Source organism: Phalacrocorax carbo, assembly GCF_963921805.1.
Source record: "Phalacrocorax carbo chromosome W unlocalized genomic scaffold, bPhaCar2.1 SUPER_W_unloc_14, whole genome shotgun sequence".
NCBI classification, from domain to species: domain Eukaryota; kingdom Metazoa; phylum Chordata; class Aves; order Suliformes; family Phalacrocoracidae; genus Phalacrocorax; species Phalacrocorax carbo.
In genome coordinates, this window is record NW_026990248.1 from 90,702 (window position 1) to 219,000 (window position 128,299).

General features: G+C 44.2%; 3 protein-coding genes and 1 non-coding gene across 8 annotated transcripts in view; all 4 read left to right on the plus strand.

The window, feature by feature from the left end:
* Nucleotides 1-5,395, plus strand: part of LOC135310831 (transcription factor BTF3-like) — an 8,267-nt gene extending 2,872 nt beyond the window's left edge. For both annotated transcript variants that reach the window (XM_064439878.1, XM_064439877.1), the window contains exons 3-6: nucleotides 363-476; nucleotides 681-882; nucleotides 4,425-4,481; nucleotides 4,938-5,395. In XM_064439878.1, the coding sequence (XP_064295948.1) occupies nucleotides 363-476; nucleotides 681-882; nucleotides 4,425-4,481; nucleotides 4,938-4,984 (420 nt within the window). In that variant the 3' untranslated portion in view covers nucleotides 4,985-5,395. The remainder of the gene's footprint in view (nucleotides 1-362; nucleotides 477-680; nucleotides 883-4,424; nucleotides 4,482-4,937) is intronic.
* An 11,206-nt stretch (nucleotides 5,396-16,601) lies between these two features.
* Nucleotides 16,602-24,522, plus strand: LOC135310829 (large ribosomal subunit protein uL22-like). The gene is made up of 4 exons (XM_064439870.1): nucleotides 16,602-16,726; nucleotides 16,922-17,020; nucleotides 23,708-23,899; nucleotides 24,429-24,522. The coding sequence occupies exons 1-4, from the start codon at nucleotides 16,625-16,627 to the stop codon at nucleotides 24,474-24,476; spliced, it is 441 nt and encodes a 146-aa protein (XP_064295940.1). The 5' UTR covers nucleotides 16,602-16,624; the 3' UTR covers nucleotides 24,477-24,522.
* On the plus strand, nucleotides 23,986-24,054 carry LOC135310832 (small nucleolar RNA SNORD58). Its single transcript, XR_010370818.1, has one exon. It is a non-coding gene; the product is annotated as a small nucleolar RNA SNORD58 (small nucleolar RNA).
* A 243-nt stretch (nucleotides 24,523-24,765) lies between the features above and the next one.
* LOC135310828 (dymeclin-like) lies at nucleotides 24,766-114,688 on the plus strand. 4 transcript variants are annotated; one of them, XM_064439867.1, is made up of 7 exons: nucleotides 27,864-27,949; nucleotides 59,313-59,490; nucleotides 79,285-79,337; nucleotides 85,319-85,412; nucleotides 87,703-87,836; nucleotides 102,013-102,085; nucleotides 111,684-114,688. In XM_064439867.1, the coding sequence occupies exons 2-7, from the start codon at nucleotides 59,351-59,353 to the stop codon at nucleotides 111,691-111,693; spliced, it is 504 nt and encodes a 167-aa protein (XP_064295937.1). In that variant the 5' UTR covers nucleotides 27,864-27,949; nucleotides 59,313-59,350; the 3' UTR covers nucleotides 111,694-114,688. The 4 variants fall into 4 exon arrangements, with proteins under 4 accessions (XP_064295938.1, XP_064295936.1, XP_064295937.1 ...); XM_064439865.1 differs by having other exon boundaries at nucleotides 112,504-114,688; XM_064439866.1 differs by lacking the exon at nucleotides 59,313-59,490 and having other exon boundaries at nucleotides 27,859-27,949; nucleotides 112,504-114,688.
* Nucleotides 114,689-128,299: the final 13,611 nt, after the last annotated feature.

Below are 128,299 nucleotides of genomic sequence, written 5' to 3' on the forward strand. Positions count from 1 at the left end.
ATTACTGAAAACTGCTCAGTCTTCAGTTTTATGCCTGTGGTAACAGACAAGGGTAAACTTGCAGTTTTTCTTTTCTAAGTAGGATGCTGCAGAATCCTCATGAGAATTGTGGAATAAAGGTTCTCTGGTGCCTTGCTTCCTAAAATGTCACACTTGTGACAAATGTGCAAAGCTTGCTTTATAGCAAGGGAAAGACTGCTGCAGTGCAGTTGGAGGAGTGGGGTTGTATGTGCTGTAATACAGAAATAGAACTTTGTATACAAAGTTGTTTTGTAGATGGCTGCAGAGTAGTTATATGGCCCTGAGGATTAGAGTTTGTGAAGAACTATTTAAATATTAATTTATAAATTGTTTTTGCAAAGGGTACTGCCCGCAGAAAGAAGAAGGTTGTTCATAGAACAGCTACAGCAGATGACAAGAAACTTCAGTTTTCTTTGAAGAAACTGGGCGTCAACAATATTTCTGGAATTGAAGAGGTAATTGCTTCAAAGGAAAAAATGCTTTTCTAATACAGAAATATAAAAATGTATCAAACTGAATTTCCTGGTAAGTTACATCTTAAACTTGTCTGTAAATTATCAATAGGTCTTTATTGAGCTTTAGGAACTTCAGCTAGTTTCCTGTTAAATTGAAAAACCATGCTAAACTGTTTGAAATACTGGATGTTTTTTTTCTTGCAGGTAAATATGTTTACCAACCAAGGAACAGTCATTCACTTCAATAACCCTAAAGTTCAGGCATCTCTGGCTGCTAACACTTTCACTATCACTGGCCATGCTGAGACAAAGCAGTTGACAGAAATGCTTCCTAGCATCTTAAATCAGCTTGGAGCTGACAGTTTGACCAGCCTGAGGAGATTGGCAGAAGCCCTACCCAAAAAATGTAAGTTGAAACTTTAATGCATTTCATGCTGGCAGCTGACATGTGGCTTACTTGTATAGTTGTGGTGAAATTCACTGCACACTTACTGTCTGCAAGCATGTTATAAAATGCTTATAAAGGAATGGAACTCTCAGATCTTATTTATAGCTCAAATCTAACAATGAATATAACAGAATAAAGCAGAGGCACCTGTTTCTCAGCATATCTTGCAGCTGGTGTAGGACTAGAAAGTTGTAGCCAGGCTTGATTTAATGGTAGTTTACTTCTTGGTGTGGCTACCATATTTTGGCATACTTAGTTCATTAAAGCTAGGTAGAGTTACTCTGGGAGAGTTAGGTTTTAAAAAAATATATACTTTGAGTATGTCTGTTTTGACACTTTCCATTGAAACATAAACAACAGGGAGAGGGACTTGAGGACAGACATCTTGCTACTGCTTTGCTCCCTTGCAGGTGTGGTGAAGGCATTTCTTCTTGCATGGGCTTTTTGATAGCTAAGAGGGAATTATACAGTATTTGTAAGGAAATATGTTATAATTTCTGTATGTGTAGAACAGGACTGGCATTATCATTAAGTGAGATACACCAACTTCCTGTTCCATCCTTAAATTAGTTAAAACAACCTGAACACTTTTTCTCCCTAAAACTGAGTGGGAAAAGTAGAGGAAGGACTTAAGAATGTGGTGTTTGGAAAAGGTGCTGCTGCTACAGGGTGAGAATTGGGAGCGAAAGACAGGCTTGTTGACACTTGGATCATTCTGTGTGTCCTGTGTGTACGGTCTTCTTACTTACTTTCTGAGGGCTACTGATACTGGCATGGGTTGACTCTCTGGTTCAGCTCCAGTGCCTAATGTGGAGGTTTGAGCGGCCACAGTGCCTGTTGTCGGGGTTGGAGTGGCCACAGTACCTGTCACTTTGCCTTTCAATCCAGAGACATTCTCTTCCCCTTGGGAGCACTGAATACTGTTGAACAGGGCTCAGTACGCATGGGCCAGGCCCCAGCACGTTGCAGTTTTCTGTGTCTCTCTGGAGTTCCCAGGGTGACAACATACTTTCTCCAAATATTCTACTAGTTTTTCAGGATTCTGCACTTGTTCGGGGGTGAAACTCCAAAACACTGGGGGTGCCCACTGCCCTAGGTATTTGCCCATGCTATCGCACATGCCCTGCCACTCGTGACTATCAAGCCTTGGGGCAGATCTCAGGATGATATTCTTAAGTTGCTTTCTAATCTTAGTCAAAACCAAAACAACGTGCCCAGAAACTAACAATAAGTATATCCTAACTGCCCAAGGATGTTCAAAATGCAAAAAGGTGGTTGCAGTAAAGGTGGAGACATCATAGATGTCAGTAGCAAAGATACCATTCTGTATTTCTTCCATATAAAATCTCTCAGAGGAGGGAGGTATAATTGCCTCAACAAGGTGGTATCTGAAGGGTTTTTACTGGAACTAAGTACCATATAAAGCTGAAAACCAGTGTTTGCATAGAAATTTCTTAGGCAAAACATCACTAATCACAGCAGAACACAGCAGACTAAACAAACCAACAACAATCTTAGCACCATGTTCTCATTTTTTGCAGTAGGTGTTAGTGACCAGCAGCTGTTATTATTTCAAACCCTCTGAGCCCCACGTTGGACACCAAAGACTGTTGTGATTTAGCCAGCAACTCAGTCCCACACAGTCACTCACTCACTCCCCCGCCGGTGGGATGGGGGAGAGAATCAGAAGGGTAAAGCTCGTGGGTTGAGATAAGAACAGTTTAACAATTAAAATAAAATGATAACAACAACAACAGCAACAATAATGCAATGGAAAGGAAAACAGTGAGAGAGGTGCAAAACCTGGGGGTGGGGGGAAGGGGAATGAACAACTAAAACAAAATGCATGTGACGCAGCCGCTCATTGTCCACTGCCCCAACGCCACCAGTCCTTGAGCTGCAACTGCCCCCCCTGTGCACCAACTGCCCCGGTTAATGTACTGGTCATGGTGTCGCATGGTATGGAATGAACATCCCATTGACCAGCTGGGGTCAGCTGTCTTGGCTGTGGCCCTGCCCCTCCCAGCCTCTTGCCCACCTGGCAGAGTATGGGAAGCTGGAAAGGTCCCCAACTACTACAGGCACTACAGTGAGGAGAATTAACTCTCAGCCAAAACCAGCACATTCTGCTACAATGGACATGGTTAAGTCTCACTAGCTCTGGCAAATATAATGGGAATAGTTAAGAAATTACTGAGTCAGCAGAGATGTGGACCAGGACATGTGGTTACCTCACAGAATAACATAGAATGGTAGGGGTTGGAAGGGACCTCTGGAGATCATCTCATCCAACCCCCCACTGTAAAGAGTCTGGCCCCATCCTCTTGACACCCACCCTTTAGATATTTATAAGCACTGATAAGATTCACACAGAATCACAGGTTGGAAGGGACCTCAAGGATCATCTAGTCCAACCTTTCTAGGAAGAGCACAGTCTAGACAAGATGGCCCAGCACCCTGTCCAGATGACTCTTGAAGGTGTCCAATGTGGCCGAGTCAACCACTTCCCTGGGGAGATTATTCCAATGGGTGACTGTTCTCACTGTGAAAAATTTCCCTCTCCTGCCCAATTGGAATCTCCCCAAGAGCAACTTGTGTCCATTCCCCCTTGTCCTCTCCATGTGACTCTGTGTAAAAAGGGAGTCTCAATCTTCTTTGTAGCTGCCCCTTAAGTACTGGTACATGGTGATGAGATCCCCTCTGAGCCTCCTTTTCTCAAGGCTGAACAAACCCAGGTCTCTCAGCCTTTCCTCATAAGAGAGATGCTCCAGCCCTCTGATCATCTTGGTAGTTCTCTGCTGGACTCTCTCCAGTAGTTTCCTGTCTTTCTTGAACTGGGGAGCCTGGAACTGGACACAGTACTCCAGATGTGGCCTCACTAGGGCAGAATAGAGGGGGAGGATAACCTCCCTCCACCTGCTGGCCATGCTCCTTTTATTGCACCTCAACTACCGAAGTATAAAATTGTGCATCCAGTTCCATATTCCTTTGACTTTGCCAAGGAACAATACATTCTTTAAGCGCCTCTGGTCATGTGTGTCTACCTGCAGCTTCACAATTATACCTTAGTTTTCCTTGAAGGTCTAGGATCATAAGATCCTAAGATTTCCTTATAACTTGCTAATGTTGTCAAATATGTAAGCCTCAAGAACCACTGAGTAATCAATAAACTAAGCTGCTTTTAAGAGAAATTTGTAAAATCAGTTTCTGTACTTTTAGCTGAAAATTATTACCGTGCAAGGCACTCTATATATCTAGAATCAAGATGGTGACTAGTAAACTGGTTTAGCATGTGTCTTCTCATTTTCCACCTGGGCTGTTTGAGCATTATTGGTAACAAAGGGTTAGTTGTAGATTTTTATTCAACAGGGGAACTGGATAGAGCATTGCAGTTTTGCTCAGACTCTTTGATAATATTAAAAAAAAAAAAAAAACACAAAGAAAATCAGCTTTGTAATCAAGATGCTTGACTGATACTTTTGAACTGCTTGCTCTTGCAGCTGTGGATGGAAAAGCACCGCTTGCTACTGGTGATGATGATGATGATGAAGTTCCAGGTAAGAACAAGCATAAGATTGGGCCAAGGACAGTAAGAGTATTGACTAGTCACTGTTATAGAATTTCTGTGGGCATTGTTTTCAGACACCATGTGAGACTTAGATGACCATTGGTTTGAGCTAGCATTTTTGTCCTGTGTAGGAGTAATAGCTATGGCTAAGATAATTATTTAATATTCAATAAGAGGAGCGGTAAGAAACTACTTTTTCAGTATCACTTGTGGGTATGGTGAAGTTAAATGCTCTTAGTTCATTATAAAGCACAATTCTATCTAAAACGTACTTGTTTAAACAGGAAAAATGAACCATGAAGCTCTTAAATGTTATTTGTTCTGTATTTTATAAGCTGATTTTTTTTTTGCCTTGTAAGCACTTGATATGAAGTAGAACTTTGGGGGGGGAATTGGCAAAGCAGAAGTGGGTCAAACTTTAATTTCAACATTTTTCTTTTTCTAGAGCTCGTTGAAAACTTCGATGAAGCCTCAAAGAATGAGGCAAACTGAACTAAGTGACACTTTCTGAATAAATTTAAAACTTGAAAAAGCTACATGGAGCTGCTATTTTATATTGTGACTGCTTTTATTTGATTTAATCTTTATTTCCTGATGAGATCTCAAGATTTGTAATACTTGGAAACTCCTTGAACCTGCAGCTCTCTTTTCAGTTATTGCTTGTACACAATATTATTTTTGTGGCCTGGTTGAACAAGCTTATGCTTTGAAATAAGTCAGATTGCCAATGAATCTCTGCCTAGACACAATTTTTGAGTAACTTGTATACAAGCAAAACCCCATCTTCGATGAACTTTGGCATACAATTAAAAATAAGTTTTGTAGTGTGGCTTTTTGTCAGAAAAGCAGGGAAAAAAATGGCCATAACTATTAAACAGTCAAAAAAGGTCTGTCTTTTCTGCAGAGCATCTTCCTTTTTCTGTGTTGGAAAACTGGCTTCTAAAAAAAACCTTCAGTGCATAATGGGGCATTTTAGATTTCATTGGTGAATTCCCAGTGTTTGCAGGTCAGAGTACATACACTGTTTTCCTAAGACACTATGTAATAATAGACTTGTATTCTAGAATTACTTTATGGTTGTGTGGGGTTTACATGGCAGTGGAGGGGTGGCTTCTGTGAGAAGATACCAGAAGCTGCCCTCATGTTGGAGAGAGCCAGTTCCAGCTGGCTGCAAGACAGACCTGCTGCTGGCTAAAGCTGAGCCAGTCAGTGATGGTAGTAGCACATGTGGGAGAAACAACTCTGCAGACACCAAGGTCAGGGAAGAAGGAAGGGAAGGAGGTGTTCCAGGCACCAGAGCAGAGATTCCTCTGCAGCCCATGGTGAAGACCATGATGAGGCAGGTTGTCTCCCTGCAGCCCATGGAGGTCCATGGTGGAGCAGATATCCACCTGCAGCCTGTGGAGGACCTCATGCCAGAGCAGGTGGATGTGCCCAAAGGAGGCTGTGACCCTGTGGAGAGCCTGTGCTAGAGCAGGCTCCTGGCAGGACCTGTGACCCTGCGGAGAGAAGACCATGCTAGAGCAGGTTTTCTGGCAGGATCTGTGGCCCCATGGGGGGGTCCATGCTGGAGCAGTCTGTTCTTGAAGGAATGCACCCTGTGGAAAGGACCCACGTTGGAGAAGTTTGTGAAGAACTGTCTCCTATGGGTGAGACCTCACACTGGAGCATGGGAAGAGCGTGAGGAGGAAGGAGCAGCAGAGACAAAGCATTAGGAACTGACCACAACCCCGCTTTCTTGTCCCCCTTGTGCCACTCAGGGGGAGGAGGTAGAGAAGTCAGAGAAGTTGAGCCTAGGAAGAAGGAAGGGGTGGGGGGAAGCTGTTTTAACATTTGTTCTTATTTCTCATTATCCTACTCTGTTATTAATTGGCAATAAATTAAATCACAGAATCATAGAATAGTTTGGGTTGGAAGGGTCCTGTAAAGGTCATCTAGTCCAACCCCCCTGCAGTGAGCAGGGACATCTTCAACTAGATCAGGTTGCTCAGAGCCCCATCCAACCTGGCCTTGAATGTTTCCAGGGATGGAGCATCGACCACCTTTCTGGGCAAGCTGTGCCAGTGTTTCACCACCCTCATGGTAAAAATGTCTTCCTTCTATCCAGTCTGAATCTACCCTCTTTTAGTTTAAAACCATTACCCCTTGTCCTATCACAACAGGTCCTACTAAAGAGTCTGTCCCCATCTTTCTTAGAAGCTGCCTTTAAGTACTGAAAGGCCACAATAAGGTCTGCCTGGAGCCTTCTCTTCCCCAGGCTGAACAACCCCAACTCTCTCAGCCTGTCCTGATAGGAGAGGTGCTCCAGCCCTCTGATCATTTTTGTGGCCTCCTCTGGACCTGCTCCAACAGGTCCATGTCCTTCTTGTGCTGAGGGCTCCAGAGCTGGATGCAGCACTGCAGTGGGGGTTAACCAGAGTGGAGTAGAGGGGCAGAATCACCTCCCTTGCCCTGCTGGCCACGCCTCTTCTGATGCAGCCCAGGATACAGTTGGCTTTCTAGGCTGCAAGCACATATTGCCAACTCATGTCCAGCTTTTCATCCACCAGTACCCCAAGTCCTTCTCTGCAGGGCTGCTCTCAATCCCTCCATCCCCCAGCCTGTACTGATATCAGGGGGCTGCCCCGACCCAGGTGCAGGACCCTGCACTTGGCCTTGTTGAACCTCATGAGATTTCCATGGGCCTACTTCTCAAGCTTGTCTGGGTTCCACTGGATGGCATCCCGTCCTTCTGGTGTGTCAACTGCACCACTCATCTTGGTGTTGTCTGCAAACTTGCTGAGGGTACACTCGATCCCACTGTCTATGTCACTGATGAAGATATTAAAAAGTATTCCCAATATGGACCTCTGAGGGCCACCACTTGTCACTGATCTCCATCTGGACACTGAGCCGTTGACCACTACCCTCTGAATGTGACCATCCAACCAGTTCCTCCAAAACAACAAGACTGTTCTTTAAATTTCCCAGGGGATCATTTGGTATAACCAAGTGTTCGAGACTTACCCAATAGGCGTCCCTATGGGGGAGAAGAGAGGTTCAGCCTGTCAACCGATCCTAGTAGTCCATGATGGTATCTTCCCTAACGTCCCTCTCTCTTGGGGTCATTTTTATACTATTTTATGTTTTAGGTGGAGCTTGAGTGACTCTAGTCATACATACTTTTGTTATTGATTGGTGTTCTCCTCAAGTTCTCTATCAGGTTCCCCTCAGCCCAGCTCTCCAGCCTGTTCAGGTCTCGTTGGATGGCACCACAGCCTTCTGGTGTATCAGCCACTCCTCCCAGATTGGTATCATCAGCAAACTTGCTGAGGTTACACTCTATCCCATCATCCAGGTCATTGATGAATATGCTGAACAGGACTGGACCCAGTACAGACCCCTGGGGAACATCACTAGTGACAGGCCTCCAACCAGTCTCTGCCCCATTGATCACAGCTCTCTGAGCTCTGCCATTCAGCCAGTTCTCTAGCCATCTTACTGTCCACTCATCTAAAGCACACTTCCTTCCTAAGCTTACTTATGAGGATGTTATGGAAGAGAGTGTCAAAAGCCTTGCTGAAATCAAGATAGACAACATCCACTGCTCTCCCTTCATCGACCCAGCCAGTCACACCATCACAGAAGGCTATCAGGTTGGTCAAGCATGCTCTTCCTTTGGTGAATCCATGTTGACTACTTCTGATAACCTTCTTTCCCTCTGCATGCCTGGAGATGACCTCCAGGATTAACTGTTCCATCACCTTTCTGGGGATGGAGGTGAGGCTGACTGGCCTATAGTTTCCCAGGTCCTCCTTCTTGCCCTTTTTGAAGACTGGCGTGACATTTGCTTTCCTCCAGTCCTTGGGCATCTCTCCTGTCCTCCACAACCTTTCAAAGATAATGGAGAGTGTCTTGGCAAGAACATCCGCCAGCTCCCTCAGCACTCACGGGTGCATCCCATCGGGCCCATGGATTTGTAAGGATCCAGTTTGCCTAGGTGATCTCTGACCCAATCCTTCTCAACCCATGGTAAGTCTTCCTTTGTCCCAATTTGTCCTCTCTCCTCTGGGGGCTGAGATGCCTGAGGGCCAGCCTTAGCAGTGAGGACTGAAGGAAAGGCAGCATTCAGTAACTATGCCTTCTCTGCATCCTGGGTCACCAGGGCCCCTTCCTTGTTCAGCAGTGGGCCCACTGCATCCCCAGTCTTCCTTTTAATGCTGATGTATTTAAAGAAGCCCTTCTTGTTATCCTTGACATCCTTTGCCAGATTTAGTTCCAAGTAGGTCTTCACCTTCCTCGTTGCATCTCTGCATATCCTGACAATGTTCCTATATTCCTCCCAAGTGGCCAGTCCCTTTTTCATCATGATGTAAACCTCCCTCTTACATTTGAGTTTCTCTAGAAGCTCTTTGGTTGTCCATGCGGGTCTCCCAGCTCCTTTGCTTGACATCTTCCTCCTTGGGATGCATTGATCTTGAGCTCGGAGGAAGTGGTCCTTGAATACTGACCAGCTCTCTTGGACTCCCCTGCCCCTAGCCCATGGGATTCCTCCAAGCAGGTCTTTGAAGAGGCCAAAGTTGGCTGTCTTGAAGTCACTATAATAATATTACTATTACTACTAACTTCAACAACAGAACTGCTTCCATTTAGAATCTGCTATAATAAAGAACACATTTTGATAATATTTGATATTATATGAGGTGGTGTGAATCGCTTCGGCCTGTCTAGCCCTCATAGCGAGCTGTCCACGTGGCTGGGCCCACAGGCAGGAGCATGGCTTGGCAGGGGCCCCCTGAGGAGGTTCTGCGCAGGCCTTTGCCTTGCCAGGCAGCCCCCCGCTCCTAGTCAGTGATGGACAGTTACAAGCCTGTGGTGGTTCAGGCGTTCCCCAAGTTCAGAGAAAAGATCACGCAGGACATGCTGTACTGGTGGGGCTACAGGGTAGGTGGGAGCCCTCTGGCGGGGGGGGTGGGGGTTTGGGGCAGCTTGCCGGCAGGCCAGGAGCTGTGTGGGCCCATGTCGCTCTGTCACTGGTGCGGGGTCTGCACATCGTTTCTACCAGTCTCGTGTGTTAACTGGACTGCTCTTGTGGCTTTCGGTTAGAAGCAGTTTTTTTTAATACTGCCCTGAAACTTATTAAATGGTTTCCTAGGAAACTAGGCTAACTTGTGCTCCAAATTGGATTAACAGACGTAGTTATTGTCCTAAGTTTTTTTTTTTACTGCTTTTGTGGAAGTAATCAAAGTATTTTAAAACTTGCATGAGTGAATAAGGTTTTTTCCTCAAATAAAATGCATAATTAATGGGTCAGTTGTAGTGCATGAACTGGAAAAAAGTATAAGAGCAGAATTAACCTGGCAGAAGAGAAAATTAATAGCATTCTATTTAAAAAATAATTTGGCTCTAAATAGGATTTTGAGCTCTCTGTAGAAAGAATAGATTTTTCTTTTGTTGCTTTCCATTTTCATGGCGTACTTACATGTATTTAATCATCTTTATCGCAATTATTTTAGACGCCTATTCAGATAAAAGAATTTGGTCCAGTAAATAAAATTGACTTCTCCCCAGTTCCTCCATGTAACTGTGCTGTCACAGCCTACTCGAGGGTAAGTGGCTTTTTGGAGGTTTTTTCTGTTGTTGTCCTTCAGCTGGCATTATATTAGTGAACTTAATGTCTTCTTGTTTTCCTAGATACACATTTATGGTTGTTGCTCTCAGGAACCAATCAAAATGTTTTCTTGCTTCAGAGATGCTGCTTATTGTGCCACATACAGAGATGATGGCAATCTGCTTGTTGCTGGCAGTGAGGAAGGTAGCATTCACCTCTTTGGCATTAGTGCAAAAGCACCAGTGAGACAATTCGATGGTTGTACTAAGACCGTGTTATTTTGTTCTTTGTGTGTATAAACTTGTTTGGAGTGCTTTGCATGTTGCTGAAAATCTGAAAAATATTAATCTATGTTGCTTGCAACTGTCTCAAGTAGATCTTGCTAAAAGGAAGATTTTTATAGAATCATAGAATGCCCTGAGTTGGAAGGGACCCATAAGGATCATCAAGTACAACTGCTGTCTCTGCACAGGACAACCCCAAATTCATACCATGTCTCTGAGGGCATTTTCCAAGTGCTTCTTGAATATCGTCAGGCTTGGTGCCTTGACTACCTCCCTGGGGAGCCTGTTTCAGTGCTCCACCACCCTCTGGGGGGAAGAACCTTTCCCTAATATCCAACCTAAACCTCCCCTGGCACATCTTCCTGCCATTCCCTCGGGTCCTGTCATCGGTCACCAGAGAGGAGACATCAGTGCCTGCCCCTCCTCCTCCTCTTGTGAGGAAGCTGTAGACCATGATGAGGTCTCCCCTCAGTCTCCTCTTCTCCAGGCTGAACAAACCAAGTGACTTTAGCCGCTCCTCATACGGTTTCTCCTCTAAACCCTTCACCAACTTCGTGGCCCTCCTCTGGACACTCTCTAGTAGCTTTATATCCTTAATGTACTGTGGCGCCCAAAACTGCACACAGTACTCAAGGTGAGGCCGCCCCAGCGCGGGGCAGAGCAGGACAATCACCTCCCTCAACCAGCTGCAATGCAGTGCTTGATGCACCCCAGGACTTGGTTGGCCCTCTTGGCTGCCAGGTCACACTGCTGGCTCATGTTCAACTTGCTGTCAACCAGAACTCCCAGGTCCCTCTCTGCGGAGCTGCTCTCCAGCCTCTCGTTCCCCAGTCTGTATGTACATTCAGGGTTGCCGTGCCCCAGGTGTAAAATCCGGTGAGACTGATGGGCCTGTAGTTACCGGGGTCATCCCTGTTGCCCTTCTGGAAGACTGGGACAACATTTGCCAGCTTCCAGTCAACTGGGACCTCTCCAGATTCCCAAGAGCATTGAAAAATCATTGAGAGAGGTCTCACTATGACATCACCCATCTCCTTAAGTACCCTTGGATGAATCCCATCAGGCCCCATCGACTTATAGGGATCTAGCTGGAGCAGCAAGTCCTGCACAAGTTCAGGGTTGATTGGGAGTTTATCATTCCCCCAGTCATGGTTCACTGGGGGTCCCTGAGCCCAACATCAGTGCTGAAGACCGAGGCTAAGAAAGCATTAAAGCTCTCTGCCTTATCTATGTCCCTGCTTGTGAGGTGACCATTCTCATCAAGCAATGGGCCAGTGTTATTTCTGGCCTGGCTTTTGCCATTAATGTATTTTTAAAAGCCCTTCTTATTGTCCCTCACAGTACTGGCCAGCTTCAAGTAATGTATTTCCTCCCTGCAGTGGTGAACAGCATCCCTATAGTCCTCCCATGTCACCTGGCCATATACTTTCTTTTTTCTCCTTATTTCTAGAAGAAGGTCCCTGCTCAGACAAGCCGGCCTTTTGCCTCACCTGCCTGACTTCCTACACTTTGAAATTGCCTGCTCCTGCACTCTTTGGAGGCAGTACTTAAAAAGCAACCAGTACTGATGGACCCCAGCACCTTCAAAAGCTTTTTCCCAGGGGACCTTACTAAGTAGTTCCCTGAGCAACCTGAAGTCTGCTCTCCTCATATCCAGAGTTGAGGTCTTGCTGGCAGTTTTCCTCCTGTCACCATAGATTTTAAACTTGACTGCTTCATGGTCACTGTGGCCAAGGTGGCCACCAATCTCCACTTCACCCACGAGATCCTCTCTGTTAATAAGCAGCAAGTCAAGGAAGGCACCTTTCCTGGTCGGTTCCCTACTTGGTACTAACCTGTACCAAGAAGTTGTCATCCAGATGGTTTAGGAACCTTCTGTACCTGTTTGTCCCAGCTGTGTGGTATTCCCAGTTGACATCTGGCAAGTTGAAGTCCCCCATAAGGACAAGGGTGGATGACTTAGAGGCATTCCTTGGTTCCTTAACAAACAAATCATCAGTGTCATCCTCCTGGCTGGGTGGCCTATAGTAGTCTCCAATGACAACATCTGCTTTATTTGTCTGTCCCTTAATCCTTACCCAGAGGCTCTCAATTGTGCCATCACCAAGTGCAAGCTCCGTGCTTTCCAGCTCCTCCACTACATACAATGCCACCCACCCTGCATCGCCTGCCCTGCCTATCCCTCCTGAAGAGCCTGTAACCATCCATCATGGCACACCAGTCACAGGACTCATCCCACCACTTTCACTTATGCCAATGATGTCATACCTCTGGGACTGGGCCAAGGCTTCTAGCTCCTCTTGCTTGTTCCTCATGCTGTGTGCATTTGTGTAAAAATACTTCAAGTGTAGCTCCTTGTGCCCATTGCCACATGTAGCAGCTGAGGCGTTGTCGTGCTTCAGCCTCAGTCGGCAACTAAACACCACGCAGCCACTCGCTCACTCCCCCCACCCCTGTGGGATGGGGGAGAGAATCGGAAGAGCAAAAGAACTTGTGGGTTGAGATAAGCACAGTTTAATAATTACAATAAAATAATAATAATAATGTTTATAATAATAATTACAATAATGATAATATAATAAAATGGAAAAGGAGAAAAAAACAGAAACACAAGCGATACAGCCGCTCACCACCCGCCGACTGACGCTGCCCCTCCCTGAGCCGCGATTGCTGCCTCCCTCCCCCGGCCAGCCCCTCCCAGTTAACATACTGGGCATGACGTTACATGATATGGAATAACCCTTTGGCCAGTTTGGATCAGCTGTCTTGGCTGTGCCCCCTCCCCTCCCGGCTTCTTGTGCACCCGGCAGAGCATGGGAAGCTAGAAAAGTCCTTGACTAGTACAAGCACTATTCAGCAACAGCCAAAACATCTGTGTGTTATCTCAACATTGTTTCCATGCTAAGTTCAAAGCACAGCACTATGCCAGCTGCAGTGAAGAAAATTAACTCTATTCCAGCTAAAACCATGACAGGAGTCTCGCTAGCATGCTGCTTCTCCAACTTTGGTGAGTCTACCTGTTGCTCATCACTAACTAGCTTGGTACCGCCCTCTTCCCCCTTCCAATCTAGTTTAAAGCCCTGTCAATCAGCCCTACTAGCTCCTGAGCAAAAACCCTTTTCCCCTTCTGAGCAAGTTGAATGCCATTGGATGTCAACAGACCTGGTGCTGAATATATCATCCCATGATCAAAAAAGCCAAAATTCCACCGATGACACCAGCCTCAGAGCCACGTGTTGATCAGCTGGGTCTGCCTGTTCCATTCAGTATTCTTCCCTGATACTGAGAGGATCGAGGAAAATACTACCTGAGCACCTCATCCTTCAACCAACCCCCCCAAGGCTCTGAAATCCCTTTTGACAGCCTTTGGTTTTCTCCTTGCTACCTCTTCTCTGCTGACATGGAGAACCAATAGCAGGTAATAGTCTGAGGAGCTTACCAAACCAGGGAGTTTCCTAGCAAAATGCCTTATTCTGGCCCCAGGAAGGCAGCAGACTTCCTTGTGGGTTGGGTCCAGTCAGCATATCAGACCCTCTGTTCCCCTCAGAAGGGAGTCACCTATGACAACTACCCTTCTTTTTTTCTTAACTTGAGTGGTTGTGATGCAGGGGTGTAACAGGCTCGCAGGATTCCTATGCACAAAGTTCACTCAACACACGATATTTAAAAAAGCACAACAGTATTTATTGCTCTATTATAGCCTGGCACAAGCAGTTATTAGCATATTGTTTTCCCCTTATGAGAGTCTTACCAACCCGACTACGCCCGAGGCACCGCTGAGCAGGAGGGTGACCATTAGCGGGGTCATCACGGAGAAGGGAGGTAGGCGTGACACCTTCAGGGCATCCCCTGTGGTTTGTAGAGCGTGCTCTGTATCCTCTCTCCTCTCTCTGCTTTGAGCTGCACTTTTTTATACCCTCAGCAGATTCAGTGGAAAAGTACTGACTAGACGTTGCCGCACGCGTGGCCAGTGCATGCAACAAGGCCTGCCAGGTGTGTGCTCTGCCGGCTAACAGCGGCTCCCAGATTGCAACAACATTTTGTTCAATAACAATCCTCCCAGTTCCCTTCTTCAAGGCCATGTTCTCACAGCTGTGTTCAACTTGTAATCTTTCTGTCATGGCCCTACACAGGCCATCATCTAAAATCCCTCACACAAGGGGGTGGGCTGCATACGTGAACGTTCCATCCCAGAAAGACCTTCATCCCCATCATCAGTCATTTGCCCTTCCAATTCCAGGGCCTCATACCTATTGTGTACAGGCACCACAGAAGGTGAGGTAGGCTGAGAGTGGATCCGCCAACTGCCCTGAGCAATAACCTACTTCCATTCTCCCGTCTCCTGGTATACTTCTTTCTGTCTGGTGGTGAGCATGTTGGGGGTCCTTTGTCATTTGTGCTGTGGTTGGCTGCTGCAGGTCCCTCTGAGAGGGGAACGGTAGAGTACTATTTCACCAGAACATCTCCTTCTCTGACTCCCTGATACTCCTCAGCGTGGACACCTCGTCCCAAAGCTCTGTCACCAGGCTGAGCAGCTCCTTTACCTGGGTGCATCTCCAACAGGTGAGCTCACTGCTGTCATCAGATACTGGCCTGGTACTCAGGCATACCCCGCAGCCCACGACCTGGATGGCTGCATGTTGCCTCAAAGGCTCTGTTTGGGTGGCTGCGTTAGTTCTTGCAGCTGGAGGGGCTGCAAGGGATGCTGAAGGCACAGCTCTTTGCCAGGTGGATACCATGGATCCTACTGTTCTCAGCTCCTTGTAAATGGGTCACAGCTTGTGCTTGAAGTGGCAGGGCCCTCCCTGCACAAACTGCCACGCCAGACCCTGTTTGCCCATCCTGGTCTCTTGCGCTTCCTAGGGGCCGTTTAAATTTCCCGCAGTTGCTCCTGGCCACGCCCCTGCCACGTCAGTCCTGCTCGCGGGATCTGTCGGCTCCCGTGGAGTCTCTCTGCACGTCCACAGATTCCCCTGTCTTCGGGAACCCTCCTTTTCCTCGTCGACACGTACTCAGCCGCGACTCTTACCGTTACCACTACTGTGTCCCTCGTCGAATGAGACAATTTATTGAATTCAGAATTGGAGTGAAAATATATATTTTTTTAAATTCTAAATGTGAGTTGAGAACATGGAAGAATAAATAAATTTTCTAATTCAAGTAGATGTTTGTTAATATGTTGTATAGATGTACTCTCGTGACTACATGGTGCTGATAAGCACATTTTATTTGATGCTGGGAGGAACAGAGTTCTAAAAAGTGGCAAAACAAAAACAGTGAAAAAATATGCCCAGAAGAGCAGGAATCACTTTTAAAAAACAAAACAAAAAAACCCACCCCCCCACACCAAAACAAAGAAAGTGCATTCACGGTGGTGGGGGAAGGAGTTAGAAGAGGAGTTCTGATGTACCAGTGAGGAGAAGACAAGGTTGCTGACCTTCTTTGAGTCTGACTTCAACAGAAGCATGCAAGAAGCATGGCAGGGAGGCTTGCAGCGTGAGGACATAGGGTTCTTTGGAAAAGGTGTCGGTGCAGTGGCAAATTTGGGACTCGTTCGAGTTAATCGCAGAACCAAAGCTGAGCAGATGTTTTTTAGCTGGGTGTTACATAGTGCAGGTGACAACCATAGTTTGGTTTGCTTTTCTGTTGTGATCAGGTAGGATTATAGTTACTCTCTGACTTTGGCATTTACTATGCAGGCTTAAGCACTGATCGGGGTTTTTCTTTCTGAGCCTTTTCCTCTCTCCGCTTTATAATTCCCTTACAGAGATAATGATATTGTGTGTAGCTTGTTTCCTCATTGCTTCCTCTGAGATGCCAGATTTGATGTTTTAGTAGGAATTTATCATTCAGGCTCCTGCTTTTTTGGATTAGTGGCTAAAGAGGGGCTATGAAAAGTATAAATACTCAAATTTTAATTTTACTAGGTTGGAAAGACCTAGCCATGAGGTAAAAAACAATAAAGATGTGCCAGAGCAGCAAATGCAGTAATAGAAGTCATACTAAGGGTTAGAAAAGTAGGTAGCAAAAAAAGAAAAATCATTAGGAACGCTTAATTTTATTTTCTCTGTGTGAGTGCTTCTTTTAAAGTGAGTTTGTAGCAAAAAGAATAGGATCCAGGAAAGGGAGAGGGGTGCTTTTGCTCCTGTCGTAACTTGGAAAGATTTGCTAAGAGGAACTTTGCTGTGCTTTGTTTTTGTGGGTTTTGTTTTTGCTTTTTTTTAGAACACTTGTGGGACGGCCCAGGCCATCAAGGGCATGCACATCCACAAGGCCACCAAGTACCTGAAGGACATCGCCCTGAAGAAGCAATGTGTTCCCTTCCGTCGCTACAATGGAGGAGTTGGTAGATGCGCCCAGGTGAGGACTGAGGGGGAAAGGATGCTTTGGCTGTGGCCAGCTGAAGAAAGGAATCTACTTGCAGTGTCAACTAATTGATTGAATTTAATTATTTTGATGTGCAGCCTTAATAAAAGGGGATGTGATGGCAAGTTAACGGTGTGTAAAGGGTGAGTTGTGTTGCACCAGGACAAAAACTGAACTCTCTTCTTCCAGGCCAAGCAGTGGGGCTGGACGCAGGGACGCTGGCCTAAGAAAAGCGCGGAGTTCTTGCTGCACATGCTCAAAAATGCGGAGAGCAACGCTGAGCTCAAGGTGGGTCATGTAGACATCATTAAATGTGAAGCGTTGGTGTTGCACTGCGTGTCACCGCTCCTCAGCTCAGCGTCTGTAACGCGGGAGGCTGGCTAAGGGTGAAAATGAACTGTGTAGAGGCTTTGGGTTTACTGTTTGCTTGAGTTAGGCTGCATTTTTCCATGTTAAAATGTGAGGAATAATTATACACGAGTACCTGGCTTGTGCATGGTTATCAGCTGTTTAGTATAAGCGTGGTTTAGATCTCTCAAAATCTGCGGACTCTTGGTCAATTTGTATCTTTGTCATATACTCAGCGCTTCATTTTGGTAACTGTGATGGCAGTGATGACTAATCTTAGGTCACCTTTGTAATGACCTGTAGGGGAATAGACAGGGATCGGCGACCGGAAGATCACGGGCTGTGACGGAAAGATAGACTCTTCCCCATAGGAGTGGCAGGAACAGGAAGCACAAGAGCTATATAAGCATGTGACGCAGTTAAATAAACGGACATTTTGTATCCATCATATTGATGTCTGTGCATCACTGTCCCCAGGGTGGGTAGAGCCCTGTGTCCCAGAGACATGCGGCCCAAGATAAGTTCTCCCATAGAAGCATACAGCAACAAGTGGTGACCCCGACGTGATCGGCGGGGCAACATGGCAAGTTCGCCGGGGGGAAATGATAGCTTGAGGCACGCAGGGGCGGGACGGGGAGCTGCAGGACGGCGGGCGCGCCATGGAATCAGTCGTAAAGGTACTGAAGGGATTGGGGAAGGAATATGGAACTTCGCTTTCGAAGGCGCCTACCTCAAAGGCCATCCAATGGATGATTACGCAGGGGCTCATACGGAGTCCCGCAGACATATTTAATAAAGATAATTGGGTGAGAATTAAAGAGGAGTTAGCCGAAAGGGCTATGATGGAAAAACCCCAGTACATACAGCTCTGGGGAAAGATACACCGATTACTATTGAAAGCTCGGGATGATCAGGAGACGTGGCAGCAGGTGCAGCTGTGCCTGCACGGTGCTACAGTTGACAGTAGCCCAGAAATAGACCCAGGAGGGGCAGTGGGGACGCAGACAGGGGCAAGCATCGCGGGGGATGGGGAAGAAGCGGAGAGTTTGGACGGAGTAGCCTGGCCAACTACTCAGTCTGAGGCTCCCGAAGAGGCGGATCGGGAAGCGGCGGTGTTCCCTGTTGAGCCAGCAGGACCTTTGGAATGCCCCCCTGCATACCCCTGGGACGATTTGGCACAGGCGCGGGTACCTGCGCACGGGGAGGGTGACGTGGCAGCGGACGCAGCGGGAGTGACGGAGCGGAAGGAGAAGGATGATCAGCGCCGGCAGCGGCGCCGCCCTCTGCCCGACCCTTGAGACTGGCTCCCGGGGCAACCCTTGAGATGGGAGTCGGGCGAGGAGGGGGATTGGGGTGCCTGGAGGGGAGGACAGGGTGGCTATAGATCAACCTCGAGTAGCAGCGAATCAGAAGTTGGGGGAGAAACCGATGCCCACATGTGGGAAGATGGGGCAGATTGCCTGCAGCGCGCAAAAAAGAGGCATAAGGCAGCAGGGACTCGGAGGACCAGTCAGAAGGAGGGCGGAGAGGGACCGCCAAAAGGGGAGGTCCGGAGCGCTGCAGCTCCGGAGGGGTCTCCGGAGGACGTGCTGCGGCAGCTGCAGCAGGTTATGCGCGCACTAGGGGAAGTAACTCGGCGGCAGACAGGACTCTTAACGAAGGGTGCGCCCCAGCGACAGTCAGTCGAGTTACCTAACTGGCAGCTGATAGCCAGAGATTGTAGCCTCGATGGAGTAAGAATAGAGATGCCCAGGATATTCCCTGTCCGAGTAGCTCCAGGAGGAGGGGTGGAGTGGACGCCGATAGATGCCAAGCTAGTGTGGAGTTTATGGCGAGAAATTAGGGGAAAGGGGCTAAAGGATGAAGGGGTAGGATTGCTGCTAGACGCTGCGTATGCAGCGCCGTTGACCCCCTCTGATGCTAGGCAGTTGGCGAAAGCAATATTGGCTCCCACAATGTACATACTTTGGAAGGAGGCGATGCACAGTGCCTGCCATGCCCTCGTACAGCAAGCGGCGGCGGCTTTGGGCCACCTGCTGAGAGGGACCACCCTTGACTGGCTCACTGGAAGAGGTCAAGGACTGGAAACCCCGTGGTTACAAGCGGCAGCATTAAGGGGCAGGGAGCTGCAAGCAGTAATGGAGAGTTCCCGCAGAGCGTATAGTGAAGTGGGCAGGTATGAAAAAAGAGCGGAACCTTGGCAAAAGATACAGCAAGGACTAGCAGAGCCATTTACAACGTTTTGTGACAGGTTGCAGAAGGCTATCATAGAATCAGAATTGCCACCAGCAGCCAAGGAGGCAGTCCTTATGGATTGCCTCCGAAGTCGAGCAAATCCACAGACACAAGATGTCCTCCGCACCCTGGCAGTGGGGGCATCATTGGGTCAAACCATCAGGCATGTCTTGCGCCAGGAGGCGTTGAATCAGCATGGCGGTGTGGGAGCGCACATCTGCCAGAACCCTGACTGTGGAAGCGAAGAAAGGGTGATGGTGCAAGCGGCCGGGGCGGGGCCGAGATGTCATTTGTGTGGACGGCAAGGGCACTTTAAAGCTGGGTGCCCGCTAGGGGAAAGGGGAGGACGTAACGGAGGAGGAGCGCGCCCAGTAGGGAGGTGCTGGGTGTGTGGGAAGCCAGGACACCTGGCAAGAGATTGTCCAGCCACAAAGCCGGGAAACGGCCAAAGGAGGGTGAAGCGAGGGGGATTCGCGCCTCCTATGAGTCAAATGGCCCCCATCATGGTGCCAGTGCCAGGAGCTTGGCCCACTGTAGCGGGCCAAGGGGGAGTGAACCTTCAGGCAGGGGAGCAGAACCAGCAAGATTTGCAGGTTATGGCCCCCACGTGGCTTTGGTCATAGGCTGTAACGAGAGACCCATGGCGGCGGTGATGATTACCCCACAAGAGCCGAGTTGCCTGGCACGGATATGCCTGGGAATGTTAGTGGATACCGGGGCAGATGTCACAGTGATGCCACTCGAACGGTGGCCACCAACTTGGCCCCTCGCCATGGGAAAACGTGTAATAGGGGTAGGAGGAGAACAACAAACGAGGACTAGTACTTGCCCTGTGAAACTCGAAGTCATGGACGAGGAGGCAGGGAAGCTCCTCACGGCCATAGTGACCATACTAGTAGCAGATGGGGTAGCAAGCCCCTTGTTGGGGCGAGACGCCCTTGCCCAGATGGGGATCGGGTTGAAAAATTTAGCATAAGGGCCACTGCCTCAGAGGGGCTTCATCAGCACAAGTTAGTGTGGAAAACCGAACAGCCCGTCTGGGTGGAGCAGTGGCCCCTGACAACAGAGAAAACAGAGGCTGTAAGAGCTATAGTAAGACGAGAGCACGAAGCGGGGCACCTAGAGCCCTCGATGAGCCCGTGGAACACCCCTATATTTGCTATAAAAAAGAAAGATAAAAACCAATGGAGGATGCTGCATGACCTTAGAGCAGTAAATCAGCAAATGGAGGACATGGGGCCTCTCCAACCCGGCCTACCAGATCTGAGTGCTGTCCCGAAAGGATGGCGAGTCATTGTTTTAGATATCAAAGACTGCTTCTTCAGTATTCCGCTACATCCAGATGATAGAAAGAGATTTGCCTTTACTCTGCCCGCGGTGAACCGCGCAGAACCAGGTAGTAGATGGCAGTGGACAGTACTTCCTCAGGGAATGAAAAATTCTCCAGCGATCTGCCAGAGGTATGTGGCTTCTGCATTGCAGCAAGTAAGGCGACAGTATCAGGAGAAAATCTACATGATCCACTACATGGATGATGTCCTCATAGCTGCGCCCACCGAGGCATTATGTGAACAAGTCTTTTCAGACACCCAAAGGGGCCTTGAGGGACAGGGCCTCAAGGTAGCTGAGGCGAAGATACAGCAAGGACCAGTATGTGGATTTCTGGGTGCTAGAATAGAAGGGGATTGCATACAAGCTCAGCCCATTAAACTTACACCTAAGGTTAAAAATTTACACGATGTACAGAAGCTGGTAGGAGCACTGCAATGGTTGCGGACGTTTGTGCGCGTCACCGGTGAGGAGATGCAACCTTTCTATGCGTTGCTGAAAGGGACCGACCCATGGGAGCCCAGGAGTTTAGACGCTGAGGCAGTCCAGCAGTTGCAGATGATAGAACATCGAATGCAAAAGGAAGGAGTATGGCAGTGGGACCCTCAGGAGGAATTAATCGCAGGTTGGATTCTGACCGCCGGTGGAGGATTAGGATTGCTATATCAAATAAGGGTGGGGGAAGAAAAACCACTGCGATGGGTATATCAGAAGGTTCCCAAGGATGCATTCTCCACAAAAGTCAAGGTAGCCGGGGGAATGATTTGGTGTCTGCGAAGGGAAAGCAAGGGAATCTTTGGGAAGGAGCCAGATAAGCTGACAGTGCCGTGGAATGGGGAGAAATGGCGGAAGGTGGTAGAGAGTGAAGAGGATATACAATTGGCAGTATACTCGTACCCAGGGAAAATCGTCACAGGCATGGTACAGAGGTGGGCCGAGACAGCCAAAGTGGTGGATTTCAGTGTGGATAGTAGAGTTTTGGATACCCCTCACCCAGGACCAACATATTTCACAGACGCTTCCTCAAAGACGAACAGAGCGGCGGTAGTGTGGAAAGAAGAGAATAGTTGGATGCGCCAGACGTATGAGGAGCAGGGTAAAAGTGCGCAGTGGCTAGAAGTGAAAGCGCTAGAGATGGCCCTGCAAAAGGATATAGATTGGCATATAAATGTGTGCACGGACTCTTTATACGTGTATAAATTAGTCACGTCCATGAAACGAGAAGGTGTACCGCACACGGAAATTGCCTTGATGCTAGAGGTTGCTTTATCGCAGCGAGGAGCAACTGTGACAGTAATTCACATTCGCAGTCATCAGACGGGGCCTGGACCACTGATTGAGGGGAATCGCATGGCTGATGAGGCAGCTGCGGGAGTCTGGACATTGACGGAGGCGAAGAAACTGCATCAACAACTGCACCTGGGTGCTAAAGCTTTGGCAAAGGAGTGTGGCATCTCAATAAGAGCAGCAAGAGAAGTAGTAGCCACCTGTCCTTACTGTCAGCACTCGCCACTGTGGGAGGCAGGAGTCAACCCTCGAGGACTGGAAGCAAATGCTATCTGGCAGACTGACTTTACTGAATGCCCACAGTTGGCCCCCGGAAGGCACCTGGCAATTACAGTTGATACATATAGTGGAGTCATCATGGCTACTCAACATCGGAAGCAGACCGCAATGCAGTTGGCTGCGCATTGGACCACAGTGATGGCGTGGCTTGGAAAGCCCACCGAGATAAAAACAGACAATGAACCATGCTTTCGGGCTTGAAGTACCGAAGAATGGTGTAAAGCTTGGAATATTGTATTAAAACACGGCATTGCTTACAATAGCACGGGGCAGGCAATAGTTAAATGCGCTCATCGCACCTTGAAAGCAAAGATAATACAGCTTGGGGAGGGGGAGGGGTATAAGGGAGCTATACCTGTAGCAGCTCAGCAAACTATTTTAATGCGTGCACTATATTCGCTTAATCATTTTATACGTGGGCAGGAGCAAGTTACAGCAGTGGAGAAGCACTTTGGCAAAGCTCAAGCAGGCGAGCGCTATCCGCAGGTATGAGTAAGGTTCTCAGGCAGTGAGCAATGGGAGAGAGGATGGAAACTGAGATGCCTGGGGAGGGGCTACGCCGTGGTTGAGAATGAAGGGCGCATAGAATGGGTGCCTGCAAAGTGTGTGAAAGAAGAACTGTGCAAGGATGTACAATGAATAATCCCTTTCTGAGTTGTCTCTTTGCAGGGTCTGCTGACATGGATCCTCATGCTAGCCGTACCATTGGGAAAAGAAATGAGCTCCTTGACAAGATCGCAAGCAATATTGCAACGAGAGCAACACTGGGAAAGGGCGGCAAAAGAGAGATATGAACTGGGATTGGATAGTAATAATTGGGGGGATCTTGTTGTGTGTAGTAACCATGGTTACTTGTGGGCTGCCATTGTTATGCTGTGCTATAAGACAAATCAGAGAGCGCCTGCAAGAGTTACATGAATATAGACCTGACCGCAATATGTATCCGCTTACGCAAGTAGCTTTATAGAACTTTTAGCAGCATGGGGAGGGGGAGATGTAGGGAAATAGACAGGGATCGGCGACCGGAAGATCACGGGCTGTGACGGAAAGATAGACTCCTCCCCATAGGAGTGGCAGGAACAGGAAGCGCAAGAGCTATATAAGCGTGTGACGCAGTTAAATAAACAGACATTTTGTATCCATCATATTGATGTCTGTGCATCACTGTCCCCAGGGTGGGTAGAGCCCTGTGTCCCAGAGACATGCGGCCCAAGATAAGTTCTCCCATAGAGGCGTACAGCAACAAGGACCATGAAATAAAAAGACCTTTGTTCTGAGCCATCAGCATAGTTTTCAGTTCATTTTAAGGAGAGTGGTTGGTGTTTTCCTGACTTCAGCTTGGCAAATACTCAGTTCTGTGACACAGCTGAATTAAGCTGTTTTATTTCCCAGCGGCGATGTGCGTGTGGGGAGGTGGTTATCCATATTTTTGCTGCAGGGGTAACTTATCTGAAGAGAAAACCAAGTCACGAGGCTTATCTTCCCCCCACTTCCCAGGGTCTTGATGTGGATTCTCTGGTCATCGAGCACATCCAGGTCAACAAGGCTCCCAAGATGCGCCGGCGCACCTACCGAGCGCACGGCAGGATCAACCCCTACATGAGCTCCCCCTGCCACATCGAGATGATCCTCACCGAGAAGGAGCAGATTGTTCCCAAGCCAGAGGAAGAAGTTGCTCAAAAGAAAAAGGTAGGGAGCGTTGCGTCCATAGTCCTCTTTACCGTCGCCATCAAGAGATGCGAGCATTGGCGCTTGGCATTTTTCTGGCAGAGGGGTTGCTGTGATGAGTGTCTTAGGACACCTTTGGAATACCCATGAAAAAAAAGAAGTTATTTCTGAGCAACCTCAATATTTATTGTAAACATGGTGTTGAGAAGTTGGGAAAGGGCTTCTCGGGGGGGTGTGTGTGTGTGTGTTGTGTGGCAGAGATGGCTCGTTCTTCCCTCCCCTGGAGCATTTAGGAGCATTCCCTGTCTGTGCCCGTAAAGGTGCAATACATTACAGCAAAAATAAAGTCAAGGTGACAGCGTGTAATCAATCCAGCACTTGTAAGGGCACTTCGTTATGTGTGGGTGTGATTAGCGGAACACTTTGTGAGCAGCCGAAGGAATTTCTAATGGTTCTCAGTGTTTCTTTCAAATCAAACTCTATTTGTAGGACGTTTTGGGAAGGTGTAGGCTACCGCTGTTTTTTCTCATTTGCCTGTTTTGTTTTTCAGATATCCCAAAAGAAGCTGAAGAAGCAAAAGCTGATGGCTCGGGAGTAACTCTGACTCTATGGATGTATATAAATAAAGTTTTAAAAAGTTAAAAGATTTACTGTCCGTGCTTCTCTGCTCTTGCAAGGCTTTTGCTGGCATCCAGGGAGCCAGGAGTGGGAAGCGCTGCAATCAAAGACCGTGTTACATCAGCGCTCGGGCTGTTGATGACGTAGGAGCGCTATTGGTGCGTAAAACAAGATAATTTGGGACAGAGGTGGGTGTTGGGTTTTCCTTGTCCCGCTGCCCGGCGCTTGCTTGCTCCCTCCCTCCGGCGGGGGTTGGGTGAGGACGGAGAGGGTGGATGGGGCATGGGTTACGCGAGGCGTACCCCGTCTCCCCCCCATTGGCGGCGGCGTCTGGGCGTTACCCAGAAGCGCGGGGGCGGTTTCCGGTGCGGCGGAGAGAGCTGGGGTGGGTGAGGTGAGTGTGGGGTGGGGCTGGTTTTCCCCTCTCGGGGGTTCCTCCGTGGGGGGGCTGCGCAGCTCGGCCCAGCCCTCCTTCTCCGGGCCTGGGGCGGCCCTGTTAACCGGGAGTGGGAGTGGGAGTGGGAGTGGGGGTGGGGGGGGGCGAGTCCCGACATGTGACCGAGCCGGGGCTTGGCGATGCGAGCGACGTTTTACCCATTTAGAAAATGTCGGCGCTCCGGTACCGGCGGGAGGCGGGGAGACGCCGCCGGCTGCTGTGGGTTGTCGTTTGCCGTTAAACCGGGATGGTCAGTCTGGCGCGGGGGGAACATTCTCGCCTGTGGAGAAGCAGAACAGGGGCGTGTTAAGTAAATCGGCACTTCTAGACTAGGCCAGCCTTCATGGGGGAAAAATATCAGCATTTTTGTCTACAAAACCGTTTTTTTTTCCCTATTTCACAATAGCAGGCCGGGTTACACAGACCCGATGTACTTAAATCTGCAACGGTGTGCGTTTGCTCTGCTGACCCTGGCCCACTGGGATAGACAAAAGCCTGTCGCACAAAAAAATAAGCTTGCTCTTAAATTGGACCATTTGCCCTTTTTCCCTGCCTAAAACTTCATTGCACTGGCCTGCCGAGCATCACCAAACCACAGAAAAATCTCCTGAATAATATTTTAAATATATCAGGGCTTGCGTTAGGCTGGCTTTCTTTGGGCAGAGGTACGGCTTATCTTTCTGTTTGGGATCTTGATGCGAAGCATTACCTTGGAAAGATGGCCTGTGGTGTTCCCTCTGGCTGGGTTATTTTGTTACATCTTGCTAAAAATTTTGTATCTGGGAAGTTCTGGCAGAGAAAGTATGCGAATTGGCTTTCTGAATGACTTTAATGGGCTTCCTCAGTCATATTGTTTCAATTTAAGATTCCCTCTGTGACTTTAGAGACAAGTGGATCCTGGAAAACTAGATCTGAAGTAGCCACAGCTATGCTTGGACGTGGCCCACTGGAAATCAATATTCTGTTGTTCTACAGTGCCTGGGGCTAAAAATCTTTAGGATAGCTTAAGAAAAAAGTGAAACTGAGCCCAAACAGAGCATGCTTACCTGCCTCTTCATCCTCTATCCTGGAAAGCTTTTGTTTTGCTTAATGTAAGAATTCAGATGTCAGCAGCCTGGAAAAGAGGAATGTGAAGGGCAAAGCTGGGCAGTGGAGTGTATTTAATATGTTGCTCGCCAGCACTGAAAAAGCCAGCTCTAATCCTACCTCCTTGCATCCTCTCCCACTCGTACCTTTCCACCCCTGCACTTTGGCTGTCTGCTGTTTTCGTCGCAGATTTTGGGCTGCCGATTTTGAAGTTATCTGCCTGGTTTTGGGAGAGAGGAAAGGATTCAGTGGAAGAGGGAAGGAATTGATGATATAGTGGGATCAAGAGCACCCTCAGCAAGTGTGCAGATGACACCCCTGAAGGATGGGATGCCATCCAGAGGGACCTGGATACACTCGAAGTGGGCCCATGGGAACCTCACGAGGTTCAACAAGGCCAAGTGCAGGGTCCTGCATCTGGGTCGGGGCAGCCCCCGGTATCAATACAGGCTGTGGGATGGAGGGATTGAGAGTAGCCCTGCAGAGAAGGACTTGGGGTCCTGGGGGGATGAAAAGCTGAACATGAGCCAACAATGTGCCTGTATCCTGGGCTGCATCCAAAGCAGCGTGGGCAGCAGGGCGAGGGAGGGGATTCTGCCCCTCTACTCCACTCTGGTGAGACCCCACCTGGAGTACTGCATCCAGCTCTGGGGCTCTCAGCACAGGACAGACATGGAGCTGTTGGAGCGGGTCTCTCTGGAACACCTCTGCTGTGAGGACAGGCTGAGAGAGTTGGGGTGGTTCAGCCTGGAGAATTCTGTGGGGAGACCTTTCAGTTCTTAAAGGGGGACTATAGGGAAGATGGGGGCAACCTCTTTAGCAAGGCCTGTTGTGACAGGACAAGACATAATGGTTTTAAACTAAAGGAGGGTAGATTTAGACTGGATATAAGGAAGAAATTTTTTATAATGTGGGTTGTGAAACACTGGAAGAGGTTGCCCAGAGAGATTGTGGAGGCCCCATCCCTAGAAACATTCAAGGTCAGGTTGGACAGGGCTCTGAGCAACCTAATCTAGTGGAAGATGTCCCTGCTCATTGCAGGGGGGTTGGACTAGATGACCTCTAAAGGTCCCTTCCAACCTAAACCATTCTATGATTCATTTTCTCATAGTTTGGCCAATTGGATGGGATTGGTGTGGGATCAAATGATTCCTCCCATGCAGGAGGAAGGCAGTAACCCCTATTCTCCTTTTCCCCTATACTGACTGGATTCCTTTTTTCCTGCCACCACTGCTGTGCCCTGTGGTGGTAGCAAGCCATTAGGCTGATTGGAGTCCTGCCATATAATTTTGCTTTAAATAAAAAGAGAATGAGAAAACCAAACCTTTTGGACCCTCTTATAGTAAAAACTGGGCTGCTATCTGCAGCTCGCTGCTTCAGCTGTTTTTGTGCGGTGTAAGCAAAAACTTTTATTTTCTAAGTGTGCTTTTCTAAGTTCTAGTTGTAGGAACTATGAATTACTGCAAACTCTACTCCTTGTTCAAATGTCAAGAACGTTTCCTGTGTTGTTGAGGGATTTCTAACATTGGAATGTACAGCATTTTTGAAACTTTAATAGTTAATCTATTATTAAAAAATCTTTTGGGTTTGAATATCAACTACAATCTTTATTCGTAATTTAAGACTGTTTTCTCTAGGTGATGGCATCCTAAGCTGTCAAGTTTTTTCCCCTCACCAGCTTTGTCGCAGCACAAGAGGAAGCCATGGTGTGCATTCCTTGTATCGTCATTCCTGTTCTCCTCTGGGTCTACAAGAAATTCCTTGAACCGTACATCTGTCCCATCATCGCACCTTTCATTAAGCGTGTGTGGTCCAAGAAAGCCATGGAAGAAACAACAGCTGTGAAACAAGGTCAAGGAGGCAGCTCTGGAAATCCACGGGCACCTTCAGCCATGAAAAGAGATCAGGAGGATGAGCCTGGAATTTATAAAGTAAGATTAATGCATTTGAAAATGATTAGTGTGTGTAAATCGTGCATTTGTTATCTCTTCTAAGAAAATTCAAAGGTTTGCATATGTTGTCTCTGCCCTTGCTCCTTCCCCTGCTCCCTCAAAGCAAAAAATTATGTGTAAATGTAAAAAGACAACACCACTTTGTTTCTTGCTGCAGGTTTCTTCATAAATCTTTGCTGGTTTTGCTTCTAAAAGCAAAATCATCACCAACTTTTACTGTTCTGGGTGTGGAGTCCTTTTTTGACAGCCCATTAACAATGCTGTCCTTTATTTGCAGTTTGAAAGCAACGGCATTGCAAATGGAATTGCTGCAAAGAAATCCACAGAAGTTTCTGACAGGAAAGCAGATTGAAGGAATTCATTCAGAAGGATTTTATTCCCTCATGTTCAATATGAACTGGTGATATTTCTCTCACTTTGAGACTTTTTTCTTTGCAGATTTTAGCTGAATAAACCCCCTTACCACTTACAGGAGAGGGTCTCTTTTGCTGCTAAAATGGCAGCTAGCACATTTCTTAATTTAAAATGTTTGAGAACTGAACTTCTCACTGGAACTACTTTTCATCTAGAATCTATTTGGTGTGATTAGTGTTTAGGTTAAATAACTTATGAATAAATCTAGCTTTGGAAGGTAAACGTATCTTAGCATCTTAGTTTCGCTACCTGCTAGTGCGATACTTCAGGCTTTCACCTTAAAAGCTATTCTTGACCTTGCTGAAGAATTATGAATTGCATTGTGGCAATGTAAGCATCATGGTTAGATTCTGAAGAATATAGATTTTTTTCATGTCAAATCTGTGGATGAGCTAAAGGAGTTATGCTTTATGCAAAATTTATTTAACTTACTAAAAGCAAAAAATCTTGGTTTGATACTTCCATTAATTATCTCCCTTGAAACATCGTGCCTCTCTTCCCTGAAGAGGAGCAGCAGGGGTATGATGCAAGAGAATCATTGCTTTATATTCTGTTGCAGTGGCTTAAAATGGTGCAGTTGTTTGGGTTTTTTTGTGTTTTTTTTTTTTAAAAACAAAACCCAAAAACCAAAACCCAACTACAATCTCTTTAACACGCTTGTCATTTGAATGATAATAAACCAGGATTTTATTTTTAAATAAGTTGCTTCATACAATTGTTCTTAGGCTTTGGAGCTATAAATATTTAGAGCGGTAACAATGTTTGAAAGCCTGTAGACAGGCCCCAGGCAGGAGGAGGTCATAAAACTACTGTCTTTGTGATAAAGAAAGCGAACTTGGAAAATCCAGCACTGCCTCCTCCTGGGAGGATGCATTCTGGTACTGACTCTCATCCTGATGTGATACTGCAGCTGTGAAGCGTTTTAGATGTCCCTGTGCTTAGTAAGGAAAAGAAGTGATAATTCCTGTGTTGTCCTCTCTACCAAACCAGAGAGCTCTTGGAAAAAAATAAACCCAAAACCATTCCAGCAACTTTGGATTGCTATTTAGGATTTACCATTTTCCCAAAAGTCTTACCTAAGGTATGCCTAAAAAGGCATACCTTTTTATAGATGCAGTCCTTGAACCATCACTGAGGTCCAGTCCTGTTTTTGTGACAGTATTTTCTCCTAGCAGGTAATTAATTACTCCAAAGACTTGCTTGATGTCCATCAAATGCCTCTGGTGAGGCATCTTGTTTCCTACCGCTACCTGGTTTTGTCAGGTCTTGTGTGAATTGATCTGCAGTGTTCACAACTAGGTATCGAGCCCTTGTTGCTACAACTGTTACTTCTGTAATGAGTTGAATCACAGAAAACTCCTTGTAAGGCCTTGCCTAACACTGTTTGCTCTCCCTTAATGAGCTAGTCTGTTAGGAAGTAAATTTGGTGTTGGTGTTTAATCAGCTTTTGCATCATCCTTGGAAGATAAGCCCCGATCTGATCAGTGTAATGCAGATAGTTTTCTCCTGGACCGGTGAAGTACCTACCCTTTGTGATATTAAAACATGGTTTTATTATTCTGAGCATGCATGCGTTGTATAATTCATACAGTAAAAGATAACAATACCAACTGTGCACTCTAACTTCTCACAGATGCTGTTGTGTGGGTTGTGTAGTAAAGAAGATGGGGATTGGAAAGCAGAAGCGAGGGAAAGAGGCCACGCTAGTTTCTACTCATTTCTGTCCTCTGTATCTTTGGATATTTCGTCTGTATTGTTGCAACAAAGCTTACCCTGTCCATTGGGACTTCACCTGGTAAAAGGCGGATGTAATCTTTGCTGTGGTGGGTTGGGTTTTCTAAACCAGTTGACCCTCACCTCAAACAATAAATTCCTCTGCTACCACTAGTGTCAGAGTTCATACTCTAAATCTGGAAGCTGGGAACTTCTAAGGGTCTGAAATCACCTTGCAATGAGAAAGGAGTAAACTGCCTGAGAAAGTCACTCTGGAACCCAGGTCATGCAGAGTGTCTTTTAAATGGCTACAGAAATTAAGATGCATTGCAGGCGTGCAGCTGAACAGGAGTGTGTGTTCTTACATCGTAAGTGGTGCTTTAAAAATTGTCCCTTCAGCTGAGCTTCCTCTCCCAGGACAGGTCACTTTAGCCACTGTTTTAAAATGTTGGGCATCTCGTAAGCAGGCCAAAGTTGTGGAGTAATATATTCCCTTTTAACAGCTGTGACCACGACAAAAAGTAGAGCAGGAGCTGTAGTGGGGCTCCTTTAATTTGTAAATGTATGCAGTCAATTTATAAAGTGTCCATAATTACTATTTTGAGTTATTTAGGATATTATTTTACAAGGAAGTGCATCAGAGTAACATGGAAAATAAATTGTATAGTAAATTAGACTGCAGGCTGAACTGGGCTTCTAGCTGTGCACCCACACCGTATTTAAACACCAGGTTTACTGAAAAGACTGCAAAAAGCAAAATGGGCAGACAGTGCAACTGTTTGTGGTTCTAAAATTATGCCACGTAATTGTGTAAAATTCCACAGAGTGTGTGCTCTCTGGAATGGTGTTTGAGTACTTTTATTAGCTGCAGTTAAACACTAATGCGACTAATCTCTGTCGCAAAACTTTCCTGAAAGAAGGTACTTCACTGGAAGTCCTGGCAGGTATGTGTTGCAAAATTTTCCAAGAAAAGGTCAGTAATTCTATTGTCTTGTGAATAGTTAAGCAAAAAAATCTGTCAAAAAACAGGTGAAGGAAATTAACTGCCTGAGCCTGGGCAGGGGTGCAGGAGATCATCTGCTGGGGCGCAAAGAAGTGCGCAAAGCCTTGTTTAAGAAATATAAGTAGACAGAAGTTAAGGAAATCCTCACATGAGAGAACAATATAGATCAAGGACATTTAATTTAACGGAGAAAATTTCTGTATGTTTGTTACTCACTACAAGTAAGATTTACAAAAGGGCTTAGGCACCTGATGATGGCAGGCGGACATATACCAGAATTTATTAGAGCAAGTAGCAGCTTCATTTATACTGAAGACTTTTAGAAAATTGCAGCATAGGCATCTTTAGGGACCACAGTACTTCTGCAAACCTAGTCCCAAGATCTTCAGCATGAAAGCTGTATGGGTTTATTTAAATACTGTTGAGGAAGAATCAAGAAATCAACCAATATTTGAAAAAATATTCAAATTGACTAATTTAAAATATTTTTTCTTTATGGGAAGGTCTAAATGTGACATGGTAACTTCCATGTGTTGGTCTGCACAGGTAGCTGGGTGCCAAGGACTTAAAGTAAACTTAATTGAAATACACCTTTAAAATACTGCAAGTATGTGCAAAAAGTTCTTAAATAAAAGTGTAGAAGGTTTTATGTTGTCAGTTATTTTGACAGGCCTGATTCTGCAAGTAAAGGAAATTCTGGCAGGTGTAAATGGAACATGATCAGCCTCTAAGGATATCTGAATTAGCAATGAATTCTGTGCAAGATGATCTTTATTCAGGTGTGTTCATAGAACACAATTAAATTCTATCTACAAAGCTGATCTAATGAGAGTAATACAATATGCTGTTATTACCCAAATGTAGCAATCGCACTCCAGCCTTTTGGGAGCTGCTAAGGTTCAGTCCTTGGAGTCATTCCTTCTTGATTTGTGTGCAATACAGAATATTATTGCTGAAGGAAGAGTCTTTTCAGAGGCTGCAGGTAAAGGAAATGAAGAGAAATTTAATTTACACTTAGATGAACTAAATCTCCCTTCAATGAGAACTAATTCTCTCATTAAACTGCCTAATACATGAAAGAAGGGATTATCTTCCTTATGTGGTTTTCTGATTGTTAGAACATGCTTGATGAACCAAGTCATATTTTGGGTTTCACAGACTGTCGCTATTTTTGCTTTTCAGTGAACCTGACTGCAGTAGTTTAACTGAAATGGTCTAGAAAACCACACTTCCCACAGTGATTCTCTTGCTTGAGAAATGTTTTTAGATCATAGTGCTGTATCTTTCATTGTTGTATCTGAAACACGAATTATTTGAAATGTTGTGACTAGATTTATATGTAGATAGATGTAGCGATGCTTGTATTTTGCATGAGGATTGTTTTTCAATTTCTTTTTTGTGCATACAGTCCTTACAGCCACTCTGTTGGCCATGCACCATTTTTATCGCTGTAGTGGTCCGATCAAACGCTGTATGAACACGAGGCCAAACCCTATGCCAAGATTGTTGCTTTTATGTGGCAATTTATACAAAATGGTTAGACCTCACCTTTACACTTGTGCTGTTTGCATACGCCCCATTTGCTCGCGCAGCCTGTTTACAGGTATGTGTAAGAGGCTGTATGTGTAGTGTCATCCACTGAGGTAATGAGATTATGGTCAGGATTAATTATAGGGGGAAGGGTTTCCCTTTTGAAGGAACTATGGGGCACTTATAGAGCCAGCTACTGATGGCAGAAGACATCTCGGATAGGGAGACAGGAGGTTGCCTAAGGAAGAAAGAATGAATTAAAGCAGCGTGAGGGCAGGACTGTGCCTGGTAAATCCTCCCTCCCTCTGGCTCTTGGTCCCACTTGCTTGAGTTACCTTGTGTCCCACTGACAGAAAACATGGGCCAAGGAGGAGAGGAGACGGAGGCAGTCAGCCCATGTCCCCAAACCACCCCGCGGGTTACCGAGAGACGCCTCTTCCCCTAGGAAGGGCTCACCTGGAGAATGACAACCAGCCCGTGGAAGCTCGCCTCATGGTGCCAGACTACACTTCCTGGCGTGCACCGCGGCATCGCCCCTTCGTTCCCGCGGGCAGGCCTGTGCGCATGCATGGTGGGGTGGTATTGGCGACGTGGAAGGCTGGAAGCGGGCGGTGGTGGTGGGTGTGTGCATGTGCATGCGCTGGGCGGGGGCCATTGGGAAGCGCCTCGGTGGTGTGCAGGTGGGTGCGGGTAGCCGCTGAGGGGAGTGGGGCTGTTGCCGTACTGGGCCTGTTGCAGTAGTGTATAGCATTGTGGTGCAGCGGTGTGAGTTGACGGCGAGGCCGCTGATGGGGTAAGTGGGACCTCAGCGGTACCTCTGGGCCCACTCAGCCGTGGGAGGCTGGTGGGGTGGCTGACGGGGCGTGGGTGGCTGGCGGACAGTGGCGGGGGGACCCTAGCAGCTCTCTCCTGTCCCGTTCCGTCCTGTCCCCATTCGGTGCTGGCTCTGAGAGGAGAGGGAGCGCAGGGGACTGCTGCGCACCCTGAAGCATCCCGCTTGTCCCGACTCCCACTGTTGCTTGGTCCGATATCGCGATAGAGGGCTGCGTTTGTGCCTCCAGGGTTCATTCAGGAGAGCGGCATTGTGCCTGCTCTTCCCTTCAAAGCCACACTGAGAGGGGCTCGTGCCTGAATTTCTTGGTTTGTCCTCTTAATGACGTTCTGTATCAGTGAAAAGATTCTAAAATAGTGTATTTTCCTTTCTGTTTTTGTGAATCAGATGCTTTTTATAGTGCTGGGTGATTGCTCGGTCTCTAGTAGTTTTCATACTTCTGAAGGATAATGTTTAGCAAGAGTGGTAAATATTTTAGTTTAAAAGAGAAGTTCTATCTTACCTTAATCGATACCGGGTTTTGCCTTGTATGCTTTCATGCCAAGCACTGTTTATCTTTTAATCTCTTGTGCTGAGTGTAATGAGTTTGTGAGGCCGTAATCTGATGTCTTTCACTGTGTGTACCGAGGGATAACACGTTGAGCTGCAGTTATAATCATTTGAGGTATTTGTAGAAGTAAGTAGATTGTTAATGTTTCCTGCACCAAGCACTTGAACACAGGGGAGTGCAAAGAAGCTCCTGGGTGGTTGGGTCCAGTTTCCTAACACACACTGCTGGGTTGTGTAACCACCTATTTTGTCAATTCCCAAGTAAAAGCTGTTGAAGTTGTTCCAGTTGGGGTGACTTAGAAATTGTTATTCCTCCTTAGATTGCCAGGAGCTCAGGAAGGCCTTGTTCTGCTCTCTCCCTGGGCTGTTTTCTCTTTTCATGTTGCTGCTGCATCAGGAGAAGCCCATGGACGGCCCTGGGGATGTTGGACCCTGCTCAGCACTCTCACCTGGCTCAAGCAACCTAGCTCCTTTTCTTCCAGTCTTGTGCTGATGTTTCACTAGCACAGCATCTAATACTTAGTATTTTGTGATAAACTCAGTAGAAAAGTGTTTATAGCAAATTAATACTAAACTTAGATGGCTCTGGTGCTTCCAGTGATTTTTATCAGATCAATAGGAAGATTCCACGATGTTTTTAACATGCTGATGACTGACAGAAGATATTAAAAGTAAGAAATCCTGCTTGGTGGCTGATGGGATTGTCAAAGTGGATACTTAAAGACAATAATGATATTTATTCAAAGTGTATTCTCTAGAGGGGAAAGCCTATTGCACTTTATAGTAATTGCATGCTTTGGCAAGTATAATTTCATTTGCAGTAGACCCTAGAGATGAGCGATATAAATCATGGTGCGCAGTACAATATAAAATTAGGTGTACATACAAATCAGATTTTGCCTTTTCTACAACATGCATTTTTTATGTTGTGGGAAACATTCAAAGCAGAGGCAGAGAACTCTGTTGTAAAAATATGTGTAACGCCCAGCTCTGGGAAGAGTACAGATGCCAAAATAATTTTTTTACCTTTGAAATATAGCAAAATATACCAATATTAAAAATAATGCAAAGCTTTTAATGAACATCTAAGCATCTTTCCAAAGTTTAAAAGGTAGTTGAAGTTTGCGTTTTCAAACATCACATTGGCCGTGAGAATCTTAACATCCATTCCATAAAGTGATGTTGTGGTTTAGCCCCAGTTGGCAACTAAACACCACACAGCTGCTTGCTCACTCCCCCCCACCGCTGTGGGATGGGGGAGAGAATCGGAAGCGCAAAAGCAAGGAAACTCATGGGTTGAGATAAGAACAGTTTAATAATTAAAATACTAATAATAATGATTATGATAATAATAATGATAATATAAGAAAAAGGAAAATAATGAGAGAGAAATGAAGCCCAAAAAAGGGGTGTGGGGGACGACACACACACCACAAGGGATAAAACCGATGCTGCCAGTCCCTGAGCCATGATTGCTGCCCACCCCTGGCTGGCTCCCCCCAATTAATATACTGGGTATGACGTCACGTGATATGGAACACCCCTTTGGTCAGTTTGGATTTGCTCTCTTAGCTGTGCCCCCTCCCCTCCTGGCTTCTTGTATACAAGAGAGCATGGGAAGCTGGGGAAGTCCTTGACTAGTGCAAGCACTACCCAGCAACAACTAAAATATCTGTGTTATCAATGTTATTTTCATACTAAGTCCAAAGCACAGCACTATGCCAGCTGCAGTGAAGAAATTAACTCTATCCCAGCTAAAACCATGACAGTATCCACCCCTTATTCCATATCATTTACATCATGCTCAGGTCCCATACTATCCAATAAAATTTCTATAACCCCTACCTGCCTTCTCATCCTTTAATAGAATATAAAGGTGTTGACCACCCCTGTAACATGTCTGTAAAATATCCACAAATGTCCACAAAAATGTCCATTGAGTTAATTAATTCCATCTATTGTAACAGTCTTTCAGGAAAGGGCAGATGGTGTGTGTGGTGTCGGATTAGTGCATGCTGAAGTCAGTCTTATTCTATCACCATTGCACTTTTCTTGGTTCAATGAAAGTTCATTCTTTTTCTTAATTTGGGAGATTTCCACCATTGTCAATTACCATTGACATGGCATATAGCAACCATAGTAGTGATGACATAAAACATTATATAGGAATTAAGAGCATACCATTCAGTTCATTGGCTGTTTTTGCCCAAAATCAAATCCCCTTGAGGCACACAATGGACGACTCTGTCCTCCTGCATCACCCACCAAGTGCACCCAGGTCCTCGAGCAAAAGCAAGCCCATGAATGGGTTTGCCTTTGCCTGAGGCAGGAAGAACCCAGACTGTTTTCCCCAGCATATTTTTTATGTGCACTACAAGGACTCTATCCCCTTCCACAGTATGTAAGGGTTCCGATTGGGCAGGGCCAGCTCGATTGGCAGATCCCCTAGTGCTGACTAACCACGTGGCTTTTGCTAAATGTGTACCCTGGTGTTTAAATGTTCCACCCCCCCATTGCTCTCAGTGTAGTCTTTAACAGTCCATTGTATCTTTCGATTTTCCCAGAGGCTGGTGCGTGATAGGGGATGTGATATACCCACTCAATGCCATGCTCTCTGACCCATGTGTCCATGAGGTTGTTTTGGAAATGAGTCCCGTTGTCTGACTCAATTCTCTCTGGGGTGCCATGTCGCCACAGGACTTGTTTTTGAGACCCAGGATAGTGTTCTGGGTGGTGGCATGGGGCACGGGATATGTTTCCAGCCAGCTGGTGCTTGCTTCTACCATTGTAACTACATGGCGCTTGCCTTGGCGGGTTTGTGAGTGTATGATATAGTCAATTTGCCAAGCCTGCCCATATTTGTATTTCAGCCATCATCCCCCATACCACAGAGGCTTTACCCGCTTTGCTTGCTTGATTGCAGCGCATGTTTCACATTCATGGATAACCTGTGCAATAGCGTCCATGGTCAAGTCCACCTCTCAGTCATGAGCCCATCTGTATGTTGCATCTCTCCCTTGATGGCCTGAGGTGTCATGGGCCCACCGAGCTAGAAATAATTCAAACTTATGTTGCCAGTCCAGATCTACCTCAGCCACTGCAGTCTTGGCAGCCTGAACTACCTGCTGGTTGTTTTGATGTTCTTCAGTGGCCTGACTTTTGGGGACGTGAGCATTCACATGACGTACCTTTACAACCAGGTTCCCTACCTGGGCAGCAATATCTAGCCACAATGTGGCGGCCTAGATGGGTTTGCCTCTGTGCTGCCAGTTGTTCTACTTCCACTGCTGTAACCACCCCCACAGGTCATTTGCCACCATCCAGGAGTCAGTATAGAGATAGAGCACTGGCCACTTTTCCCCTTCGGCAGTGTCTAAGGCCAGCTGGATGGCTTTTACCTCTGCAAACTGGCTCGATTCACCTTCTCCTTCAGCAGTTTCTGCTACTTGTCGTGTAGGACTCCATACAGCAGCCTTCCATCTCCGGTGCTTTCCCACAAGGCGACAGGACCCATCAGTGAACAGGGCATACTACTTTTCATCTTCTAACAGTTTGTTATAGAGTTGGGCTTCTTCAGCACATGTCACCTCCTCCTCTGGTCATAATCCAAAATCTTTGCCTTCTGGCTAGTCCATGATCACTTCCAAGATTTCCGGGCGACTGGGGTTTCCTACTCGAGCCCGCTGGGTGATCAGTGCAACCCATTTACTCCACGTAGCATCAGTTGCATGGTGTGTAGAGGGGATGTTTCCTTTGAACATCCAGCCCAGCACTGGCAGTCGGGGTGCCAGGAGCAACTGTGCCTCAGTGCCAACCACTTCTGAAGCAGCTCGAACCCCTTCATATGCTTCCAATATCTCTTTTTCAGTTGGAGTATAGCGGGCTTCGGACCCTCTGTATCCCCGACTCCAAAACCCTAGAGGTCGACCTCGGGTCTCCCCTGGTGCTTTCTGCTAGAGGCTCCAGGTAGGGCCATTCTCCCCGGCTGTGGTGTAGAGCACGTTCGTTACATCTTGTCCTGCCCGTACTGGCCCAAGAGCTACTGCATGAACTATCTCCTGTTTAACCTGTTCAAAGGCCTGTCGTTGCTCAGGACCCCATTTGAAATAATTCTTTTTCCGGGTCACTTGATAGAGAGGGCTTACGATCAGACTGTAATGTGGAATAGGCATTCTCCAAAAACCCAAAACGCCCAAGAATGCTTGTGTTTCCTTTTTGCTAGTTGGTGGAGACATGGCTGTTATTTTGTTGATCACATCCATTGGAATCTGACGACGTCCATCTTGCCATTTGATTCCTAAGAACTGGATCTCTTGTGCGGGTCCCTTCACCTTGTTTTATGCTTTCAGAAGGATTTGGACTATTTTCTTTCCTTTCCCAAAAACGTCTTTTGCTGTATTGCCCCACACGATGATGTCATCAATGTGTTGTAGGTGTTCGGGAGCTCTACCTTGTTCCAAAGCATTATGCATCAGTCCATGGCAAATGGTAGGGCTGTGTTTCCACCCCTGGGGCAGTCGATTCCAGGTGTACTGGACACCCCTCCATGTGAAAGCAAACAGGCCTGCACTCTTCTGCCAGAGGGATTGAGAAGAATGCATTAGCGATATCAGTTGTGGCATACCACTTGGCTGCCTTTGACTCCAGTTCATATTGAAGTTCTAGCATGTCTGGCACAGCAGCGCTCAGTGGCAGCATGACTTCATTCAGGCCATGATAGTCTACTGTTATTCTCCACTCTCCATTAGATTTCTGCACTGGCCACATGGGACTGTTAAAGGGTGAGTGGGTTTTAATGATGACTCCTTGGCTCTCCAGTCGACGAATGAGCTCATGGATGGGAATCAGGGAGTCTCGGTTGGTGCGATATTGCCTCTGGTGCACTGTTGTGGTGGTGATTGGCACCTGTTATTCTTTGACCTTCAGCAACCCCACAACAGAAGGGTCCTTTGAGAGACCGGGCAAGGTAGGTGTTTAATTCTTTCCGTCTCCAAGGCAGCTACTCCAAAAGCCCACTTGTACCCTTTTGGGTCCTTGAAATACCCTCTCCTCAGGTAGTCAACGCCACGGATGCACAGAGCCTCTGGGCCAGTCACGATGGGGTGCTTTTGCCACTCCTTCCCGGTTAGGCTCATTTCGGCCTCCAATACAGTTAGTTCTTGGGATCCCCCTGTCACTCCATCAATGCTGATGGGTTCTGCCCCTATATAGTTTGATGGCATTAAGGTGCACTGTGCGCCGGTGTCCGCTAAAGCTTTATGCTCCTGTGGGTCTGATGTGCCAGGCCATCGGATCCACACAGTCCAGTAAGCCCGGTTATCCCTTTCCTCCACCTGGCTGGAGGCGGGGCCCCTCTAGTCTTGATCATGGCAGTCACAACTCACTTCCTGTAAATATGAATCACAAGTGTGTCTGTTAAGATCAGAAGGAAAATCAGCACTTCTACTCCTCTGTCTGGGGACCTGCTCACTGGGAACTGGAGCAGCAGCTTTCGTGGAAGAGCCTCCCTGAGTGACTGTTTTTCCTTGCAGCTCACTTACCCATGCCTCTAGGATCGAAGTAGGTTTTCCATCCCACTTCCTCATTTCCTCTCCGTGGTAATGCAGGTAAAACCATAGGGTGGCCTGTGGTGTGTATCCGCTCCCTTGAGCAAAGGGACGCTTACTCTTAATGGCTGAGATACTGGTCAGTAGAGGTAGGGATTAGGACATATCTTCTTTGAGTTGCTAGACCTCTTGGGACAGTTTCTAAATAGCAGAGATGGGCGAGGAGGAGATATTTCCTTCATATTCCTGGAATTTATCTATCAACTCCACCACTGTTGGTGCCTCGTCCTCTCTCCAGGGCATTACTGCCAATGAGTTTCCACGCATCAATGGTGTGCTCCGTACAAACTTCTGCCACATGGGTCATGTGCACTGGGCTTCATCTGGATCTTTGGATAACTGTTGATCGTCCAGGACACTATAAATCACCTCAAGCATGGCTAGTTCCCTCAGGTACTGGATACCTTTCTCCATGGGCATCCATTTTCCTAGGCGAAATACAATATCTTCTTTGAAGGGGTACCTTTCTCTCACACCTGACAGGAGTCACCTCCAGAGGCTGAGGGCTTGTTTCCCTTTTCCAATTGCTTTATCAATGCCCCCTTCCCCAGAGAGGGATCCCAGTTGTTTGGCTTCCTTACCCTCTAGTTCCAGACTACTGGCCCAATTATCCCAGCACGTGAGCAGCCAGGTGATAATGTGCTCACCTGAACGACGGCCAAAATCTTTTTGTATATCCCGCAACTCAATCAAGGATAGGGATCGGGTAGTTTCTGTTTCTTGTACATGTTCTTCCTCTTCCTCCTCCTCTTCTTGTGATGGCCCTGGTTCTTCATCATCCCGTTCTAAACGAGTTGACTTTCTCTTCCAAGATTTCTTCTTGAGTATAGGGGCAACTGATACTGGCACAGGTTGGTCCTCTGATTTAGCTGCAACGCTTGTCACCAGGGTTGGAGTAGCCGCAGCGCCTGTTGTGGGGTTTTGAGTGGCTGCAGTGCTTGTCGCTTTCCATGTCTTTGTCTTTTTAGATCCAGAGGCCTTCTTGTCCTCTTGGGGGTACTGAACAGTGTTAAATAGGGCTCGATAGGCATGGGCCAGGCCCCAGCACATTGCAGTGATTTGTATCTCTCTGGAATTGCCTGGGTGACAACATACTTCCTCCAAATGTTCTACTAATTTTTCAGGATTCTGCACTTCTTCAGGGGTGAAGCCCCACGACACTGGGGGTGCCCACCGTCTTAGGCATTTGCCCATGCTATCCCACATGCCCTGCTACTCGTAACTATCAAGCCTTGGGGCAGATCTCTGGATGATATTCTTAAATTGCTTATTAACCTTAGACAGAACTGACACCGTCTGCCAAAGCAATACCAGAAAATATATCTTAACTACCCAAGGATGTTCAAGATACTGAAAAGTTGTTGTAATGAAGGAGGAGACGTTATATAAGATGGTAGCTAAGGTGCCATTCTGTATTTCCTCCATAAAAAAAACTCTCAGAGGAGCAGGTATAATTGCTAATTGTCTCCATGAGGTGGTACCTGAAGTACAGTAACAGCTTCCATGCAAGACCCAAATAACCAATAACGGTTAAAGCCAGTATTTTAATAATAAATCTCCTAGGCAAAACATCTCTAATCACTGCAGAGCACAGCAAACTGAAAAAACCAACAGCAATTTTTAACATGTACTTTACAATCAGCGTCGTAGAGACTGGACAAACTAATATTAAGAACAGATTAATCAATGCCGTGACCAGCAACTGTTGTTATCTCAAACCCTTTGTGCCCCACGTTGGGTGCCAAAAAGGACTGTCGTGGTTCAGCCCCAGTCGGCAACTAAACACCACGCAGCCGCTCACTCACTGCCCCCACCCCTGTGGGACGGCGAGAGAATCGGAAGAGTAAATGCACAAAAAACCCCAAAACTTGTGGGTTGAGATAAGAACAGTCTAATAATTACAATACAATAATAATTATAATTATTATTACGATAATAATAACCGTAAATATGATATAATAAAAAGGAAAAGGGAGAAAGGGGAAAAAAAAACAGAAACACAAACGATACAACTGCTCACCACCTGCCGACCAAGTCTGCCCATCTTGAGCTCCAATTGCCCCTTCCCTCCCCTGGCCAGCTGCTCCCATTTAACATACTGGACATGACGTTACATGATATGGAATATCCCTTTGGCCAGTTTGAATCTGCTCTCTTAGCTGTGCCCCCTCCCCTCCCGGCTTCTTGTGCACCTGGCAGAGCATGGGAAGTTAGAAATGTCCTTGACTAGTACAAGCACTACCCAGCAACAGCCAAAACATCTGTGTGTTATCTCAACATTGTTGTCATACTAAGTCCAAAGCACAGCGCTATGCCAGCTGCGGTGAAGAAAATTAACTCTATCCGAGCTAAAACCATGACAATCTGCTGTGTTTGAGTTCTGACATTTACTTGGGACATAAAAATGTAAGAGTAAGGATAGAGGGTTTTTTTGTTTTTTTTTTAAATTGCCCCACACCACTTTTCCTTTCCTCCATGATGGGATGTATTTGTAAAACTGATGCTTCCACTCTTTCCTCAAATTGGTAGACTTGGTGCACTAATTAGTTAATAAAATGTGATGACTGGTGTTACGTAGAAGGTCAGAAAAATGATCTTTCTAGGTTTTGTAGCTTTAAATTTTGTTAATTCATGACAAATATAATATGCTTTTGAACCTTCAGGGAGATTTGGCCACAAGTAATGTGTTTTAGTGTGGAACTGTAACTAGCAGCATTAAAATGGACAAAATTAACGAGTCCCTAACAGATCTTGTGGATTTTTATATTAATGAACTAGAGACATGTTTTGTTGCATGTGTATAAGTCAGATAAATAAGTACATTAGTGTGATAAATGTTGTCGTGGTTTAGCTGGCAGCTCAGCCCCACAGTCACTCGCTCTCTCCCCCATCTACCGGTAGATGGGGGAGAGAATCAGAAGGGTAACACTCGTGGGTTGGGATAAGAACAGTTTAATAATTAAAATTAAAAGAAAACAACAACAGAAATGCAATGTAAAGGAGAACAACGAGAGGCGCAAAACCCCGGGGGGGGGGAAGGGGGGGGGAACAAACCACCGAAATAAACCGCACGCAACGCAGCTGCTCACAACCCAATGCCGCACCTCCTCCCAGCCTCAAACTGCCCCCCCTTAATATACTGGTCATGGTGTCACATGGTATGGAATGAACATGCCAGTGGCCAGTCAGGGTCGGCTGCCCCCACCATGGCCCTGCCCCTCCCAGTCCCCCCGCCACGCAGCAGAGCACGGGAAGCTGGAAAGGTAGCTAACCACCCACGGTGAGGAGAATTAACCCCTTCTCAGCCAAAACCAGCACATTCTCCACCCCTTATTCCATACCATTTACACCATGCCCAGGTCCCATACGATCCAATACAACCTTACCAACCACCACCCCTCCCCGTCCCATCCTTTAACATACTACACAGACATCATTCCCTTAGTTCATGGACCTTCCCTGTAAAATGTCCATTGAGTTCACCCAGTCCATGACTCTGGGCTCCATCTGTCGTATCAGGCTTTCAGGGTGGGAGAGATGGTGTGTGTGGCATTGGGTTGCTGCATACCGAGTCAGTCATCGTTCCCTCACTGCTGCACGGCTTGTTTCATAGTTTATCTTCCATGGGTTGGGAGGCTCGTACTCTGATATCATTGATACAACACAGAGGTGACACACAATATTATATAGCAGTTCGCATTGTGCCATTCAGTTCATTGACTGTTTTCACCCAAAATCAAATCCCCTTGAAGCACACATCGGATTTCTCCATCCTCCCGCATCACCCACCAAGTGCACCCAGGTCCTCAAGCAAAACCAAGCCCACGAATGGGTTTGCTGTTGGCTGAGGCAGGAAGAACCCAGACTGTTTTCCCCAGCATATTTTTCATGTGCACTACAAGGACTCTATCCCCTTCCACAGTATGTAGGATTTCTGACTGGGGAGGGCCAGCTCGCCTGGCAGATCCCCTTGTGTTGACTAACCACGTGGCTTTTGCTAAATGTGTATCCCAGTGTTTAAATGTTCCACCCCCCCATTGCTCTCAGTGTAGTCTTTAACAGTCCATTGTATCTTTCGATTTTCCCAGAGGCTGGTGCATGATAGGGGTTGTGATACACCCACTCAATACCGTGCTCTTTGGCCCAGGTGTCTATGAGGTTATTTCAGGAATGAGTCCCATTGTCTGACTCAATTCTCTCTGGGGTGCCATGTCGCCACAGGACTCGTTTTTTGAGACCCAGGATAGTGTTCCGGGCGGTGGCGTGGGGGACAGGATATGTTTCCAGCCAGCCAGTCGTTGTTTCTACCATTGTAAGCACATGGTGCCTGCCTTGGCGGGTCTGTGGGAGTGTGATATAGTCAGTTTGCCAGGCCTCCCCATATTTATATTTCAGCCATCATCCCCCATACCACAGAGGCTTTACCCGCTTCACTTGCTTGATTGCAGCGCATGTTTCACATTCATGGATAACCTGCGCAATAGCGTCCATGGTCAAGTCCACCCCTCGATCACGAGCCCACCTGTATGTTGCATCTCTCCCTTGATGGCCTGAGGTGTCATGGGCCCACCGAGCTAGAAATAGTTCACCCTTATGTTGCCAGTCCAGATCCACCTCAGCCACTTCAATCTTGGCAGCCTGAACTACCTGCTGGTTGTTTTGATGTTCTTCAGTGGCCTGACTCTTGGGGACGTGAGCATTCACATGACGTACCTTTACAACCAGGTTCCCTACCTGGGCAGCAATATCTAGCCACAATGTGGCAGCCTAGATGGGTTTTCCTCTACACTGCCAGTTGCTTTGCTTCCATTGCTGTAGCCAGCCCCACAGGTAATTTGCCACCATACAGGAGTCAGCTGTTTAATTCTTTCCATTTCCAGGCAGCTACTCCAAAAGCCCACTTGTACCCTTTTGGGTCCTTGAAATACCCTCTCCTGAGGTAGTCTATGCCAAGTATGCACAGAGCCTCTGGGCCGGTCACGATGGGGTGCTTTTGCCACTCCTTCCCGGTTAGGCTCATTTCGGCCTCCAATACAGTTAGTTCTTGGGATCCCCCTGTCACTCCATCAATGCTGATGGGTTCTGCCCCTATATAGTTTGATGGCATTAAGGTGCACTGTGCGCCGGTGTCCACTAAAGCTTTATGCTCCTGTGGGTCTGATGTGCCAGGCCATCGGATCCACACAGTCCAGTAAGCCCGGTTATCCCTTTCCTCCACCTGGCTGGAGGCGGGGCCCCTCTAGTCTTGATCATGGCAGTCACAACTCACTTCCTGTAAATATGAATCACAAGTGTGTCTGTTAAGATCAGAAGGAAAATCAGCGCTTCTACTCCTCTGTCTGGGGACCTGCTCACTGGGAACTGGAGCAGCAGCTTTCGTGGAAGAACCTCCCTGAGTGATTGTTCTTCCTTGCAGTTCACGCACTTGTGCCTCTAGGGTCGAGGTAGGCTTGCCATCCCACCTCATCATGTCCTCTCTGTGGTCACGCAGGTAGAACCATAGGGTGGCCCGTGGTGTGTATCCCCTTCTTTGAGCCAAAGGACGCTTATTCCTAACAGCTGAGACACTACTCTGTAGAGGTGGGGAGCAGGACAGATCTTCTTTGAGTTGCTGGACCTCTTGGGATAGTTTCTCCACAGCGGAGACGAGCGAGGAAGAGATATTTGTGTCGTAATCCCGGAGTCTATCAATCACCTCTGCCACCGTTGGTGTCTCGTCATCTTTCCAGGACATTACTGCCAATGAGTTTCCATGCGAAGATGGTGCACTCCGTACAAACTTCTGCCACATGGGTCATGTGCACTCAGCTTCATCTGGATCTTTGGATGACCGTTGATCGTCCAGGTCACCATAAATCACCTCAAGCACAGCTAATTCCCTTAGATACTGGATGCCTTTCTCCATAGTTGTCCATTTTCCTGGGCGATAAGTAACATCTTCTTTAAAGGGATACCTTTCCTTCACTCCGGGCAGGAGTCACCTCCAGAGGCTGAGGACTTGTGGTTTTTTCCCAATTGCTTTGTCAACGCCCCCTTCCCCAGAAAGGGATCCCATTTGTTTGGCTTCTTTTCCCTCTAGTTCCAGGCTACTGGCCCCATTATCCCAGCATCGGAGCAGCCAGGTGACAATGTGCTCACCTGAACGACGGCTATAATCTTTTCGCATATCTCGCAACTCGCTCATGGACAGGGATCGGGTGGTCTCTATTTCATTTATTACTTCTTCCTCCTCTCCTCGTGACAGCCCTGCTTTTTCATCATCATGTTCTAAACGAGTTGACATCTGTTTCCAATATTTCATCTTGTTTATGGGGGCAACTGATACTGGTATGGGTTGATTCTCTGAGCCAGCTCCAGTACTTGTCGTGGGGGTTTGAGTGGCTGCAGTGCCTGTAGTCAGGGCTGGAGTGACTACAGTGCCAGTCACTTTGCATTTCAATCCATAGGCCTTCTCTTCCGCTTGGGGGCACTGAATACTGTTGAGCAGGGCTCGGTATGCATGGGCCAGGCCCCAGCACGTTGCAGTTATCTGTGTCTCTCTGGAGTTCCCAGAGTAACAACATACTTTCTCCAAATATTCTACTAGTTTTTCAGGATTCTGCTCTTGTTCGGGGGTGAAACTCTGAAACACTGGGGGTGCCCACTGCCCTAGGTATTTGCCCATGCTATCCCACATGCCCTGCCACTCGTAACTATCAAGCCTCGGGGCAGATTTCTGGGTGATATTCTTAAGTTGCTTACTCAAAACCAAAACAACATGCCCAAAAACTAACAATAAGTGCATCTTAACCACCCAAGGATGTTCAAGATACAAAAAGGTTGTTGTAATATAGGCAGAGACATCATAGAACAAAGTTGCAAAGATATTATTCTGTATTTCCTCCATATAAAATCTCTCGAGGAGGAGGTATAATTGCTAATTGCCTCAACAAGGTGGTATCCCAAGTACAGTAAGGGTTTCAGCAAAAACCCCAAATACCAGATAAAGCTGAAAACGAGTGTTTGTATAACAAATCTCGTAGCCAAACCTTACTAATCACAGCAGAACACAGCAGATTAAACAAACCAACACCGATCTTTAACACCAACTGCAAAAAGGACAACATGGTGCTGTGACCAGCAGCTGTTATTATCTCCAACCCTTGAGCCCCACGTTGGGCGCCAAAAAGACTGTCGTGGTTTAGCTGGCAGCTCAGCCCCACACAGTCGCTCGCTCACTCCCCCACCGGTAGATGGGGGAGAGAATCAGAAGGGTAACACTCGTGGGTTGGGATAAGAACAGTTTAATAATTAAAATTAAAAGAAACAACAACAGAAATGCAATGTAAAGGAGAACAACGAGAGGTGCAAAACCCCGGGGCGGGAAGGGGGGGGAATGAACTGCTGAAACAAACCACACACGACACAGCTGCTCACAACCCAATGCCACATCTCCTCCCAGCTGCAAACTGCCCCCCTTTGATATGCTGGTCATGGTGTCACATGGTATGGAATGAACATGCCATTGGCCAGTCGGGGTCAGCTGCCCCCACAACGGCCCTGCCCCTCCCAGCCCCCCCCCCCCCCCGCCACGCGGCAGAGCATGGGAAGCTGGAAAGGTAGCCGACCCCCCACGGTGAGGAGAATTAACCCCTTCTCAGCCAAAACCAGCACAAATGTTTATTTACCTGTAAAAGTTAAATGGAAGCTCTCTGAAGTGACATCAACTTCTTAACAGAAGAGTGTTTGTGGGATGTGCATCCCATCAGCAAAAGCTCCTTCAAGAGGCTTAATACCTACCAGCTGTCTTGTCTCTGACAAAACATTGTGACTGAAGGGATAGAGGACAAATAAGCTTAATAAAAATCAGTTGTGTCACTTAACGGGTTTCTTACCCCACTTGATGGCTGTGTGCTAATATAAGGGTCAATACGGGGTGGACGGTAATATGATAGTTTTGGGTTTTAGGTCTTCAAAACAAGATTATCATTTGCCACAAGCATATATTTGCTTACCGGTGTAGCAATTTCATATATTTTAGAGCGCTCTGTATCAGATGTTTTTGTTCCGAGGCAAAAGGTTGGAACATTAAGAAGGAATGGCTTTTTTTGGATCTGGTATAACTTTAGAGAAAGGCAGTTTGAGCAAGGGTTCCCCCCCCATGAGTCAGTACTTCCAGTTTAGGACAAGGGTGTGAAGGTGACTAAGTAGTTCATTTGAAATAAGATACTTTGAGATTGGCAAACAGGCATCTCCTTAGTGATCAAAATTAGTAGATTTGATCACCACAACAGTAACCTGTTGGTTAGTGATTATATGTTGTTATAAAGAATGAAAGAGAATGTGTTAGGTTCCTGAGATGGCACTGACAAAATGCATAAGCTGTACATCTCGGTCTCCTTTATAGAATTTAGGTTTTCATTTTTTTCCTGTCACCTCTTTTTCAGAACACTTCATTAAAAATCAGCAAACTGTGGGATTACCGTAGGGTGAACCAGCAAAGACTAAGGTGATTTATAGCATCTCTTGTCGAGCAGTTTGGTCAACGACCACAATGTCTGGGCTCACTCACATCTGATTTCTTCTGCTTGAAATATGCAACCTAACCAAGAAGGTCTTGAAAAACCCCTTCTTCGGTTGTGAGCAGAACAACTGTCCTGTAGGTGGGATGCGAAGTAAGCAGATTGTCCTCTTCAGAATTAGGCTTTTATTGACAACTGACTCCCATGTAAAATGCTTGTGGAAAAGGAACCGGAGCAGAAAACACTAGTGTCGCTGTTGGTTTGGTTTTTTTTTTTCAGCTGTTTGCCTTTCCTATGAGGGGCCTTCTTTGCCTGCAGTAAAGCTATCAAAATTAATCACTTCTGCGATGTGCAAGACTCTTTAGGCTTCAGTGGAAGTCATAAGGACCTGCTGCTTTGTTCAGGCTCTTGCTACAGAAGAGGAAGGCACTAGAACAAGTTACTGGTCAGGAGGACCAAAAAAGGTGCTGTGTTTGTTCATCCCACAGAGTAAACAGTGGACAAGTCGGATTAAATTATCTTGAGAACTACCTAAAGACTTTAAGATGTGGTTTTCTTTTTCTAGTACTTAAGCATTGCATGGACCACTTTATAATTGGTTTGCGTTTCTTATTGCTGTTCAAAAGTACATCTGTCCTAAGGTACTGTGTTTTAAGGAAATGCACTTTGGTACCTGGTGAATGGTTGGTGTGCTGTGTTGCTGCAAAAATATATTAAAGGTCTGTAGATATAGTGAAGACTTTCATGACCCCAGGCAGTAGCCATCAGACTTGGTAGAGTCTGAAAAATAGTGGATAAAGGAGAAATGGAGAATTTGACCAATATCTGAGCAGCTAAGAAAGATATTTGCCCGCAGGGTGCCAAGATAAACCCCTTTATGTTTAACCAGGTTCTCTCAAAGAGCTTGTATGTTGCATCTTTCACAAAAACAGCTTGCCTGTCTCCCCCTACTTTGCACAAAACCCTTTTTTGTGGGAGGGGGTTTTTTTTGGTGCTTGTATGTGTCTGAAGACTTTCAGCATGGAAAAGTAAGAGGCATCGGTAAAGGGAATTGGAGAAAGGAGTGGTTGCCAAATATGCAGTAGAAAAGGAGAGGAAAAGTACAAATCAGTACAGTGAAAAGTAAGATTAGCAGAAAGAGTCTTCCCTGAGTAATTAATTAACTTAAAAACAGTAGGAAATGTTTTTAAATTGTAGTCATGAAGGATGCATTTATTCCATTCTGAAATCTCCCCTGCTGCTTGGTTGTGACTGGTATATAAGAGAAGGTGAATTCTTAGTAATGGTTTGATTGCATTTGGTGATTGCCAGGCATTAAGTTATAGCTGAAATACTTTGACTCCTTAACATGTTTTAAAAACTAAGATGATTTCAGTGCTTTTCTCTGATTAAAAATGGCCAAAATTCCTAAATTCTGAGGATTGTAAAGACTTCCCCTCCCCGATCCCTTTTATGGGAATGAATTCTCATTGCTGTATATTTCTGCATCATTAGTTTCATTTAGCAAAATTTTACCAATTTAATTGGTAAAACCACAATTCTTACACTTTTGTACCTCATTTTGGAGTATGTGTGAAATCTAATGAATGATCTCTTGGTATTAGGAAATATTTGTATAACTGCTTTTTATCTCTGAAGAAAGAGCAAATCACATTCTGTGCGTGGTGCGTGGTTGTGCGGTTTTTTAATTTATTTTTTCTTTTCTCCAGCCTCACTAACAGCACCAAAACTTCCCCAAAAGAATTTCCTGAGCAGTGCAGTTGAATAAACACTTTATATGCCAGGAAAGCTGCAAAGCCATCCTTATTAAGGGAACTTTGCCACTTTGCAGATATATAAGTGTATGCTTCGGAGAACTAACTTAACTGTGATTGGAATTATAAGGTCTACTTACTGTTTGTTGGCTTCTTTTCTGCAAGTGGGCAGAAAGCAACTGGAGGGTATGAAGAGAAAATGTGGTTTAGCTGCTGAAATCAAAGCTTTTGGGGTTTTACAGTATCAATGTTCATTTCTACAGCTAAGATCTGTTAGTCTTTTTCTGGTACCTTTGGGTATGTGTGGTACCCAATTCACTTTCCTCTTGGAAAATTGTTCTGTAGGGACATCATAGGTGTTTCTAGCAGCAATTAAAGTTAATCAATAAAAAGATTATGATTTTTAGATATATTGGGGAACCCGGTGACAGTGTTTCTTTAGGTGAACGTTTTTATTTGGACCATTTTTTGTCATGTCCCAAAGTGCTGCATGGTTGTTTACTGCTGGACAGAAATAACATCTCTTATGTCATGAAGATTTTGCAGTCTTTGGGATGTGATGAAATGTGCCTTAGCGAAGCCGAGGTGCAGAGCAGTGAGGATTAAAGCAGTACATGCAAGCACTTGTTCAGATCAGCAGTGACCTATTTGACCTCCTGTCTTTGGTTTGACTACCTCCCTTTCAGTGGGCCTAGAGATGTTTTGAGATATTTTGTGTGCTGCTTGGAAAATAGGAACATCTTGTATTTGGGAATAAGCTAGGACAGAGAATTGAGACTGTGACAGAAAGAGGCTAGTGAGTTGCAAAAGCTGATTTGCTGGGAGCAGAAAGTTGAGGATCTTAATAAAGATGGCAAAAGAAGCAGGGCTCCTGGTTTACTGCAGCTTTCCCTGCTCTAGTAAAGCAGGATGAAACACATTAAACAAATATTTCCTGTGAACAAACACTAGGGCTGCGCAGCTGCTTTAGAGCACTAACTCTGGCATGCTTTAGACGACTAACTCTGATCATGCCCATGAACTCTAGTTTGTGGTTTTTTTTTCTTTTTTAGACTGTTCTGTGTCTGTGGATGCGATATCTGTTTGTAAATTGTGTAGGTAAGTGTTGTGTAGGATATTTAGTCCACAAAGCATTTGATCCTTAGGTATAAATACTATTGTAATATGAATGAGTAGACAGAATTCAAATATATTGTGTGGACAGTAAAATTCATCTATTGGAGCTGAACAATACCTACAGTCAATATATCTTCTGTGTCTTCTGTTGCATGCAGAATTATATATATATTGCAGTAGTCTCATAACTGTGTAGGAACTTTTACATTAGGATTTTGTAGGACGTTTTAGTGTCTCAGAGGTGAAAGATGGTCTGAAACCTACAGTTCTTGGATGCAAATAGGAATCAGCCAAAAACCTCAGTGCAGCAGCTTTGCTAATACTTGAATAAGCAGCATCGCATCTCAGATGTTCTTGTCTTTACAGTGATATTGGCTGCTTTGCTTGAAAGGAAAACAATGTCCATTTGTTTTAGTTCATAAAGCAGCAAACTATAAAGGTAACCCAAGTGCTGTTATGTATGGAAATGAAATTCTGTTAGGTTTTCAAATGTATAATAGCATCACTTCTTAATTTATTTTCACAAGGTTGTGTTAAAGACCCAACCTAGAGACCGGATCTCAGATGGCATGGTAAAATCGCCTGCATGACTGTCTCAAATTCTTACACTTCAAAGTATTTATTAAAAAAAAAGGTATATATGAACTGCATTATTCAGGTTGTCTGCAGAATCAGTCAGACAATCGTGGCAAGGATAGTTTTGGAAGGGGGAGCTGGCTATACTGGACGGATTAGCAAAATATCAGCATTGGCACTTAAGTTGTGACACCAGTAGGAGATGTAATACTGAATAGAACTATAATTATGTGTATGAAATTATTTCACTAGAAGGCTTAGAGAGTGTGACAAGTTTTTTTTGAAGTTCAACAGTACACGTACTATACCTTGAGTTATGAGCTCAGACACAGCACATATGTATTGCTGAATTGCTTTTAACTTGAAAAGGAAAAATTATATTATTGTAAACATTGTTAATAATGAATATTAAAATCTTTTAGAAGGGACAGTAAGCACGGGATTTATATCTACCCCCAGCTATTTGAGACTGGAATGAGTCCTGATGTGCAAAACAAACTCCCTTGTCTTTGCTCTGAAGCATCTGCTTCAGCATCATGGAAACAGGTTCTGGGACCAAGCAGATGTTGAGTTTAATAGAGCATGTCAATTGTAGCCCAAGCTCTGATTCTTTGGGGGTGTTCCCAGCTTATTTAGAAAGTAATAATACCATATAACAGTAAATGACTTGCTAATAAATTATGTCTGTATTTTTTTTGAGCAAATAATTAGATTAATTTCTTTTCAAGAGAAGACTTAACTTTTTTTTTTTTTTAATGAGCCATGCATTTATTTAGTGTATTTCAAAAAAAAAAAAGAAATTTTAGTTTTCATTGGTAATTTACTGCTGGGGTTAGGACTGACTTTTCTGGAGGGAAAGGGGATTTCCTACTGTTTGGTGTTTCTTGTGGCTATCCCACCTCAGCATGTGAGGAAGCAGAATCTGTTTAACCTTGTGTTCAGAATTGACTTTGGGATCCCCTAGAGTAGCCTTTCTGTGCAGCAGGGGCTGTTGTGAAAGTCAAGTTTAGGGAAAATCATGGATAAGTGAGGATTAGATACTACTTAAAAAATACCGTGGTAGTAGTGTTCCAAATACTGACCAACCTTTTATGTCATCTAAAGACTTGAACCTCTACTGTCTTAGCTAGCATACAGTGCTAGAGGCACAGCAGTAGTGCCTCCGAAATTTGCAAATTGCTTTTGATTAAGTGGTTATGTGTTTTATTTGAGTGATCTTTTCAGCTAAAGGCAGCTGTTTCTAAAAGAAACATCTGCTATTTAATAGCATGTTTGAAAATTATTTAAGATGGTGACTGGAATTTAATATTATTTAATAGCATCTGTCTTGGAAATGTGTTGGAGGTCATGGATAGCATGTAACCATCTAAGTTAAAGCATTGGGGTTAATCTGTTACTGTTGTTAAAATGCCAGGAAATTAAATGTTGATTATTTTTTTTTTAATGATTTTAAAGTATTTTTAGACATTTGTCCTGTAGGATACTCATGAACTCTGAAGGAAAGACTTGTTTCCTCTGTCACCTGATGGCTGGAGTTCCTCAGAAATGTCTTACTATAACACTGGGCCTATGGCTGTTCAGGTTGTAGGAGCTGAGGGTGCTCAGGTTGTATTGTAAAGTCATCGCAGAGCACTTCAGCAAGTTTTGAGATAGCCAACTCCTTCCATCAGGAATTTATGTTTTGTTACACCCATTGTATTTTGTTTCTAAGTATGGCCATCTACAGTATCAGTAGAATTTGCTGAGATTTTTACTTTAGAGGAGTATAGTGAATATAATGTTCTTAAGAGAGGGAAAAAAAACTCCCAGGATATAACAGAGAGAAAAATCTGCATGTTTATTTGATGGCTCTAAGATTTCTTGGCTCACAAATGAGTAAAGGCAAAGCTTGCAAAGTCCACATATCTGCTAACTAGCTCTACAAGTATTCAGAACTCAAGCTAATAATTGGATTCTTTTGACAGATCTCCATGGCTTGATGATTATTTTATTTAGAGGGAAAAAAATCAGCTAGTACCTTATTTTTCTGTCACTTTGAGGAAGGACTGTGGAATAAAAAAAACGTTCTCTGCAGTTTGGAAGGTGCCAGCCGGGTGCTAGGGAGAGCTCACAAAGGATTCTAGCCAGCAGCCTGTCCTGTTGCTCAAGAGTATGGCTTTGGCCACAGAAGTGGACATGTCCTAGGACAGTGTGAATTTGACACTGACTCTGAAAAGAGACAATAAATATTTTGCTAAAACTTGCTTTTAAAGCACTGTTTGTTTTGGAGGATTTGTTTTAACGGAATTTAATGTACTGGGATACTGCAGGAAAGTATGCAGGCTCTTAAAGAACTAGCTTGCAACCTGTTCCCATCGCTCTCGTATTGCTGGGGAAATGTGTTAAATGAGGGGCTTTGGGCTTATTTTCCCAGCCTATACTGTCCCCTACAAAAAAAATTACAAAATAATAAACTTTTTCCTTATTTTTGTAGGATCTCACCTTCTAAAGACGCATTTATTACTTAATAGCATCCTATGTCTGTGCTGGCATTTTGTTGTTTCTGAAATACTTGGGTACTGTGCATTTGCTCTAAATATCTGTCATGGTTTTAGCTCGGATAGAGTTAATTTTCTTCACCGCAGCTGGCATAGCGCTGTGCTTTGGACTTAGTATGACAACAATGTTGAGATAACACACAGATGTTTTGGCTGTTGCTGGGTAGTGCTTGTACTAGTCAAGGACATTTCTAACTTCCCATGCTCTGCCAGGTGCACAAGAAGCCGGGAGGGGAGGGGGCACAGCTAAGAGAGCAGATTCAAACTGGCCAAAGGGATATTCCATATCATGTAACGTCATGTCCAGTATGTTAAATGGGAGCAGCTGGCCAGGGGAGGGAAGGGGCAATTGGAGCTCAAGATGGGCAGACTTGGTCGGCAGGTGGTGAGCAGTTGTATCGTTTGTGTTTCTGTTTTTTTTTCCCCTTTCTCCCTTTTCCTTTTTATTATATCATATTTACGGTTATTATTATCGTAATAATAATTATAATTATTATTGTATTGTAATTATTAGACTGTTCTTATCTCAACCCACAAGTTTTGGGGTTTTTTGTGCATTTACTCTTCCGATTCTCTCGCCGTCCCACAGGGGTGGGGGCAGTGAGTGAGCGGCTGCGTGGTGTTTAGTTGCCGACTGGGGCTGAACCACGACAGTCCTTTTTGGCACCCAACGTGGGGCACAAAGGGTTTGAGATAACAACAGTTGCTGGTCACGGCATTGATTAATCTGTTCTTAATATTAGTTTGTCCAGTCTCTACGACGCTGATTGTAAAGTACATGTTAAAAATTGCTGTTGGTTTTTTCAGTTTGCTGTGCTCTGCAGTGATTAGAGATGTTTTGCCTAGGAGATTTATTATTAAAATACTGGCTTTAACCGTTATTGGTTATTTGGGTCTTGCATGGAAGCTGTTACTGTACTTCAGGTACCACCTCATGGAGACAATTAGCAATTATACCTGCTCCTCTGAGAGTTTTTTTTATGGAGGAAATACAGAATGGCACCTTAGCTACCATCTTATATAACGTCTCCTCCTTCATTACAACAACTTTTCAGTATCTTGAACATCCTTGGGTAGTTAAGATATATTTTCTGGTATTGCTTTGGCAGACGGTGTCAGTTCTGTCTAAGGTTAATAAGCAATTTAAGAATATCATCCAGAGATCTGCCCCAAGGCTTGATAGTTACGAGTAGCAGGGCATGTGGGATAGCATGGGCAAATGCCTAAGACGGTGGGCACCCCCAGTGTCGTGGGGCTTCACCCCTGAAGAAGTGCAGAATCCTGAAAAATTAGTAGAACATTTGGAGGAAGTATGTTGTCACCCAGGCAATTCCAGAGAGATACAAATCACTGCAATGTGCTGGGGCCTGGCCCATGCCTATCGAGCCCTATTTAACACTGTTCAGTACCCCCAAGAGGACAAGAAGGCCTCTGGATCTAAAAAGACAAAGACATGGAAAGCGACAAGCACTGCAGCCACTCAAAACCCCACAACAGGCGCTGCGGCTACTCCAACCCTGGTGACAAGCGTTGCAGCTAAATCAGAGGACCAACCTGTGCCAGTATCAGTTGCCCCTATACTCAAGAAGAAATCTTGGAAGAGAAAGTCAACTCGTTTAGAACGGGATGATGAAGAACCAGGGCCATCACAAGAAGAGGAGGAGGAAGAGGAAGAACATGTACAAGAAACAGAAACTACCCGATCCCTATCCTTGATTGAGTTGCGGGATATACAAAAAGATTTTGGCCGTCGTTCAGGTGAGCACATTATCACCTGGCTGCTCACGTGCTGGGATAATTGGGCCAGTAGTCTGGAACTAGAGGGTAAGGAAGCCAAACAACTGGGATCCCTCTCTGGGGAAGGGGGCATTGATAAAGCAATTGGAAAAGGGAAACAAGCCCTCAGCCTCTGGAGGTGACTCCTGTCAGGTGTGAGAGAAAGGTACCCCTTCAAAGAAGATATTGTATTTCGCCTAGGAAAATGGATGCCCATGGAGAAAGGTATCCAGTACCTGAGGGAACTAGCCATGCTTGAGGTGATTTATAGTGTCCTGGACGATCAACAGTTATCCAAAGATCCAGATGAAGCCCAGTGCACATGACCCATGTGGCAGAAGTTTGTACGGAGCACACCATTGATGCGTGGAAACTCATTGGCAGTAATGCCCTGGAGAGAGGACGAGGCACCAACAGTGGTGGAGTTGATAGATAAATTCCAGGAATATGAAGGAAATATCTCCTCCTCGCCCATCTCTGCTATTTAGAAACTGTCCCAAGAGGTCTAGCAACTCAAAGAAGATATGTCCTAATCCCTACCTCTACTGACCAGTATCTCAGCCATTAAGAGTAAGCGTCCCTTTGCTCAAGGGAGCGGATACACACCACAGGCCACCCTATGGTTTTACCTGCATTACCACGGAGAGGAAATGAGGAAGTGGGATGGAAAACCTACTTCGATCCTAGAGGCATGGGTAAGTGAGCTGCAAGGAAAAACAGTCACTCAGGGAGGCTCTTCCACGAAAGCTGCTGCTCCAGTTCCCAGTGAGCAGGTCCCCAGACAGAGGAGTAGAAGTGCTGATTTTCCTTCTGATCTTAACAGACACACTTGTGATTCATATTTACAGGAAGTGAGTTGTGACTGCCATGATCAAGACTAGAGGGGCCCCGCCTCCAGCCAGGTGGAGGAAAGGGATAACCGGGCTTACTGGACTGTGTGGATCCGATGGCCTGGCACATCAGACCCACAGGAGCATAAAGCTTTAGCGGACACCGGCGCACAGTGCACCTTAATGCCATCAAACTATATAGGGGCAGAACCCATCAGCATTGATGGAGTGACAGGGGGATCCCAAGAACTAACTGTATTGGAGGCCGAAATGAGCCTAACCGGGAAGGAGTGGCAAAAGCACCCCATCGTGACCGGCCCAGAGGCTCTGTGCATACTTGGCATAGACTACCTCAGGAGAGGGTATTTCAAGGACCCAAAAGGGTACAAGTGGGCTTTTGGAGTAGCTGCCTGGAAATGGAAAGAATTAAACAGCTGACTCCTGTATGGTGGCAAATTACCTGTGGGGCTGGCTACAGCAATGGAAGCAAAGCAACTGGCAGTGTAGAGGAAAACCCATCTAGGCTGCCACATTGTGGCTAGATATTGCTGCCCGGGTAGGGAACCTGGTTGTAAAGGTACGTCATGTGAATGCTCACGTCCCCAAGAGTCAGGCCACTGAAGAACATCAAAACAACCAGCAGGTAGTTCAGGCTGCCAAGATTGAAGTGGCTGAGGTGGATCTGGACTGGCAACATAAGGGTGAACTATTTCTAGCTCGGTGGGCCCATGACACCTCAGGCCATCAAGGGAGAGATGCAACATACAGATGGGCTCATGATCGAGGGGTGGACTTGACCATGGACGCTATTGCACAGGTTATCCATGAATGTGAAACATGCGCTGCAATCAAGCATGCAAAGCGGGTAAAACCTCTTTGGTATGGGGGATGATGGCTGAAATACAGATATGGGCAGGCTTGGCAAATTGACTATATCATACACTCACAAACCCGCCAAGGCAAGCGCCATGTAGTTACAATGGTGGAAGCAAGCACCGGCCGGCTGGAAACATATCCCGTGCCCTTACCACCACCCAGAACACTATCCTGGGTCTCGAAAAACAAGTCCTGTGGCGACATGGCACCCCAGAGAGAATTGAGTCAGACAATGGGACTCATTTCCAAAACAACCTCATGGACACATGGGTCAGAGAGCATGGCATTGAGTGGGTGTATCACATCCCCTATCACGCACCAGCCTCTGGGAAAATCGAAAGATACAATGGACTGTTAAAGACTACACTGAGAGCAATGGGGGGGTGGAACATTTAAACACTGGGATACAAGTTCTTCAGATAGCCTCCATGAAAGCTGCAAACATTGCAGCTCTTCATTGCATCTCCTAGTTTGTTTTTATTAAGTTGTCTTCATTTTTATACCTTTCTTTATTAACTGCTACTAGAATGGTCTTTTCTGGAAGTAACTGCTTCTGTAAAGATGATGAGCCTCTAAGAATCAGTACTGGAGTGATTCTTGAAACAGATCCTATGTCGTTATTGAGACTAAGGGAGGAGTTGCTGATGACTAGTAGCTTGGATCTTCTAACATTGCTGTCCCTGTTCTTATGTCTTATGCCAACTTATACCAGTATTTAGATTACAGAGTAATACATTGCACAGTGCTTTTATCTTGATGGAGGTGCTTTTTTTTTTTCAATATAAACTTTTTAAGCTATTAGTCACAGTTATTTCTTCTCAAAAGACAGAAGATTATTGAAGCTGATATCCTGGAAAGATATGATGCTTGGGAGCATCCCTGGCTCATAGTTAATAGTGTTGTGGGTTTTTTTTTCTTTAATTAAATTGTTTATAAATTTAAGCGCTGATAAGCAGCGTGGAGAATTGAAATCTCATTCTTTGCACGGAACAAGTACAATACAGCTAGTAATGAAAAGAGGTTTTGGAGCGCATCTCTACCAACTTCTGCAGTGTTGCTTCAAAAAGCCGTTGTGTTTCTGATGTGTTCATTTTTTAGTCCCCCCGTAGTTGACTGGAACCAACCACGTTGTCTTATAAAGATCAGGAGGTTCATGTATAGTCAGTAGTACCGTTCCTCACTTGGTGCAGGTTATTTGCGTGGCAGTGATAACAGCTGCGCTTAGTCTGGCAAGGTGGGAGCTTTCAAGGTGTAGATCATTGATGGAATGCAGGAATTAGCTGTATGATGGACTCCCTTTCTTGGCAATAGGAGTAATTTCCCTAGCTGTCTGTGCATATTCAATTGGAAAACATAGTTTTGAATCGCTTGTCAGCTTAACACCCCTGTTTAAATTGTGAATTCCCTGCAGTTTTCCCCACTGGTAGTAGCCTTGATGTTGATACAACTGTGACACTGATGTCTTGCTGGGTGTAATGTATGAAAATCCACGTGAGACGATGACTGCAGTATATATAGCACAGTAACTTTTAAATTAATTGGATGAAGGTGTTACTGTCCTAAGTTTGTTGAAAGAAAACCTTTTTAATGCCTTCCTATGTGCCTGTTTTCTACATTTCAGTAATTGTTCAAGGTAGTGGACTAAAGCTTTACTGATAGCTAACTTAGGATCTGTCTGTTCTTTATTTGCGCAAGACTTTAAATGTTCCTCTTTTTTATTTTTTTTAAGAAATGAACATTTAGAAAGGGAGTTGGCAAATAAAGAAGATGGGAGCAAATAGCAGCAGCATCAGTGAGCTTCCAGAAAATGAGTACTTAAAAAAATTATCAGGAGCTGAGCCCATCTCCGAGAATGACCTGTTCTGGAATCAGCTGCTGTCTTTTAGCTTTATTACTCCAACAGACAGGTAAGATGATGCTTGTTGAAGAACTAAACCTTGATAATATATTTATAGAAGTTACAAGTCTTCTGTTGTTTCTGATTTTCTTTCCACCACCTCTTCCAGTGGGTTCTTTTGTTCTTCATGATGGCTGTAATTGCTATTAATTCTCCTGGTAGCTGGGAAAGATCAGAAATAGGGTCTGTAGTGTTGGGGGGGAGCTTTTACCTTCTTTTGGTTGGTTTTTTTTGGTTGTTGCTTTGGGGTACCTTCCCACCCCCGCCCCCCCCCCCCCCCCCCCGAGAAAGCCTCTGGTGTTTCTGGAGTTGCTGAAGACTCCAATGCATGTTTCCTCTCAACTTACAGTGAATTGTACATCTTCCATAACTTAATTGTGGGTTAGCTGTTGAGTTTCTTAGTCTGTACAGCTTCCTCCCCCACTTTTACATTTTAAAAAGAAGATTGGCATGTTTTCTCCATAAAAATATTTTCTGAATATCTGTCGTGGTTTAGCCCCAGTCAGCAACCAAGCACCACGCAGCTGCTTGCTCACTCCCCCCTGGTGGGATGGGGGAGAGAATCGGAAGAGTAAACATGAGGTAACTCATGGGTTGAGATAAAGACAGTTTAATAGGTAAAGAAAAAGCTGCGCACGGAAGCAAAGCAAAACAAGGAATTCATTCACCACTTCCCATGGGCAGGCAGGCGTTCAGCCGTCTCCAGGAAAGCAGGGCTCCATCACGCATAACGGTTACTTGGGAAGACAACCGCCATCACTCCCAATGTCCCCCCTTCCTTCTTCTTCTCCCAGCTTTATATACTGAACACAACGTCATATGGTATGGAATATCCCGTTGGTCAGTTGGGGTCAGCTGTCCTGGCTGTGTCCCCTCCCAGCTTCTTGTACACCCAGCAGAGCATGGGGAGCTGAAAAAGTCCTTGACCAGTGTAAGTGCTACTTAGCAACAACTAAAACATCTCCACATTATCACCGCTGTTTCCAGCAAAACTCCAAAACATAGCCCCATACTAGCTACTATGAAGAAATTTAACTCTATCCCAGATGAAACCAGGACAATATCTAAAATTCAAGTTTTACATGTCTTTTCACTCTAGCAAGTGGTGTAAACAGAATTTATATTTTTGAGAGGATCCATAGCACATCTGCATAAATACAGAACGTTAAGTCCTTTTGACTTCTGTTAACTGAAGCCCTTTGCTAAGTTAATTGGCCTGTGTATCGATTATCAGTCTTACAAGAACAATCTGGTATTACTTAATACCTTTAAGTATTACTTAAACTGTTTTTACAGTTTACAGTGTGATCTGTTACTTTTCTGTCAGGTGAATGTCTTATTTACCCCATTTATTACTGGCAGTGTTTCCTTGCAAAGGACCTAGCTCTTTCATAAAGGGTCATAACAGATTACATCTAAACACTTGTGTAACAGGTTTAAATAGGCCACGATGTGCTATTGCTAACATTGGGAATGCTTTTAATCTTTAATAAATTGGAAATGTGTTTGAGAGCTGTTCTGGCCAATTTCATTGCCATCTTTCAAAATTTTTTTTATTTTTTTGTTAAAACAGAGCGTGTGTCAAAATGAATGGTAGTCAAAGTTGGGTTTTGTTTGTTTGTTTTTTGTTTTTTTTTTTAGAAGGTGAAAAACTAGTGCAGACTTACAACTACCCTGAGCTCTCGAACCTTGAATTAAAATTAGTGATTGAATGAAGGATGGAATAAAATTTCTAGTGAGATATAGTTCACATGTTGCATGACTTACCTTTGTGCCCTGTCTTGTGCACAGTAGCACACAGGATACATGGTAGTGTTGGGTTGACAGTTGGAGTTGATGATCCTAGAGGTCTTTTCCAACCTTAATGATTCTATGGTTCATAGGCAGAGAGACATGTTTATTTTCATAACAATTAGGAGCAGATCTGGTAGATAATCTGTGTCTCATACTAGAGGGCCTGCAAGTAAGTGAAAGTTCAGACAACTGGGAGGGAAAATGGTTAAGGTGAACAACTGGGAGGCATTTACTAGGTGTTCTTTTTATAAAGAGTGAGAAGCAGGAAGGATTTTGTCTTCTGCACTGAGAGAACAGCCAGAAGGTAGCAAGAAGATATACAGTGTTGTGAAAGGTTGTAACACTCGTACAGGGTGGTACATAATTGGCAGTGGGTGAGGGAGCAGTCGTTTTTTCTCTAAGATCCCTGAAGATGCAAGAATTGTTTACAGCCTACCCATGACTAACAAGATGGACAATATTTTAAGAAGTCATATAATACCGCAAATACTGCATTGTTTGTTTTTTTAAGGGGGAAATATTTGCATATAAAATCCCAGCAAGTTCTTTCAGTTTTTCTACTGCTCCCCCTCCCCCCAATTAAAGGAGTTTTTCATAGCTTGCTTTGCAGATTTTTGTGCCTATTTCCTGGAGTCAGATCCAGCGCAGAGTAAGTTTGCTTAAAAAAAAACAAAACAAAATAAAACCCCAAACAAGAAACATAATTAAAAACCCAAGCAAACAAAAAAAAACCAGGTTGAAAGTTTAATTAGCTGAACACCAGATGGTGCTCTTGCCTGGCAGCTAGAAGAGAAATAGTTTTAGAGGCAACTTTTGTGCAGCTTAATAATTGGAAGGAAAGAGAAATTTCCCATTAAGTTGCATCTACCTGAGAGAACCACTTGACAAATGATGTCAGACGATGTTGGCTGCACAGCACTCTAGGCCATTGTCTAAATCAGATAACCTTACCTGCAGGAACAGAACAATAGAGGTCAATGGTAATTTCTGAGATTGAAAGCTTGCGAAATACCAAGTTACCTCTGTTTTGTTTCAATGAGGCTTGAGTGTAGGTCGTATTTTTGATAGGAGCAAGATGCTAGTTTGACTGTTGTGGAAAGGAACCACTTTTTACCTGTCAAACAAGACAGAATTTAAAGTTTTCTCCTCAAATCATACTTTTTCCAATTGTATGTTGCAAAATTGGTGTGTTTATAGTAGGTGATTGTTTTCAAGTGTTACTGGGAGCCATATAAATGCTGTGTGGTGTTTTTGTGGAGGTAATTGATGAAAACTCTAGAGTAAAAGATCTATCCTACTTCCCCAAATTTTTGCAAAGATGGGACTGATATGATCCCCAGGGAGAAGAGGGTTGTATTCTCTGGACGCTGCTATGGACATACTTCTGATGTATATACGGCAGTGCTATAGGGAAAGAAGAGGAGAAAAACATAGAATCATAGAACTGTTAAAGTTGGAAAAGACCCTTAAGATCACTGAGTCCAACCACTAACATAGCACTGCCAAGTCCACCACTAAACCATATCCTCAAGCACCACGTCTACCCTTCTTTTAAATACCTCCAGGGATGGAGACTCAACCACCTCCCTGGGCAGCCTGTTCCGATGCTTGACAACCCTTTCAGTGAAGAAGTTTTTCCTAATGTCCAACCTAAACTTCCCCTGGCACAGCTTGAGGCCATTTCCTCTCGTCCTATCACTTGTTACTAGGGAGAAGAGGCCGACCCCACCTTGCTACAACCCTCCTTTCAGGTAGTTGTAGAGAGCGATAAGGTCTCCCCTCAGCCTCCTCTTCTCCAGACTAAACAATCCCAGCTCCCTCAGCTGCTCCTCATAAGACTTGTTCTCTAGAACCTTCACCAACTTCGTTGCTCTTCTCTGGACATGCTCCAGCACCTCGATGTCCTTCTTGTACTGAGGGGCCCAAAACTGAACACAGTACTCGTGGTGCAGCCTCACCAGTGCCGAGTACAGGGGCACTATCACCTCCCTGCTCCTGCTGGCCACACTATTCCTGATACAAGCCAGGATGCCATTGGCCTTCTTGGCCGCCTGAGCACACTGCTGGCTCGTGTTCATCTGGCTGTCAACCAACACCCCCAGGTCCTTTTCCTCCAGGCAGCTCTCCAGCCACTCCTCCCCAAGCCTGTAGCATTGCATGGGGTTGTTGTGACTGAAGTGCAGGACCTGGTACTTGGCCTTGTTGAATCTCATACCATTGGCTCCGGCCCAATGATCCAGCCTGTCCAGGTCCCTCTGTAGGGCCTTCCCGCCCTCCAGCAGATCGATACTTCCACCCAGCTTGGTGTCACCTGCAAACTTACTGAGGGTGCACTCAATTCCCTCATCCAGATCATCAATGAAGATATTGAACAGGACTGGCCCCAACACTGAACCCTGGGGAACACCACTCGTGACAGGCCAACTGGATTTGACTCCATTCACCACCACTCTCTGGGCTCGGCCATCCAGCCAGTTTTTAACCCAGCGCAGAGTGCACTTGTCCAAGCCGTGAGCAGCCAGCTTCTCCAGAAGAATGCTGTGGGAGACAGTGTCAAAGGCCTTACTAAAGTCTAAGTAGACAACGTGCACAGCCTTCCCCTCATCCACTAAGCGGGTCACCTTATCATAGAAGGAGACCAGGTTAGTGAGGCAGGACCTCCCTTTCATAAACCCATGCTGGCTGAGCCCAATCCCCTGGTTGTCCCACACATGTGCTGTGTAATGGCATTCAAGATGATCTGCTTCATGACCTTTCCTGGCACTGAGGTCAGGCTGACAGGCCTGTAGTTCCCCAGATCCTCCTTCCGACCCTTCTTGTAGAGGGGTGTCATGTGAAGAGACAAGGTAATAGGAAAATGCATGGTAGCAGGAAAAGCAAGCAAACAACAAAAAACCCAACCAAAAACCAGCAACATGGGGTTGGGCTGGGGTAGATTGCCTCCTCTCCATGACAGATGTCTGCTAGATTCACCTTGCTGCCATGAAACCGTATCTGTAGGAAGGAACCAGTATTTGCAAGGAAGGCAAAAAGGGTACTTGTGATCCATTAAGGGGAAATTTGAATCCATGTGTATGAATAAAGTTTCTGGAGTTTTTAAACTCTGATTCCATGTATGCTCTCTGTCTAGTAAGGAATATGTGAATAGAGCTTTGCTTTACAGAAGCTATTCCAAATTAGTCTAGGTGCTGCTGATCGCAGCTGCCAAAGGAAGATCTTCCAGGCTGCCAAACCGAGTTGGATCTTCTGAGGAATAATAGTCTTTTAATGCCCAAAATGAGAGTTGGTGAATTACTGGCTTTCTACTCTGAGAAAGATGAAGGCATGATAGCCTATCTGATGCATGATACCCTCTCTGATCTGTTAACAGTACTGCTCTTTGTGCTGTACTGTCTGTCTTGATTTTTCTCAGCATGTTGTACTCCTTTCTTTGTCGTTGTTTTGCTTTTCTCCCATTCCCCTTTCAGTTTGGTTGATATCTTCCTCCATTCATCCATTTTGCATCTTCCTGGCATGCTCTGTCTTTTCCTTTCTGATGCCGTGAAAAGCTGAAATCAGGACTCAATAGTCTGAACGACTATTAAGCAGGTATTCTTTGTTGCAGCGCTGGATGCACAGGGGATCACTCCTCCTAATGCGTGTGCCCGCACAGGGTTAGTTGCATAACTTATACAAGCTTTACATACATATTCATTAGTTTTTCAACAAAATATATACATATTCATTAATGTTCCAAGAACTCATTATCATGTGCAAATGTCCTTTGCGCATGCCTGTTGGTGTCTCCGGGTGGTCGTCAGGGGTCTCTGGATGAAGGATATATTCTTCCTCACTGTGCCCACTAGTTAACTTTTGCTTTTGCACAAACTCAGTTCTGAGCTCACGTATATACTGTCCTTGAGGGATAGTCTGTTCTGGTTTAGTGTTTGCTCTGCAGCTCCTTATCTTTATGGTTCTGTACATCTGCTTTTCTAAGGTCAAATGTTGTCTTCATAAATTTGTTTAGGAGCTGCTTGTCTTGAAGCCTTTCTGACTCCCCCAAAGCAACAAGTTTTAGTCATAACAGTTCTAACTCTATCATTTCCCTCCCTACCCAATTGTATATATTAATATCTCTGTGTGCGGTTCCCTGTAGAGTTCTTTAGCATTGCTCATTTACTGAGCCGTGTCTTCTTTACTGGATCTATTTTTTTCAGTTCAGTTAATGTTTTCATCTGTTTCTGTGAAGAACACAAGGGGGGAATAAAGTTTGCCAGCTACTAATGCTACTGCCTCCAAAGTTGCTGTGTCTTTGTCAGCAATTACTGATGCAAGATACTCTTTCCCTTTCACTATCCCTTCCAGTGTTTATTTGGGTCTGCTGTGGGTTTAATCAGGAGCTAATGTGTCTGAAAAACAGCACAGCAAAAAGAAGTGCTTGGTTTTTTCAGCTAAGTTAATTCCCTAGAGTGATCCATAGAATAGCACCACAAAAACAATTCTGGCACAATGACAGATTGATTTTTGGGGCACAGTAGACTGCTGGGCTAAAAGGTGGGATTGCATAAACCTGCTGTGCAGTCCAAAAATGCATGTGAAAATGTGTGGTCAAAGCTGGTTGATGGGAGTGTAATATTCTGCTTTTCTGGGCTGTTTGTTCTTCCTCTCATAATGTTGATTTGCTTCATAGTTAAGCAAGTATTAAGGAGGAATAGCCTGTTTGGAACAGGCTGCCCAGAGAGGTGGTGGAGTCACCATCCCTGGAGGTCTTTTCCAACCTTAATGATTCTATGAATATTAAGGCGGAGTAGTTCTGGTTTGAGCATTCACAAACCCTGATTATCAATCAGTCATCAGTAATCAGAAATGAGGTGATGGTGAATCCCTGTTTAGTGCCTGTGACTCTCCTGGTGTGAGTGATAGTAACAGCCAGAGCCAGCCTCCAGTATTTGGCAGGTAAAGCCACTGGGGCCTTAGGCAATTTAGGAGTGGTAGGAGATAAGTGATAGTAAAAGAAAAAGCTACTGGCCATTTAGTTGTAGTTTGCCTCATGCTTTTCACTGTGAAAAGGTGTATTGTGATCTCCTCTTCCATAAAGCAGGTCATGGATGCTAAGCAGGTAAAATCCCCTTGGGCTACAGAAGTGTCTGCTGAGAAATTTATTGTTTCAGCCATTAGGAAGTACTTGGTGGTCTAAATTCACATTCCTGCACGGATCCTTATTTGTTGCAGAGAATGGACTTACGGGAGCTGAATTAAAATTGTATAAAACCTCTTAAATCTCCCACTTCCTACATTTCAAGTGGCTGACTTATGAACCTGAATAATGTGTAGATATTGGAAAAATAAAATACATCTTTTCTGGATGACTTTTAAAATTATTGTTATGAGCAAGAGCTGTGAGGTTTACTTTGGAGTCTTAGCTCTTAGTTTAGGCAGACCTTTGTGTTTGTCTGGCTCTCCTACGAGTTGCTACCAAGAACGCAACCTCCTCCTTAGCGGTGGTATTCTTTCCTGATGGACAACTTAAAACAGAGTTAAATAACACAGAACTTGCTGAAAATTATATGCTTCATATTTACTGGTCCGCTTTGTTCCTTTCCTGGAGTTTTTAACAAGTCGCTGTTTCAAGAATAGTGTGCATGAGCATTTAATGGAAAGACATAAAAATGAGCAACTCTTATGTTGCCTTAATATGGTACATTTTAAAATTGGTACAATAAATTATATGCAGCTTTTTATTCTTTGACGTCTTTCCTCTAACTGGTGCATTAAAGTCAACATTCCCACAGTATGAATTTAATGAATGGGCCGATTCTTCTGTTCTGTATTCAGTGGTAAAGAAAAAAGCTTTACTTAGAGGAAAGCTTGTATCAGGAATAGTGTGGCCAGCAGGAGCAGGGCAGTGATCGTGCCCCTGTGCTTGGCACTGGTGAGGCCGCACCTCGAATCCTGTGTTCAGTTTTGGGCCCCTCACTACAAGAGGGACATTGAGTTGCTGGAGCGTGTCTAGAGAAGGGCAACGAAGTTGGTGAAGGTTCTAGAGAACAAGTCTTATGAGGAACAGCTGAGGGAACTGGGGTTGTTTAGCCTGGAGAAGGGGAGGCTGAGGGGAGACCTTATTGCTCTCTACAACTACATGAAAGGAGGTTGTAGTAAGGTGGGGGTTGGTCTCTTCTCCCAAGTCACTAGCGATAGAACGAGAGGAAATGGCCTCAAGTTGCATCAGGGGAGGTTTAGATTGGATATTAGGAAAAATGTCTTTACTGCAAGAGTAGTCAGGCATTGGAACAGGCTTCCCAGAGAGGTGGTGGAGTCACCATCCCTGGAGGTGTTCAAAAAACCATGTAGACGTGGCACTTGGGGACATGGTTCAGGAGGCATGGTGATGTTGGGTTGGTGGTTGGACTTGATGATCCTAGAGGTCTTTTCCTACATTAATGATTCTATGAAAAAACTGTTGGGAAAGCTGCTCTCTCTTTTTTTCCCCTCCTCTTTTAGGGGTCATTGTCTGCTACTGTTTGGGTCTTGTTCTTATAATAAGGGTAGGTGTCATGGTGTAGATATGTTTATAGTTACAGTTTATATGCAGAATACTTTCTCTTGCCATGTTGAGATATTTTAACAGTAGTTACTGCCACTTCAAAACCTCTTATGCTCTGATGCCTTTAAAATAAAAGCACATAAAACCATGTTCTTCAAAGATGACTGCTGTCAGGAAGCAACTTTGACTGTCTTTTATTAATTATGGTTTTGCTGAAGTCTATGGGACCAATTGTTAGTAAATTTGAAGTAAGGTAACTGAATTCAACCACTCTAAAACAACTCCATCTTTTTTTTTTTTCTTTGGGATCCTGCTGGGCATGCTGAAGGTCAGTACTAAGACAAGGGTTCTAGATTTTAGAAGAGTAAACTTCGGCTCGCTCAGAGCTCAGTTGGGAGAGATTCCATGGGATGCTTCCATGGAAGATAAAGAGATAAAGGAGCTAGTGAGTGCTGGGAGTTCTTCAAGAACTCTCCCTTGGAAGCACAAAACCAGTTTATCCCCTATAAAGGAAAGGGAAGTAAGTGGAGGAAGAGGCCCCCTTGGCTCAACCATGACCTCCTGGGTCTACTCAAATCCAAAAGGGAAGCACACCAGAGATGGAGAAGTGGAGGATTATCAGTTGAGAGCTACAAGGGCATTGCCAGAGTGTGCAGAGATGCAGTTAGAAAAGCAAAAACCCAACTTGAATTGAAACTAGTCGTAGATGTCAAAAATAACAAGAAAGGTTTCTTCAGGTATGTCAACCACAAGCAGAAACAGAAGGAAAACATAGGCCCACTGTTAAACAGAATAGGAGAGTCAGTCACCAATGATGCTGAAAAGGCAGAGGTTCTCAACACTTTCTTCACCTCTGTCTTTACCAACACTATTGGGTCCCAGGCTTTGGGAATTAAATTCCTGGCTGGTCCAAACACCAACCCACCATCAGTGAAGGAAGAGTTAGTACGTGAATTGTTACAGGAGCTTGACCCCTACAAATCGATGGGCCCTGACGCCATCCACCCGAGGGTGTTGAGAGAGCTGGGTGACGCCATTGCGAGGCCAGTCTCCATAATCTTCAAGAAGTCGTGGAGAATGGGGGTTGTCCCAGAGGACTGGAGGAAGGCAAATGTTACCCCTATCTACAAGAAGGGTTCAAGGGAGGCTACGGGTAATTATAGGCCCATCAGTCTTACTTCAATCCCTGGGAAAGTTATGGAACGAATCCTCCCGGGGGCCATCACAAATCAAATGAAGCACATGACTGGATAAAGCCAACATGACTTTACTAAGGGCAGATAGTGCTTGACAAACCTAGTGGCCTTCTACGACAAAGTGACTTGCCTGGTTGACATGGGGTGAAGAGTGGATATTGTCTACCTGGACTTCTCCAAGGCCTTTGATACAGTCCCCCACAGCCTCCTCCTGGAGAAATTGATGCGTTATGGCCTAGACAAGTGGTCTGTGCAGTGGGTGGGGAACTGGCTGACAGGCCGCACCCAAAGGGTGGTGGTAAATACCTCCTTTTCCAAGTGGCAACCTGTCACTAGTGGAGTCCCCCAGGGTTCGATATTGGGCCCAATGTTATTCAACATCTTCATAAGTGATCTGGATAATGGCATCAAGTGTAGCCTGATGAAGTTTGCTGATGACACCAAGTTGAGTGGGGAAGTAGACACTCCAGAAGGGAGAGCTGCTCTGCAGGGAGATCTGGATAGGCTGGAGGAGTGGGCCAGCAAGAACCTTATGAAGTTCAACAAGGACAAGTGTAAGGTCTTGCACCTGGGAACACATAATCTGGGAGTGCAGCACAGACTGGGATCCACCTGGCTGGAGAGCAGCTCTGTGGAAAGGGACCTGGGGGTCCTGGTGGACAGGAAGCTCAACATGAGCGAAGTGTGCTGCTGCAGCCAAGAAGGCCAACAGGATGCTGGGTTGCATCAAAAAGGGCATCGCCAGCAGAGAGAAAGAAGTCATTATCCCACTCTACTCAGCACTTGTCAGGCCACACCTGGAGTACTGTGGTATAGTTCTGGTCCCCAATGTGCAAAAAGGATGTGGACAGGCTGGAAGGGGTCCAGAGAAGGGCCACCAAGATGATCAGAGGACTGGGAAGCTGCCATATGAGGATAGGCTGGGAGAACTGGGTTTGTTCGGCCTTGAGAAAAGGAGGCTCAGAGGGGATCTCATCACCATGTACCAGTACTTAAGGGGTAGTTACAAAGAAGATGGAGACTCCCTTTTTACATGGAGTCACATGGAGAGGACAAGGGGGAATGGACACAAATTGCTCTTGGGGAGATTCCGATTGGACACGAGAGGGAAATTTTTCACACTGAGGACAGTCAATCATTGGAATAATCTCCCCAGGGAAGTGGATGACTTGGGCACATTGGACTCTTTTAAGATTTGGCTGGACAGGGTGCTGGGCCATCTTATTTAGACTCTGCTCTTCCTAGAAAGTTTGGACTAGATGATTCCTTAAGTCCCTTCCAACCTGGGATTCTGTGATACCCCCTTCTTTTTGGAAGTAGTGGGTTTTTTTACAATATAAGCCAGAATAACTGACCGCAGAATCCGTCTTTCTGGTAGTATGAAGCCAGAAATAAAATCTGCAGTCAATGAGAACTATGACTTTTTTTGAGCAATAGACTGCTTAATTTACCATTCTTCCCCAACTCTACTGAAAAGATGCTTTCTTACAGAAAACTGTCTCACTGATGAAGAAATTCCTTGTACTATGATCAGTAACTACAAATACAAAGTGATCAAATCCCAACAAAATAAAAAAAAATTTGACATAAAGTCAGTTATGAAATGATAGAAGAGCAATTTCAGCAAGACAAAAGAGAATTTGTATTGTCTAAATACTGTTTCAATATTATGTTTTACTTGGTCAATAGTCATTGCCTATACAAATGATAACTCGTAATTTTCGCTCTTCCTTGTGAAATATACAGAGGCAATTTTGGCTTGTGTTAATATGCGACAATGTTTGAGTGGATGTGTGTGCATCTGTTGTGGTTCAGCCCCAGTCAGTAACTAAACACCACGCAGCGACTCGCTCACTCCCCCCACCCCTGTGGGATGGGGAAGAGAATCGGAAGAGCAAAAGCAAAATAAAGAAAACTTGTGGGTTGAGATAAGAGCAGTTTAATAATTAAAATAAGATAATAATGATAATAATGATGATTGTTGTAGTAATAACAATAATGGTAATATAATAAAAAGGAAAAGGGGAAAAACCAGAAACACAAACGATACAACCGCTCACCACCCACCGACCGACGCTGCCCGTCCCCGAGCCGCGATTGCTGCCTCCCTCCCCCGGCCAGCTCCTCCCAGTTATCATACCGGACATGACGTTACATGATATGGAATATCACTTTGGCCAGTTTGAATCTGCTCTCTTAGCTGCGCCCCCTCCCCTCCTGGCTTCTTGTGCACCCGGCAGAGCATGGGAAGCTAGAAATGTCCTTGACTAGTACAAGCACTATCCAGCAACAACTAAAATATCTGTGTGTTATCTCAACATTGTTTTCATACTAAGTCTAAAGCACAGCACTATGCCAGCTGCAGTGAAGAAAATGAACTCTATCCCAGCTAAAGCCATGACAGCGTCAAATTACCAAATGGGCTTTTTATGATAGTATGGGTTTGAGGGATTGAACTTTTGTGTCAGGAAAAAGAGGTGACATCAAGTATCAGAGGGGCAGTATTTGAGCTTGCAAGTTTGAACTTAATTTTGATTTTTTCTCTCCCCTTCCTAGCACGGAGTTTGTATTATGTGATGTAGGTGTAGCGGTTGTGCTGTCCTTTTTCCTGCAGAAGGGGATTAGCCTTGATTCCTTTCTACTTCTGTCACTGATGTGTGATACCTGGTGCCACATGGATGCTTCCTGTGTATATATGGGTTTGTAGTGACAATTTGTACGCAAAATGTTCGTACTGCTTGCTGTCTTGAGATGTTACGAGACAGTCACTGCCACTGTAAAACCTCTCATGTTTTGACTCCTTTAAAACAAGATAAAACCACTTTATTTAAAGTCTGTTGTCAGGAAGCAAATTTCCCTATTATTAATTCTAGTGTTTCTGATGGCTGTGGGCCTACTCTCTACATAAAAAAAGCAAATAAAATAATTTCTTGCTTTTATAAAGGACTCTGAAAATGCTGGCCACCAGATCACAGGATGAGCCAGGAATTCCTGTGAAGCCTGGAATTTTTTCCTAAAGTAAGCAAACCTCACACGTTTGTTTGGATCTAAAGGAGCCAGTCAAGTCTATGTGGTTAAGTGTATTTTTTTTAAATCCTTAATAATCCTTAATCCTTTGTACTTTTCTTTGAATCAGTCCCCCACTGCTCACAACCTGTTTGCATCCCCACACCAGAACTTTTGCTCGTGCCTCAGAAAACTGTAGAACTAGTAAATACGATTGGGATATATGTACTACTGTTGTGGTTTAGCCCCAGTCAGCAACCAAGCACCACGCAGCCGCTTGCTCACTCCCCCCCACAATGGGATGGGGGAGAGAATTGGAAGAGTAAACGTGAGGTAACTCATGGGTTGAGATAAAGACAGTTTAATAGGTAAAGAAAAAGCTGCGCACGGAAGCAAAGCAAAACAAGGAATTCATTCACCACTTCCCATGGGCAGGCAGGCGTTCAGCCATCTCCAGGAAAGCAGGGCTCCATCACGCATAACGGTTACTTGGGAAGACAACCGCCATCACTCCCAATGTCCCCCCTTCCTTCTTCTTCTCCCAGCTTTATATACTGAACACGACGTCATATGGTATGGAATATCCCGTTGGTCAGTTGGGGTCAGCTGTCCTGGCTGTGTCCCCTCCCAGCTTCTTGTACACCCAGCAGAGCATGGGGAGCTGAAAAAGTCCTTGACCAGTGTAAGTGCTACTTAGCAACAACTAAAACATCTCCACATTATCACCACTGTTTCCAGCAAAACTCCAAAACATAGCCCCATACTAGCTACTATGAAGAAATGTAACTCTATCCCAGATGAAACCAGAACAGTATCCACCCCTTATTCCATACCATTTACATCATGCTCAGGTTCCACACTATCCAATACAACCTCATTAACTTCCACCCTCCCTTCCCATCCTTTGATAAAATACACAGCTATCATTTAGTCCATGGCTTTGGGCTCCATCTGTTCTGGTGGTCACTCAGGACAGGAGAGGTGGTGTGTTGCGTGGAGTTACTGGGCACCAAAACCAGCTCAGGTTGGGTCACTGCTGCACTCGCACTGCTTCTTGAAAGGCTTGTCCTCCATTGTTTCGGGTGGTTCCTGCTGTAGTAATTCCTATAACATGCAACTCAAATGACAGATTACAATTTAAAGGTATATCCATTACAATCTCCACCCCTGGCCCCTTTGGGCCAGGTTATAGGTTTTAACATTGCAATGAACTCCCCCTGCTCCCAGCCTGGCTAGCAACCAGGGGTTTCTGCTATAGTAATTTCCATAATATGTAACTCAAATCCTGGGTTAGAACAATTTAAATGTATTTCCATTACAATCTCCACCCCTGGTCCATTTGGATCAGACCATCAGGTTTAACATTGTAATGAACTCCTCCCCTTGCCCCGCTCTGGTTTGGACTTACCCACAGACTGTAGTCCTTTAGGGTTGTACCTGCTCCAAGCGGAGCCTTACCCAGGAGCCACAGTCTCTCCAGGGGCACACCTGCTGCAGCATAGACTTATCCAGAGCCACAGTCGCTTTGAGGTGCGCCTGTTCCAGCGTGGCCTTCTGCATGGGCCTCAATGCTTTCAGAGCTATATCTGCTCCAGCATGGCCTTAGCCACAGCTGCAGTCCCTCCAGAAGTAAACTGGCTCCAACACGGCCTTGCCCATGGCTGCAGTCCCTCCAGAAGTAAACCTGCTCCAACACAGCCTTGCCCATGGCTCTAGTCCCTCCAAAGCCTGCTCCAACATGGCTTTTCCCATGGCTGCAGTCCCTCCAGAAGTAAACTGGCTCCAACACGGCCTTGCCCATGGCTGCAGTCCCTCCAGAAGTAAACCTGCTCCAACATGGCTTTGCCCCATGGCTGCAGTCCCTCCAGAGGTAAGCCTGCTCCGTTTTGGGCTTATCCATGGCGACGCACTTTGAGGTGCTCCAGCATGACCTCATGCACAGCCACTGATGGTTCAAGTTGTACCTGCTGCAGCATGGACTTATCTACAGCCACAGACACTTCGAGGTGTACCTTCTCCGAGATGGATTTATCCTTGGGCCACAATTACCTCAGAGGTATACCTGCTGTGTCACAGACGTAACCAAGGCCACAGATGCTTTGAGATATACCTGCTCTGGAATGGGCTTATACACAGACACAGATGCTTTGTGGTGTCCTGCTCCCACATGGACTCATCTACAGGTCACAGTCCCTTTGACTCGAGTTCACACTGGAGTTCCAGCCTGTCCAGTACAACAGCACAGAAACAGCAGCGGGGCCCTGGCCATCTGCCAGCCCAGGCGCCTGGCCATGGCTGTTATCAGAATGTTCCTAGGCCCGGCAGGGTAAGGTGATAAGCAGTACAGCAAGCAGTGAAAGCAAAAAGTGCCACTAATGAGCACTAGATTTTAAGGCATACAGTAGAGCAGACAAGCCCCATAGCAAGCACAGAAGCCTGCCAATTAATAGCTAAACAGCAATAGCCGCTATAAATTCCATCTAGCACATTCCAATCAGATTTGTTGTTATCTCAAACCTTTCGTGCCCCACGTTGGGCGCCAAAATGGACTGTCGTGGTTTAGCCCCAGTCAGCAACCAAGCACCACGCAGCTGCTCGCTCACTCCCCCCTGGTGGGACAGGGGAGAGAATCGGAAGAGTAAAAGTGAGGCAACTCATGGGTTGAGATAAAGACAGTTTAATAGGGAAAGCAAAAGCTGCATGCAGAAGCAAAGCAAAACAAGGAATTCATTCACCACTTCCCATGGGCAGGCAGGTGTTCAGCCATCTCCAGGAAAGCAGGGCTCCATCATGCGTAACAGTTACTTGGGAAGACAAACGCCATTACTCCAAACGTCCCCCCCTTCCTTCTTCTTCCCCAGCTTTATATACTGAGCATGACGTCATATGGTATGGAATAGCCCTTTGGTCAGTTGGGGTCAGCTGTCCTGGCTGTGTCCTCTCCCAGCTTCTTGTGCACCCGGCAGAGCATGGGGAGCTGAAAAAGCCCTTGACCAGTGTAAGTGCTACTTAGCAACAACTAATCATCTCCACATTATCACCACTGTTTCCAGCAAAAATGCAAAACATAGCCCCATACTAGCTACTATGAAGAAATTTAACTCTATCCCAGATGAAACCAGGACAACTACTTTCCCAAAACTGAGCGGTTTATTCCAGGTAGTGCCAGTTGAAATATATCACTCTGTGTGCAAACTCACCCAGGTCACTGTGATGATTATATTAAAGATCCATGGCTTGAAGCTGGTGTTTGTTTGCCATGTGCACTTGAACATCTTCCAAAGTGGTGTCTCCTCCATGGCAGGGCTCACTGGGTGTTACTGGGGTGCCTGGGTTTCTCCTAGTGATTCTCAGCAGTACCATCAAGCTGCAGGAAGGGTTTACTTACCTTGCTGCTTGTTTATTGCTAGAAAGTGGTCATCTTTTCTTGTTGAGAATATACTAATGATTATCATAGACCAGGGGATATTTTATTCCTCCATCCCTAATGAATTGCTCTTCTAGTTTTATGTGTCTTTCAGAATCTTCTTTTCCATTCTGAAAAAGTGTAATTTCTATTTTCCCAGTTCTTGGTAGATAAAATTGCAGAGTGGAAAATGTGTGGGATTTTTTTCCTTTTCTTTTTTGAAAGGTTGTTTTCTCCTGGATCCTCCCATAGGTACTTTATTACAATTAAATGTAATATGTTGAAGAGGATCAGTTTAAATGCTCTGCAGACTTTTTGTGTCCCACATAGCAAGCTCTTAAAATATGTATCTGTGTATGTGTATACACATATATTTGGCAACAAGGCAGTCCGTATTCCCCAGGTGAGGGTTTTCAGAAAGATTTGGAACTTTTATTTGTGATCAGTGCAGTGAAGGAGCTTTGCTCTGTCAGTGCTTACTGTTGTTGTTAGTGCTGAAAAATAGTTTGAATGCTACCAGTGCTGCTCTGTGGATTAATGAAAGGACAGATGTTTTAGTGTTAGGTTTCCATTCTTACATTTATTCGTTAACCAAATGTCATCTCCACAGGGACTGTAGAGCAAAGTCAATACTATGGCTGGTTGTAGCAGTTCTTTTGTGCCACCTTATGCATTTTCTGCTTAAGTGTTAATATATCTCCTGTCTTCACAGCACAAAAGAAATAGGCAGACATCTTTTTCCATGTCTCTCACTTTTATTTCCTCCCCAAGAGAAGGAGAGAAAGGCACTGCTAAACTTTGCCCAAGGTACCTGGAAATGGGCCGCTAGTTTTTGTACTGCCCCACTATACTCTCTCCATGAATCCATCCTTGGGGATGTAGCAGTAGTATTACTTCTGTTGAGCGTAAGAACACCCTTTCACTCTGTGTGTGTTGGTTCTGCTGTAGTTCCTCCTCACTAGGTATTTCTGTTGCAGCAACTGAAATTTTGCAGGTAGTGTTGCCTAGTCTTGAGGATTGCAAAACCCAGTTCTGTGTCCTCGTTGTATGAATAAGGGGGAGTGGGCTGTAGTTAATTTTTAAACATCAAACGTCATTTTGGGAGGAAAAAGAATGACTTGAGTGTTAAAAGCTTTGCTGAAGGTCTTGCTTGGTTTGCCACTGTTTTTGATCCTGGCAACTTGCAGAAATTAGGCAACTGTGGAATTTGTTTGGAGACTTTGTGTGGTTTTTAATAACTGAAAGAGAAGAAAAAAAACCCAAAACCTGTAAGAATGCTATACCTCGAAATCTAACTGCTTAGAAATTAGGGGGAAAATGAACGATAATTAAAAGCTGTATGTTACATTTATAGTTTAAATCCTGGAGCAATTATGATGATCACTCGGTCCCCAGTATCTTTGGATAGTGGGAGGTGGGTCACATTGTGCTGGATTGTGATTATTCAGTACCGAAGAACTCTCTACTGAGTTTGTGTCCAATATAGTATTCACCCTGCCTGTCAGCTCTTAGGAAGAAATACATCCTGATGACAAGCAGCCAGCTGGATGAATTTAGAAGTTCGGTTTTGGTGTTGTGTGTGGGGTGTTTTTTTTTTGTTTTTTTTTTTAAAGTGCAAAAAGTCCTTGTTTCACATAGACCTAGAAAACTGTGTTGTCTGTAGTTGCTGGTGGGGTGTTCTAGTTTGATACCATTTGTTCTTAATTACTCTGCATGTTTTTAGCACTGAAATGAGAGACCACCTTTGAGGCCAAGTCTAATGTTTTTAAAGTGTATATGAAAGTGTAAGTTTGTTCTTTCTGAAACTGATGTTGCAAAGGATTTTTCTAAGGGAGGAAAGACTGCTGATATTTGCTATCAAAAAAAGCCAATGTGCATAATCTAAAGTTGTCTTAGGATATTCAGCTGTAGGTGAAGGGCTGTCTCTGCTGTCAGCTCACTACACAGTTAATCAGTCTGATATACAGGAATATTTGCAGGCATCTTAAAACTTAATTTGTTTGATGTCTCTGTCTTGAAACATTTCCTATTCAAAAGTTTTGAAATAATTCTTTTGTCTGTTGTTTCTACCAATATCCTTACCTCCTCTTCCAGTCCCTCAGGAGTTTGGGCACAGCTCAGGCAAACTCAACAGCTTCCAAGAGCACGGCTCCACGTGGGTTTTCAGCGGTGGAGCTGCTTTAGGGGCTTCCCACACAGCACCACAGTTAATCCGAGGTTGATGTGACAGTTCTTTAGGACCATGCTGTAAACTGGATTATAATCTCAATTTAAAAACAAAAAGAAGGGGGACTGTTTCCCCCACCACTGCATTTTTAGAAGTTCACTGGCAGAGCTGCAGGTAGTTGCCAAGATGGGGTTGAGCAGGTGGGACAGAGAGAGTGCAAGCAGTACCATGCCCTTTTTGTCTTCAGTCTCTGTTGTTTTTATATAAATCAGGTTACTCCTCAGAAAATTTAATGCTTAGGAAGCAACAGCGACTCTGGCAATTTAATTATGGCAGTATTAAGTTTTGCAATATTTTTGTGAGAAGAGTGCTTGAATGGAGGCCATATCACTGACATTTATAGGCTTAGTTACTATGCAGGTTTCATTACATTGCTACTTTCCTATTTATTCTGAGGATGGTGATTTTCATACCTTTAATTACAAGGATGTAGCTGCACAAGGTCTGAAATTGTTCAGCCTATATTGTATGCTATTTTATGCCTGCAAGTATTGAACTGGTGCTTTTTTTTTTTTTGCCTGACTTGATTTGGGGAACTTCAGAAGGACTGCCATTCTTGTAGGTCAGACTGTATTTGTGTCTGTATAAAGGCTGTACAGTCTTCTCCAATATTCTGAACAGCAGGGCCTGTAGCGGTAGAACAAGGGGTAACGGCTTTAAGCTAAGAGAGGGTAGATTCAGGCTAGATATAAGGAAGAAATTTTTATGATGAGGGTGGAAATTTTTGCAATGAGGGTGAAACGCTGGCCCAGGTTGCCCTTTAGGAACTAATATTGGGACACCTTCATGTTGCTTAATGTGGCATTGGACACAATATCTGATTATTGTCTTTTTCCCATCTGTTAAGGAAAAATATACTTCCTGTGTATTCTTCTGTTTTGTTTTTGAGGATCAGTTACTCTGTACTGGTAGGTTTATAGTGATAGGAGTTTATAAATGTCTTTTTATGTGTCTGACACAGCTGGTGTTTACTTTCAGTGGTGGTTGGAAGGTTCTACTTTAGTGCTTTATTGCCCTTTTCAGTTGATGGTTTTCACTGAGGCATAACAACAGGCAATTAATGAAGCTATGAAAAATTTGGTGTATCTGATGTGATTGTTGCACTAGTGTTATTACACTAGTTAAATGAAAGTGGTGCTTAGCTTGAGGTTGAGGATTCTTTAATTCATGCTTTTAAAAAATATGTAATCTCATATGATAGTTCCTGTAAAAAATCATGTCCTTTCTGTAGGCTGTTATTCTGTGTATATTTTCAGTGGCATCAAGCTATGCATGGCACCACTGAATCCACAAAGGTAGTAGTAACACAGATGATGTAGTGACATTACTTCACTCTGACAAACAATTCACTTCTGCATATTGGTTTCCTGCTTTGTAATCACTGTACTTCAAATGCATGATGTCCTGCCTGATACTAGGATGACCGAGCACTGGAGTGGGTTGCCTGGAGATGATGTGGAGATAGCCAGAGGTCCCATCGTGCCTCAACCATGCAGTGCTTCTGTGATATCTATGTAAACCAGCTAATGGATTGGTAAAACTAAGTGCTTCATAGAAATACTTTACTACTGTTTTGCAATGAATTTTCACTTCAAGCACAGGAACCCAATTTCTTGTGTAACAATTTTTATTTTCTTTTCCTCCTCTTCTAGTGCTGACTTAAAGCTCTTGGAAGAAGACACAACCTCAGTCTGCAAGTCTTTAGGTGAGAAATTGTGACATCTTAACTTATTTCCATGTGCTCAATCAGAAAAAAATTAAGAAACAGCACTCATGCATATACATGTCTTCAGTGTACTTAACTCTTACTTGTATGTATTCAGCTAGTAAGATTAAGTAGTGTAAAGAGTGCGTTTGTATATATATTCAAAACTTGTAGAAGCTTCCGTCGGTAACTGTTTTGTAGAACTTGAAATTACTGAAAGGTTTAAAACAAATAACTCCATCCCTACTACTGTGGGAGACTCTAGCCCGGGAATGGCTAGCAGAAAGCGGGCATTGAAGTAGAAGGACAGGCTCAGGGTCGGAGCGACCTTGAGCCCAGCTGTTGTTGACCGGTAAAGGAGTGTGAGAAACAAGTAACTGCTAATTGCAAGGCTGAACACAAGAGATAAGCATGGGAGGAGTTGGCATCTACCTCCCAGCCAATGATGAGCTGTGCTTTTGCAATATGTATGAGCTAATTAACGAACGGTATAAAAGATATTTGCTAATTGCCAATAAACGAGACTTGATGATCATCATCGGATGGTGCCTGTCTCCCGCTGGTTTTCCGTCAAATGGTGACCCTGACGTGATACCACGGACGGTCCAGCGTAGGGTTCGGGTCCTGCAAGCAGAGGGACGGCAAAACAGACAGCGCAGCTGGTCTTCGTACCCTGGGCGACCACATAGGTGGGCTCAGCCGATACGTGCTGCTGAGACCTTGGGAGCTGCAACGGCGCCGACGAGCACAATGGAGAGGCAAGCAGCATATGATTTCTTTACATCTCTTTTAGAGAGGCGTAACATTAAGGGTATAGATTTACGTAAAGAACTACCATTGTTGATAAGCTGGGGATGCGAGAAGGGACACTTTGTAAACCCACATACGGTGCATGAACTGGCAGAGTGGAGAAAGGTGAGGGACAGTTTGTGGGAGGCGGTGTTAGAGGATGATAAAACTGCAAAGAAAATGAGTAAGCTATGGAAGGTAGTACATAACGAGTTATTGCAGATACAAGCAGAAAAGCGAGCTGTGCAGCAAGCTGTCTCAGCTCAAGAGCGAAATCGGAGCTACGGCTCAGGCTGGGGACTTAGCTCCCCGGGCCCGCCTGCGGTTTCAACTGTCTACCTGCCCCCTGGGCCGGCAGACCCCTCAAACTTGCCCTCGTCACCCGCAACTCCCGCTACTGCGAATAACCAGCCCGCAACGGTACTGGCTCCCGGCCTAGGCCATGAGCCGATGCCTGGAGCGGAATCTGACTTGGTAGAAGCCATTGCACGGGAGCGGCGAGGGGCATGGGCGGCATTAGCGCGGGAGGGGGCAGAAAAGGGTGATCCTGAACTAGTTGAAGCTGGTGGTACTCTCGCTTTTCCGGTAATTTATAGACCGAATCCCAGGGGAGGACTGCAGGCGGAGATTACTGCGTTAGACTGGAAATTATTGTCCTAGTTACGGTTCACTGTTAGTCAGTTCGGAGTATCGAGTGAGCCTGTAAGACAAATGCTGGACTATCTGTTCACTGCACATGTCTTGTTGCCTGCCGATATTAAAGGGCTCGCCGAGTTGATTTTTTCGCCACACCAAAGATTGCTGTGGGAGGCTCACTGGCAAGCTGAGGCACAGGCGTCAGCTGCAACCCAGAGGGCACCGGGAGATCCCCTTCAAGGCGTTACCTTGGATGAACTGTTAGGACTGGGAGCGTTCTTTAGAACGGAGGCACAGGTTTTATTGGGACCAGAGAAGTGTAGAGAAGCGATGAGAGTTGCTCGAGCAGCTATGACTAAGGTTAAGGATACAGGAGGGATCCCCTTTTATATGGGAATAAAACAAGGGAGAGCCTATGATGATTGTTTGTGGGATTTGGTGATAGATGACGATAAGACAGCGGAAAAGTTAATGAAACCTTGGCGGGAAGTGATTAACTGTATGAAAAAATATAAAACTGAAAAAAGATTAGCAACAGCCGCCTCTGATCGGCTAGACAACTGTGACCCCAATGCTGGAAAGATTGGAATTGGCTTAGACAATCTCTCTCCTCCCTTCTCGGGGATCCCAGTTGTCGTACCTCGAAAACCCCTTATTCCCCCCCCTCCCTCCCCTGATAAATCTACATCTGTAGAAACTAGCGGAGGAGGAATAAGCTTGGGAAAGGGAGGTGAAGATATTGAAAATTTATGTGATGTAGTCTCTCCGGTGAAGGAAAATAAGCCGAGCACGTCTAGTCACCGTTCTGTGCCTGCTGTGCGTAGCCAGGTTGACTGGCGAAAAATTGGGTTAGAGGCATTACAGAACGGGGACCTAGAGACCGCCGATTTGTTAGCTCAGGCTTTCCCTGTCAACCGGACCCTGCTAACAATCAAAATTTATTAGCACACCATAATCCTCTTGATTGGAAAATTTTTATGAAGGGCCCATTGCTGCGTCAATGTGTTATGGAAAACTCCAACCATGCTACTAAAAGCATTTTAATTACACTTCCCCTAGACGCAGGCATTGAGGTGATGCTTGAACGCATGAGTCGGGTACCTCCCGGCCCCCAAGCTATGTTAGTTGAAGCATTGAGGGAAGTTGGGCAGGGAATGGTACACGTTCAGCAACAAGTTTGTGCCGCTCTCGCCTCATTGGGTCCAGCCAAAAACTCTCAACAGTAACCAAAGAGGGTCACTGCCACATGGACTTTCCCAATCCCACTGACATGGCTCACAGAAGAGCCAGTATGGGTCGGGCAGTGACCGCTCAAACGGGAAAGTCTACAACAAGCCCGTATATTAATAAAACAACAATTAGATCAAGGACATCTCAAGCTGTTACATGATCTATGGGCAGTAAATCAGCAAATGCAAGCGATGGGGGCTTTACAGCCTAGCCTTCCAAATCCAGCCATGCTACCAACTGACTGGCATTTACTAATTATCGACTTAAAGGACTGCTTTTTTACTACAAAGCTGCATCCTCAGGATACCCAGCGATTTGCATTTACATTACCGGCAATCAACAGAGAGGGTCCTGACTTACGCTTCGAGTGGACAGTATTGCCACAAGGCATGCAGAATAGCCCTACTCTGTGTCAACTCTTCGTAGATGCTGCATTGAAAGAAGTGAGGCAGCAATGGCCGGACACTATAATTTACCATTACATGGATGACATCTTGTTTGCGCGAGTACAACCTTTCTCAGCACAGCAAGAATTATATTTACAGCAACAGCTCCAGCTACACGACCTAGTAATAGCAGCAGAGAAGGTTCAACGTTCACTGGTATGGAAATATCTTGGGTGGCGCATCAGTGACTCTCAATTCTTCGCCCAATGTTAAAGGGCACTGACCCTGCCGCGCCGGTCCGACCGACTGCTGAACAACACACTATGATACAACGTCTTAGCTCCGAGATCGTCCAGAGAGCAGTAGACCGCCTGGACCCCGATCTCCCCATCGATCTCCCCATACTCCATGGTTCTACTCACATTTTGGGTGCACTTACTCAGTGCAAAAAGAAAAAGGGGGAGAAGATAAGGGTGTTGGAATGGCAAAAGTTTTGTTTGTGCAAAAGTTTTGTTTGTATTAAATCACTTATGCCTATTTGCAGAACACGATAACCCTCCTGCGTGGGTGCGTCAGTACAACACATTGCAGGTATCCCTCACAACCCAACGGGTCAAGCAATAGTGGAACGAGCTAATGGGTTGCTGAAAACCTATGTTCAAAAGTATGCAGATATAAAAGACCCGCAAGAGCGGCTGGTAAAAGCACTGTTTGTGTTAAACTATTTGTGTGTATTTGGCTCTGAGGGAGTGCCTGCTGTCATCGTTCACTACAGACAGAAAAAAGACGAACGGGAGCTACCCCGAGTTTGGGTCAAATACAAAGACCCGCGTACGGGTGTATGGTTAGGGCCTGTGGAGGTTTTATATTGGGGAGGGGGTATCTCTGTGTTTCTACCCCTACAGGGCCGCAATGGATTCCAGCTAGATGTGCCAGACCCGCCACCTCCCCCACACAGCGCGACGCAGAACAGTTGCCCACCGCGGCACCAGCCGAAGCGGCACCTGAACGGTTGGGATCAGCGGAAGGAACCCAGAGGAGCGCTGTGCAGCACTCACCAGTGAATAACCACGGTCCAGGAGGAACAAAGGTCCCAGAGGGTGCATAGCGCCCGAGGTTTGGTCTGGTTTCGACCGAGAATACAAGGCGGACTGATAATGAGCTCTGCTGAACAGAAATTATGGGTATTAGCCCTTTTAAGTGTATGTAGCACTGCCCTTGTGCCTAACGTTTTTGACCCACGAGAAAATATCTGGGTCACGCTAGCTAGATCATTGAATACAACTAGCTTTTGTGCCAGCCTAGCAACGCCCGACTCCCCATTTGTCACATGTCTTATTGGGGTGCCTTTAAGTAATGCAACCTTTATGACTTTTACTCAGTCCGTAACGGAGCTGCAACAGCAGCATAATATAACTCGGAAGCTTCCCTTTAAGTGGCGTGACGCCCCTTCGGTGTTTGTTGAGTATGATATCTGGGATGATGTACTCCCCGTAGGCCCAGAACCACAAGAGCTTGCCCTTGCGGGCTCTCTTAATGCTACTGCTTGGTGTAACTATACCTCTGTAAATATATCACGCTCTAACAATATGCTTATTGCGCTACCTGCAGGTTTGTTTTTAATTTGTGGAGATGGGGCTTGGCCTGGCATCCCGTCACATATAAAGGGAGGGCCTTGCTCTATAGGTCGCCTAACGTTTCTTACCCCTAACACTTCAATGATTTATCAACATCATAGAAAGATGAGAAGCAAAAGGAGCACTCATAAGTTTGAGGATAACTGTGACTCTACAGCTGAATTTTGGAATCCTACAAAGATCATAGCTGTTTCCTTCTTGGCTCCTGGAGTTGGTGTTGCTCAAAGCCTCACGACATTAAACAAGCTAGGGTGTTGGCTAGCTAAGCAAACAAATGCCACATCAAAGGCATTATCTGACTTATTACTAGATGTAGACTCTGTAAGACAGGATGATCCATGGCATTGGTTTAACAGCTTGTTTAATGGATGGGGCATTGGCAATTGGATCAAGAGTATTTTGCAGATGGGATTAATAATATTTATACTGTTTATTATTATATTAATGTGTGTCCCTTGTATATCGCAATGTATGCAACAAATGATGGAAAGAAGTATGAGTGCCGTGTTCCTTTCTCAAGGAACAAAAGAAAAAGGGGGAAATGTGGGAGACTCTAGCCCGGGAATGGCTAGCAGAAAGCGGGCATTGAAGTAGAAGGACAGGCTCAGGGTCGGAGCGACCTTGAGCCCAGCTGTTGTTGACCGGTAAAGGAGTGTGAGAAACAAGTAACTGCTAATTGCAAGGCTGAACACAAGAGATAAGCATGGGAGGAGTTGGCATCTACCTCCCAGCCAATGATGAGCTGTGCTTTTGCAATATGTATGAGCTAATTAACGAACGGTATAAAAGATATTTGCTAATTGCCAATAAACGAGACTTGATGATCATCATCGGATGGTGCCTGTCTCCCGCTGGTTTTCCGTCATACTACCTCTTTTTCCCTCTGCTCTCTAAGCTGATCAGTAAGGGGAAAGAATTAATCAGAGGACGAAAGGAAGGGATACTATAAATGTGATCAATAATGTTTCAAGAAGGTGAAAGCTAGTTGTGAAAACCTCCCTAGTTTGCTGAGAGGAGACTATTGTGGTGTAGACAAGTGTTGGAAAGGAAGCAGTGTGAGCTCCACCTTTGGGATATTTTAAATCTAGAATGTAAAGTATGTTTAGAGAACAACTAGGGAGTAGTAAGGCATGTACTGGAGAATCTTAAAAGAACAGCAGCAGCTGTACAGAAACACAGACCTATTGTGCTTTATGTGAAATATTTAAGACATTGAAATTTGGTTTCATTCTATATATTGTTTGAACTAAATAGTGTCAACTTATGCATGCTATGTAGCCATATCTTATTTTTCCTCATCTAGTTGAGAAGAATCCTCGAACAGGAAACCTTGGGTTGTTGGTTAAAGTCTTTCTTTCTAGAACCAAAGAGTTAAAAATTTCAGCCGAATGTCAGAAGTAAGTACCTGGAAAAAAAGCTGTATGTGCCATTTCACTTTTTAAATCACAGAATCACAGAATCACAGGTTGGAAGGGACCTCAGGGATCATCCAGTCCAACCTTTATAGGAAGAACAGAGTCTAAACAAGATGGCCCAGCACCCTGTCCAGACGACTCTTGAAGGTGTCCAACATGGCCGACTCAACCACTTCCCTGGGGAGATTATTCCAATGGTTGACTGTCCTCAGTGTGAAAAATTTCCCTCTGGTGTCCAATCGGAATCTCCCCAAGAGCAATTTGTGTCCATTCCCCCTTGTCCTCTCCATGTGACTCCATGTAAAAAGGGAGTCTCCATCTTCTTTGTAACTACCCCTTAAGTACTGGTACATGGTGATGAGATCCCCTCTGAGCCTCCTTTTCTCAAGGCCGAACAAACCCAGTTCTCCCAGCCTATCCTCATATGGCAGCTTCCCAGTCCTCTGATCATCTTGGTGGCCCTTCTCTGGACCCCTTCCAGCCTGTCCACATCCTTTTTGCACATTGGGGACCAGAACTGTACACAGTACTCCAGGTGTGGCCTGACAAGTGCTGAGTAGAGTGGGATAATGACTTCTTTCTCTCTGCTGGCGATGCCCTTTTTGATGCAACCCAGCATCCTGTTGGCCGCCTTGGCTGCAGCAGCACACTGTTCGCTCATGTTGAGCTTCCTGTCCACCAGGACCCCCAGGTCCCTTTCCACAGAGCTGCTCTCCAGCCAGGTGGATCCCAGTCTGTGCTGCACTCCCAGATTATGTGTTCCCAGGTGCAAGACCTTACACTTTTCCTTGTTGAACTTCATAAGGTTCTTGCTGGCCCACTCCTCCAGCCTATCCAGATCTCCCTGCAGAGCAGCTCTCCCTTCTGGAGTGTCTACTTCCCCACTCAACGTGGTGTCATAAATGTTCCTTTTGGGGTTGTCCTGTGCAGGGACAGGAGTTGGACTTGATGATCCTTGTGGATCCCTTCCAACTTGGGGCATTCTATGATTCTATGATTTTGCTTCTAGCTCTTGAGTTTTTTGCTTTGCTAGTTAACATAATCACAGATCAAAACTTAGAATTCTTTTAAATGATTGTCAGAAACAGAACAAGTATCTGGTACTTTTCCAAACACAGAAGGTTAAGTGTAATAGGTAAATAGACTGCTGCAGAAAAAGACATTTTTGTGTTCATCCCGTGTGTTATGTAAACACATTTACATACAAATGGTGCAACTTCTGGTTACTACTGGTTTAGAGCTCTTTAAAAATCACCTGACCTTTTTAATTAAATATTGATGTATGAACCAGTATCTTCTCTTGGAAATATTTTAAATTTGAACACAAACTTCTGTATAAAGGCTTTGCTTTCAAATCATATCATGCAGCTGCCATTGGTTTTGCTTGCCCCTTTCAGCAGTAGGAGAGAACGCCAAGAGGTTACATGGGCAGCACTGTATAGTTTTTGCAGGAAGCTTTCTGTAATTGTTCCCCCACACCCATAGACAAATGTCCAACTCTCATCAGATCTGGGGCTTCAAAAAGGAAGACTCTCTTTTTTAATGCCCCCTTGCTCCCAGGACTGTCCTCAACCTTTTTGCTTATATCTGGAGAAAGAAGTTATTCCTGCCTGGATAGCTCCTGCTGCTTCAATCCAAAAATACCTTGAAAATATAGCTTCAAGCAAGAGCTTGACTATGTGCTGTTGTATGGGCTTCCCAGCAGTTGCTTATTGGGACTCAAGAAAATGTAGTGAATCTATTCAGAAGGCTTGCATTCAGAAGGCTTGGAAAATATCTGTGTGTACTGCATAGAAAAATCTTGCTATATTGTGCTCCTGAAGTCCATAAATGCCTACAGTCATCTGAAGGCTGTTTGACTGGGAAAAAGTCTAAGGTTCAGGGAGCCAGAGTAGCTTTCATATGGGAAATTTTCAAATGTCTGGGTGGCTAGAGTCCATAGTATCTAGAAACCTTTAGAAGTATGCTGAGCTGTCTGGTGAGCTCTCAAAGAATGGTACTTCTGGCAACTGTGGTGTTTTGAACAATACAAACTTAGTTAGGAATAAGATTGTATTCTCCTGGGGGAAGAAAAAAATACTACTTTGAAGTGCCTTGCCAGTTTGTTTGCTGTAGGATCAACTGGATACTCCCTGCTTAAGCCCTTTGGCTTTTCCTTGCTTCAACTGTAGGAACCCCTTTGTCTACTCTGGCATATGTTTTCTTGTGGGTTTTGATGCATGTTCACAGGTTAAGCGTTACTGATTCTTGTTTGTTTCTGCTTCTTTTCTAGTCACCTCTTTATCCTGCAGGCTCACAATGCACTGTTTATTATTTGCCGTTTGCTGAAAGTATTCATCAGTCAAATGTCAGAAGAGGAGCTGCAACTTCATTTTACATATGAAGAGAAAGCACTGGGCTCATATGGTAGGTATACACTACTGCTAGTGAAACAGATGTCCCACAAGAAACTAAAATGTTCTGATGCTTGTAGATGTGGCGCTTAGGGACATGGTTTAGTGGTGGACTTGTCAGTGTTAGGTTAATGGTTGGATTCGATGATCTTAAGGGTCTTTTCCAACCTAAATAATTCTATGATTCTATGTCTTGTTTATACTAAGAATCCCAAACTTTGCTTTAAAAGTGGAAATGAAGTACCAATGAGGTTACATACAACATGTTTACTGTTCGGGACAACCTGTGAGGTAGAAAGTATGTAGTCAGTAGTAAAACTGACTTAGTTCCTTTGAGTTCTGAAGTAATTTGGTGTAAACAATCTTCCTTTGTATCATATGTGTGAAAGAGAACACCAAAATGTGATGAGAGCTTTTCATTGCATATTGACTGTTGTCTTCTGCTAGAATTAAATGCTTGTTAACAAGCTGTTGGCATGTTACAGATTCTTATAGCAAAATAGACCTCTTCTAGAGTGGGGTTTAAGTGGTTTGGTTTATTTTTTCTTTAAAGACTTGTATTAAATTTAACATGGTCATTTATTTACAAACTTAATTTTTCATTTTTAAAACATTTTTTTAGAAGTGATGCTGTAAGACCTACCTTAGCTTTAGTCATTTTCATACAGTTTGAAATGTGGTAATGCTCCTTTTCAGAAGAACAGGATGGAAATGGAGTGAAGCTGACCATGTACTGGTGTAGGAATGGTGACATTGCAATTATTTAGTGTTTCTTTTCACACATTTCATAAACCAGGAGCAGCCAGGAATTAATGCAATTTTTAGGAATCTAGTGAGGGAAGATAACAATATTATGGTCAGAACTGATCCATTGAAAAGGCAACGGCTAAAATTCAGTTAGTGGGCAGTAGTTTATACAAGAGTACAGGAAAAATAAAAGAATTTAGGCAGAATGTTCAAAAATAAGTGCATCTCCAGGAAATGGAGCATGTATTACACAAGATAAAAGATGGCAGGGAAGATGCTCAACTAATCCAGCTGTTCTTTCTGCTGTCCGGTCCTTCTTTTTGAATGTGAATGCATTAAAAATCAGTTTGATTACAGCAAAAAGAAAGTCATAATGCTATCTGCCACAAATCTTCGTGTAGCACCGTATGAAGATGCTCTTACAGAACACATGATGGATAATGTTGGCACAGGAGCCTTGATTTCCTTTGCTTTGTTGTAAAGATACTGTCAAGTATGTAATTGCACGTTGTTTATTGCACAAAGCCAAAAATGCTCTGGCAAAAAGGACTGGTATCAGAATGCTAACACAGTGCAGGTGGATTGTGGAAGAACAACCAAAAGTATCTGAATGTGGATTTTCTTCAACAGTCAGTCCAGCAAGGACAGGTGCTGAGAACGCCCAGTAGCTGCTTGCTCATTGAATAGTGAAAACTGTTCATTAAAATCTGTCTAACTCGTTGGCGCCTGCCATTGTTGTGAGGAAATCAGACTTCTGGTGCCAAAAGATTGGGCTACATGTTGAAATGGTTTAATGTATTTAAACTCTGGTGAGTAATCTCCAAGAATGAAGTCAGCTAACCAATGCATTAGAAAGTAACACCTGCTTATAATAAGCTATCATTGCAGACTGCCTATGGATTTATACTTGGTTGTAAAAAAAATTGCCTGCTTCTTTCTTCAGTGGTAGAGTGTAGCACAGTAAAAGGATGGAAAAACTGAGACAACTTGTTGTTATTCCTTATGCTGGGAGTTCCTTGAAGCATGGTATGAAAAGTGATTCTTGTCACTGGGGTAGATCCATGTTTATAGCATGTCTAGTAGCACTTGACTGTAATTCACAGTGACATTTACTAGCAATAATTTCGTGCATATTGATGGCAAACGTACTTAACAATTATCTGAGCAGATTGTTCGCTGGATGTTCTTGATTAGGAAGGTAATTGTGTGTGGTCTGCTGGGGAGAGCAGGGGATGGTGGCAGGAAACGAGCTCTTCCTTGGCTCTCCCCACTCAGCCGTGGCTCGAGTCCACTGCTGCTTTTGACTTGGGTTTCCAGTTGGAGATGGTCCTGGTGACCTGCTTCAACGGGTTGGGGTTCGTAACATGCTGTGTTTACATAGCCATCATTTTTTGCTCCTAACAAATCTTTGCACAGGTTTTATTGAACATATATAGAATATGGTAATAAAGTGAATACCTGCCATATAGCTTTTATACTTAGCTATAGGAAAAGTGAAGTATCATTAATGGTGTGTAATAAAATGCTGTTGTGTTAGAGTGTATTAAAGTGAGCAGAAAAAGATGAAATGTTTTTGGTTTGTATTCTCATAATTAAGTCAAGAGTAGCTTTCTTGATTTTTGTTTTAAATTATTTGGAAACTAGAGCATGCCTTGTTATTGTGAAGTTTACACAAATTTATTATGACTAGTAAAAGTTGTACATACTTAACACTATCTTTGAGCTTGCTTTTTAAAAATTTAAGATCTTAATTATCCTTGCTTCTTTTAATTTCCCAGAGCTTGATGCTATTTTATGATTTTTCAATTGTGAGCATGACAAAAAAAACTTATACAATACGTTATTTATATTATATAATATAATAAAACATGCATATAGATAAAAGCTTTAATACAGTGTCTGAATTTTGAAGTACTGTTTGGTTATTTTCTTAATGGCTGGTGAATAGTTATTGGAAAGAACAGTACAACCAACCAACACCACAAACAACTTCTCTCTTCTGTGATCTGTTTTTGCACGCCTCGGTCACTCACACAGCCTTCTGAGAAAAGGTAATGGTTTTTTTCAGGATCCTCTTAAAACTCCTTTGGAAATCACTGTCTGGTGGTGTTTGTTTCCCTGTTTAAACTATGAGCACCACTTTTTTTTTTTTTTCTTTCCTTCTAGTCTGAGAATATATCCTAGCACCATGTTCTCTGAGTTAAAATACAGCACCTGGGAACTCAGGGTGTGTAACTGCAGTGTCAGCACATCAGGCTGTTCACGCTACTGTCAGTCAGAGCATCAGCACCTGCTCTGTGATATTCAGTATGGCAGGTAGAAGCATATAGTGTATGACAGTAATAATGTATGGAAAATATCCTTGTCACTTGCTGCTCAGCAATATGTCTTGTATTTTGACAAGTTATGTATGATATGGTCACTATTGTTTATTCATGATTTTTGATAACTGTCTTATCTGGAAGAATTCTCCTCCCAGGTTTTGCAATTCATATGCTTGAACTTGATTGCACAAAAGCTGTGCAGTTGTGCTTTGTGTCATTAAATCTGATTATCGAGGTTTTTCATTTTGCAAAAAGTTTGAGTGCATGGATATGTTGTAGCCTATCATTATAAAGTTGTAATGAACAAATTGCAGAGGATTGAGTCCCCACTACAGCATTGCTTATTGATTTGCTTCAAGAATAGTCCATTAATAGGAGTTTGTTCCTTTTGGCAGTTTTCAGATGGTTCTTTAGCCCAGGAAGTGCAACCTTTGCCTCTTCATCTGTAATTGGGAATTTGCATACAACTTGGGAGGATATTGCACAATTTTGATTGTAGGAAAATCCTTATAGAGTCTTGAACCATATTCTTTAAGATTCTGCTAAAAAATCCTGATAATAAATCCTAAGCTGGACTTGGTGTATGCTGATCTGAAGCTGGCGTTAGTCTGGCTAACGCAAATCATTCATCTTTTGGTGAGGCTTCTGCTGTCTGTATACCATAATTTCTGCGTGGTCTGTAACTGTCCTGTGATTGAGGTGTAAGAGAGCGTAGGTTGTGTATTGTATTCCAAACCGAACCGTCAATTCATTCAACCTCTTCCCTGACCTGTAGTAGGAAAGTTAATTCGTTCTCTATAGAGAAGTTTTTATCACCAGGCTGCTAGGGACTGTATTTGATGTGTTATAGCAAATGAGAGGACATAGAGGAGGGAATAAATAACAATACCTTTACTGCAATCCTTAAATGATTTTGTGAGTGTTCAGCTATCATATAAAGGAAATGAGGGATGGAAATTAGTTTATGTACTCACTGTTAATACTCTAAAGGGAAAGTTGGAAGCTTTTGAGAGTCCTCAGAGCTGAAGATCAAACCACAAAACCCAAGGAAGCATTAAGTCTGCTGGTTGTGTAATGAATTGAATGAATGAGGCTTTAGGAACTGTTTTATGAGCAACAAATTATTTCCTTACTGATGTCCAGGTTCTATCCTGTCTGTAGGAGCAATAGGGCAGAAAAAGAAGTAACATCTAAGGTGAGGCTATACTTTGCTATGCCTGAATATCTTATTAGTGATAGGTACATCCAGCTGCTACAGCAGCTCACATCAGGTTGTGACAATGTAGTAGATAAGTTCTTGAGATGAAAGACTGTTTTACTGTGTTAGAACCTGTGTCATGGCCAAGGATGGAGCTGGGCTGGTTTTACTAGAAGTGGAGTATCCTGGTGTCATGGTTTCAGCTGGGATAGAGTTAATTTTCTTCACTCTAGCTGGTATAGTGCTGTGCTTTGAAATTAGCATGGAAAAAAACCTGTTGAGATAACACACAGATGTTTAGGCTGTTGCTGGGCAGCACTGATACTAGTCAAGGACATGTCTAGCCTCCCATGCTCTGCTGGGTGCACAAGAAGCCGGGAGGGGAGGGGGCACAGCTAAGAGAGCTGATTCAAACTGACCAAAGGGATATTCCATATCATGTAACGTCATGCCCAGTATGCTACCTGGGAGGGGCTGGCTGGGGGAGGGAGGGAGCAATCGCGGCTCGGGGACGGGCAGCGTCGGTCGGCGGGTGGTGAGCGGTTGTATCGTTCATGTTTCTGCGTTTTTGTTCCCTGTTTTCCCTTTCCTTCCTTTTCCCTTTTATTATATTAACATTACTGTCATTATTATCATAATCATTTATCATCATCATTCTACTGTAGTTATTAAACTGTGCTTATCTCAACCCACAAGTTCTTTTGCTCGTCCGATTCTCTTCCCCATCCCACAGGGGTGGGGGGTGGGGTGAGCGAGCGGCTGCGTGGTGTTCAGTTGCCAGCTGAGGCCAAACCACGACAGTCTATTTTTGGCGCCCAACGTGGGGCAAGAAGGGTTTGAGATAATAACAGTTGCTGGTCACAGCATTGATTAATCTGCTCGCAGTATTAGTTTGTCCAGTCTTTACCATGCTGATTGTAAAGTACATGTTAAAACTTGCTGTTGGTTTTGTCAGTTGGCTGTGCTCTGCAGTGATTAGAGATATTTTGCCTAGGAGACTTGTTATTAAAACACTGGCCTTGACTGTTATCAGTTATTTAGGTTTTGCATGGAAGCCATTACTGTACTACAGCTACCACCTCATGGAGGCAATTAGCAATTATACCTCCTCCTCTGAGGAGTTTTTTATGGAGGAAATACAGAATGGCACCGTAGCTAATATCTTATGTAATGTCTCCTCCCTCATTACAACAACTTTTCAGTATCTTGAACATCCTTGTGTAGTTAAGATACATCTGTTGATATTGCTTTGGCAAGTGGTATCAGATCTGTCTAAGGTTAGTAAGCAAGTTAAGAATATAATCCAGAGATCTGTCCCAAGGCTTGATAGCTATGCGTGGCAGGGTATGTGGGAAAGTATGGGCAAATGCCTAAGACGGTGGGCACCCCCTGTGGTGTGAGACTTCACCCCTGAACAAGTGCAGAATCCTGAAAAATTAGTAGAACATTTGGAGGAAATATGTTGTCACCCTGGCAATTCCAGAGACATACAGATCACTGCCATGTGCTGGGGTCTGGCTTATGCCTATCGAGCCCTATTTAACGCTATTCAGTACCCCCAAGGGAAAGAGAAGGGAACTACTCCGACCCCCGTGACAAGTACCGCGGCCACCCAAACCCTCACGACAGACACTGCAGCTACTCCAACCCCAGCGACAAGCACTGCGGCCACCCAAACCGCCGTGACAGAGACTGCAGCTACTCCAACCCCAGCGACAAGCACTGCAGCCACCCAACCCGCCGCGACAGAGACTGCAGCTACTCTAACCCCGGTGACAAACACTGCGGCCACCCAACCCACCGCGACAGAGACTGCAGCTACTCCAACCCCGGTGATGAGCACGGCGGCCACCCAACCCGCCGTGAAAGAGAATGCAGCTACTCCAACCCCGGTGACAAGCACTGCGGCCACCCAACCCATTGTGACAGACACTGCAGCTGCTCCAACCCCGGTGATGAGCACGGCGGCCACTCAAACCCCCACAACAGGCACTGCAGCTACACAAACCCCAGTGCCAAGCGTTGCAGCTGAACCAGAGGACCAACCTGTGCCAGTATCAGTCACCCCTATACGCAAGAAGAAATCATGGAAGAGAAAGTCAACTCATTTAGAAAGAGATTACGATGAACCAGGGCCATCACGAGAAGAGGAGGAGGAGGAGGAACCATGTGTACAAGAAACGGAAACTACCCGATCTCTATCCTTGAGTGAGTTGCGGGATATACGGAAAGATTTCGGGCGTCATTCAGGTGAGCACGTTATCACCTGGCTGCTCCGATGCTGGGATAATGGGGCCAGTAGTTTGGAATTAGAGGGGAAGGAAGCCAAACAACTGGGATCCCTCTCTAGGGAAGGGGGCATTGATAAAGCAATTGGAAAAGGAACACAAGCCCTCAGCCTCTGGAGGCGGCTCCTGGCCGCGGTGAGAGAGAGGTATCCCTTCAAAGAAGATATTGTATTTCGCCTAGGAAAATGGACGACCATGGAGAAAGGCATTCAGCATCTAAGGGAATTAGCCATGCTTGAGGTGGTTTATGGTGACCTGGACGATCAACGGTCCTCCAAAGATCCAGATGAAGCTGAGTGTACACGACCCATGTGGCGGAACTTTGTACGGAGCGCACCATCCTCGTATGCAAACTCATTGGCAGTGATGTCCTGGAAAGATGACGAGACACCAACGGTGGCTGAGTTGATTGATAGACTCCGGGAATATGAAGCGAATCTCTCTTCCTCGCTCGTCTCTGCTGTTGAGAAACTGTCCCGAGAGGTCCAACAACTCAAAGAAGATATGTCCTACTCCCCACCAGTACGGACCAGTATCTCAGCCATTAGGAGTAATCGTCCCTTGGCTCAAGAGAAGGGATACACACGACGGGGCACCCTATGGTTTTACCTGCGTGATCACGGAGAGGACATGAAGAAGTGGGATGGAAAACCTACCTCAGCCTTAGAGGCGCGGGTACGTGAGCTGCAAGGGAGAACAATTACTCAGGGAAGTTTCTCCAGGAGAGCTGCTGCCCCAGTTTCCAGTAAGCAATTCTCTAGACAGAGGAGCAGAAGTGCTGATGGTCTGACTGATCTTAACAGAGACACCCGTGATTCATATCTACCGGAAGTGAGTGATGAATACTATGATCAGGACTAGGGGGGCCCTGCCTCCAGCCAGGTGGAGGAAAGGGATAACCGGGTTTACTGGACTGTGTGGATCCAATGGCCTGGCACATCTGACCCACAGGAATATAGAGCTTTAGTGGACACCGGTGCACAGTGTACCTTAATGCCATCAAACTATATAGGGGCAGAACCCATCAGCATTGCTGGAGTGACAGGGGGATCCCAAGAGCTAACTGTATTGGAGGCCGAAGTAAGCCTAACTGGCAATGAGTGGCAGAAGCACCCCATTGTGACTGGCCCCGAGACTCCGTGCATCCTTGGCATAGACTATCTCAGGAGAGGGTATTTCAAGGACCCAAAAGGTTACAAGTGGGCTTTTGGTGTAGCCGCCTTGGAGACGGCAGAAATTAAACAGCTGTCTACCTTGCCTGGCCTCTCGAAGGACCCTTCTGTTGTGGGGTTGCTGAAGGTCAAAGAACAACAGGTGCCGATCGCCACCACAACAGTGCACCGACGGCAGTATCGCACCAACAGAAACTCTCTGATCCCTATCCACGGGCTCATTCGTCGACTGGAGAGCCAAGGAGTCATCAGTAAAACCCACTCACCCTTTAACAGTCCCATATGGCCAGTCCGGAAGTCTAATGGAGAGTGGAGGCTAATGGTAGACTATCGTGGCCTGAATGAAGTCACTCCACCGTTGAGTGCTGCTGTGCCAGACATGCTAGAACGTCAATATGAACTGGAGTCCAAGGCAGCCAAGTGGTATGCCACAATCGATATCGCTAATGCATTATTCTCAATCCCTCTGGCAGCAGAGTGCAGGCCACAGTTTGCTTTTACTTGGAGGGGTGTCCAGTACACCTGGAATCGACTGCCCCAGGGGTGGAAACACAGCCATACCATTTGCCATGGACTGATCCATAATGCTTTGGAACAAGGTGGAGCTCCCGAACACCTACAATACATTGATGACATCATCGTGTGGGGCAATACAGCAGAAGAAGTTTTTGAGAAAGGGAAGGAAATAGTTCAAATCCTCCTGAAAGCTGGTTTCGCCATAAAACAAAGTAAAGTTAAGGGACCTGCACGAGAAATCCAGTTCTTGGGAATAAAATGGCAAGATGGTCGTCGTCAGATCCCCATGGATGTGATCAACAAAATAACAGCCATGTCTCGACCAACCAGCAAAAAGGAAACACAAGCTTTCTTGGGCGTTGTGGGTTTTTGGAGAATGCATATTCCACACTACAGCCTGATCGTAAGCCCTCTCCATCAAGTGACCCGGAAAAAGAATGATTTCAGATGGGGCCCTGAACAACAACAAGCCTTTGAACAGATTAAACGGGAAATAGTTCATGCAGTAGCTCTTGGGCCAGTCCGGGCAGGACAAGATATTAAAAATGTGCTCTACACCGCAGCTGGGGAGAACGGCCCTACCTGGAGCCTCTGGCAGAAAGCACATGGGGAGACCCGAGGTCGACCCCTCGGGTTTTGGAGTTGGGGATACAGAGGGTCCGAAGCCCGCTATACTCCAACTGAAAAAGAGATATTGGCAGCATATGAAGGGGTCCGAGCTGCTTCAGAAGTGGTTGGTACTGAAGCACAGTTGCTCCTGGCACCCCGACTGCCAGTGCTGGGCTGGATGTTCAAAGGAAATGTCCCCTCTACACACCATGCAACTGATGCTACATGGAGTAAATGGGTTGCACTGATCACCCAGCGGGCTCGAGTAGGAAACCCCAGTCGCCCAGGAATCTTGGAAGTGATTATGGACTGGCCAGAAGGCAAAGACTTTGGATTATCACCAGAGGAGGAGGTGACACGTGCTGAAGAAGCCCCACTGTATAACACACTGCCAGAAGATGAGAAGCAATATGCCTATGCCCTGTTTACTGATGGGTCCTGTCGCCTTGTGGGAAAGCACCGGAGATGGAAGGCTGCTGTATGGAGTCCTACACGACAAGTAGCAGAACCTGCTGAAGGAGAAGGTGAATCGAGCCAGTTTGCAGAAGTAAAGGCCATCCAGCTGGCCTTAGACATCGCTGAACAGGAAAAGTGGCCAGTGCTCTATCTCTATACTGATTCCTGGATGGTGGCAAATGCCCTGTGGGGCTGGCTACAGCAGTGGAAGCAAAGCAACTGGCAGCGCAGAGGCAAACCCATCTGGGCTGCCACATTGTGGCAAGATATTGCTGCCCGGGTAGAGAACCTGGTTGTAAAGGTATGTCATGTGGATGCTCACGTCCCCAAGAGTCGGGCCACTGAAGAACATCGAAACAACCAGCAGGTAGATCAGGCTGCCAAGATTGAAGTGGCTGAGGTGGATCTGGACTGGCAACATAAGGGTGAACTATTTCTAGCTCGGTGGGCCCATGACACCTCAGGCCATCAAGGGAGAGATGCAACATACAGGTGGGCTCGTGATCGAGGGGTGGACTTGACCATGGACGTTATTGCGCAGGTTATCCACGAATGTGAAACATGTGCTGCAATCAAGCAAGCGAAGCGGGTAAAGCCTCTGTGGTATGGGGGACGATGGCTGAAATATAAATATGGGGAGGCCTGGCAAATTGACTATATCACACTCCCACAGACCCGCCAAGGCAAGCGCCATGTTCTCACCATGGTAGAAGCAACCACCGGCTGGCTGGAAACATATCCTGTCCCCCACGCCACTGCCCGGAACACTATCCTGGGTCTCAAAAAACGAGTCCTGTGGCGACATGGCACCCCAGAGAGAATTGAGTCAGATAATGGGACTCATTTCCGAAATAACCTCATAGACAGCTGGGCCAAAGAGCATGGCATTGAGTGGGTGTATCACATCCCCTATCATGCACCAGCCTCTGGGAAAATCGAAAGATACAATGGACTATTAAAGATGACACTGAGAGCAATGCGGGGTGGAACATTTAAACACTGGGATACACATTTAGCAAAAGCCACCTGGTTAGTCAACACAAGGGGATCTGCCAGGCGAGCTGGCCCTGCCCAATCGGAACCCTTATGTACTGTGGAAGGGGCTAAAGTCCCTGTAGTGCACATAAAAAATATGCTGGGCAAGACAGTCTGGGTTATTCCTGCTTCCAGCAGAGGCAAACCCACTCGTGGGATTGCGTTTGCTCAAGGACCTGGGTGCACTTGGTGGGTGATGCGGGAGGATGGAGGAGTCCGGTGTATACCTCAGGGGGATTTAATTTTGGGTGAAAACAGCCAATGAACTGAATAATATGCTGTTAATTGTAATATGATGTTGTATGTCATCGCTACTATGGTTGCATCAGTGGAATGTTATCATGGTGGGAATCTCCCAATTAATGATAATAGCAAATGAACTTTCAGTGGAACCGAGCAAAGTGCAGCAGTGAGAGAACAAGAACTACCAGTGCAGCGGTGATGGAACAAGGACTGACATGCAACAATCTGACCCCACGCACACCGCCGCTCCGAAGGACCCTTACAAGAGATGAAATCCAAAGTCATGGACTAAATGAACTCAATGGACATTTCACAGGCATTCTACAGGGGTGTTCCATAAACTAGTGGAATGATAAATGAAAATCTGTATATATATATATATATATAGTTAAAGGATAGGAAGATGGATAAGGATTATTGAAGTTGTACTGAATAGTATGGGACCTGAGCATGATGTCAATGATATGGAATAAGGGGTGGATACTGTCATGGTTTCAGCTGGGATAGAGTTAATTTTCTTCACTCTAGCTGGTATAGTGCTGTGCTTTGAAATTAGCATGGAAAAAAACCTGTTGAGATAACACACAGATGTTTAGGCTGTTGCTGGGCAGCGCTGATACTAGTCAAGGACATGTCTAGCCTCCCATGCTCTGCTGGGTGCACAAGAAGCCGGGAGGGGAGGGGGCACAGCTAAGAGAGCTGATTCAAACTGACCAAAGGGATATTCCATATCATGTAACGTCATGCCCAGTATGCTACCTGGGAGGGGCTGGCCAGGGGAGGGAGGGAGCAATCGCGGCTCGGGGACGGGCAGCGTCGGTCGGCGGGTGGTGAGCGGTTGTATCGTTCGTGTTTCTGCGTTTTTGTTCCCTGTTTTCCCTTTCCTTCCTTTTCCCTTTTATTATATTAACATTACTGTCATTATTATCATAATCATTTATCATCATCATTCTATTGTAGTTATTAAACTGTGCTTATCTCAACCCACAAGTTCTTTTGCTTGTCTGATTCTCTTCCCCATCCCACAGGGGTGGGGGGGGGGTGTGAGCGAGCGGCTGCGTGGTGTTCAGTTGCCAGCTGAGGCTGAACCACGACACCTGGCATGTATACTTTCCTCTGGATAAGCCATTTTGCCTGTGTAGTGTCTGCTAATGCAGTGCCTGTAATGTGCATAGCTTTGAAAAAGTTAAACGCAAAGTATTATTTTTTCTATTAAAACCCCCCCCCACCAAACAACACAACCCAAACCAAACAAGCCCCACCAAAAAGCCATAAAAACCCCAGTGCAAGTAATCCATGTGTTTGAGGACTTAAATATAGCTGATGAAAAATGGTGCTTCAGCATAACTGGACATTTTATAAACTGTGTGCGTTTGCAGTTCCTTCTGTGCTGCCAGAGAGTTTAGAAGATGCAGAGAGATTAATCTCTCTGCAAGTCTGCTCTAATCTTATCTGGCCAGATTCACCCTTTACTTATTTTTCCCAAGGCTTTACATGTCTTTGATCCAAGTATGTGATCTATTAATGTGAATGAGTATTGTGTGTGTTGTTGTTATCCTGCTATTGAAAATGGCATTTTTTATGAAAACACAGTGTTCCATGTTTATAGCTCTCTCTCACGTTATAAATTTGGCACCCATCCACCTCATTCTCTTGGCAAGACAAGAATTAAACAAGAATGCGTGTGCCCCAATGGGGAAAAGGATGCATTAATTATTGTAGTGGAATGACATTGGTTACAGCAATTAAGCTTTTTTTTAAAAAAAAAAAAGGAAGAAAAATAGTTTGAGAACAGAGCAGGAAATACTAAATCTTCCATTCTACATGATTGTGCTAACCCAATATTTTCTTGCTTTATTTTGAATGTCGTATGGGGGAAAAGCCCTAATTCCTATTCAAATAACACTATCTCTTCAAATGAGTTGTGTATATAGCATGGTGGAAGAAACGATGTTCTTAAAATGCACTCTCTTTACTTTTTTTCATCCAATACCCTCTTTCCTCTTCCCTTTCCTCGATTGTCAAGAGAAAAAAATTAGGTACCTTTTGGGAACTAATAGCAGTCTTGCTCTATGAGCATTTTCTAGATTCAGAAAACCTTAGGAAACTGTCACATTCAAGTTACTTTAGAATACATTATCTGGGCTTTATTATTGGCGGTGGTTTCTGTCTAAGGTTAAATACTCCTAGCAGTTCTTGGTCTTTACTAACAGAGGCTGTATTGTGTTACTCATGGGGGATTCTACATAGAGGAAACCATGTTTCCGTGATAAAAAAAAATTATTTCCTTTAGAACGTGCAGTTCACTAGGTGACAATTTTTAACGTGGTTTTAATAAACCGATTGTGGAAAGAAATAGTTTTGTTTTATTATGAATATTCCCTCTGGTGTGCTGCTTAAAATTGAGTTCTGGATTTAAGAACAAACTTGGGTTAAACAGAGTAACACTTCCATAACCTGGCTATAATTTTGTGTTTATTGCAGGATGTATTTATTTGAAAATACAAAATAAACAAGCATTTGGGTAATCATTGTGCTGTAATGCCTATCGGGTAATGCAGAGGGAAAAAATTGTGCCTGGTCTTAGGCCATTCAGCACTATAAACGCCTACACTTCTTTGTGTTGTAGGCTTCTCTTTATAATTTTATTTTGAAAGCAGAAAAAAATCCTAATGAGGATTTAGGATTAATAATCCTAAGAGATTTATCTTGTTTTTGAGTATTATATGACAACTTCAAATGGTTTAATAAGCTTTTTCCTCAGTAAGTCTTGCAAGTCTTTTGTTACAGATGCTTTTAAAAATTGCAGTGCTAATGTAAAATACCACCAGTTTTATTGCTTAGAATAGTTGAATTTTTTAAAAATAACTTTTAATCATCCCGTGCATTTTGTCACATTGTGAATGAGTAGAGAATAATTTCTGCTCACTTCAAATGCACTTTGGAAATTTGTGAATTCTTACTTGTCATTGAAATGTGTAAAACCTCGTCAATAAATAAATGTGTATTCATTAAAAAAAAAACCCCGTGTGTAGATTTAATTGCTTAACAGCAGCAGTGATGTGTACTGTAGGCTGCATTCATTTGACAGATCACAACTTAAAATATTGTTCATTACACGTTAGGCAAATGAAACTGTGTTTTCTGTCTGTCTCTGCTTATTCTTTACTTGGGATTAAAAAAAGGGCTGGGGAAATACACAGAGTGCAGGGCATTTTGAGAGGAGACTTGAACTGTGGACCAGTGAGAAGTCACTAGTTCAACTGTTAGTAATAACACCATTTAATATGAACTTGGGTAAGTAGTAAAGTAAGGCTTGATGTGCTTAATATTAGCATATTCCTACAATGCCAAAATCTCAATTTATCAAATTGTTATTAGTTATTTGTTTTATATGTAAAAGGCTTGGCATCACCATTTTCTCTGGTGATTATCCCAAGTGCCTTCTATTTCAGGAAACAATGCTATCTTCTTAAACAGGTAGTATTTCACTTCTAGCATTTGTTCCTTAATGAAAATATTGTCTGGATCTATGTGTTTAAATCTATGCTTTCTTTTGGTATTTGAAAATCCAGAAAACCTTTGGTATACTTCTTTTCAGGAACAGAGTGTGAAGACCTGATAGAAGAGTTGCTGTGTTGCCTCATCCAGCTCATTGTTGAAATTCCCCTCCTGTGAGTTGGCTTTTTAATTTTTCTTTTCAGCCTCCTTGTGTAAAATGAGCATTTGAGAGAGCATAAAACTTAGAGTTTAGAGGGGTTATAATGTGTAAATACTTGTATTTGAATGCTCCATGTGATGGTGCAGTACTGATAATGGTAACCTGCTGGGAGTAGCAGCCCTTAATATTCTGTTCATGATCAGCCTCTCACACCCAGTTCAAACCATCAGCAAAAGTTGTCCTGTTTTATTTTGTAGGAGCGTTGATGTTTGATTCAGATACCTCTGTCAATGCACAGACAGTTACTGTTAACTCTTGGCTAGAAATGGTTGTGCTAATTGTACAGGAAAAGGTACATTGGAGGTGTCACTCCCTCTCTGGGGGGTGCAGCAAGGTGCAAACTAAAGTTCCTCTTGTGTGGGTTTTTGAACTGCATGTGCATTAAGTCAGTCATATGACTTATTATTCTAGTTTCTGAAATACCTGTGAATTGATGTCTGAAGAAGAGAAAAAATAAATGCCTAAGTGGAATGTTTCTGTAGATCTCCAGATTTGTTTACGTGGTTATATAATATAGCATCTGCTATATTTGAGATACCTTGATTCCGTAGCTCATTGGGATAGGTGTCATGAAACATACTCCAGTATTACATGAAGAAGAACTTTGTTCTTTAGAAATAAACATATTTTTCCACACCTGTCCTGATAAATTTGAACTTCTTTTTTCCCAAGATAAACTTTACCCAAGATAGTGATGAGTATCTTTTGTCTTAAATTGCATTGTAGTCTCTGCCTAAAAATGTAGTGCCCCAATTAAAGCATCACAGCTTCAAAGAGAGCTTCAGATTATCTATTACAGTGTAGTATATAGCTCTGCTGATGTTTTGGGTTTTGTACTTTGGATTGTTCTTTTAGTTGGAAAGCTGACAAAGATGCAATAGTTATTGAAACATTGCTCTCATTAAACACAACTCTGTCAGCATTACATGAGGGTTTGGGTAGGTAGTGTGTAATGAATTAGTGATATGATTTAGTGTGTCATTCTGCAAACTTCCTGGAACAGATATACTTTCTGTTTGGAGCAGATTAGAGGAAGTACAAAGGGGTGAAAGGACTGCGATATATGGGCAAATTAATAAATCCTGCAGGGATTTATTTTTCTTTCTTGGAAGTCCCAATGTGTGTGTGGAGTCCAATATAATTTATTCTGTTTTTCTGGCAGAAAAAGTTTTACAGGCATGATTGTTCTTAACCCTTTTCAACAACTGAACCTGTCAGCATCTCTATTTCTGTGTGAATGTGGTTGCTGGGAATGGAAGTAGCTGTTGAAAGCACTTAGTTTACTATACAACATAGCGATAATAATGGCTTATCAAAAAAGAAGTTGTAAGGCCTGTCTATAATCTTTAATGTTCAGCTATATCGAAAACATACTCACTTTTCATAAAAGATAGATATGGAAGGTTTTGGGGTATTTTTGTCAAATAAGTTTTCTTAGCTAAATTTTTCCTGAAATAGCATGCTACTGAATTCTTAGTAAGATACTAACACTTTAAAAAGTGTACATTATTGTCTTGTTTACCAGTATAATATGTTTAACAATGTGATAATGCCTTAACTAATGATTTTGACCCCATATCATCGAAGGAGGGAGGTAGGGAAAGTAGGGAAGTAGGAAAGGAGATATGGGAAAAACTTGCATTCTCTAATACACAGTCCAACTCTGTCCTTCATAAAGATGTTAGAAGGCTGAGACGTTTTTTCTTACTGTCATATTAATTTTTTTTCAGGAGAATGATCCAGATTATTTTAGTAGTGAGTTTACTTTTTACTTCCTTCCCTCTCCTTATTCAGATTTACACTATAAATTCTTTCCCTACTTTGTATCAAGGGAGTAGTTGATTTATTCCAGCTAAAGACAGAAATGAAGAAAATTACAAGTCTAGTATGTGAATGTTGGGAAGGACTAGATCGAGTGGAATACATGAAATATTCAAACTTGTAATGATTTCTGTAGCAGGACTTAGGATCACTTGCTAGAGGATAGGCAGCTTTGGCAGCTTATAGTGGCACTGCTACCAGATTGTCTGTCTGTAAAGCTGCTATTAAAGATGAATTTTTGTTGTGACAGAACATTAAAATCTCCATGCTGAGCCTATATTTGAAGCATCATTCAGAATAGCAAAATTTTTGTTAGGAGCATTCAATAGCCTTAACGGAGGATTGTCACAATTAGTGTGTCCCTTGGGTTCTGTAGATGCAGTTTAATGAAGGAGTGGATACAGCTGGCAGCTGCTGTCTAAATATATTGCTTATCTCTTTTTCTCCCTCACTGAAATACTAAGATTATTTTTGAAGCGTGGAAGACCATCTCCATGTCAAAAATGCAGGAGCAGAGGTACCTGTGCAACAGTCCTGCACTCTTTGCTTTTAAAATTGGTCGAAATGTCACATCAGGTGCTTTTTGGTGAAAGCAGTATGCTTCAGAGGTACTATAATTTTTTCCCCTCTCTATATATAAATGTTATATGTGCTGTCTTTATTTTTTTTGCAAATGTGTTACTGAAGAGTGGACAGCATTGCAGGATGACGCTGTGTAGATACTGGTATGGAGTAGTGAGAAATTTGTGGTTATAACATAGATCCTGTTATTCTTCACTGTTGAGTATCATGTTGTGAAGATGTATACATAAGATGACTGGTACTGTTGGGAGGAGAGCTTAGGGTACCTGTGTGTGGTATTTTGCAGGCAGGTATGTAGCCTTAACCTGTGTTCTAGACTGACCAAGGGCAAGCGTAAGACTTTGGGCTTGGCATGGGCACCAAGTTTGTGAAGGCTCGAGTCTTTCTGTGGCATGAGCAGAGCTTGGTCACCTCTGAGCTTGCTCTGCGAGAAGCCTTGGCAGAATGAGCTCATGTCTGCCTACAGAATAACCTACAGACATACTTGGAAAATGCAGGTGGGCCATCTAGCTCAAAATTAATAAGGAAGGTGTGAGATGGGGAAGATGACAAATAGTAAGTCTATAACCCATCTCTCCATATTCCTTACTAGGAAATATAACTGAAGAACCAAAATGTGTTGATTTTTGTTAGGAAAGGCTGCAGAGATGTACAGCAAAGCATATCTAGGAGTGTGTCAGAATTGTCTACGATGAATTTAAGGAACTATTTCTCAAAGTTAGGTTGTATTGGGAAAGGCAATTGTTCCTTAAGGTGGTTAACACTCAGCATAGCTAAATCGGGTTGTAGTAGGGACCATGGGATTCTGCAGCATTGTCGCTCTGTATCTGAAAGTTATTAAAAAGATCTTGAATTACCCTTTTGAAAAACAGGCTCTACTGCATTGTACAAAATGCTAAGGAAAAGGGTTTCACATATTAACATTTAATTTTAAGAAATTTTATAGAAACTACAGCATTATTGCTTTTCAACAATTAGACTTGTGCAGTCCCTTATAATGTTTGTGTTACGGTATGTTGATGTTTGATTTATGGCTCCCTTGGGTATTTTATGGATACTCTGCTTTTTCTTTGGTTTTGTTAATGCTAGCACTCAAGGGTGTACATTAATGATTAAAACTGCATAGTCAGCAAAAAGACGCAACTTCAGGATTTAATTGTATGACTTATGTAGACGCTATTGCTAACATTTTGTTGCAAGATAGAGCTCCCAAGGCTTTAAATTGTAAAGGCTTCTTTCAGCAGCTTGTTAAGAGCTGGTATACATAACTGAATATCTGGTTGTTATCAGTACATTTTCACTTCATTAAAAAATATAAATGCATATGGAGGAAAAATGAAATACTGTGATCTAGTTAAATCACTGTTAAGTAGCACCCTGTGGTGCCAGTAGTATTGCATTCCATTATTTTCTGTAGTTACAATTGGTTTGGGTTGTGATCCAAGTTACTTCCAAACTTAAATGTTAACAATGTTTTGACTCATTTAAGGATGTTCGCTATGTTTCCTGGGAGCTTAAAAGTTGAAAGTAGGAGGAAGAAGGGCAACATAATTGATTATAAAGCTCTACGGAATCATTGCAGTGTGGGAACAATGCCATGTATAGCTGATGAGAAATGCCAAGGCTTTTTTTTTTCCTTGCTAATTCTGAGCAGTGAAGAGGTTAAAAACTGTTTTCTCTCCTATTTCAGGAGTGTCATATTTTAATATTTTTGTTACTTTCAAAACAATAGGTCAGAATAGTGCTTTTTAGCAAAGAACTATTCAAGGAACGTTTATCAAGATTGTAGTAGGTCTAGTATTTGAAGAACTTTTTGACTTCAGCATTTTTGGCAACTTTGCCTAATCATCAAAGGGAAACTTTCATATGTTGAAACTTAGGTTGAAGCTAGCAAAAATATCCAAACTGAAGGAGATTTGTATTGCTGCACTTTGAAGATCCTCAAAGTTTAAGACTATTGTGCTGTGTGTAGGAGGGATCTAATGAGTATAAAGGGTGTTTTATTTGCTGCTGCAACTGGTGGTGGTGCAGCAAAGAAAAAATATTTATTTATTTGGAATATTTTCTTCATCACTCTTATGCTTTTCTCTTTTCTGATGGCAGATGTGTGGCCTCTTAAGTGTCTAAGGGTCCTAAGCAGGAGAACCTTTATCTGTATTACATATTCTTCTTTCTATTCTAATTCAATTTTTATTTTAGACTTAGTGTTCCTCAATGACATGTCTTTTCACTAGGCTAGCTTTAACTTATGTTGAACTTGCAACAAACTGTCTAATACCAGAGCATAGTATCAGAGGTCTGTACTGTTCATCATACATCATGCTGTATATTCAAGCTCTTAATGGTCTGCTTTCTCTGTTATTGTTTTCAGCCCTGTTTTCACAAAAGATATGGGCTGTGTCTTGCAAAACACCCACTTGCTAGTATTTGGGTTTGGTCTCTGGTCTGGGCAGCAAAGACACCTAGGCACTGAAGTCAAGCAAACCTCTTTTTGGCACCTTAAGAGTTTGCAGACTGTTTCAGATCAGTGGCAGTGACCAGGCTGACAGGCATAAGCCTTTTTTCTCCATTGCCTAGACAAGCATGAGACCTAAAGAGATTGATGCTACCGCTACATCAGGATGACTGCCGTGAAACCAGCGGCTCGCATTTGAGAAGTGGTGTTACAGAGAGACTGTGGAGCAGGTCTGTCTTTCATGCAGACTGCACGGCTGGAACACAGGACGTGATTCCTGTGGTCTGGCTCTGTCCAGATCTCTGCAATGGTCTATAGTAGCTCTTTGAGCACCTGGGTCATCATCTCTGTGGCTGCTTTTTCCTTGGGGGTTGAAAGCTACACAAGGCCAGTTGTTTGAGCTGTCCATTTTTATGGGTATTTGGACTGCTCTCTTGTGTTCTGTTGTTCGGAAGGTAAGGTCTTTCACTTAGATTTAACAGATATTGCTAACATGACTTGCTGATATGAAAGCTAAATACAGAAGAACACAGATTCTCTGTGCAACATTTAAAAGTCCTAGACTTTTTCTAATATTTTTAATCTGTAGAGAGAAGAGCTGAATGCCAATGAGGTGAAAATGTATGTAGCCATGAAGTCTGGTTTAGGACCAGGTCTTGGAATAAAGGTTCTTGAACCTAACTGTTATTTTAATCCTTTAGATACTCCCTTCAGAGTATTTTCCACCTTTTGGTTGTTTTCTCACTCTCATTCTGTCTCCCAGTCAGGAATACCCAGTGCAGGGGAGATGCAGTAGGAAATGTCAGAGATGCTCACTGCTTCCACTTGGTGTTTCTTGAGTGCCCCTTTGGGACATCTTGCAAATGTTTGGAGTCAGTTGTAAGGAGCATAGTGCATTATTGTCTGCCACGGTGCATATTTGCCATCGGTGGGTATAAAATTAGGAATGATTCCAAGAGGAAAGATTATGTTCACTTTGAGTTGTTGGGCTTGTATCCTGAGACTGATAACCAGATATTCTACTTGCTTTTCAGTTTTCAAAACTGATCTTATTCTCTGGTGACTCCTCTTTCACCTTTCTGGTGGGCCCTCTGGAAGCAGGGAAATGAAACCTGGTTCCTGTATAATTTGAGAGTTCTTGTATGAATCAGCCCTTTTGGCAACTCTCCTAAATTAGAAAATGAGTTACCTTTTGACCTTTTACTACTCGGAGTAGACAGCCCTGGCTGGGTGAAAGTTCAGGAAAATATTTAAACAGGGAGGGTGCTTGGTCTAGTGGTGTGAGTTGAAATTCAGAGTTTTGTTTCTGGCTGTTCGCTCTGTAGGTGTGAAATAATTTATGAGCTCTCAGCCGCCATGTGCTAAGATATAGAAATAGCTGCATTTCATGGAGTAGTTAAAAGTGTTTACAACAGCATGTGCCTTCAGAGTGTTAATTGGAGTTTCTAGCTGAGGTTTTCCTATATAATGCCTCTGTGCTTCATCCTGGGTCCTCTTTCACAGACCTCTCTCTTGCAGGCAGGGAACAAAGCTGAATGATGTGGTGAGAAAGCAGTTGTGAGCGGTACTTGGTGTTGGAGAGAAGCCAGCGGCAGCAGGGTGGTGTCACATAGGTAGATTGTTGAAGTTTGTAGTAGATGATGCTGATAGAAGGCCATCCACATGGTTTTGAATGGAAAAAGCAGATGCCAGGATACTGGGGAGCTGAGGTTTTAATGGGCCCATAGTTCTTGTTCTGTGGGGGGTGATTGCATCGTTTGGAAACAGTAGCTACACTAGTAGTTACACTAATACCACTCCCCTGACCAGCTTAGATAAGCTGCTGGTAGCATCAGACTCCTGTGAACTGCTTTGTCGCTTTAATTGAGTCTGCAGGAGTAGACAAGAGTATGTTGGCTTTCGTATTTTCCCCACAGGCTATGACTGACAGATGACCTTGCTATTATGATCTTCACATTTTGGTCTGCTTCAGACTCCAGCATTTTCTTTGTAGCTCAGAGGAAATCTACTTTGAAACCTAGTGGTGTGTCATGGTGTGGCATCTGTTTGCTACATGGTACCATTTAGTGCTCACACTCGTCTGTGGGTGCAAGTAATGGCAAGTGTTCAAGCTGTTGCAGTTGGAAGAGTTATTGCTCAGGCAGGCTGCCTTAATTGACTGCTTGTGTGTGCTCTTTTCCTGCTTCTACCACGAAGATCATCTCATATTTTTTGTTAAAGATTACGCTTTTGACCGTAGTCCTCTTTTTCAGATATTTGGAACTTTTAAAGTGCAGTATCAGCATTGTGATATATTTGAAATAAGCATCTGCAAAAGGGCAAGGTGAAATCTTGGTCCAGTTCAAGTGGACAAAACCTTGCAAGGGCGTGATATGCAGATAGATGGACTGGTGCGGTTCTCCTGCCCCAAATGCCTGAAGGCTGATAGCTCTGATGAAATTTACAAGTCTGCCACCACAATTAATAAATAAAATAAATCAATAAAAAATTATGTTCTTGATGGAAGACCAGAAGAAAGGTGATATCCTTTCCAGTTTGTATCCTGGAAGAATTAGCTATTCTAACAATTTCTTCTAAAGCTGTACTTCTTTTAAGTCTAAATGCAGTGCTGCTTTGAAGCAGTACTCCCAGAGCCATAGGTCTCTTAAAGAGGAGCACAGGATCACTGCTATCAGCCTGACAAAAGGGATTAAGATGGAAAGTGTCACTGACTTATTAGAGTTTTTGTTGTTTAATTTTAATGAGTTGTTGTCTAAAGATAACTACAATACAAACTGTACATCGTTGTTTAATTTAAAAGCATTTGTTGAAATGATTTGGTATCATAGAATCATAGCATCATTATCATTGCTTTTGGAAGGAATCCATTGACGTATCAACTGCTTCTCATTAAAATGTAGATACTAAAATGTTTGTTAAATACATGCACCCATTTATGTTATTGCAACATCTAGGAGTTTTGCATTTTGGAGCTTGAGTCGTCATTCTCTGAAGAATTCATAATTTAAGATAATCACGGACATGATATGTCTTTGCTTTAGAGACTTAATGGGTATTTATAAGGTTTGTTGCCAGAAGTCAGTTTTAACTTGGGTGTAACATGCAAGAACCTGGACCTATTATTCCATCTGTTTAAAGAAACAGGCGCTTGCTTTGTGTCTCTCTCTAAGAAATGTGATACAAAGGTGTCGTGGTTTAGCTGGCAGCTCAGCCCCACACAGTCGCTCGCTCACTCCCCCACTGGTAGATGGGGAAGAGAATCAGAAGGGTAACACTCGTGGGTTGAGATAAGAGCAGTTTAATAATTAAAATTAAAAGAAACAACAACAAAAATGCAACGTAAAGGAGAACAACGAGAGGTGTGAAAACCCGGGGTGGGGGGGGAAGGGAGGGGGGAGGGGAATGAACTGCTGAAACAAACCACACGCAACGCAGCCACTCACCACCTGCCAACCCAACACCATGCCTCTCCTGAGCCACAAACTGCAACCCCTTAATATACTGGTCATGGTGTCACATGGTACGGAATAAACATGCCATTGGCCAGCTGGGGTTAGCCGCCCCCGCTGTGGCCCTGCCCCTCCCAGCCTCCTGTTGATGCAGCAGAGCACAGGAGAAGCTGGAAAGGTAGCCGACCACCCCACAGGGAGGAGAATTAACCCCTTCTCAGCCAAAACCAGCACACAAGGACAGCTACTTTTAATAAGGAAAGAACCCAAATGCAGGAGAGAAACGATTGCTGTGATTTCTAGAATTCAGTCTATACCAGATTGTTCCCTCCTGAAAGTGCGTCTTAAGAGAGATACATGAATGGTATCTGTTAGCTTGTCTACCTGATATGGGAATATATCCTCCAGTGGGAAGGAGAGAGAGAAAAAGAGGAAAAAATTAAGTGAGAATAACTACTGAAATCTCCAAATGAGAAAATCCAGAGGGTGGGAAAAAAAAAAAAAAGACCTGTGTATGCTTTGGTACATTGCTCTATGAAGCCCATTTACTTGGGACATGAGCTTTATCTGAGTTCTGTGGATTTTTTTTGTCTGTTTTATGAGATACTTGGGAAGGGGAAAAAAAACCCCACAGAAACTCAAAACATCATGCAGTAGTTCTGGTTTTCTGAAATAAATAGCTAAAGAATTTTGACATGTAATTGATACATGAGTTCATTATTTCTAGTTTCCTCCTTATCTGCAAGCAAACAGTTTTTAAAGGAAGTTGATCAGCATAAATTCCATGTAAAGTTATTCTATGTGACTGATAGCTTTCACTAAAAAAAAAAAATAAAAGAACACACCCACCCACCCACCCCCCATTCTATAGTCTCTCAATATAAATAAGCAGTATTTTCTTTGAAGTTAAAAGAGGTTCCTGGTAGTTCTTGTGACCTTTTAGAAATGCTTGAGTTTCAGAAAACTCTACATTTGGCCCTTGGTGGAGAAAATAATTTTGTTCTGAAGCTTTATCCTTGTGCTGATAAATTAAGGGTGACTGTAGCTGAGGGGTTACCCCAGATATCAGGACTCTGGTTGTGTTTATGACAGAGCAGATTTAATTTGAACAGATTCTATAAGTTGAGTGGAATGTTTCTGCGGTTAAGTGTGCTCTGATTGGGTTTTGAATAGAAAGAAAATTAGAATAACTCATGAACTGGAGCTGCATGAATTTAGACTTTTTCTGGTTTTTTTTCTTTCAGAGTTATATAAGGGTACTGAAAGCAGATTTCCCCGCCCCCAATTACTTAATAAAATAGAGTAACCTCTTTGTTTATTTCTTCACACTGAATCTTACGAAAACAGAAAAGGATTTTGTGATATCTCCTCACATTTGCTATTCCACTTGTATGGTTTGTCAGAAAAAAACAAATAAATGAATGATTGAGATGAAGGAAAAGTGTACTAGACTCTGAAATTTGTTTCCTCTCAAAGTGATCCAGCTGTTTTGGATGCTGTAGCATGTCACAAAGTCAACCTTTTCATTCATCAGCTCAGGACTGGCGACATTATTGTTGTATTCTCAGCCTTGGTAATGATAAGCTTCTGAATTTTTGTTTTTTGATAGCTAAAAAGCATTTTTTCCAAACCACTGTTTTTATTTTGATAGAAAAACATTTCTTTTTTTCTTTTTTTCTTTTTTTTTTTGCTGGCGGCTAAACTAATAATCGGTACACATAGGCCTTCCCTGCTTTGCTTGGGATGGATGTGGGTAGTGGATTGCAAAACAACATGTTTTTGGAGAGGGACTGGGAGCCATTCCTAGCTCAGCCTTGCTTCTGGATGAGATGAATTTGCCGTGGAAGCAGATAGAATTGTAGAATCATAAAATGGTTTAGGTTGGAAGGTCACCTTTAAGGACACCTTTAAAGGTGTCCTGGTTTCAGTTGGGATAGAGTTAATTTTCTTCGTAGTAGCTAGTATGGGGCTATGTTTTGGATTTGTACTGGAAACAGTGGTGATAATGCGGAGGTGTTTTGGTTGTTGCTAAGAAGCGTTTACACTAGTCAAGGACTTTTTCAGCTCCCCATGCTCTGCTGGGTGCACAAGAAGCTGGGAGGGGACACAGCCAGGACAGCTGACCCCAGCTGACCAACGGGATATTCCATACCATATGACGTCATGCTCAGTAAATAAAGCTGGGGAAGAAGAAGGAAGGGGGGGATGTTCGGAGTGATGGCGTTTGTCTTCCCAAGTAACCATTATGTGTGATGGAGCCCTGCTTTCCTGGAGATGGCTGAACACCTGCCTGCCCATGGGAAGTGGTGAATGAATTCCTTGTTTTGCTTTGCTTCAGCACGCAGCTTTTGCTTTCCCTATTAAACTGTCTTTATCTCAACCCATGAGTTGCCTCACGTTTACTCTTCTGATTCTCTCCCCCATCCCATTGTCGGGGGGAGTGAGCGAGCAGCTGCGTGGTGCTTGGTTGCTGACTGGGGCTAAACCACGACAGTCCTTTTGGCACCCAACGTGGGGCACGAAAGGTTTGAGATAACAACAGATTTGATTGGAATGTGCTAGATGGAATTTATAGCGGTTATTGATATTTAGCTATTAATTGGCAGGCTTCTGTGCTTGCTATGGGGCTTTTCTGCTCTACTCTATATATACACTGTATGCCTTAAAGTCTAGTGCTCATTAGTGGCGCTTTTTGCTTTTGCTGCTTTCTATACCGCTGTACTGCTTATCACCTTACCCTGCCGGGCCTGGGAACATTCTGATAACAGCAATGGCCAGGCGCCTGGGCTGGCAGATGGCCAGGGCCCCGCTGCTGTTTCTGTGCTGTTGTACTGGACAGGCTGGAACTCCAGTGTGAACTCGAGTCAAAGGGACTGTGACCATGATGAGTCCATGTGGGAGCAGGACACCACAAAGCATCTGTGTCTGTGTATAAGCCCATTCCAGAGCAGGTATATCTCAAAGCATCTGTGGCCTTGGTTACGTCTGTGACACAGCAGGTATACCTCTGAGGTAATTGTGGCCCAAGGATAAATCCATCTTGGAGAAGGTACACCTCAAAGTGTCTGTGGCTGTAGATAAGTCCATGCTGCAGCAGGTACACATGAACCGTCAGTGGCTGTGCATGAGGTCATGCTGGAGCACCTCAAAGTGCGTCGCCATGGATAAGCCCAAAACGGAGCAGGCTTACCTCTGGAGGGACTGCAGCCATGGGACAAAGCCATGTTGGAGCAGGCTTTGGAGGGACTACAGCCATGGGCAAGGCTGTGTTGAAGCAGGTTTACTTCTGCAGGGACTGCAGCCATGGGGCAAAGCCATGTTGGAGCAGGTTTACTTCTGGAGGGACTGCAGCCATGGGAAAAGCCATGTTGGAGCAGGCTTTGGAGGGACTAGAGCCATGGGCAAGGCCGTGTTGGAGCCAGTTTACTTCTGGAGGGACTGCAGCTGTGGCTAAGGCCATGCTGGAGCAGATATAGCTCTGAAAGCATTGAGGCCCATGCAGAAGGCCACACTGGAACAGGCGCACCTCAAAGTGACTGTGGCTCTGGATAAGTCTATGCTGCAGCAGGTGTGCCCCTGGAGAGACTGTGGCTCCTGGGTAAGGCTCCACTTGGAGCAGGTACAACCCTAAAGGACTACAGTCTGTGAGTAAGTCTAAACCAGAGCAGGGGCAAGGGGAGGAGTTCATTACAATGTTAAACCTGATGGTCCAAATGGACCAGGGGTGGAGATTGTAATGGATATACCTTTAAATTTTTGTAACCTGGGATTTGAGTTACATGTTATAGGAACTACTGCAGCAGGAACCACCCGAAACAATGGAGGACAAGCCTTTCAAGAAGCAGTGCGAGTGCAGCAGTGACCCAACCTGAGCTGGTTTTGGTGCCCAGTAACTCCACTCAACACACCATCTCTCCTGTCCTGAGTGACCACCAGAACAGATGGAGCCCAAAGCCATGGACTAAATATCTGTGTATTTTATCAAAGGATGGGAAGGGAGGGTGGAGGTTAATGAGGTTGTATTGAATAGTGTGGAACCTGAGTCTGGCCTGATCTAATTATCAGCATTTACACCGGCTAACTTAGTAGTGGGCAAAAGGTCAGGTAACTCACAAAACCTAGAAGTAATTAAAAGGCATTTGATGATTTTAAGGAAGAATATTATTTAAGCAGTACATCTCTTCCTGACCTATAACTTAAAATGTTACGGATTCAAATACTTAAATCATGTGTGAGAAAAAAACACAACAAAACATCTTAACTACACAAGGATGTTCAAGATACTGAAAAGTTGTTGTAATGAAGGAGGAGACATTATATAAGATGGTAGCTACGGTGCCATTCTGTATTTCCTCCATAAAAAACTCCTCAGAGGAGGAGGTAAAATTGCTAATTGCCTCCATGAGGTGGTAGCTGTAGTACAGTAACGGCTTCCACGCAAGACCTAAATAACTGATAACAGTCAAGGCCAGTGTTTTAATAACAAGTCTCCTAGGCAAAATATCTCTAATCACTGCAGAGCACAGCCAACTGACAGAACCAACAGCAAGTTTTAACATGTACTTTACAATCAGCATGGTAAAGACTGGACAAACTAATACTGCGAGCAGATGAATCAATGCTGTGACCAGCAACTGTTATTATCTCAAACCCTTCGTGCCCCACGTTGGGCGCCAAAAAATAGACTGTCGTGGTTTGGCCTCAGCTGGCAACTGAAAACCACGCAGCCGCTCGCTCACCCCCCCGCCACCCCTGTGGGATGGGGAAGAGAATCGGACGAGCAAAAGAACTTGTGGGTTGAGATAAGCACAGTTTAATGATTACAATAAAATGATGATGATAAATGACTATGATAATAATGACAATAATGTTAATATAATAAAAGGGAAAAGGAAGGAAAGGGAAAACAGGAAAAAAAAACGCAGAAACACGAACGATACAACCGCTCACCACCCGCCGACCGACGCTGCCCGTCCCCGAGCCGCGATTGCCACCTCCCTCCCCCGGCCAGTCCCTCCCAGGTAGCATACTGGGCATGACGTTACATGATATGGAATATCCCTTTGGTCAGTTTGAATCAGCTCTCTTAGCTGTGCCCCCTCCCCTCCCGGCTTCTTGTGCACCCAGCAGAGCATGGGAGGCTAGACATGTCCTTGACTAGTATAAGCGCTACCCAGCAACAGCCTAAACATCTGTGTGTTATCTCAACAGGTTTTTTTTTTCCATGCTAATTTCAAAGCACAGCACTATACCAGCTAGAGTGAAGAAAATTAACTCTATCCCAGCTGAAACCATGACACCCCTCCAAACCAAATCCAAACCGAGAAACATTTGCGAAAACATTTCTGCATCAGAGGTAGCATGGTTGTGTGGATTGCAATCCAGGAAATCGTGATTCCAGTTTGCTCTTGACTTAGAGCAAATAACTAGCATGCTCTTTGCTCAGAAACCCTGGCCTAGAGCTACTGCTTCGAAGAGCTTAACTTCAACTGTCTATACACTGTGATGCATGAAACTCTTCTTCCTCATGTTTTACAACAGTTCATGGTATTTACAGCATTTCTAGAAGCACACCTGAGAGAACTGAAGTAATCGAGTGTGCTAAAAATCAGACTGATTTCACAAATTCACAGATTCATCCCATCCAACCCCCCTGCTTGAGCAGGCACACCCAGAACAGGGGCACAGGAACACGTTGGTTGCTGACTGGGGCTAAACCACAGCACCTGATAACCTTGTCCTCAAATTATTTTTGGTTTACTGTGCACTCAGAGAATTGCAAGCGTTTGTTATCACAAATTTATGCACACTTTGATTAACCTCCCTTTCAGAGAGAGGGAAGAGAAACCTTTTAAATCCCACTCAACAGAACTGGGCTGCCAGCATGAATTCCTCTCCATAGCAAAAAGGCCAAATATTGCTTTAATGTTTTTTTTTTTTATATGGATAGATAAATTTTGGGTTTTATTTATGTATATATAAATGATATTTTATATAATTATAACAGTTATTTATATCAACCATAAACATATAAATAAGGCAGAATCATTAAGTACTCGTCATTTTATAGACATATTTCTAATGCACGCATTAAGTGCAAATTTTCTCCAAGTACAAGGGCTTCTCCTATGGGCAATTCGCTGCTATTCCATGCAAATGGGCTCTGCTGCACTTCAAACACAACATAAGACCTAACTTAAAAATGTGAAGTTCAGTTACTGAAATAAGCGGTAATAAAAGTTGGCAACACTTTATCATTCTCCTCCTATTGCAATGTTGGTCTGTTCCAATCATGAGCCACAAGATTCACAATTTCAGGCAACTGCAAAAATCCACACTGTGCCTCAGTTCCCTCCTCTTGTTTATGCAGATGATACCAAAACACATACTCATGGGCATCCATATTTTCTATGCCTCAGATGATCCTATCACAAATGAGAGTACTCAAATTTTCCTTTTTGCCACCAGTCTTTGCTTCTTTGATTCCAGTATTTTTAAATAGCGCTAATCAGGGTACTGATATTAACTAATGCTTTTGAAGCCATATTCTCAGAACTTCATCCCAACATAGAGGGGAAAGGGGGAAGAAGAAATTCAGACTGCCATTGACAGAAGCGACCTTTAATGTTGCTAAGACAGATCAAGGCATCCAATAACTGACTTTTCCAGAACAGCTAAGTGATATAAAATTCTAACTAGTTTAACACACTGCTCCTGTTGACTTGTTGTGACTCAACTCAAACTAAAAATGAACCTGTTTCCTAAGCAAGGCATGAGAACATGAGGAACTGGCTCCTGGGAAAATCCCCCTTTAAAATTATCTGCCTAGCATAAAAAAAAAGCAGAGAAGAGCAAAGGGAAAACTCATTTTTTTCAGGACTTAGTTGCCTAAAACACAAGGCCATTTTCATCTTTCTGTTCCCTCACTTCATTGATCATACACAGCTCAGTTTCCACAGCAAATATCACAACAAGACATATCCCTCGCTGGAGGGATTCAGAGCTACTTCTTGCTACCACTCAAGGGGTCAAATCCAGAATGGTTATGTTCAGTCCAGTATTCAGGAAACAAGGGTCAACTTTACCACAGCAAAACTCATCATCTCTCTATTTAACAAGGCAACAACTGAGCATTTACAATGGAACAGGATGAGGTAGGGGGTGAATTCACTGCCTGAACCACAACTGGACTGACAGCAGACATGCTGGACCCAGCTCTGCAAGGATGCACTTCTCTTCCCGGTCCCAGTTTTCATTATTCCCTCCGTCCCATCACTGAATTACATCTCGACAGCTAAACCTCAGCATCTTCCCCAGCCTCTTCATGCACTTCCTTCTATCCAAATAAATGCCCGCTTGCTCCTTTCCCCAGCCTGCTGCACGTACATGCCAGATAAAGATCCCAGTCTCCTGTTTCTTGTCCCAGACAAAACTAAGAAGGAATAGCTAGCACAGCAAAGTCATCACAGATCTACTGCTTCCCTGCTAGGCCTAAGTTTCACTCCAAACTTGTGAAGCACTGGTACCTGCAGCAGTTCCAACCAGCTTCTCTACCAGAGCCTTCAGGAAAGCATTTAAAGCAACTAAATAAAACTCCAAATATAAGTACAGCTGGAAAACTCAGTGCTACAGTTTGGGAGTGCGCTGGCTGCCACCCATGTTTATAAGAAGACTTGCTCACGCTCATCATAGGGATTGGAAGGGACCTGTGGAGATCATCCCATCCAACCCCCCTGCTTGAGCAGGCACACCCAGAGCAGGGGGCACAGGAACATGTCCAGGCGGGTTTTGAATATCTCCAGGGAAGGGACTCCACAGCCTCTCTGGGCAGCCTGTTCCACTGCTCTGGCACCCTCACAGGAAAGAAGTTTTTCCTCATGTTTAGCTGGAACTTCCTGTGTTCCAACTTGTGCCCATCGCCCCTTGTCCTGTCACTGGGCACCACTGAAAAGAGTCCAGTCCCATCCTCTTGACACCCACCCTTCAGATATTTAAGTATTGATGAGATCCCCCCTCAGTCTTCTCTTCTCCATTTTTTCTAAATGAAATCCTCTTCATTTTGGTAAGGATCACACCAGTTCTGATCCTGAGACTAATGAAGACTGTTACTCTAGCCAGACTTTTCTGTGGCTCATTTATTTTGTTTCAACAGAGGTCACACTGTAGCTTTCAAGTTGTCCTTATTTGAAAGAGCGCTTAGTTTTCTGTTTATACTTGTTTCAACTGCTAAGAATAAGTTTTTTGAACAGCGACATTGTAACAAAGAAAAATGTATCATCACTGCGTAAAAGCATATTGATGCTGTTTATTAATTTTATTTGAAATAGAGATAACTATAAAAATCTTTGAATTTGAGATGTATAAATAGATTTTGAATTTCCAGTACTCTCCAGGTCAGAAAACCTTGATAATTGATGCCTCTTGTAACTTAATGGTATCAGATTGTGAAGCATAGTGGGAAAGTTAAATAGTAACAGTGGGGGAAACACTAAAAGTGCTTAGTAACAATTTTTCTAATGGATTGCAGGATGGTACTCTGTCACAAATGCAGGCTTGTGGATATGGCCAACTACACCAAACTGTCACAAATACAGAATCACAGAATGGCAGGGGTTGGAAGGGACCTCTGGAGATCATCTTGTCCAACCACCCTGCTTGAGCAGGGACACCTAGAGCAGGGGGCACAGGAACACGTCCAGGCGGGTTTTGAATGTCTCCAGGGAAGGAGACTCCAGAGCCTCTCTGGGCAGCCTGTTCCATTGCTCTGTCACCCTCACAGGAAAGAAGGTTTTTCTCATACTGAGGTGGAACTTCCTATGTTCCAGCTTGTGCCCATTGCCCCTTGGCCTGTTGTTGGGCACTAATGAAGAGAGTCCAGTCCCATCATCCTGACACCCACCCTTTAGATATTTATAGGTATTGATGAAATCCCCCCTCAGTCTTCTCTTGTCCACGCTGAACAAACCCAGGTCTCAGCCTTTCCTCATATGGGAGATGCTCCAGCCCCCTGATCATCTTGGTAGCTCTCCACTGGACTTGCTCAAGGAGGTCCACATCCTTCTTAAACTGGGGGGCCCAAAACTGGACACAGCACTCCAAATGTGGTCTCACTAGGGCTGAGTAGAGGGGGAGGATAACCTCTCTCGATCTGCTGGCCACACTCCTTTTAATGCAGCCCAGGACACCATTGGCCTTCTTGGCCACAAGGGCACAGTGCTGGCTCAGGGTCAGTTTGTTGTCCACCAGCACTCCCAGGTCCTTCTCAACAGACCCATTTTCCAGTAGTTCATCCCCCAGCCTGTACTGGTGCATGGGGTTGTTCCTCCCCAGGTGCAGGACCTTGCACTTGATCTTGTTGAATTCCATCAGGTTCTCCTCGGCCCCTCGGTCCAGCTCTCCAGCCTGTCCAGGTCTCGTTGGATGGCACCACAGCCTTCTGGTGTATCAGCCACTCCTCCCAGCATGGCATCATCAGCAAACTTGCTGAGGTTACACTCTATCCCATCATCCAGGTCATTGATGAATATGCTGAACAGGACTTGACCCAGCACAGACCCCTGGGGAACACCACTAGTTACAGGCCTCCATCCAGACTCTGCCCCATTGGTCACGACCCTCTGAGTTCTGTTGTTGAGCCAGTTCTCTATCCCACTCACTCTCCACTCATCCAACCCACAGTTCCTTAGCTTGCCTGTGAGGAGGCTATGGGAGACAGTGTCGAATGCCTTGCTGAAGTCAAGATAGACAACATCCACTGCTTTCCCTTCCTCGACCCAGCCAGTCACACCATCACAGAAGGCTATCAGGTTGGTCAAGCATGCTCTTCCCTTGGTGAATCCATGATGTTGGCTATACCTGATAACCTTCTTTCCCTCTGCATGCCTGGAGATGACCTCCAGGATTAACTGCTCCATCGCCTTTCTATGGATGGAGGTGAGGCTGACTGGGCTATAGTTCCCCAGGTCCTCCTTCTTGCCCTTTTTGAAGACCGGAGTGACATTTGCTTTCCTCCAGTCCTCGGGCACCTCTCCTGTCCTCCACAACCTTTCAAAGATAATGGAGAGTGGCTCGGCAAGAACATCCGCCAGCTCCCTCAGGACTCGTGGGTACATCCCATAGGGGCCCATGGATTTGCAAGGATCCAGTTTGCCTAGGTGATCTCTGACCCAATCCTTCTCAACCCATGGTAAGTCTTCCTTTGTCCCAATTTGTCCTCTCTCCTCTGGGGGCTGAGATGCCTGAGGGCCAGCCTTAGCAGTGAAGACCGAGGCAAAGAAGGCATTCAGTAACTCTGCCTCCTCTGCATCCTGTGTCACCAGGGCCCCTTCTTTGTTCAGCAGTGGGCCCACTCTATCCCCAGTCTTCCTTTTAATGCTGATGTATTTGAAGAAGTCCTTCTCGTTATCTTTGGCATGCATTGCCAGATTTAATTCCAAGTGGGCCTTGGCCTTCCTCATCGCATCTCTGCACACCCTGACAACATTCCTATATTCCTCCCAAGTGGCCAGTCCCTTTTTCCACATATTGTGAACCTCCTTCTTCCATTTTAGTGTCTCTAGAAGCTCTTTGCTCATCCATGCAGGTCTCCTGGCTCCTCTGCCTGACTTCTTCCTCCTGGGGATGCACCAATCTTGAGCGTGGAGAAAGTGGTCCTTGAATACTGACTAGCTCTCTTAGACCCCCATGCCTTCTAGAGCCTTAGCCCATGGGATTCCTCCTAGCAGGTCTTTGAAGAGGCCAAAGTTGGCCCTCTTGAAGTCCAAGGTTGTAACCCGACTCGTTGCTCTGCTTCTACCTCACAGTATCCTGAACATGACCATCTCATGGTCACTGCAGCCAAGGCTACCCCCAACCCTCACATCCTCAACCAGACCTTCCTTGTTTGTTAGGATAAGGTCGAGCAGCACATCTGTCATGGTTTTAGCTGGGATAGAGTTAATTTTCTTCACTGTAGCTGGTATAGTGCTGTGCTTTGGACTTAGTGGCTCCTCCACCACCTGCATCAAAAAGTTGTCCTCAACTACAAAAAGTTGTACACAACCTTGTGTATCCTGCCAACTACACCAAATTGTCGGGAATATGATTTGTTACGCAGCTTTAGTTAGCAATTTAAGATTTATTAATATTTTTGAGCTAGATCACAGTATTAGGTTGTTTAATTCTTAACAGTTTTAGCCAACTTAAAATAGCAGTGTGGTGGAATTTTTTACAGTCAACATAGCGACTTGGTTAAATATTCAAGAATGGCAAAGTTCACTCTATTACTTACATAGAAGTGCACCAAGAAAAATTGAGTTATACTCAAGTTAGAATGATTCAGAGGGATTATGGATGCAGGGAATAAGGAGGACCCTCCCATTGAGTCACAAGGTTCAGAATAGACCCCCTTGCTTTGTAAACTTCTTTCAGAGAGAAGTCTAGGTGCGGTTAGGTCCAATCTTAGTCTGAGACTTGGTCAATGGTTTATGTGAATCGGGATAATATATGTATATAGTCAAATTGCACACGCACACACATGCACCAAGGTTAACCTGTGAGTAAAATTTCTCTTTCTGTGAGTTTCATAAATTACTCTTATGTGCTGGCTTTCATCAGCATACGGCCAGCAAACCTCATGAAATCAGACCTTTCGGTCCTCGTGAAATTGTCAGCAGACGATCCTTCAATCCTCGCGAAATCTCCCCTGAGAGGCGTCCCAGCCCAGGGGGAGATACAGGGTCACAGAGCCCACTGTGGTCATGGAGAGCTCAAAGGGTCTCCCTCTTGGATCGCTATTTATAGGATTGAGATGATTAGCTTTGGTCAGTATTTTACATTCTGGCCACAATTCTGGTACACAAGTCAGGGAGGAGATGGCTCAGGTGTAGACAGAGATTTCCTGGCACCCGAGTCATTAAGACCAAGATAACAGCAAGATAGGGCTTATTCTGGGATCCCAGAGTGGCCCGGGGGAGGGGTGGGCTCCATCACCACATACTTTTGCACTGAATGAAGTATCTCCTTACTTTTAGAGGAGGTGAAAATGGTCTTTGTTTGAAAGCAAGAATGATACTGGCTCATGTCCAAGTTATTTCATTGTGTTTTAAAAGGTTTCTTATAGTCTGCAACTTATTACTGATTAAGGAGGCAAACACCATTTTTCTTTGCCTTTTTAAAAATAAGATATGGAACAAGGTCATTATAGGCAGAGGTGGGAACAGAAAGCACAAGATATCCCAAATAGTGGGTGTGTCTCTCATCCATTTTGCTGCACAGCCTTTCCTAATTAGCCTTAACTTAATGAGCTTTGCTAAACTATCTCGTGTCAATATTTAATCATTAACGCACTTTCTTTGGGATTGGCTGTAATATCTTGAAATTTTAGACTTCATTGTTATCTCAAAAATACTGTTGAGAACTGAACAACTGTATGTAGTATCTTGATACCCTGAGCATTCCTTACACTTAAACTGACATTTGTGTGTTATATTCCTTTTTTTAGGGATCCACTTTTCCTGGCAGGTGGAGCTATGTTTGGCTAGCTGGACATGTCCCTAACTTAGCATGATGGTTTTGTGACAGTTTTATTTAACAAGACAAAGGATGCGCTTTTGAGATATATTTATTATTTTTAGACTGACGTGTAGTCTGAGAATAGTAGCTGGAATATTCTGGGCAATACTTCAGTGTTTTTACATTGCCTTGTCTTTTGGCATATTAAAAAAAAAGATGCTTATGTCTAAGAAAAACAACCCATTGATGGTATGAAGTGAGTCTGGGTTTTTTTAATTTGTTGTTTATGTGTGCTCAATTGAAACTTACTGTGCTAAGCAGCGCATAATCTCAGGTGAAGCTACCAAGTGTTCTTGGAAGTCAGTTTGTAAACAAATACAGTAGATTAATCTTTATAAATGTTCCTTTTTTCCTGCAGAGATATTACGTACAGCATTTCTTTGGAAGCTGTGACAACTCTTATAGTCTTCCTCTCCTGTCAATTATTCCACAAAGAAATTCTACGAGATAACATAATTCACAAATACCTGATGCACGGTCAATGGTATGTCGTGTTCTGGGGTGGTAACTCATGGCAAAGCAAATGCTTCTCATCGCTTGTTTAGACTGTTTGTACTTGAAAACAAAAGGCAGCGAAATACGTTTTGATGGAAAACTTCTGCTCAGAAAAAAACCAGAACATAAAAGCAAACATCTGTAAAGGCTGTTGGAAGGTTTTGGGTTTAAATCTCACAGTCCTGACTTCAGCAAAACTATTTTGGAAACCATTTTTGAGGGTAATTTCATTAACTTAAAACAGCTTTTACTTTTCAGGATGGTTTTTTCATTTCAGCTATGGGTCTTTTCCTATAACATTGCAGTCTAGAGAACACCCGTACCTCAGAAGTGCTAATGAGCCTTTTTGTGAAACAAATAAATAGCAGCCCCTTAGAAGACTGCACATATGTACTATGTTGAGTTTTAAGCTGCAATAGTGGAAATAGTTAGCAGGTGGTAAACTCTGTCATATGAGTTGGTTTTGTTTAAATGCTTTGTCATGGTGGCTGTTTAGCAATTTGGTCAGGCTACTATTCATCCTCTTTAAATTCCATGCGGGGAGATTTTTGGGAAGTGTATCAATTGTCTGGTTTTCTGAAATTTCTACTAGATATAAGAGAGTTACTGCTCCGGGGTGGCACACAGGGAAAGGAGGGAGGCTTGACTTGGCTGCGGGCAGAGGGAGCACAGGGCAGGCTTCAGCCTGAAACTGCATCAGGGTAGAGGCAGAGCCTTAGTATTTGTGGGGTTTGGTGGTACTTTAGTCTCTGGACTGAAGGAAGTGAGGGTTTGGGGAATGTTTGGGAGAAAAGGTAATACGTGGTCTAAGAGATCTGAGTTGGGAATCGCAAGTACCTAGTGTCTGGAGAGAGGGGTGGGAATTTGGTGGCTGGGAATGTAGGGCAATGGGAAGAATTGGGGGGGGTACTGGTTAGAGGGGACTGGAGTTGATTTTAACATGGCCCCCGTCTGTTCACCTCTAAATCATATGGGGATGGGAACCAACCATTTGCTTCTGTGGAAATCCTTCTCTGTTTTGGAAATATTGTAACCTTTTATTTAAATCCAACAAATTTTACATGTATTTGTCAAAATCATCAATTTGAGGTGAGGTGTTTCACTGGTCTTTGCAAATTGGCCCCAGCTACACACACAGACAAAAATATTGAGAGGGTGGAGAAATAATATTGTTACCTGTCTTATGTAATGGAAGCATGGAGCAAAAACTAAATGAATATGTTTGTTTCCCTTGCAGAAATATTTTTCCAGGTGTGTCTTGAGGTAAAAGAGCACAACAATTCAATGAATTAAATTATTGATTTAAAAGTAGTATTGAAAAAAGAAAACAAAAAATAGTTTCCATGATCCTGCTGTTGAAGGTGCCCCTGCAGAGCCCTGCTGAAGTCAGTGCCGCTTTGCATGGGCAAGACCATGGCGTTCTTTCCCTTTCCAGTCTGCTCAAGACTGGGAGAGTTACTGTCTGTGCTTAATGCCAAACACCAGCCTTTGCACCCTGCCTGGGCTTTGTTGTGCCAAATTTTGCAAGTTGTGAGTCAACTAAAGCTGTTTTCTTTTCCTTTTCAGTCTCCCATATACCAGCAGACTTGTGAAAACTTTACTATATCATTTCATTAGACAAGAAAGGAGCCCTCCTCCAGGGACCCATGTCTTTCAGCAGCAAACAGATGGAAGAGGACTGCTTTATGGAATTGCATCTGGGGTGGCAAGTGAGTCTCAGTTTCTATAAACTGTACGTGAAACCTTAGGAAGTGTTGCCTTCTGTGTGACCTCTCTTAACAAACACACTTGTAGCCCATTTATTTTTCAACAAACCATACAAGTGTGCATGCTCAGTATAGAAAAGCTGTCTGCAGACCTGCTTGGATTGTTATCACAAACGGTCCATCTCAAGATGTGTTAGAATCTGAGGCAACTATGTCCACAGGCACTGCAGGGATACCTTCCCTGCAGGACATAGTGTCATAAAAGTAGCACTTAGTCAATTCTCTTTGCTTTTGTTGATGCTCTTTTTAAAAAATAAAAAATAAAGCAAGTAGTGCCCCATTTGATAATGCTTCAAGCTAGTTAAAATGTTGTAAGAAATACTTCTATGTGCGCATTTTACTCTCTGTGATCACTCGGTGGATATGGTGACCTGCTCTGTCACTCTGCTTGAGCAGTAGGTTGGACTGGGCAGTCTCAAGAGGTCCCTCCCAGTTTCAAGGATTCTGTGATAAAAAGGAGCGGCCTAGGTAGAAATTTTTGTAATGTAGTGTATACTTTTCCAAGTATGTTGACTAATGTATTTTTCCTGAATAGCATGACTAGATTCTGACCTTTTGTGGGTGGACGGTTTGCTATAGAGGTACCACCTGAAGAATATGAAAGACTCGATGCCATTTTTGGTTAGGAAAAAGGTTTCTCATGTTGGTTATACTGTGTTTTGGTTGGTGGTTGCTCTTTTCCCCACACCAGATATGTTTTAGTGGTGTGTATTACATACAAAAATTCTTCCTAAAGGTTTTTCTTTTCTGTATAATAAGAATAAAATACAATGTATTGCTAACAGTAATGGTATATGTTATCTTCTTTTTCCCAATAAACTAAATAACACTTTGCAAGTCACTTGCTGTTAAAACTGATACTATTTATTTTGCTCTTTTGTGAAATCCATTCACTGGCAGCATCCCTAGGGGATATTAAAGTTCAGGCCGCAAGTGGTCTGCCAGAAAAGATTTTATGGTCTGTGACAGTGTGCATGGATCTCACGGAGGCAGTAAAAGAGCATGTCTCTGTAACTTGGTGCAGCATAGCCTAAACACATTGCTGCTGCTGCGTAAGATGAGGTTACACACAGCTCAGTGTGCTGCTGCAACACACATCTCCTTTCTGGTTTCCAGTTTACATGTTCAAGGGTAGACCACTGCGATGTTTGGGTTGTGCCCATAACATAAATGTGTCAGGAAACAGTTGTTTGGTTTGCAGGTTATTTAAATAGAGAAGAAATTAATTAAATTGTTCCCTACAATGTTTTTATTCAAGAGTCCCAACAGGTACATCCTCTTCCTTCTTTTTAATTGCTAGAAAAAATTGCTCTTAAAATGTTTTTCCAAAGCAGTTTTCAGTATGTGGTTTGTATTTTTGCTTATGACTGGAGAGCAGTTCTCTACTTACCTGATGGTTTTATTCTTCTTGGTTCTGATCTTTTTAGTCATGCTTGAGAATCTTTCTGCCTGAGTGCTGCCACAGGCAGAGTAGCTTTTTTCCTCTTCTGGTTACTTGATTGATTTGTAAAGTCCATCCAAATTGCCACCACTCCTACCTTCCTCTGTAGCTCCTCTGATGTCATATCCCCCCATGATTTTTTATTTCTTGTATATCGAGTTTGCATTTCTTAATGCAGACTCTTAAGGTTTCAGCCTACGTCTGTTCTTGTCTCTTCCTACACTTCCACCCCCTTCACTCCTTTTGAACCATTCTCTTAATAACTCCCTTGGCATACTCCTATGCTTCTTTTGTTGCTTGTTTCATGAGTACCTGAAGTGCCATCTCTTCTCCCAGTGAACTAAGTATCTTCATTTAAAGCTTTAAGTAAAAGAGCCTTTATAAAGAGCTTTCTAATGACCTGCCAGGGGAAGGGGGAAAAATTAGTACCACATCCTGTCAGAAAATTGAAATTTTTTTTTTCCTGTTTGTACCCAAGCAGTTGGTTAGTGTGTTTTGTGGCTGATTATTTGCCTGTGTATGATGTTGGACTATGGATGAAGCTTGGACACAATAGGATTGGTAGAGTCAACGGCATAGTTCCCTATCTGTAGTGTCTCTGAATTAACCCTTTGCAATCCTTTGTTTTATATAGAATCAGGTACACGGGTAGCGTGCAATACAGATTAGAAGACAGCAACACAAACTGATGGTCTGTTATGGAACAGAAGCAAGTTTTGAGCAATGAGCAGATGTGGAAAACTTAGACGTGATTTCTATAGTGTTTAATTTTTCTGTATTTTGTAATCTTTACAAGATAAGAATTGAAAGAAGAATGGAAGAATTGAAAATTCACTTTTATGTTGCTCAGTGTCTTTTAAATACCACATAATGCTTAAAATAAGTTTACTGAAAAAGTCTAAATATAATCTATTTAGGATGAAAGGAGATAGGAGCCTGGTTTTAAAAATAATTTATTTTTCATATGAAATTTTGAGGCCTAAGATAATTATTGTACTTGTTAATTTGAAATTATTTAGCTTGATACCACAGTCATCTATGTTACCATGTATTATGTTATGCTTATTTTGTAGTCACTCACACAGCAGCAGTAGGTCAACAAACTATTATAAGTACTGTATTTTAAATCCATACCCACCCCTTTTAATTCAGCAGGAGTGATAATTATACACAATATATGCAGAAGTTTACCCTTTCCCACAGTTAACCCTCTCCTGCTTCTCATCCTTCGTAGCCTGTTTTTTTTCCCCTCTCATGAGCCTCCTTGATCCTGAAACCATACAGCCAACATCCTCACACCAATTATGACTCCTTGGTTTGTCCTCTGACTGCATGCAAGTTATGAGTGCAAGTACCTTTCTCCATCCTGTATCTAAAATACCTTGATTGGTATTGTATTGCCAATTATATTATCCTCCAGTAGTTAAATAAACAGTTGTTGTTTTGAAATGAGGGGGGAAATAATGATATTTTAGTTCTGTAACTTGATAAAGGACATTCTTAGATACTGAGTCAACTTTGCTTTGTCTTTGCAGTCTTTCTGTAAGTGTGCAAAATAATTGTGAAGCACTGCTAGATCTGATTGTATGTTGTTGGTGTGTTGTGA

Excerpts from the sequence above, each read along its gene's own strand:
- LOC135310829 (XM_064439870.1), top strand. The coding sequence starts at position 16,625 with ATGCACATCCACAAGGCCACCAAGTACCTGAAGGACATCGCCCTGAAG. Across the intron at positions 16,727-16,921 it reads GAGTTGGTAGATGCGCCCAG|GCCAAGCAGTGGGGCTGGAC; the intron begins GTGAGGACTGAG and ends CTCTTCTTCCAG. Across the intron at positions 23,900-24,428 it reads AAGTTGCTCAAAAGAAAAAG|ATATCCCAAAAGAAGCTGAA; the intron begins GTAGGGAGCGTT and ends TTTGTTTTTCAG.
- LOC135310828 (XM_064439865.1), top strand. The coding sequence starts at position 59,351 with ATGGGAGCAAATAGCAGCAGCATCAGTGAGCTTCCAGAAAATGAGTAC. Across the intron at positions 79,338-85,318 it reads CTCAGTCTGCAAGTCTTTAG|TTGAGAAGAATCCTCGAACA; the intron begins GTGAGAAATTGT and ends TTCCTCATCTAG. Across the intron at positions 87,837-102,012 it reads GAAAGCACTGGGCTCATATG|GAACAGAGTGTGAAGACCTG; the intron begins GTAGGTATACAC and ends ACTTCTTTTCAG.